Source organism: Oncorhynchus mykiss, chromosome 5 (assembly GCF_013265735.2).
Source record: "Oncorhynchus mykiss isolate Arlee chromosome 5, USDA_OmykA_1.1, whole genome shotgun sequence".
NCBI classification, from domain to species: Eukaryota; Metazoa; Chordata; class Actinopteri; order Salmoniformes; family Salmonidae; genus Oncorhynchus; species Oncorhynchus mykiss.
Window position 1 is genome coordinate 97,638,385 of NC_048569.1, and position 144,179 is coordinate 97,782,563.

A 144,179-nucleotide genomic window follows, 5' to 3' on the forward strand; every position below is an offset into this window, starting at 1 on the left:
CTCTCTATTATATTATGACAGACCAGCTGGATCTACTGTCTCTATTATATCATGACAGACCAGCTAGATCTACTGTCTCTATTATATTATGACAGACCAGCTAGATCTACTGTCTCTATTATATTATGACAGACCAGCTAGATCTACTGTCTCTATTATAATATGACAGACCAGCTTGATCTACTGTCTCTATGTCTCTATTATAATATGACAGACCAGCTGGATCTACTGTCTCTATTATAGTATTACAGACCAGCTGGATCTACTGTATCTATTATAATATGACAGACCAGCTAGATCTACTGTCTCTATAATAATATGACAGACCAGCGAGATCTACTGTCTCTATTATATTATAACAGATCAGCTAGATCTACTGTTTCTATTATAATATGACAGACCAGCTAGATCTACTGTCTCTATTATATTATGACAGACCAGCTAGATCTACTGTCTCTATTATATTATGACAGACCAGCTATATCTACTGTCTCTATTATAATATGACAGAGCAGCTGGATCTACTGTCTCTATTATAATATGACAGACCAGCTAGATCTACTGTATCTATTATAATATGACAGACCAGCTAGATCTATTGTCTCTATTATAATATGACAGACCAGGTATATCTACTGTCTCTATTATATTATGACAGACCAGCTAGATCTACTCTCTCTATTATATTATGACAGACCAGCTAGATCTACTGTCTCTATTATATTATAACAGACCAGCTAGATCTACTGTCTCTATTATATTATGACAGACCAGCTAGATCTACTATATTTATTGTATTATGACAGACCAGCTAGATCTACTATCTCTATTATATTATGACAGACCAGCTTGATCTACTGTCTCCATGTCTCTATTATATTATGACAGACCAGCTAGATCTACTGTCTATATTATATTATGACAGACAAACTAGATCTACTGTCTCTGTTATATTATGACAGACCAGCTAGATCTACTGTCTCTATTATATTATGACAGACCAGCTTGATCAACTGTCTCTATGTCTCTATTATATTATGACAGACCAGCTAGATCTACTGTCTCTATTATAATATGACAGACCAGCTTGATCTACTGTCTCTATGTCTCTATTATAATATGACAGACCAGCTGGATCTACCGTCTCTATTACAATATGACAGACCAGCTAGGTCTACTGTCTCTATTATCTTATGACAGACCAGCTAGATCTACTCTCTCTATTATATTATGACAGACCAGCTGGATCTACTGTCTCTATTATATCATGACAGACCAGCTAGATCTACTGTCTCTATTATATTATGACAGACCAGCTAGATCTACTGTCTCTATTATATTATGACAGACCAGCTAGATCTACTGTCTCTATTATAATATGACAGACCAGCTTGATCTACTGTCTCTATGTCTCTATTATATTATGACAGACCAGCTAAGCTAGATCTACTGTCTCTATTGTATTATGACAGAGCAGCTAGATATACTGTCTCTGTTATATTATGACAGACCAGCTAGATCTACTGTCTCTATTAAATTATGACAGACCATCTTGATCTACTGTCTCTATGTCTCTATTATGTTATGACAGACCAGCTAGATCTACTGTCTCTATTATATTATGACAGACCAGCTAGATCTACTGTCTCTATTATATTATGACAGACCAGCTATATCTACTGTCTCTATTATAATATGACAGAGCAGCTGGATCTACTGTCTCTATTATAATATGACAGACCAGCTAGATCTACTGTATCTATTATAATATGACAGACCAGCTAGATCTATTGTCTCTATTATAATATGACAGACCAGGTATATCTACTGTCTCTATTATATTATGACAGACCAGCTAGATCTACTCTCTCTATTATATTATGACAGACCAGCTAGATCTACTGTCTCTATTATATTATAACAGACCAGCTAGATCTACTGTCTCTATTATATTATGACAGACCAGCTAGATCTACTCTCTCTATTATATTATGACAGACCAGCTAGATCTACTCTCTCTATTATATTATGACAGACCAGCTAGATCTACTGTCTCTATTATATTATGACAGACCAGCTAGATCTCCTGTCTCTATTATATTATGACAGACCAGGTAGATCTACTGTCTCTCTTATATTATGACAGACCAGCTAGATCTACTGTCTCTATTATATTATGACAGACCAGCTAGATCTACTGTCTCAATTATAATATGATAGACCAGCTTGATCTACGGTCTCTATGTCTCTATTATATTATGACAGACCAGCAAGATCTACTGTCTCTATTATAATATGACAGACCAGCTAGAACTACTATCTCTATTATAATTTGACAGACCTGCTAGATCTGCTGTCTCTATAATAATATGACAGACCAGCTAGATCTACTGTCTATATTATATTATGACAGACAAACTAGATCTACTGTCTCTGTTATATTATGACAGACCAGCTAGATCTACTGTCTCTATTATATTATGACAGACCAGCTTGATCAACTGTCTCTATGTCTCTATTATATTATGACAGACCAGCTAGATCTACTGTCTCTATTATAATATGACAGACCAGCTTGATCTACTGTCTCTATGTCTCTATTATAATATGACAGACCAGCTGGATCTACCGTCTCTATTACAATATGACAGACCAGCTAGGTCTACTGTCTCTATTATCTTATGACAGACCAGCTAGATCTACTCTCTCTATTATATTATGACAGACCAGCTGGATCTACTGTCTCTATTATATCATGACAGACCAGCTAGATCTACTGTCTCTATTATATTATGACAGACCAGCTAGATCTACTGTCTCTATTATAATATGACAGACCAGCTTGATCTACTGTCTCTATGTCTCTATTATATTATGACAGAGCAGCTAGATATACTGTCTCTATTATATTATGACAGACCAGCTAGATCTACTATATTTATTGTATTATGACAGACCAGCTAGATCTACTATCTCTATTATATTATGACAGACCAGCTTGATCTACTGTCTCCATGTCTCTATTATATTATGACAGACCAGCTAGATCCACTGTCTCTGTTATATTATGACAGACCAGCTAGATCTACTGTCTCTATTATATTATGACAGACCATCTTGATCTACTGTCTCTATGTCTCTATTATGTTATGACAGACCAGCTAGATCTACTGTCTCTATTATATTATGACAGACCAGCTAGATCTACTGTATCTATAATAATATGACAGACCAGCTAGATCTACGGTCTCTATTATAATATGACAGACCAGGTATATCTTCTGTCTCTATTATATTATGATAGACCAGCTAGATCTACTCTCTCTATTATATTATGACAGACCAGCTAGATCTACTGTCTCTATTATATTATAACAGACCAGCTAGATCTACTGTCTCTATTATATTATGACAGACCAGCTAGATCTACTCTCTCTATTATATTATGACAGACTAGCTAGATCTACTGTCTCTATTATATTATGACAGACCAGCTAGATCTACTGTCTCTATTATATTATGACAGACTAGCTAGATCTACTCTCTCTATTATATTATGACAGACCAGCTAGATCTACTGTCTCTATTATATTATGACAGACCAGCTAGATCTACTGTCTCTATTATATTATGACAGACCAGCTAGATCTACTGTCTCTATTATAATATGACAGACCAGCTTGATCTACTGTCTCTATGTCTCTATTATAATATGACAGACCAGCTGGATCTACCGTCTATATTATAATATGACAGACCAGCTAGGTCTACTGTCTCTATTATCTTATGACAGACCAGCTAGATCTACTCTCTCTATTATATTATGACAGACCAGCTGGATCTACTGTCTCTATTATATCATGACAGACCAGCTAGATCTACTGTCTCTATTATATTATGACAGACCAGCTAGATCTACTGTCTCTATTATATTATGACAGACCAGCTAGATCTACTGTCTCTATTATAATATGACAGACCAGCTTGATCTACTGTCTCTATGTCTCTATTATAATATGACAGACCAGCTGGATCTACTGTCTCTATTATAGTATTACAGACCAGCTGGATCTACTGTATCTATTATAATATGACAGACCAGCTAGATCTACTGTCTCTATAATAATATGACAGACCAGCGAGATCTACTGTCTCTATTATATTATAACAGATCAGCTAGATCTACTGTTTCTATTATAATATGACAGACCAGCTAGATCTACTGTCTCTATTATATTATGACAGACCAGCTAGATCTACTGTCTCTATTATATTATGACAGACCAGCTATATCTACTGTCTCTATTATAATATGACAGAGCAGCTGGATCTACTGTCTCTATTATAATATGACAGACCAGCTAGATCTACTGTATCTATTATAATATGACAGACCAGCTAGATCTATTGTCTCTATTATAATATGACAGACCAGGTATATCTACTGTCTCTATTATATTATGACAGACCAGCTAGATCTACTCTCTCTATTATATTATGACAGACCAGCTAGATCTACTGTCTCTATTATATTATAACAGACCAGCTAGATCTACTGTCTCTATTATATTATGACAGACCAGCTAGATCTACTATATTTATTGTATTATGACAGACCAGCTAGATCTACTATCTCTATTATATTATGACAGACCAGCTTGATCTACTGTCTCCATGTCTCTATTATATTATGACAGACCAGCTAGATCTACTGTCTATATTATATTATGACAGACAAACTAGATCTACTGTCTCTGTTATATTATGACAGACCAGCTAGATCTACTGTCTCTATTATATTATGACAGACCAGCTTGATCAACTGTCTCTATGTCTCTATTATATTATGACAGACCAGCTAGATCTACTGTCTCTATTATAATATGACAGACCAGCTTGATCTACTGTCTCTATGTCTCTATTATAATATGACAGACCAGCTGGATCTACCGTCTCTATTACAATATGACAGACCAGCTAGGTCTACTGTCTCTATTATCTTATGACAGACCAGCTAGATCTACTCTCTCTATTATATTATGACAGACCAGCTGGATCTACTGTCTCTATTATATCATGACAGACCAGCTAGATCTACTGTCTCTATTATATTATGACAGACCAGCTAGATCTACTGTCTCTATTATATTATGACAGACCAGCTAGATCTACTGTCTCTATTATAATATGACAGACCAGCTTGATCTACTGTCTCTATGTCTCTATTATATTATGACAGACCAGCTAAGCTAGATCTACTGTCTCTATTGTATTATGACAGAGCAGCTAGATATACTGTCTCTGTTATATTATGACAGACCAGCTAGATCTACTGTCTCTATTAAATTATGACAGACCATCTTGATCTACTGTCTCTATGTCTCTATTATGTTATGACAGACCAGCTAGATCTACTGTCTCTATTATATTATGACAGACCAGCTAGATCTACTGTATCTATAATAATATGACAGACCAGCTAGATCTACGGTCTCTATTATAATATGACAGACCAGGTATATCTTCTGTCTCTATTATATTATGATAGACCAGCTAGATCTACTCTCTCTATTATATTATGACAGACCAGCTAGATCTACTGTCTCTATTATATTATAACAGACCAGCTAGATCTACTGTCTCTATTATATTATGACAGACCAGCTAGATCTACTCTCTCTATTATATTATGACAGACTAGCTAGATCTACTGTCTCTATTATATTATGACAGACCAGCTAGATCTACTGTCTCTATTATATTATGACAGACTAGCTAGATCTACTCTCTCTATTATATTATGACAGACCAGCTAGATCTACTGTCTCTATTATATTATGACAGACCAGCTAGATCTACTGTCTCTATTATATTATGACAGACCAGCTAGATCTACTGTCTCTATTATAATATGACAGACCAGCTTGATCTACTGTCTCTATGTCTCTATTATAATATGACAGACCAGCTGGATCTACCGTCTATATTATAATATGACAGACCAGCTAGGTCTACTGTCTCTATTATCTTATGACAGACCAGCTAGATCTACTCTCTCTATTATATTATGACAGACCAGCTGGATCTACTGTCTCTATTATATCATGACAGACCAGCTAGATCTACTGTCTCTATTATATTATGACAGACCAGCTAGATCTACTGTCTCTATTATATTATGACAGACCAGCTAGATCTACTGTCTCTATTATAATATGACAGACCAGCTTGATCTACTGTCTCTATGTCTCTATTATAATATGACAGACCAGCTGGATCTACTGTCTCTATTATAGTATTACAGACCAGCTGGATCTACTGTATCTATTATAATATGACAGACCAGCTAGATCTACTGTCTCTATAATAATATGACAGACCAGCGAGATCTACTGTCTCTATTATATTATAACAGATCAGCTAGATCTACTGTTTCTATTATAATATGACAGACCAGCTAGATCTACTGTCTCTATTATATTATGACAGACCAGCTAGATCTACTGTCTCTATTATATTATGACAGACCAGCTATATCTACTGTCTCTATTATAATATGACAGAGCAGCTGGATCTACTGTCTCTATTATAATATGACAGACCAGCTAGATCTACTGTATCTATTATAATATGACAGACCAGCTAGATCTATTGTCTCTATTAAAATATGACAGACCAGGTATATCTACTGTCTCTATTATATTATGACAGACCAGCTAGATCTACTCTCTCTATTATATTATGACAGACCAGCTAGATCTACTGTCTCTATTATATTATAACAGACCAGCTAGATCTACTGTCTCTATTATATTATGACAGACCAGCTAGATCTACTATATTTATTGTATTATGACAGACCAGCTAGATCTACTATCTCTATTATATTATGACAGACCAGCTTGATCTACTGTCTCCATGTCTCTATTATATTATGACAGACCAGCTAGATCTACTGTCTATATTATATTATGACAGACAAACTAGATCTACTGTCTCTGTTATATTATGACAGACCAGCTAGATCTACTGTCTCTATTATATTATGACAGACCAGCTTGATCAACTGTCTCTATGTCTCTATTATATTATGACAGACCAGCTAGATCTACTGTCTCTATTATAATATGACAGACCAGCTTGATCTACTGTCTCTATGTCTCTATTATAATATGACAGACCAGCTGGATCTACCGTCTCTATTACAATATGACAGACCAGCTAGGTCTACTGTCTCTATTATCTTATGACAGACCGGCTAGATCTACTCTCTCTATTATATTATGACAGACCAGCTGGATCTACTGTCTCTATTATATCATGACAGACCAGCTAGATCTACTGTCTCTATTATATTATGACAGACCAGCTAGATCTACTGTCTCTATTATATTATGACAGACCAGCTAGATCTACTGTCTCTATTATAATATGACAGACCAGCTTGATCTACTGTCTCTATGTCTCTATTATATTATGACAGACCAGCTAAGCTAGATCTACTGTCTCTATTGTATTATGACAGAGCAGCTAGATATACTGTCTCTATTATATTATGACAGACCAGCTAGATCTACTATATTTATTGTATTATGACAGACCAGCTAGATCTACTGTCTCTATTATATCATGACAGACCAGCTAGAGCTAATGTCTCTATTATATTATGACAGACCAGCTAGATCTACTGTCTCTATTATATTATGACCTACCAGCTAGATCTACTGTCTCTATTATAATATGACAGACCAGCTTGATCTACTGTCTCTATGTCTCTATTATATTATGACAGAGCAGCTAGATATACTGTCTCTATTATATTATGACAGACCAGCTAGATCTACTATATTTATTGTATTATGACAGACCAGCTAGATCTACTATCTCTATTATATTATGACAGACCAGCTTGATCTACTGTCTCCATGTCTCTATTATATTATGACAGACCAGCAAGATCTACTGTCTCTATTATAATATGACAGACCAGCTAGAACTATTATCTCTATTATAATTTGACAGACCAGCTAGATCTACTGTCTCTATACTAATATGACAGACCAGCTAGATCTACTGTCTCTATTATATTATGACAGACCAGCTAGATCCACTGTCTCTGTTATATTATGACAGACCAGCTAGATCTACTGTCTCTATTATATTATGACAGACCAGCTAGATCTACTGTCTCTATTATATTATGACAGACCAGCTAGATCTACTGTCTCTATTATATTATGACAGACCAGCTAGATCTACTGTCTCTATTATATTATGACAGACTAGCTAGATCTACTCTCTCTATTATATTATGACAGACAAACTAGATCTACTGTCTCTGTTATATTATGACAGACCAGCTAGATCTACTGTCTCTATTATATTATGACAGACCAGCTTGATCAACTGTCTCTATGTCTCTATTATATTATGACAGACCAGCTAGATCTACTGTCTCTATTATAATATGACAGACCAGCTTGATCTACTGTCTCTATGTCTCTATTATAATATGACAGACCAGCTGGATCTACCGTCTCTATTACTATATGACAGACCAGCTAGGTCTACTGTCTCTATTATCTTATGACAGACCAGCTAGATCTACTCTCTCTATTATATTATGACAGACCAGCTGGATCTACTGTCTCTATTATATCATGACAGACCAGCTAGATCTACTGTCTCTATTATATTATGACAGACCAGCTAGATCTACTGTCTCTATTATATTATGACAGACCAGCTAGATCTACTGTCTCTATTATAATATGACAGACCAGCTTGATCTACTGTCTCTATGTCTCTATTATATTATGACAGACCAGCTAAGCTAGATCTACTGTCTCTATTGTATTATGACAGAGCAGCTAGATATACTGTCTCTATTATATTATGACAGACCAGCTAGATCTACTATATTTATTGTATTATGACAGACCAGCTAGATCTACTGTCTCTATTATATCATGACAGACCAGCTAGAGCTAATGTCTCTATTATATTATGACAGACCAGCTAGATCTACTGTCTCTATTATATTATGACCTACCAGCTAGATCTACTGTCTCTATTATAATATGACAGACCAGCTTGATCTACTGTCTCTATGTCTCTATTATATTATGACAGAGCAGCTAGATATACTGTCTCTATTATATTATGACAGACCAGCTAGATCTACTATATTTATTGTATTATGACAGACCAGCTAGATCTACTATCTCTATTATATTATGACAGACCAGCTTGATCTACTGTCTCCATGTCTCTATTATATTATGACAGACCAGCAAGATCTACTGTCTCTATTATAATATGACAGACCAGCTAGAACTATTATCTCTATTATAATTTGACAGACCAGCTAGATCTACTGTCTCTATACTAATATGACAGACCAGCTAGATCTACTGTCTCTATTATATTATGACAGACCAGCTAGATCCACTGTCTCTGTTATATTATGACAGACCAGCTAGATCTACTGTCTCTATTATATTATGACAGACCAGCTAGATCTACTGTCTCTATTATATTATGACAGACCAGCTAGATCTACTGTCTCTATTATATTATGACAGACCAGCTAGATCTACTGTCTCTATTATATTATGACAGACTAGCTAGATCTACTCTCTCTATTATATTATGACAGACCAGCTAGATCTACTGTCTCTATTATATTATGACAGACCAGCTAGATCTACTGTCTCTATTATATTATGACAGACCAGCTAGATCTACTGTCTCTATTATAATATGACAGACCAGCTTGATCTACTGTCTCTATGTCTCTATTATAATATGACAGACCAGCTGGATCTACCGTCTCTATTATAATATGACAGACCAGCTAGGTCTACTGTCTCTATTATCTTATGACAGACCAGCTAGATCTACTCTCTCTATTATATTATGACAGACCAGCTGGATCTACTGTCTCTATTATATCATGACAGACCAGCTAGATCTACTGTCTCTATTATATTATGACAGACCAGCTAGATCTACTGTCTCTATTATATTATGAAAGACCAGCTAGATCTACTGTCTCTATTATAATATGACAGACCAGCTTGATCTACTGTCTCTATGTCTCTATTATAATATGACAGACCAGCTGGATCTACTGTCTCTATTATAGTATTACAGACCAGCTAGATCTACTGTATCTATTATAATATGACAGACCAGCTAGATCTACTGTCTCTATTATAATATGACAGACCAGCTGGATCTACCGTCTCTATTATAATATGACAGACCAGCTAGGTCTACTGTCTCTATTATCTTATGACAGACCAGCTAGATCTACTCTCTCTATTATATTATGACAGACCAGCTGGATCTACTGTCTCTATTATATCATGACAGACCAGCTAGATCTACTGTCTCTATTATATTATGACAGACCAGCTAGATCTACTGTCTCTATTATATTATGACAGACCAGCTAGATCTACTGTCTCTATTATAATATGACAGACCAGCTTGATCTACTGTCTCTATGTCTCTATTATAATATGCCAGACCAGCTGGATCTACTGTCTCTATTATAGTATTACAGACCAGCTAGATCTACTGTATCTATTATAATATGACAGACCAGCTAGATCTACTGTCTCTATAATAATATGACAGACCAGCGAGATCTACTGTCTCTATTATATTATAACAGATCAGCTAGATCTACTGTTTCTATTATAATATGACAGACCAGCTAGATCTACTGTCTCTATTATATTATGACAGACCAGCTAGATCTACTCTCCCTATTATATTATGACAGACCAGCTAGATCTACTGTCTCTATTATAATATGACAGAGCAGCTGGATCTACTGTCTCTATTATAATATGACAGACCAGCTAGATCTACTGTCTCTATTATATTATGACAGACCAGCTAGATCTACTGTCTCTATTATATTATGACAGACCAGCTAGATCTACTGTCTCTATTATATTATGACAGACCAGCTAGATCTACTGTCTCTATTATATTATGACAGACTAGCTAGATCTACTCTCTCTATTATATTATGACAGACCAGCTAGATCTACTGTCTCTATTATATTATGACAGACCAGCTAGATCTACTGTCTCTATTATAATATGACAGACCAGCTTGATCTACTGTCTCTATGTCTCTATTATAATATGACAGACCAGCTGGATCTACCGTCTCTATTATAATATGACAGACCAGCTAGGTCTACTGTCTCTATTATCTTATGACAGACCAGCTAGATCTACTCTCTCTATTATATTATGACAGACCAGCTGGATCTACTGTCTCTATTATATCATGACAGACCAGCTAGATCTACTGTCTCTATTATATTATGACAGACCAGCTAGATCTACTGTCTCTATTATATTATGACAGACCAGCTAGATCTACTGTCTCTATTATAATATGACAGACCAGCTTGATCTACTGTCTCTATGTCTCTATTATAATATGACAGACCAGCTAGATCTACTGTATCTATTATAATATGACAGACCAGCTAGATCTACTGTCTCTATAATAATATGACAGACCAGCGAGATCTACTGTCTCTATTATATTATAACAGATCAGCTAGATCTACTGTTTCTATTATAATATGACAGACCAGCTAGATCTACTGTCTCTATTATATTATGACAGACCAGCTAGATCTACTCTCCCTATTATATTGTGACAGACCAGCTAGATCTACTGTCTCTATTATATTATGACAGACCAGCTAGATCTACTGTCTCTATTATATTATGACAGACCAGCTATATCTACTGTCTCTATTATAATATGACAGAGCAGCTGGATCTACTGTCTCTATTATAATATGACAGACCAGCTAGATCTACTGTATCTATTATAATATGACAGACCAGCTAGATCTACTGTCTCTATTATATTATGACAGACCAGCTAGATCTACTGTCTCTATTATATTATGACAGACTAGCTAGATCTACTGTCTCTATTATATTATGACAGACCAGCTTGATCAACTGTCTCTATGTCTCTATTATATTATGACAGACCAGCTAGATCTACTGTCTCTATTATAATATGACAGACCAGCTTGATCTACTGTCTCTATGTCTCTATTATAATATGACAGACCAGCTGGATCTACCGTCTCTATTACAATATGACAGACCAGCTAGGTCTACTGTCTCTATTATCTTATGACAGACCAGCTAGATCTACTCTCTCTATTATATTATGACAGACCAGCTGGATCTACTGTCTCTATTATATCATGACAGACCAGCTAGATCTACTGTCTCTATTATATTATGACAGACCAGCTAGATCTACTGTCTCTATTATATTATGACAGACCAGCTAGATCTACTGTCTCTATTATAATATGACAGACCAGCTTGATCTACTGTCTCTATGTCTCTATTATATTATGACAGACCAGCTAAGCTAGATCTACTGTCTCTATTGTATTATGACAGAGCAGCTAGATATACTGTCTCTATTATATTATGACAGACCAGCTAGATCTACTATATTTATTGTATTATGACAGACCAGCTAGATCTACTGTCTCTATTATATCATGACAGACCAGCTAGAGCTAATGTCTCTATTATATTATGACAGACCAGCTAGATCTACTGTCTCTATTATATTATGACCTACCAGCTAGATCTACTGTCTCTATTATAATATGACAGACCAGCTTGATCTACTGTCTCTATGTCTCTATTATATTATGACAGAGCAGCTAGATATACTGTCTCTATTATATTATGACAGACCAGCTAGATCTACTATATTTATTGTATTATGACAGACCAGCTAGATCTACTATCTCTATTATATTATGACAGACCAGCTTGATCTACTGTCTCCATGTCTCTATTATATTATGACAGACCAGCAAGATCTACTGTCTCTATTATAATATGACAGACCAGCTAGAACTATTATCTCTATTATAATTTGACAGACCAGCTAGATCTACTGTCTCTATACTAATATGACAGACCAGCTAGATCTACTGTCTCTATTATATTATGACAGACCAGCTAGATCCACTGTCTCTGTTATATTATGACAGACCAGCTAGATCTACTGTCTCTATTATATTATGACAGACCAGCTAGATCTACTGTCTCTATTATATTATGACAGACCAGCTAGATCTACTGTCTCTATTATATTATGACAGACCAGCTAGATCTACTGTCTCTATTATATTATGACAGACTAGCTAGATCTACTCTCTCTATTATATTATGACAGACCAGCTAGATCTACTGTCTCTATTATATTATGACAGACCAGCTAGATCTACTGTCTCTATTATATTATGACAGACCAGCTAGATCTACTGTCTCTATTATAATATGACAGACCAGCTTGATCTACTGTCTCTATGTCTCTATTATAATATGACAGACCAGCTGGATCTACCGTCTCTATTATAATATGACAGACCAGCTAGGTCTACTGTCTCTATTATCTTATGACAGACCAGCTAGATCTACTCTCTCTATTATATTATGACAGACCAGCTGGATCTACTGTCTCTATTATATCATGACAGACCAGCTAGATCTACTGTCTCTATTATATTATGACAGACCAGCTAGATCTACTGTCTCTATTATATTATGAAAGACCAGCTAGATCTACTGTCTCTATTATAATATGACAGACCAGCTTGATCTACTGTCTCTATGTCTCTATTATAATATGACAGACCAGCTGGATCTACTGTCTCTATTATAGTATTACAGACCAGCTAGATCTACTGTATCTATTATAATATGACAGACCAGCTAGATCTACTGTCTCTATTATAATATGACAGACCAGCTGGATCTACCGTCTCTATTATAATATGACAGACCAGCTAGGTCTACTGTCTCTATTATCTTATGACAGACCAGCTAGATCTACTCTCTCTATTATATTATGACAGACCAGCTGGATCTACTGTCTCTATTATATCATGACAGACCAGCTAGATCTACTGTCTCTATTATATTATGACAGACCAGCTAGATCTACTGTCTCTATTATATTATGACAGACCAGCTAGATCTACTGTCTCTATTATAATATGACAGACCAGCTTGATCTACTGTCTCTATGTCTCTATTATAATATGCCAGACCAGCTGGATCTACTGTCTCTATTATAGTATTACAGACCAGCTAGATCTACTGTATCTATTATAATATGACAGACCAGCTAGATCTACTGTCTCTATAATAATATGACAGACCAGCGAGATCTACTGTCTCTATTATATTATAACAGATCAGCTAGATCTACTGTCTCTATTATAATATGACAGAGCAGCTGGATCTACTGTCTCTATTATAATATGACAGACCAGCTAGATCTACTGTCTCTATTATATTATGACAGACCAGCTAGATCTACTGTCTCTATTATATTATGACAGACCAGCTAGATCTACTGTCTCTATTATATTATGACAGACCAGCTAGATCTACTGTCTCTATTATATTATGACAGACTAGCTAGATCTACTCTCTCTATTATATTATGACAGACCAGCTAGATCTACTGTCTCTATTATATTATGACAGACCAGCTAGATCTACTGTCTCTATTATAATATGACAGACCAGCTTGATCTACTGTCTCTATGTCTCTATTATAATATGACAGACCAGCTGGATCTACCGTCTCTATTATAATATGACAGACCAGCTAGGTCTACTGTCTCTATTATCTTATGACAGACCAGCTAGATCTACTCTCTCTATTATATTATGACAGACCAGCTGGATCTACTGTCTCTATTATATCATGACAGACCAGCTAGATCTACTGTCTCTATTATATTATGACAGACCAGCTAGATCTACTGTCTCTATTATATTATGACAGACCAGCTAGATCTACTGTCTCTATTATAATATGACAGACCAGCTTGATCTACTGTCTCTATGTCTCTATTATAATATGACAGACCAGCTAGATCTACTGTATCTATTATAATATGACAGACCAGCTAGATCTACTGTCTCTATAATAATATGACAGACCAGCGAGATCTACTGTCTCTATTATATTATAACAGATCAGCTAGATCTACTGTTTCTATTATAATATGACAGACCAGCTAGATCTACTGTCTCTATTATATTATGACAGACCAGCTAGATCTACTGTCTCTATTATAATATGACAGACCAGCTTGATCTACTGTCTCTATGTCTCTATTATAATATGACAGACCAGCTGGATCTACCGTCTCTATTATAATATGACAGACCAGCTAGGTCTACTGTCTCTATTATCTTATGACAGACCAGCTAGATCTACTCTCTCTATTATATTATGACAGACCAGCTGGATCTACTGTCTCTATTATATCATGACAGACCAGCTAGATCTACTGTCTCTATTATATTATGACAGACCAGCTAGATCTACTGTCTCTATTATATTATGACAGACCAGCTAGATCTACTGTCTCTATTATAATATGACAGACCAGCTTGATCTACTGTCTCTATGTCTCTATTATAATATGACAGACCAGCTAGATCTACTGTATCTATTATAATATGACAGACCAGCTAGATCTACTGTCTCTATAATAATATGACAGACCAGCGAGATCTACTGTCTCTATTATATTATAACAGATCAGCTAGATCTACTGTTTCTATTATAATATGACAGACCAGCTAGATCTACTGTCTCTATTATATTATGACAGACCAGCTAGATCTACTCTCCCTATTATATTGTGACAGACCAGCTAGATCTACTGTCTCTATTATATTATGACAGACCAGCTAGATCTACTGTCTCTATTATATTATGACAGACCAGCTATATCTACTGTCTCTATTATAATATGACAGAGCAGCTGGATCTACTGTCTCTATTATAATATGACAGACCAGCTAGATCTACTGTATCTATTATAATATGACAGACCAGCTAGATCTATTGTCTCTATTATAATATGACAGACCAGGTATATCTACTGTCTCTATTATATTATGACAGACCAGCTAGATCTACTCTCTCTATTATATTATGACAGACCAGCTAGATCTACTGTCTCTATTATATTATAACAGACCAGCTAGATCTACTGTCTCTATTATATTATGACAGACCAGCTAGATCTACTCTCTCTATTATATTATGACAGACCAGCTAGATCTACTCTCTCTATTATATTATGACAGACCAGCTAGATCTACTGTCTCTATTATATTATGACAGACCAGCTAGATCTCCTGTCTCTATTATATTATGACAGACCAGGTAGATCTACTGTCTCTCTTATATTATGACAGACCAGCTAGATCTACTGTCTCTATTATATTATGACAGACCAGCAAGATCTACTGTCTCAATTATAATATGATAGACCAGCTTGATCTACGGTCTCTATGTCTCTATTATATTATGACAGACCAGCAAGATCTACTGTCTCTATTATAATATGACAGACCAGCTAGAACTACTATCTCTATTATAATTTGACAGACCAGCTAGATCTGCTGTCTCTATAATGATATGACAGACCAGCTAGATCTACTGTCTCTATTATATTATGACAGACCAGCTAGATCTACTGTCTCTGTTATATTATGACAGACCAGCTAGATCTACTGTCTCTATTATATTATGACAGACCAGCTTGATCAACTGTCTCTATGTCTCTATTATATTATGACAGACCAGCTAGATCTACTGTCTCTATTATAATATGACAAACCAGCTTGATCTACTGTCTCTATGTCTCTATTATAATATGACAGACCAGCTGGATCTACTGTCTCTATTATAGTATTACAGACCAGCTAGATCTACTGTATCTATTATAATATGACAGACCAGCTAGATCTACTGTCTCTATAATAATATGACAGACCAGCGAGATCTACTGTCTCTATTATATTATAACAGATCAGCTAGATCTACTGTTTCTATTATAATATGACAGACCAGCTAGATCTACTGTCTCTATTATATTATGACAGACCAGCTAGATCTACTCTCCCTATTATATTATGACAGACCAGCTAGATCTACTGTCTCTATTATATTATGACAGACTAGCTAGATCTACTCTCTCAATTATATTATGACAGACCAGCTAGATCTACTGTCTCTATTATATTATGACAGACCAGCTAGATCTACTGTCTCTCTTATATTATGACAGACCAGCTAGATCTACTGTCTCTATTATATTATGACAGACCAGCTAGATCTACTGTCTCAATTATAATATGATAGACCAGCTTGATCTACGGTCTCTATGTCTCTATTATATTATGACAGACCAGCTAGATCTACTGTCTCTATTATAATATGACAGACCAGCTGGATCTACCGTCTCTATTATAATATGACAGACCAGCTAGGTCTACTGTCTCTATTATCTTATGACAGACCAGCTAGATCTACTCTCTCTATTATATTATGACAGACCAGCTGGATCTACTGTCTCTATTATATCATGACAGACCAGCTAGATCTACTGTCTCTATTATATTATGACAGACCAGCTAGATCTACTGTCTCTATTATATTATGACAGACCAGCTAGATCTACTGTCTCTATTATAATATGACAGACCAGCTTGATCTACTGTCTCTATGTCTCTATTATAATATGACAGACCAGCTGGATCTACTGTCTCTATTATAGTATTACAGACCAGCTAGATCTACTGTATCTATTATAATATGACAGACCAGCTAGATCTACTGTCTCTATAATAATATGACAGACCAGCGAGATCTACTGTCTCTATTATATTGTAACAGATCAGCTAGATCTACTGTTTCTATTATAATATGACAGACCAGCTAGATCTACTGTCTCTATTATATTATGACAGACCAGCTAGATCTACTCTCCCTATTATATTATGACAGACCAGCTAGATCTACTGTCTCTATTATAATATGACAGAGCAGCTGGATCTACTGTCTCTATTATAATATGACAGACCAGCTAGATCTACTGTCTCTGTTATATTATGACAGACCAGCTAGATCTACTGTCTCTATTATATTATGACAGACCAGCTAGATCTACTGTCTCTATTATATTATGACAGACCAGCTAGATCTACTGTCTCTATTATATTATGACAGACTAGCTAGATCTACTCTCTCTATTATATTATGACAGACCAGCTAGATCTACTGTCTCTATTATATTATGACAGACCAGCTAGATCTACTGTCTCTATTATAATATGACAGACCAGCTTGATCTACTGTCTCTATGTCTCTATTATAATATGACAGACCAGCTGGATCTACCGTCTCTATTATAATATGACAGACCAGCTAGGTCTACTGTCTCTATTATCTTATGACAGACCAGCTAGATCTACTCTCTCTATTATATTATGACAGACCAGCTGGATCTACTGTCTCTATTATATCATGACAGACCAGCTAGATCTACTGTCTCTATTATATTATGACAGACCAGCTAGATCTACTGTCTCTATTATATTATGACAGACCAGCTAGATCTACTGTCTCTATTATAATATGACAGACCAGCTTGATCTACTGTCTCTATGTCTCTATTATAATATGACAGACCAGCTAGATCTACTGTCTCTATAATAATATGACAGACCAGCGAGATCTACTGTCTCTATTATATTATAACAGATCAGCTAGATCTACTGTTTCTATTATAATATGACAGACCAGCTAGATCTACTGTCTCTATTATATTATGACAGACCAGCTAGATCTACTCTCCCTATTATATTGTGACAGACCAGCTAGATCTACTGTCTCTATTATATTATGACAGACCAGCTAGATCTACTGTCTCTATTATATTATGACAGACCAGCTATATCTACTGTCTCTATTATAATATGACAGAGCAGCTGGATCTACTGTCTCTATTATAATATGACAGACCAGCTAGATCTACTGTATCTATTATAATATGACAGACCAGCTAGATCTATTGTCTCTATTATAATATGACAGACCAGGTATATCTACTGTCTCTATTATATTATGACAGACCAGCTAGATCTACTCTCTCTATTATATTATGACAGACCAGCTAGATCTACTGTCTCTATTATATTATAACAGACCAGCTAGATCTACTGTCTCTATTATATTATGACAGACCAGCTAGATCTACTCTCTCTATTATATTATGACAGACCAGCTAGATCTACTCTCTCTATTATATTATGACAGACCAGCTAGATCTACTGTCTCTATTATATTATGACAGACCAGCTAGATCTCCTGTCTCTATTATATTATGACAGACCAGGTAGATCTACTGTCTCTCTTATATTATGACAGACCAGCTAGATCTACTGTCTCTATTATATTATGACAGACCAGCAAGATCTACTGTCTCAATTATAATATGATAGACCAGCTTGATCTACGGTCTCTATGTCTCTATTATATTATGACAGACCAGCAAGATCTACTGTCTCTATTATAATATGACAGACCAGCTAGAACTACTATCTCTATTATAATTTGACAGACCAGCTAGATCTGCTGTCTCTATAATGATATGACAGACCAGCTAGATCTACTGTCTCTATTATATTATGACAGACCAGCTAGATCTACTGTCTCTGTTATATTATGACAGACCAGCTAGATCTACTGTCTCTATTATATTATGACAGACCAGCTTGATCAACTGTCTCTATGTCTCTATTATATTATGACAGACCAGCTAGATCTACTGTCTCTATTATATTATGACAGACCAGCTGGATCTACTGTCTCTATTATAATATGACAGACCAGCTAGATCTACTCTATCTATTATATTATGACAGACCAGCTAGATCTACTGTCTCTATTATAATATGACAAACCAGCTTGATCTACTGTCTCTATGTCTCTATTATAATATGACAGACCAGCTGGATCTACTGTCTCTATTATAGTATTACAGACCAGCTAGATCTACTGTATCTATTATAATATGACAGACCAGCTAGATCTACTGTCTCTATAATAATATGACAGACCAGCGAGATCTACTGTCTCTATTATATTATAACAGATCAGCTAGATCTAGTGTTTCTATTATAATATGACAGACCAGCTAGATCTACTGTCTCTATTATATTATGACAGACCAGCTAGATCTACTCTCCCTATTATATTATGACAGAGCAGCTAGATCTACTGTCTCTATTATATTATGACAGACCAGCTAGATCTCCTGTCTCTATTATATTATGACAGACCAGCTAGATCTACTGTCTCTATTATATTATGACAGACCAGCTAGATCTACTGTCTCTATACTAATATGACAGACCAGCTAGATCTACTGTCTCTATTATATTATGACAGACCAGGTAGATCTACTGTCTCTATTATAATATGACAGACCAGCTAGAACTATTATCTCTATTATAATTTGACAGACCAGCTAGATCTACTGTCTCTATACTAATATGACAGACCAGCTAGATCTACTGTCTCAATTATAATATGATAGACCAGCTTGATCTACTGTCTCCATGTCTCTATTATATTATGACAGACCAGCAAGATCTACTGTCTCTATTATAATATGACAGACCAGCTAGAACTATTATCTCTATTATAAATTGACAGACCAGCTAGATCTACTGTCTCTATACTAATATGACAGACCAGCTAGATCTACTGTCTCTGTTATATTATGACAGACCAGCTAGATCTACTGTCTCTATTATATTATGACAGACCAGGTATATCTACTGTCTCTATTATATTATGACAGACCAGCTAGATCTACTCTCTCTATTATATTATGACAGACCAGCTAGATCTACTGTCTCTATTATATTATAACAGACCAGCTAGATCTACTGTCTCTATTATATTATGACAGACCAGCTAGATCTACTCTCTCTATTATATTATGACAGACCAGCTAGATCTACTCTCTCTATTATATTATGACAGACCAGCTAGATCTACTGTCTCTATTATATTATGACAGACCAGCTAGATCTCCTGTCTCTATTATATTATGACAGACCAGCTAGATCTACTGTCTCTCTTATATTATGACAGACCAGCTAGATCTACTGTCTCTATTATATTATGACAGACCAGCTAGATCTACTGTCTCAATTATAATATGATAGACCAGCTTGATCTACGGTCTCTATGTCTCTATTATATTATGACAGACCAGCAAGATCTACTGTCTCTATTATAATATGACAGACCAGCTAGAACTACTATCTCTATTATAATTTGACAGACCAGCTAGATCTGCTGTCTCTATAATAATATGACAGACCAGCTAGATCTACTGTCTCTATTATATTATGACAGACCAGCTAGATCTACTGTCTCTGTTATATTATGACAGACCAGCTAGATCTACTGTCTCTATTATATTATGACAGACCAGCTTGATCTACTGTCTCTATGTCTCTATTATATTATGACAGACCAGCTAGATCTACTGTCTCTATTATATTATGACAGACCAGCTGGATCTACTGTCTCTATTATAATATGACAGACCAGCTAGATCTACTCTATCTATTATATTATGACAGACCAGCTAGATCTACTGTCTCTATTATAATATGACAGACCAGCTTGATCTACTGTCTCTATGTCTCTATTATAATATGACAGACCAGCTGGATCTACTGTCTCTATTATAGTTATTACAGACCAGCTAGATCTACTGTATCTATTATAATATGACAGACCAGCTAGATCTACTGTATCTATTATAATATGACAGACCAGCGAGATCTACTGTCTCTATTATATTATAACAGATCAGCTAGATCTACTGTTTCTATTATAATATGACAGACCAGCTAGATCTACTGTCTCTATTATATTATGACAGACCAGCTAGATCTACTGTCTCTATTATATTATGACAGACCAGCTTGATCAACTGTCTCTATGTCTCTATTATATTATGACAGACCAGCTAGATCTACTGTCTCTATTATAATATGACAAACCAGCTTGATCTACTGTCTCTATGTCTCTATTATAATATGACAGACCAGCTGGATCTACTGTCTCTATTATAGTATTACAGACCAGCTAGATCTACTGTATCTATTATAATATGACAGACCAGCTAGATCTACTGTCTCTATAATAATATGACAGACCAGCGAGATCTACTGTCTCTATTATATTATAACAGATCAGCTAGATCTACTGTTTCTATTATAATATGACAGACCAGCTAGATCTACTGTCTCTATTATATTATGACAGACCAGCTAGATCTACTCTCCCTATTATATTATGACAGACCAGCTAGATCTACTGTCTCTATTATATTATGACAGACTAGCTAGATCTACTCTCTCAATTATATTATGACAGACCAGCTAGATCTACTGTCTCTATTATATTATGACAGACCAGCTAGATCTACTGTCTCTCTTATATTATGACAGACCAGCTAGATCTACTGTAACTATTATATTATGACAGACCAGCTAGATCTACTGTCTCAATTATAATATGATAGACCAGCTTGATCTACGGTCTCTATGTCTCTATTATATTATGACAGACCAGCTAGATCTACTGTCTCTATTATAATATGACAGACCAGCTGGATCTACCGTCTCTATTATAATATGACAGACCAGCTAGGTCTACTGTCTCTATTATCTTATGACAGACCAGCTAGATCTACTCTCTCTATTATATTATGACAGACCAGCTGGATCTACTGTCTCTATTATATCATGACAGACCAGCTAGATCTACTGTCTCTATTATATTATGACAGACCAGCTAGATCTACTGTCTCTATTATATTATGACAGACCAGCTAGATCTACTGTCTCTATTATAATATGACAGACCAGCTTGATCTACTGTCTCTATGTCTCTATTATAATATGACAGACCAGCTGGATCTACTGTCTCTATTATAGTATTACAGACCAGCTAGATCTACTGTATCTATTATAATATGACAGACCAGCTAGATCTACTGTCTCTATAATAATATGACAGACCAGCGAGATCTACTGTCTCTATTATATTGTAACAGATCAGCTAGATCTACTGTTTCTATTATAATATGACAGACCAGCTAGATCTACTGTCTCTATTATATTATGACAGACCAGCTAGATCTACTCTCCCTATTATATTATGACAGACCAGCTAGATCTACTGTCTCTATTATAATATGACAGAGCAGCTGGATCTACTGTCTCTATTATAATATGACAGACCAGCTAGATCTACTGTCTCTGTTATATTATGACAGACCAGCTAGATCTACTGTCTCTATTATATTATGACAGACCAGCTAGATCTACTGTCTCTATTATATTATGACAGACCAGCTAGATCTACTGTCTCTATTATATTATGACAGACTAGCTAGATCTACTCTCTCTATTATATTATGACAGACCAGCTAGATCTACTGTCTCTATTATATTATGACAGACCAGCTAGATCTACTGTCTCTATTATAATATGACAGACCAGCTTGATCTACTGTCTCTATGTCTCTATTATAATATGACAGACCAGCTGGATCTACCGTCTCTATTATAATATGACAGACCAGCTAGGTCTACTGTCTCTATTATCTTATGACAGACCAGCTAGATCTACTCTCTCTATTATATTATGACAGACCAGCTGGATCTACTGTCTCTATTATATCATGACAGACCAGCTAGATCTACTGTCTCTATTATATTATGACAGACCAGCTAGATCTACTGTCTCTATTATATTATGACAGACCAGCTAGATCTACTGTCTCTATTATAATATGACAGACCAGCTTGATCTACTGTCTCTATGTCTCTATTATAATATGACAGACCAGCTAGATCTACTGTCTCTATAATAATATGACAGACCAGCGAGATCTACTGTCTCTATTATATTATAACAGATCAGCTAGATCTACTGTTTCTATTATAATATGACAGACCAGCTAGATCTACTGTCTCTATTATATTATGACAGACCAGCTAGATCTACTCTCCCTATTATATTGTGACAGACCAGCTAGATCTACTGTCTCTATTATATTATGACAGACCAGCTAGATCTACTGTCTCTATTATATTATGACAGACCAGCTATATCTACTGTCTCTATTATAATATGACAGAGCAGCTGGATCTACTGTCTCTATTATAATATGACAGACCAGCTAGATCTACTGTATCTATTATAATATGACAGACCAGCTAGATCTATTGTCTCTATTATAATATGACAGACCAGGTATATCTACTGTCTCTATTATATTATGACAGACCAGCTAGATCTACTCTCTCTATTATATTATGACAGACCAGCTAGATCTACTGTCTCTATTATATTATAACAGACCAGCTAGATCTACTGTCTCTATTATATTATGACAGACCAGCTAGATCTACTCTCTCTATTATATTATGACAGACCAGCTAGATCTACTCTCTCTATTATATTATGACAGACCAGCTAGATCTACTGTCTCTATTATATTATGACAGACCAGCTAGATCTCCTGTCTCTATTATATTATGACAGACCAGGTAGATCTACTGTCTCTCTTATATTATGACAGACCAGCTAGATCTACTGTCTCTATTATATTATGACAGACCAGCAAGATCTACTGTCTCAATTATAATATGATAGACCAGCTTGATCTACGGTCTCTATGTCTCTATTATATTATGACAGACCAGCAAGATCTACTGTCTCTATTATAATATGACAGACCAGCTAGAACTACTATCTCTATTATAATTTGACAGACCAGCTAGATCTGCTGTCTCTATAATGATATGACAGACCAGCTAGATCTACTGTCTCTATTATATTATGACAGACCAGCTAGATCTACTGTCTCTGTTATATTATGACAGACCAGCTAGATCTACTGTCTCTATTATATTATGACAGACCAGCTTGATCAACTGTCTCTATGTCTCTATTATATTATGACAGACCAGCTAGATCTACTGTCTCTATTATATTATGACAGACCAGCTGGATCTACTGTCTCTATTATAATATGACAGACCAGCTAGATCTACTCTATCTATTATATTATGACAGACCAGCTAGATCTACTGTCTCTATTATAATATGACAAACCAGCTTGATCTACTGTCTCTATGTCTCTATTATAATATGACAGACCAGCTGGATCTACTGTCTCTATTATAGTATTACAGACCAGCTAGATCTACTGTATCTATTATAATATGACAGACCAGCTAGATCTACTGTCTCTATAATAATATGACAGACCAGCGAGATCTACTGTCTCTATTATATTATAACAGATCAGCTAGATCTAGTGTTTCTATTATAATATGACAGACCAGCTAGATCTACTGTCTCTATTATATTATGACAGACCAGCTAGATCTACTCTCCCTATTATATTATGACAGAGCAGCTAGATCTACTGTCTCTATTATATTATGACAGACCAGCTAGATCTCCTGTCTCTATTATATTATGACAGACCAGCTAGATCTACTGTCTCTATTATATTATGACAGACCAGCTAGATCTACTGTCTCTATACTAATATGACAGACCAGCTAGATCTACTGTCTCTATTATATTATGACAGACCAGGTAGATCTACTGTCTCTATTATAATATGACAGACCAGCTAGAACTATTATCTCTATTATAATTTGACAGACCAGCTAGATCTACTGTCTCTATACTAATATGACAGACCAGCTAGATCTACTGTCTCAATTATAATATGATAGACCAGCTTGATCTACTGTCTCCATGTCTCTATTATATTATGACAGACCAGCAAGATCTACTGTCTCTATTATAATATGACAGACCAGCTAGAACTATTATCTCTATTATAAATTGACAGACCAGCTAGATCTACTGTCTCTATACTAATATGACAGACCAGCTAGATCTACTGTCTCTGTTATATTATGACAGACCAGCTAGATCTACTGTCTCTATTATATTATGACAGACCAGGTATATCTACTGTCTCTATTATATTATGACAGACCAGCTAGATCTACTCTCTCTATTATATTATGACAGACCAGCTAGATCTACTGTCTCTATTATATTATAACAGACCAGCTAGATCTACTGTCTCTATTATATTATGACAGACCAGCTAGATCTACTCTCTCTATTATATTATGACAGACCAGCTAGATCTACTCTCTCTATTATATTATGACAGACCAGCTAGATCTACTGTCTCTATTATATTATGACAGACCAGCTAGATCTAGTGTTTCTATTATAATATGACAGACCAGCTAGATCTACTGTCTCTATTATATTATGACAGACCAGCTAGATCTACTCTCCCTATTATATTATGACAGAGCAGCTAGATCTACTGTCTCTATTATATTATGACAGACCAGCTAGATCTCCTGTCTCTATTATATTATGACAGACCAGCTAGATCTACTGTCTCTATTATATTATGACAGACCAGCTAGATCTACTGTCTCTATACTAATATGACAGACCAGCTAGATCTACTGTCTCTATTATATTATGACAGACCAGGTAGATCTACTGTCTCTATTATAATATGACAGACCAGCTAGAACTATTATCTCTATTATAATTTGACAGACCAGCTAGATCTACTGTCTCTATACTAATATGACAGACCAGCTAGATCTACTGTCTCAATTATAATATGATAGACCAGCTTGATCTACTGTCTCCATGTCTCTATTATATTATGACAGACCAGCAAGATCTACTGTCTCTATTATAATATGACAGACCAGCTAGAACTATTATCTCTATTATAAATTGACAGACCAGCTAGATCTACTGTCTCTATACTAATATGACAGACCAGCTAGATCTACTGTCTCTGTTATATTATGACAGACCAGCTAGATCTACTGTCTCTATTATATTATGACAGACCAGGTATATCTACTGTCTCTATTATATTATGACAGACCAGCTAGATCTACTCTCTCTATTATATTATGACAGACCAGCTAGATCTACTGTCTCTATTATATTATAACAGACCAGCTAGATCTACTGTCTCTATTATATTATGACAGACCAGCTAGATCTACTCTCTCTATTATATTATGACAGACCAGCTAGATCTACTCTCTCTATTATATTATGACAGACCAGCTAGATCTACTGTCTCTATTATATTATGACAGACCAGCTAGATCTCCTGTCTCTATTATATTATGACAGACCAGCTAGATCTACTGTCTCTCTTATATTATGACAGACCAGCTAGATCTACTGTCTCTATTATATTATGACAGACCAGCTAGATCTACTGTCTCAATTATAATATGATAGACCAGCTTGATCTACGGTCTCTATGTCTCTATTATATTATGACAGACCAGCAAGATCTACTGTCTCTATTATAATATGACAGACCAGCTAGAACTACTATCTCTATTATACTTTGACAGACCAGCTAGATCTGCTGTCTCTATAATAATATGACAGACCAGCTAGATCTACTGTCTCTATTATATTATGACAGACCAGCTAGATCTACTTTCTCTGTTATATTATGACAGACCAGCTAGATCTACTGTCTCTATTATATTATGACAGACCAGCTTGATCTACTGTCTCTATGTCTCTATTATATTATGACAGACCAGCTAGATCTACTGTCTCTATTATATTATGACAGACCAGCTGGATCTACTGTCTCTATTATAATATGACAGACCAGCTAGATCTACTCTATCTATTATATTATGACAGACCAGCTAGATCTACTGTCTCTATTATAATATGACAGACCAGCTTGATCTACTGTCTCTATGTCTCTATTATAATATGACAGACCAGCTGGATCTACTGTCTCTATTATAGTTATTACAGACCAGCTAGATCTACTGTATCTATTATAATATGACAGACCAGCTAGATCTACTGTATCTATTATAATATGACAGACCAGCGAGATCTACTGTCTCTATTATATTATAACAGATCAGCTAGATCTACTGTTTCTATTATAATATGACAGACCAGCTAGATCTACTGTCTCTATTATATTATGACAGACCAGCTAGATCTACTCCCCCTATTATATTATGACAGACCAGCTAGATCTACTGTCTCTATTATATTATGACAGACCAGCTAGATCTCCTGTCTCTATTATATTATGACAGACCAGCTAGATCTACTGTCTCTATTATATTATGACAGACCAGCTAGATCTACTGTCTCTATTATATTATGACAGACCAGCTAGATCTACTGTCTCAATTATAATATGATAGACCAGCTTGATCTACTGTCTCCATGTCTCTATTACATTATGACAGACCAGCAAGATCTACTGTCTCTATTATAATATGACAGACCAGCTAGATCTACTCTATCTATTATATTATGACAGACCAGCTAGATCTACTGTCTCTATTATAATATGACAGACCAGCTTGATCTACTGTCTCTATGTCTCTATTATAATATGACAGACCAGCTAGATCTACTGTATCTATTATAATATGACAGACCAGCTAGATCTATTGTCTCTATTATAATATGACAGACCAGGTATATCTACTGTCTCTATTATATTATGACAGACCAGCTAGATCTACTCTCTCTATTATATTATGACAGACCAGCTAGATCTACTGTCTCTATTATATTATAACAGACCAGCTAGATCTACTGTCTCTATTATATTATGACAGACCAGCTAGATCTACTCTCTCTATTATATTATGACAGACCAGCTAGATCTACTCTCTCTATTATATTATGACAGACCAGCTAGATCTACTGTCTCTATTATATTATGACAGACCAGCTAGATCTCCTGTCTCTATTATATTATGACAGACCAGGTAGATCTACTGTCTCTCTTATATTATGACAGACCAGCTAGATCTACTGTCTCTATTATATTATGACAGACCAGCTAGATCTACTGTCTCTATTATATTATGACAGACCAGCTTGATCTACTGTCTCTATGTCTCTATTATATTATGACAGACCAGCTAGATCTACTGTCTCTATTATATTATGACAGACCAGCTGGATCTACTGTCTCTATTATAATATGACAGACCAGCTAGATCTACTCTATCTATTATAATATGACAGACCAGCTATATCTACTGTCTCTATAATAATATGACAGACCAGCTAGATCTACTGTCTCTATTATATTATAACAGATCAGCTAGATCTACTGTTTCTATTATAATATGGAGGCCAGGTATAATGTGTAGGCCAGGTCATCTGCTGCAGCACTCCATCACTCTCCTTAATCAAATAGCTCTTACACATCCTGGAGGTGTGTTTTGGGTCATTGTCCTGTTGAAAAACAAATTATAGTTCCACTAAGTGCAAACCAGATGGGATTGCATATCGCTGCAGAATGCTGTGGTAGCCTGCTGGTTAAGTGTGCCTTGAATTCTAAATAAATCACAGACAATGTTACCAGCAAAACACCCCCACATCATCGCACCTCCCCCTCCATCATCGCACCTCCCCCTCCATGCTTCATGGCGGGATCCACACATGCAGAGATCATCCGTTCACCTACTCTGCGTCTCACAAAGACACAATGGTTGGAACAAAGAATTTCAAATTTGGACTCCAGACCAAAGGACAGATTTCCACCGGTTTGATGTCCATTGCTTGGCCCAAGCAAGTCTCTTCTTATTATTGGTGTCCTTTAGTGGTTTCTTTGCAACCATGAAAACTGATTCACGCAGTCTCCTCTGAACAGTTGATGTTGAGATGTGTCTGTTACTTGAACTCTGTGAAGCATTTTTTGGGGCTGCAATCTGAGGTGCGGTTAACTCTAATAAACTTATCCTCTACAGCTGGGTCTTTCTTTCCTGTGGCTGTAGTCATGAGAGCCAGTTTCATCACAGCGCTTGATGGTTTTTGCAACTGCACTTTCAGTTTCACTTTTAAATTCTCAGAATTTACTGATCTACATGTGTTAAAGTAATGATGGACTGTCATTTCTCTTTGCTTATTTGAGCTGTTCTTGCCATAATATGGACTTTTACCAAACAGGGTTATCTTCTATATACCACCCCTACCTTGTCACAACACAACTGATTGGCTTAAACGCATTAAGAAGGAAAGAAATTCCACAACTTAACTTTTAAGAAGGCACACCTGTTCATTGAAATTGATTCCAGGTGACTACCTCTTGGTCACTACATGATTCCATATGTATTATTTCATAGTTCTGATGTCTTCACTGTGATTCTACTATGTATAAATTTTTAAAAAATAAAGAAAAACCCTTGAATGAGTAGATGTGTCCAAACTTTTGACTGGTACTGTAGGTCCTGGATGGCAGGAAGCTTGGCCCCAGTGATGTACTGGGTCGTCCCCATACCCTCTGTAGCGCCTTTAGGTCGGATGCCGAGCAGCTGCCATACCAGGCGGTGATGCAACCGGTCAGGATCCTCTCGATTGTGCTGCTATAGATTTTTTTGAGGATCTGGGGACCCATGGCCAATCTTTTCAGTCTCCTGGTGGAAAAAATATATTGTCGTGCCCTCTTCACGACTGTCTTGGTGTGTTTGGACCATGATAGTTCGTTGGTGATGTGGACACCAAGGAACTTGAAACTCTCGACCCACTCCACTACAGCCCTGTCGATGTTAATGGGGGCCTGTTTGGCCCTCCTTTTCCCTGTAGTCCATGATCAACTCCTTTGTTTTGCCCATGTTGAGGGAGAGGTTGTTGTCCTGGCACCACACTACCAGGTTTCTGACCTCCTCCCTATAGGCTGTCTCGTCGTTGTCGGTGATCAGGCCTCCCACTGTTGTGTCAAAATGTAGTGATGGTGTTGGAGTCATGCCACAGCGTAGCCTAGTGGTTAGAGCGTTGGACTAGTAACCGGAAGGTTGCAAGTTCAAACCCCCGAGCTGACAAGGTAAACTTGTCGTTCTGCTCCTGAACAGGCAGTTAACCCACTGTTCCTAGGCCGTCATTGAAAATAAGAATTTGTTCTTAACTGACTTAAATAAAGGTCAAATAAAAAAAATAAAAAAATGCCTGGCCAGTTAGATGTGGGTCAACAGGGAGTACAAGAGAGGACTAAGCACGCAGCCCTGAGGGCCCCGGTGTTGAGGATCAGCGTGGCAGATGTGTTGTTTCCTACCCTTACCACCTGGGGACGGCTCATCAAGAAGTCCAGGATCCAGTTGCAGAGGGAGGTGTTTAGTCCCAGTCCCTTTTTAAATGTATTTTACCTTTATTTATTTATACAGGTTTTTCTCATTGAGATAACATCTCTTTTCCAAGAGAGACCTGGTCCAATAGCAGCAGGGGGAACAACGTTTCAGACACTAACACAACATTAAACAAAACTATAAACACACATACAGTACAACAATTACATATTACATTAAAAACACAAACATCTTGACTAGAAACAGCTGGCCTAAAAACAATTACACTCTTCTATGATATATACATCGATCAAGTGTTCAAACTCCACCAACGAAACTAGATCATCACATTTTAAAATGTTCAGGAGAGAATTCCAGGACCACGGAGCTGAGTAACTAAAACTATTTCTACCATGACCTGTTCTAATTTTTGGTACTGTTAGAAGAAAATCAGAATGGGACCGTAATTTATATTTATTTACTGACCTGACTAAAAAATAACAGAGATAAAATGGCATTTTACCCAATATGACCTTATAAATCAGTGTAAACCAGTGTTAAAGCCAACGCAAGGTCAATGACGACCAGCCAACATCGCTGTAGAGATCACAATCATGTGTTAGACGTTTCTGATTTGAAATGAACCTGAGGGCTGCATGATACACTGAATCAAGTGCTCTCAGGGTAGTGGCTGAGGCCTGCATATATCACTCAAATCTAAAACTGACAGTAATGTACATCGTACCAGCTCCTTCCTGGCCTCAAAAGAAAAACAAGCCTTATGCCGGTAATAAAATCCTATTCTCAGCTTGAGCTTCCTTATCAAGTTCTCTACATGCACAGTGAAGCTCAGCTTATCATCAACCCACACACCCAAATATTTGTACACTTTAACTTGCTCTATAGTATGTCCAGCCAATGTAGCAATGACATGATTTGCAATATGCCTGACATTTGAAAATACCATGCATTTTGATTTACCTGAATCAGCTTTAAATCAATCATACAGATTCTGTTGTGTGATGTTAAATGCTCTTTGGGCATTTTCAAAAGCTAAAGATAAACTACTACCACTTGAGTAAAGTACAGTATCATCTGCTTAAAAATTTACATCGCTGTTTCAATAAGATCCCCAATGTTGTTGATATACAAAATGAACAACAGTGGGCCCAAAATAGAACCTTGCGGAACACCTGAGCACACCTCTATGGACTCAGATTTACAACCATCCACCATTACACATTGTGTACGATTTGATAGGTAATTTATAAACCAGTCTAGAGCATGACCAGTAAATCCACAACATTTTAACCTTTGCACTAACACAGCATGGTCCACGGTGTCAAAAGCCTTCGACAAATCAATAAAAACAGACACACAATGTAACTTCTTATCAAGAGCACAGTGGATGTCATTTAAAACCTTCAATGTTGCTGAAAGTGCTGTAGCCAGACCTAAAACCTGATTGCATTCCATTTAAGATGTTGTTTTCTTGGAAGTAGGTCTTTAGCTGCCTACTAACTAAGGACTCCAGTACCTTTGACAGTACAGACAATGTTGATATGGGTTGATAGTTGTCAAGTAGCGAATGATCTCCACCTTTCAGGAGGCAGTACAAAAGCAGATTTCCATAACTTGGGGATTTCCTTAACATCAAGCGTAAGGTTAAAAATACATGTTCAGGGGGAGCAATGATGTCTGCGGCTACAGTAGGTGTAGGAGGCGGGGGTCTAGTTCATCAGAGCCAGGGGATTTTTTTAAATCAATTTCTTTCAGGGCTTTACACACTTCTGAAAGAAGAGAAGAGAAGGATGAGAAGGAGAACCTTATTTGAGACACTTATAAATCCCCAGCTCCAACACTGACCTCTAGAGGCTGCATCTTCCACACTGACCTCCATGTGTGTTTTGTATCAAAAGGTGGTTGAGCCTCTCTGTATGTAAGAAGAGAGCAGCCTTCACTTCTGTTTATTTACAAACCACTCCTACATAATCATCCGATGCATCTGACATCACTAATCAATGTCAAAACAATAGAATACAGTACAAGAGCACCCTATTGGATAGTGCTAGATGTTCCAAGGTAGCTTCTGATTTAGGGAGAGCTGCTTTGGGTTTTTATATTCCACAGATGTGGAATGTGTTGCAGGGGAGGCTCAGGCTGGAATGTGTTGCAGGGGAGGCTCAGGCTGGAATGTGTTGCAGGGGAGGCTCAGGCTGGAATGTGTTGCAGGGGAGGCTCAGGCTGGAATGTGTTGCAGGGGAGGCTCAGGCTGGAATGTGTTGCAGGGGAGGCTCAGGCTGGGATGTGTTGCAGGGGAGGCTCAGGCTGGAATGTGTTGCAGGGGAGGCTCAGGCTGGAATGTGTTGCAGGGGAGGCTCAGGCTGGAATGTGTTGCAGGGGAGGCTCAGGTTTGAATGTGTTGCAGGGGAGGCTCAGGCTGGAATGTGTTGCAGGGGAGGCTCAGGCTGGAATGTGTTGCAGGGGAGGCTCAGGCTGGAATGTGTTGCAGGGGAGGCTCAGGTTTGAATGTGTTGCAGGGGAGGCTCAGGCTGGAATGTGTTGCAGGGGAGGCTCAGGCTGGAATGTGTTGCAGGGGAGGCTCAGGCTGGAATGTGTTGCAGGGGAGGCTCAGGCTGGAATGTGTTGCAGGGGAGGCTCAGGTTTGAATGTGTTGCAGGGGAAGCTCAGGCTGGAATGTGTTGCAGGGGAGGCTCAGGCTGGAATGTGTTGCAGGGGAGGCTCAGGCTGGAATGTGTTGCAGGGGAGGCTCAGGCTGGAATGTGTTGCAGGGGAGGCTCAGGCTGGAATGTGTTGCAGGGGAGGCTCAGGCAGGAATGTGTTGCAGGGGAGGCTCAGGCTGGGATGTGTTGCAGGGGAGGCTCAGGCTGGAATGTGTTGCAGGGGAGGCTCAGGCTGGAATGTGTTGCAGGGGAGGCTCAGGCTGGAATGTGTTGCAGGGGAGGCTCAGGCTGGAATTTGTTGCAGGGGAGGCTCAGGTTTGAATGTGTTGCAGGGGAGGCTCAGGCTGGAATGTGTTGCAGGGGAGGCTCAGGCTGGAATGTGTTGCAGGGGAGGCTCAGGTTTGAATGTGTTGCAAGGGAGGCTCAGGTTTGAATGTGTTGCAGGGGAGGCTCAAGCTTGAATGTGTTGCAGGGGAGGCCAGGCTTGAATGTGTTGCAGGAGAGGCTCAGGCTGGAATGTGTTGCAGGGAAGGCTCAGGCTGGAATGTGTTGCAGGGGAGGCTCAGGCTTGAATGTGTTGCAGGGGAGGCTCAGGCTTGAATGTGTTGCAGGGGAGGCTCAGGCTGGAATGTGTTGCAGGGGAGGCTCGGGCTTGAATGTGTTGCAGGGGAGGCTCAGGCTGGGATGTATTGCAGGGGAGGCTCAGGCTGGAATGTGTTGCAGGGGAGGCTCAGGCTTGAATGTGTTGCAGGGGAGGCTCAGGCTGGAATGTGTTGCAGGGGAAGCTCAGGCTTGAATGTGTTGCAGGGGAAGCTTGAATGCCTGTTCCGTTTAGGGAATTTAGTATTTTATATTGATGTATGTGTTTGTATTGTGCAGGGCTCATTTGAAAAAGAGACTTGAGCTGTGTTTGAATTCCCATACAAACCGCACTAAGCGTACTATTTGTGACGTAAATTGAGTATATAGTACGCTTATTGGTCATAGTATGGATATAGTTAGCATGCCAAAAGTTCACAGATGTTGTACTACACGTACATTCGCCAAAATACGAAGTATAAAAGCAGTGGACACTATTTCTGTACTTTTAGGGCCCATAATGCAAATCTTCAGGAAATGGTCAGAGCTTCACAACGTTTTGATATTTGAGGAAAATGGCGGAAAATATGCAGCGAAGTACAACTGGAGCGGATACAAATTCATTGCTTTAACAAATTATGATAAATGTTGAGAAAATGTTGAGCAATGTAATAAAGTAATGACTTTTCAAATAAATTACCTTACACGTTATGTTGGCTGACAATTTGTTAGCTAAGCTTTCCTTATGAACACATAGCGTATCATTACAGCAATATGTACCGGTATGTTAGCTAGCTAACGTTAGTTGGCTACTTATACATCAAACCTGCCAGTATATTAACTATAGGCTAACTAACTACCCAAGGTTTATTGACTTGATTATTCCCGTCATTCTTAGCTTAGGTAAATGGTATAGCCGTTGTGCGTACTCAATGGACAATCGAGTGCTTTCGTAAATTTGCTCTGGCCATCACCTCCGAGTTACCAGAGCACAGAATAACTGATGAATTTACAAGCGCTCAACACCAGTTGAATATGGCTGGTGTCAGCAAACTTTGCAAAAAAGCGTAATTAAATTGTTGCCAACAGCACAGTTACAGTCACCACCGCTCTTGATAACATGAAAACTGCCTAACCAGCTCTGCTAGGGCGAGTAAAATGGTCAGAGTGGTCTCATTTGTGTCTGGAAGTAGCTAGCAAGCTAGCCAACGTTATCTTGGGTCCTTGACTGCCGTTGTAAGGTCAGAACGCTCAAATCAACCCTACTCCTGTCCAGTGTCTGAATTTACTAATGGACAATCTGACAACACTTTGAGCGAGTGCATTCTGGCACTCCAGATTGAATTTAAGAACACACCCGAAGTTGTAAAATGTATAACTACTAATTTGTTTTGCTAACTACCTAGCAAGAGGATGCATAACAACAGTATCAACTTCCGGTAGACAGGCGAAGAGCTATATGCTCAAATGAAACAATACCATTTGTTTCCAGTATGCTAAAATGAACTAGTAGTATATAGTATGTAGTATACAGTATGCTAGTATGTGTATTGGAACACAGCTCTAGACCTATAGACTAATAGTATATAGTATATAGTATGTAGTATACAGACTAATAGTATATAGTATTTAGTATATAGTATGTAGTATACAGTATGTTAGTATGGGTATTGGAACACAGCTCTAGTCTCTAGACCTATAGACGAATAGTATATAGTATAGAGTATGTAGTATACAGTGTGTTAGTATGGGTATTGGAACACAGCTCTAGACCTATAGACTAATAGTATATAGTATATAGTATGTAGTATACAGACTAATAGTATATAGTATTTAGTATATAGTATGTAGTATGTTAGTATGGAGGTCTTTGTGGGCTATACTCAGCCTTGTCTCAGGATGGTAAGTTGGTGGTTGAAGATATCCCTCTAGTGGTGTGGGGGCTGTGCTTTGGCAAAGTGGGTGGGGTTATATCCTTCCTGTTTGGCCCTGTCCGGGGGTGTCCTCGGATGGGACCACAGTGTCTCCTGACCCATCCTGTCTCAGCCTCCAGTATTTATGCTGCAGTAGTTTATGTGTCGGGGGGCTAGGGTCAGTTTGTTATATCTGGAGTACTTCTCCTGTCCTATTCGGTGTCCTGTGTGAATCTAAGTGTGCGTTCTCTAATTCTCTCCTTCTCTCTTTCTTTCTCTCTCTCGGAGGACCTGAGCCCTAGGACCATGCCCCAGGACTACCTGACATGATGACGCCTTGCTGTCCCCAGTCCACCTGGCCTTGCTGCTGCTCCAGTTTCAACTGTTCTGCCTTATTATTATTTGACCATGCTGGTCATTTATGAACATTTGAACATCTTGGCCATGTTCTGTTATAATCTCCACCCGGCACAGCCAGAAGAGGACTGGCCACCACACATAGCCTGGTTCCTCACTAGGTTTCTTCCTAGGTTTTGGCCTTTCTAGGGAGTTTTTCCTAGCCACCGTGCTTCTACACCTGCATTGCTTGCTGTTTGGGGTTTTAGGCTGGGTTTCTGTACAGCACTTTGAGATATCAGCTGATGTACGAAGGGCTATATAAATAAATTTGATTTGATTTGATTTAAGTATGGGTATTGGAACACAGCTCTAGTCTCTAGACCTATAGACTAATAGTATATAGTATGTAGTATGTAGTATATAGTATACAGTATGTAGTATACAGTATGTTAGTATGGGTATTGGAACACAGCTCTAGTCTCTAGACCTATAGACTAATAGTATATAGTATGTAGTATGTAGTATATAGTATACAGTATGTAGTATACAGTATGTTAGTATGGGTATTAGAACACAGCTCTAGTCTCTAGACCTATAGACTAATAGTATACAGTATGTAGTATACAGTATATTAGTATGGGTATTGGAACACAGCTCTAGACCTATAGACTAATAGTATATAGTATGTAGTATACAGTATGTTAGTATGGGTATTGGAACACAACTCTAGTCTCTAGACTAATAGTATATAGTATATGGTGTGTAGTATACAGTGTGTAGTATACAGTATGTAGTATACAGTGTGTTAGTATGGGTATTGGAACACAGCTCTAGTCTCTAGACCTATAGACTAATAGTATATAGTATATAGTATGTAGTATATAGTATACAGTATGTAGTATACAGTATGTTAGTATAGGTATTAGAACACAGCTCTAGACCAATAGACTAATAGTATATAGTATACAGTATGTTAGTGTGGGTATTGGAACACAGCTCTAGTCTCTAGACCTATAGACTAATAGTATATAGTATATAGTATGCAGTATGTTAGTATGAGTATTGGAACACAGCTCTAGTCTCTAGACCTATAGACTAATAGTATATAGTATATAGTATGCAGTATGTTAGTATGGGTATTGGATCACAGCTCTAGACCTATAGACTAATAGTATATAGTATATAGTATGTAGTATACAGTATTTTAGTATGAGTATTAGAACACAGCTCTAGACCTATAGACTAATAGTATATAGTATGTAGTATGTAGTATATAGTATTCAGTATGTAATATACAGTATGTTAGTATGGGTATTGGAACACAGCTCTAGTCTCTAGACCTATAGACTAATAGCATATAGTATGTAGTATACAGTGTGTTAGTATGGGTATTGGAACACAGCTCTAGACCTATAGTATGTAGTATATAGTATACAGTATGTAGTATACAGTGTGTTATTATGGGTATTAGAACACAGTTCTAGTCTCTAGACCTATAGACTAATAGTATATAGTATATAGTATACAGTATACAGTATGTTAGTATGGGTATTGGAACACAGCTCTAGACCTATAGTATGTAGTATATACTATACAGTATGTAGTATACAGTGTGTTAGTATGGGTATTAGAACACAGTTCTAGTCTTTAGACCTATAGACTAATAGTATATAGTATGTAGTATACAGTGTGTTAGTATGGGTATTGGAACACAGCTCTAGACCTATAGTATGTAGTATATAGTATACAGTATGTAGTATACAGTATGTTAGTATGGGTATTGGAACACAGCTCTAGACCTATAGACTAATAGTATATAGTATATGGTGTGTAGTATACAGTGTGTAGTATACAGTATGTAGTATACAGTATGTTAGTATGGGTGTTGGAACACAGCTCTAGTCTCTAGACCTATAGACTAATAGTATATAGTATGTAGTATGTAGTATATAGTATACAGTATGTTAGTACGGGTATTGGAACACAGCTCTAGACCTATAGACTAATAGTATACAGTATGTTAGTATGGGTATTCAAACGCAGCTTTGGTCTCAATATGACACCTTGTTAAAATAAAGGTTAATAACATTAACAGTTTATGTGTGTTAAATAATGACCATCTTTATCAGTGGTAAAGCACAGGTGGTAAAGCACAACAAATACAGACACTGTATCTCTCATAGTCAAGGTGGGTCTGTTGATATGAATTTGTTGCAGCCTCCATTACATACAACGTACACTAGATGGGGCCCTTGCACTGCATGTCATTTTGCAGTGGTGTTTTTGTTGTTGTTGTCCTGTGTAGTCCGGAAGTACAGAGTACCCCGCCCCGGTTGCAGTTGCAAGGCGCCCGCCAGTATCCCAAGATTCCGCTGTTTCTGCAATGACCTCGCCGATAACGGAGTCGGTAGTGTAAGCAGTGTTGTGTGCTCTCCTTGCATGGTGGATGATGGCCGCTTCAAAGCCCGTTGAGCCGCAGTCCGGGAGCAGTCTCCCTCGCTGGCAGCTGGCCCTCCTGATCGGAACCCCCATAGTGCTGGGTGTAGGAGCTGTTTACCTGTGGAACCGCAGCAAGACGAAGGACTCACCGGGGAAACGGAATGGGGAACGGACAACTCCAGAAGGCAGCGCGAGCCCCGTCCAGGGCCAAGACGGCGCAGCTAACCGAACCAGTCGCGAGCTGGAGGACATGGTATGAGAATCTCAGGCTCTCCTAGATATAACTCTGCTTTACTTCAGTTTTCCTGCCCAGCCTGGTACTAGCTATAACACTAAATCCGTGTTCCTTGAGCAGAATTTGTTCAGTACCGAAATACATTCAAGGACAGACAGTCAATGAATCCCACCTACATGTAGCAGATGGCCGCTAACTAGCTAGGTAGCTAGTTAGAATGGTAAAAAAAGCACGCTAACTAACGTTAACTAGGCGCCTAAATAACAATTGCAATGAAGGAAACTAATGTAGTTACACTAAGTCATATTTTGCGTGGTATGTGCAAAACATGTCGCTAACTAGCTAGTTGAACTGAGAGCCAAGCACATGTTTTACTAATTCTATAGAGCCATCAAGAAGGATTCATACCCCTTGACTTTTTAAATTTAACCTTAACCGGGAGGCAAGTCAGTTAAGAACAAATTCGTACAATGACGGCCTAGGAACAGTGGGTTAATTGTCTGTTCAGAGGCAGCTCGGGGATTTGATCTAGCAACCTCCCAGTCCAACTCTCTGACCACTAGCCTACCTGACTCCCGGTCCAACTCTCTGACCACTAGGCTACCTGCCTCCCGGTCCAACTCTCTAACCACTAGGCTACCTGCCTCCCGGTCCTACTCTCTAACCACTAGGCTACCTGCCTCCCGGTCCTACTCTCTAACCACTGGGCTACCTGCCTCCCGGTCCAACTCTCTGACCACTAGGCTACCTGACTCCCAGTCCAACTCTCTGACCACTAGGCTACCTGACTCCCGGTCCAACTCTCTGACCACTAGGCTACCTGCCTCCCGGTCCTACTCTCTAACCACTAGGCTACCTGCCTCCCGGTCCTACTCTCTAACCACTGGGCTACCTGCCTCCCGGTCCAACTCTCTAACCACTAGGCTACCTGCCTCCCGGTCCAACTCTCTAACCACTAGGCTACCTGCCTCCCGGTCCAACTCTCTAACCACTGGGCTACCTGCCTCCCGGTCCTACTCTCTAACCACTAGGCTACCTGCCTCCCGGTCCAACTCTCTAAACAGTAGGCTACCTGCCTCCCGATCCAACTCTCTGAACAGTAGGCTACCTGCCTCCCGGTCCTACTCTCTAACCACTAGGCTACCTGCCTCCCGGTCCAACTCTCTAACCACTAGGCTACCTGTCTCCTGGTCCAACTCTCTAACCACTAGGCTACCTGCCTCCCGGTCCAACTCTCTAACCACTAGGCTACCTGCCTCCCGGTCCTACTCTCTAACCACAGGGCTACCTGCCTCCCGGTCCTACTCTTTAACCACTAGGCTACCTGCCTCCCGGTCCAACTCTCTAACCACTGGGCTACCTGCCTCCCTGTCCAACTCTCTAACCACTAGGCTACCTGCCTCCCGATCCAACTCTCTAAACAGTAGGCTACCTGCCTCCCGGTCCTACTCTCTAACCACTAGGCTACCTGCCTCCCGGTCCAACTCTCTAACCACAGGGCTACCTGCCTCCCGGTCCAACTCTCTAACCACTGGGCTACCTGCCTCCCGGTCCAACTCTCTAACCACTGGGCTACCTGCCTCCCGGTCCTACTCTCTAACCACTAGGCAACCTGCCTCCCGGTCCTACTCTCTAACCACTAGGCTACCTGCCTCCCGGTCCTACTCTCTAACCACTAGGCTACCTGCCTCCCGGTCCTACTCTCTAACCACTAGGCTACCTGCCTCCCGGTCCTACTCTCTAACCACTAGGCTACCTGCCTCCCGGTCCTACTCTCTAACCACTAGGCTACCTGCCTCCCGGTCCTACTCTCTAACCACTGGGCTACCTGCCTCCCGGTCCTACTCTCTAACCACTAGGCTACCTGCCTCCCGGTCCTACTCTCTAACCACTGGGCTACCTGCCTCCCGGTCCTACTCTCTAACCACTAGGCTACCTGCCTCCCGGTCCTACTCTCTAACCACTAGGCTACCTGCCTCCCGGTCCAACTCTCTAACCACTGGGCTACCTGCCTCCCGGTACTACTCTCTAACCACTAGGCTACCTGCCTCCCGGTCCTACTCTCTAACCACTAGGCTACCTGCCTCCCGGTCCTACTCTCTAACCACTAGGCTACCTGCCTCCCGGTCCAACTCTCTAACCACTAGGCTACCTGCCTCCCGGTCCAACTCTCTAACCACTACAGTATTGCTTTAGTGCCTTGTTGCAAACAAGGTTTTGGAGTATTAGTATTCTGTACAGGCTTCGTTCTTTTCACTCTGTCAATTAGTTTAGTATTGTGGAATAACTACAATGTTGTTGATCCATCCTCAGTTCTCTCCTATCACAACCATTAAACTCTGTAACTGTTTTAAAGTCACCATTGGCCTCATGGTGAAATCCCTGAGCAGTTTCCTTCTTCTCCGGCAACTGAGTTAGGAAGGACGCCTGTATCTTTGTAGTGATTGGGTGTATTGATACACCATCCAACGTGTAATTAATAACTTCACCATGATCAAAGGGATATTCAAGGTGTGCTTTTTTAAACATTTTACCCATCGAGGCTTTGGAAAACATCCCTGGTCTTTGGTTGAATCTGTTTTGAAATTCAGTGCTGGACTGAGGGACCTTACAGATGTAGTCATTCAAAATCATGTTAAACAACTTATTTAGCGGTTGAATACTTATTGACTCAAGTCATATACATTTTTTCATTTATTTATTAATTTGTAACAATTTCAATAAACACAATTCCACTTTGACATTATGGGGTATTGTGTGTGTTTTGGCCAGTGACCAAAACAATCTCAATTGTATCCCTTTTATAAATTCAGGCTGTGTAACAACAAAATGTGGGAAAAGGGGTGTGAATATTTTCTGACTGTATTGAGTCACCTTGCTTTTCCTTTCGTTTACTCGTTAGCTAACAAGTCACCAAACACTACGGATGGTCAGAACTCCTGCTCATTGTTGCTCATTGGTTGGTCTCTGTGATTGCCCTTGTTCCCATAGTTGGTAAGGGGGGACAGTAAGGGGGGACAGTTTGCCAGTCAAACAAAAAGTCTGATCCTGAATCTGCATTTAAAGGTAGCTACATAGTTCTGACATCTTGTTGTGTTACTTGCTTGTACACATTCACACAACCCAATCAATGTGACAAGTCCACAGTCAGTGTTGTATAGAAACCTTCCACTGCACTGCCTCACTCCATTCTGAGGTCATTTGTAACCTGCTAGCTACACCCAACATGAGTCCACAGTTCAAAGTCTCTCCTCATTTGAATGAATTCACCCACAGAAGTGATCTGTCTGTGATGAGCCTAACGTCTAGCTATGCAGGTGAGCTGCCAATGAGTAAGGCACACAATCATACCATTATTGTGGACTGTCAGATTAATATAATAGTTTGAATAAAACATTTGCGTGATATGCAAGAACGATTTCCCTAATAATCCTGTTTACATGGACTGAAATCAGGCTACCTGTTGGGACTTCGTCAATCAAAATAAACGTTCTAATACAGCGACCATGTTATTTTTGGGAAGCGTATTTGATAAAATGTGTATGTTTACTAAAATGCATACTCCCCTCACTCGCCCTAAAGAGGGAGGCCCACTCGCCCTAAAGAGGGAGGCTCACTCGCCCTAAAGAGGGAGGCCCACTCGCCCTAAAGAGGGAGGCCCACTCGCCCTAAAGAGGGAGGCCCACTCGCCCTAAAGAGGGAGGCCCACTCGCCCTAAAGAGGGAGGCCCACTCGCCCTAAAGAGGGAGGCCCACTCGCCCTAAAGAGGGAGGCCCCCTCGCCCTAAAGAGGGAGGCCCCCTCGCCCTAAAGAGGGAGGCCCCCTCGCCCTAAAGAGGGAGGTCCACTCGCCCTAAAGAGGGAGGCCCACTCGCCCTAAAGAGGGAGGCCCACTCGCCCTAAAGAGGGAGGCCCACTCGCCCTAAAGAGGGAGGCCCACTCGCCCTAAAGAGGGAGGCCCCCTCGCCCTAAAGAGGGAGGCCCACTCGCCCTAAAGAGGGAGGCCCACTCGCCCTAAAGAGGGAGGCCCACTCGCCCTAAAGAGGGAGGCCCACTCGCCCTAAAGAGGGAGGCCCCCTCGCCCTAAAGAGGGAGGCCCCCTCGCCCTAAAGAGGGAGGCCCACTCGGCTGGTGCTGGCACGTGTGCAGATCAAACACACCACTGGAACGCCCATTAAGGTGTTTACTTGTCCGAATCATTCAAAACATTGCTCAGAAAACCAGGTGTTTTAATCAGCGTATGTTTACTTGTATTATTAACTTATGCTGATTTTAAGATAAGGTGTTTAAATTACTACTGCCATAATGTTTAATATTCAATTATTAGTGTGCATGTAAACTTAATCAATGTCAGGGCTGCAGGTTTGCAGGGGTCTCCGTTTACACAAGTCAGCATCATGAAGCCCACTCCTCCCTAGTGTCTTTAGGCTTATTTTCAAGCCAACAAGAACCACTCAGCCTGTCTGTCTAACCCCTCCCTTTCTTGGACATGGTCGATTACACCATCTGAGTGGGATCCCTTCTCACTCCCTGGAGTAGGGGGACAGTGTGGCTGGATGGTTAGGGATGGAGTAGGGGGACAGTCAGGCTGGATGGATGGTTAGGGATGGAGTAGGGGGACAGTCAGGCTGGATGGATGGTTAGGATGGAGTAGGGGGACAGTTTGGATGGATGGTTAGGATGGAGTAGGGGGACAGTCAGGATGGATGGATGGTTAGGATGGAGTAGGGGGACAGTCAGGCTGGATGGATGGTTAGGATGGAGTAGGGGGACAGTCAGGCTGGATGGATGGTTAGGGATGGAGTAGGGGGACAGTCAGGCTGGATGGATGGTTAGGGATGGAGTAGGGGGACAGTTTGGATGGATGGTTAGGATGGAGTAGGGGGACAGTCAGGATGGATGGATGGATGGTTAGGATGGAGTAGGGGGACAGGATGGATGGATGGATGGTTAGGGATGGAGTAGGGGGACAGTCAGGATGGATGGATGGTTAGGGACGGAGTAGGGGGACAGTGTGGCTGGATGGATGGTTTGGATGGGGGACAGCCAGGATGGATGGTTAGGGATGGAGTAGGGGGACAGTCAGGCTGGATGGTTAGGGATGGAGTAGGGGGACAGTCAAGCTGGATGGTTAGGGATGGAGTAGGGGGACAGTTTGGATGGATGGTTAGGATGGAGTAGGGGGACAGGATGGATGGATGGTTAGGATGGAGTAGGGGGACAGGATGGATGGATGGTTAGGGATGGAGTAGGGGGACAGTCAGGATGGATGGTTAGGGGGACAGTCGGGATGGATGGATGGTTAGGGACAGAGTAGGGGGACAGTGTGGCTGGATGGATGGTTTGGATGGGGGACAGCCAGGATGGATGGTTAGGGATGGAGTAGGGGGACAGTCAGGCTGGATGGTTAGGATGGAGTAGTGGGACAGGATGGATGGATGGTTAGGATGGAGTAGGGGGACAGGATGGATGGATGGAGTAGGGGGACAGTCAGGATGGATGGTTAGGGGGACAGTCGGGATGGATGGATGGTTAGGGACGGAGTAGGGGGACAGTGTGGCTGGATGGATGGTTTGGATGGGGGACAGCCAGGATGGATGGTTAGGGATGGAGTAGGGGGACAGTCAGGCTGGATGGTTAGGGATGGAGTAGGGGGACAGTCAGGCTGGATGGTTAGGGATGGAGTAGGGGGACAGTCAGGCTGGATGGTTAGGATGGAGTAGGGGGACAGTCAGGATGGATGGATGGATGGTTAGGATGGAGTAGGGGGACAGGATGGATGGATGGATGGTTAGGGATGGAGTAGGGGGACAGTCAGGATGGATGGATGGTTAGGGACGGAGTAGGGGGACAGTGTGGCTGGATGGATGGTTTGGATGGGGGACAGCCAGGATGGATGGTTAGGGATGGAGTAGGGGGACAGTCAGGCTGGATGGTTAGGGATGGAGTAGGGGGACAGTCAAGCTGGATGGTTAGGGATGGAGTAGGGGGACAGTTTGGATGGATGGTTAGGATGGAGTAGGGGGACAGGATGGATGGATGGTTAGGATGGAGTAGGGGGACAGGATGGATGGATGGTTAGGGATGGAGTAGGGGGACAGTCAGGATGGATGGTTAGGGGGACAGTCGGGATGGATGGATGGTTAGGGACAGAGTAGGGGGACAGTGTGGCTGGATGGATGGTTTGGATGGGGGACAGCCAGGATGGATGGTTAGGGATGGAGTAGGGGGACAGTCAGGCTGGATGGTTAGGATGGAGTAGTGGGACAGGATGGATGGATGGTTAGGATGGAGTAGGGGGACAGGATGGATGGATGGAGTAGGGGGACAGTCAGGATGGATGGTTAGGGGGACAGTCGGGATGGATGGATGGTTAGGGACGGAGTAGGGGGACAGTGTGGCTGGATGGATGGTTTGGATGGGGGACAGCCAGGATGGATGGTTAGGGATGGAGTAGGGGGACAGTCAGGCTGGATGGTTAGGGATGGAGTAGGGGGACAGTCAGGCTGGATGGTTAGGGATGGAGTAGGGGGACAGTCAGGCTGGATGGTTAGGGATGGAGTAGGGGGACAGTCAGGCTGGATGGTTAGGATGGAGTAGGGGGACAGTCTGGCTGGATGGATGGTTAGGATGGAGTAGGGGGACAGTCTGGCTGGATGGATGTGTCATGATGTTGGCCTGGGAGGTAGGTTTATGACAGTCATAAACTGTCCTATCTCTACCCAACAGAGGTTACATTTGCAAAACCCTTGGTTAACATAGAGATTCTGGGAACATCAGAAGGTGGTGGGAAATTAACTATATTCTGGTAATCCGAATAATTGAACATATGCGGTGGTACTTAATGAATATGATGTCAGTTCGGTTGTCATCTGAGACATTCTCATCAATGATAAGATGACAAACTCTACAGTGGAAAGTCTACACATCAGAGTTATCGGATTCACATGGAATTGTTGTTCAATTTAAATGTTTGAATATTAAATTATTTGTGATGGGATGAAATGAAATGTGATTTTAGCTTCTAAAAGGTGAGATTTGGGTTTTCATAAGAGAGGGCTCTGCTCAATCAGTGGCCCGCACCTGTGAAGGGACATGAGCTATAAAACTTTTCAAACACCCCCTCCTCTCCCTTCCTATATAAGCCCTTGACGACAATATAACTTCCTGTTCCGAGGATGTAGGACGACGGTCCGATGTCAGAATGGTTCAGATAATAACTACAGAATGAAGCCAACATCAGCGTGAGCTTTGGTTGCGAATGGTATGAACTTTGAACTCTTATTCACTACAGAAGTGATACCTCCTAGCAGTTGAGTTAGCAACCGCAGATGCAACGAGGGTTAGGAAGGAACAGACAGAGTATCCCGTCTATCACACAATGACGTTACTACATCGTATCCAATTGACAACCAGAGACATTCTTCAAAGGACTCAGTTTGGCAACACGGCCTTCCATCTACCACCAACCTACCGAAGCGCAGCTCAGAGTAAATATTTATTGCATTTTCCTTTTCCAAATGGGCGGTAATTTAGAATGCAGCAGATACTGTATTTACGATAGCACAGCTTCTCCCTGTGTCCCTCAGTCTTCCCGCTCTTTCACTCAAACCCAGCCCTTTTTCCTTTGTGTAACAAGCTGTCATATCTGTTCCACCCGCTAGGGACGTTTTCCTTTATGACGTAATTTGTAATCAAGTTATGATTGAATTATATGTATGTGTAATTCTGTGTGATTAGTTAGGTATTTAGTAAATAAATAATTAAACCCAATTTTGTATTGCTGATTCAAATTGTTAGCCAGGGTTCGTGCAGATAACCAAGAATTTACAACTTTCAGATGAGACTGAATTAAGATCACGATTGATATTGACTGCTATTGATGTAAAATATTACTAGGTCTTTGAGTTTATTCGGAAGATAACAGCTCTATAAATATTATTTAGTGGTGCCCGACTCTCTAGTTAATTACATTTACATGATTAGCTCAATCAGGTGATATTAATTACGGATAAATTATTTTATAGAATAGCATGTCATATCACTTAATCCGGCATAGCCAAAGACACTACATAATTGGAGCCCCCTGATAGGAATCTAAAATAGAATGACGCTTTCATTTTGATTCAGCCTGTATAAAATTGAATGGCAGATTACATAATATACCACGTTTATCGTACACATTTTTGGAGTGGTAGACGAGCATTATTGTGTGTGTGTGCTGAGGCTTCCCCTCCTCCGTGTTGTTCTCTGACGTAGTCGGTGGGTAATACAGTTCTGTATTAGGGCCCGAGAAAGCTAATTATAGAAATCTGAGAAATAGAGCGTTTGGCCAAACGCGTTTCAGACGCGGGTAGGCTCGGTAATTATTAATTTCTCGAGCGAGGACAAAGAGCCAGCCGATCGGGAGATGTAAGCTTGACCAGCGATATATGTCTCTGTCTCTCTCATGAGTAGACCAAGGCACATTTCGTTGTTGCCGCGTGTTCTGGTTAAAACATTGTCAAAAAAACGCTGAAAAGGGTTTGAACATAATACGTTCTAAGGAAAACCTTTCCCTTGCCAAGGGAATCCTATGTGCTGCATTTTCAGGCACAAAGGAGGCTTTAGCTTGCATGCTAAAGCTAACAAGGGAAAATGCCATTTGGGTTTCTTGTGCTACGTTAAAACTCCTCCGCCTTGCGGAACGGAAGTTCCGCCCCGGGTAGTTCCTTTTGATTTCAGCGTGTGAAATTATTGACCGCTGACTGGTGCCTACTATATTCGTTCATGAAGAATTATTCAGGTCATGCTCAAGTCATTACTTATGATATCCAGACGGATATCAATGTCTTATCCAATTGAACTAATAAGTGTAAACCTGGCAATTTACATTCTGAAATAGATATTTTAAATAATATCCAAATTGATGAGTTTTCTAAATAAGACATTGTAAACTTTTTCCAAACTAACCTAGATGAAGCAACTTCTCAGGTTAATTCAAGTTTCATTCCCAAATAGCCTATACAGGTCTGATTTATCATTAAATTGATCAATCAGTAAAATTTGTTTTTTGCAAAACCATTCAGTAATCCAGTACTGACAGAAGCCCCACCCCAGCAGGAATCCCATGTGGCTTCGGCCTTAGGGAGAAGTGCACCACAGTGTTGAATGTTCCCAACATTTGATCTACTCTTTACACTTATGATATCCAATCAATGGAGATTGTATGGATTATCGTCTCATTCCATTTTTAATAAGTTAAATTGTTGAACATAACTGAATGTTCTTCTAATCAAATGAGACACTTTTAAACTTCTCATATTAACCTAGATGAAGAAACTTCTCAGGTTAATTAAAGTTTAATACCCAGATAGCCTACCCAGGTAGGATTAATCATTGGCATTGATTAATGAATTAAATTTGCTTTTGCAAATTCATTCACTTCCAACTTCCACATTACTGGTACAGTACTGATAGTTCGTCAACATCTATAAATAGATTAAACGTGTCTTTGCAGATTCCAATGAATTCCAAACCCAAACTTTGAAAGAAAATAGGAAAAATGTTCCTCTAAATGTTTCTAATAATGTGCAAGCTATCAAAGGTGGTCCTCCGCTAATTAGTGAACCTCCACCCATAAAAGGATTGATCTCTGACCACATACCAACCCTAATTATGCCATTAGCGAAAAAACTGCCGAAATTGCAAAAGGCTCTCCAAAATCAACCATCAAACACAGCCTTTGTGACGGTTCTCCCCACTTTTGCACTGATGTATCACCATAAAAATGTGGCATCGGCTAATACTCTACAATTCTCACCACAGTTGATCACTACCCAACTGACAGTTCCATTCCCCCCAAGATAAAGGAAACCTGGAGGGGTACTCCCTGTCCTATCTCACCAGAGGTATAGCTGGGTTGGTTCAAACATAGGTTAAGGACCCTCTTTGTTTTCGTTAGGCACACACATGCATTCCTCTCTTCCCCCCTCCAACCCAGTTGGAGCTGTGTTTATTATTTTTAATTACTCCTTGTTCACCCTTGACCCAGAGTGCCACTAACTCTGTCTCCCTCCCTTCCATCCTGCAGAGTCCTCTGGACCGGGCCCTGGGTGCCACTAACTCTCCCTTCCATCCTGTAGAGTCCTCTGGACCGGGCCCAGGGTGCCACTAACTCTCCCTTCCATCCTTTAGAGTCCTCTGGATCGGGCCCAGGGTGCTACTAACTCTCCCTTCCATCCTGCAGAGTCCTCTGGACCGGGCCCAGGGTGCCACTAACTCTCCCTTCCATCCTGTAGAGTCCTCTGGACCGGGCCCAGGGTGCTACTAACTCTCCCTTCCATCCTGCAGAGTCCTCTGGACCGGGTCCAGGGTGCTACTAACTCTCCCTTCCATCCTGTAGAGTCCTCTGGACCGGGCCCAGGGTGCTACTAACTCTCCCTTCCATCCTGCAGAGTCCTCTGGACCGGGCCCAGGGTGCTACTAACTCTCCCTCTTTTCCATCCTGTAGAGTCCTCTGGACCTGGCCTAGGGTGCTACTAACTCTCCCTCTTTTCCATCCTGTAGAGTCCTCTGGACCGGGCCCAGGGTGCTAAGAACAAGGGTAACAAGTACTTCAAAGCTGGGAAGTATGAGCAGGCCATCCAGTGTTACACAGAGGCCATCGGTCTGTGTCCTAGAGACAACCAGACAGACCTGTCCACCTTCTACCAGAACAGAGCTGCTGCCTACGAACAGCAGGTTAGTGACAACTATCACCATGGAAACCATTCATTATGTTGCTCTGTATGTGTTCATGTGGGTTTATAGCAGTGGAGGCTGGTGAGGGGAGGACAGCTCATAATACTAGCTGGAATGGAATGCTGTTTCATTCATTCCATACCAGCCATTACAATGAGCCCATCTTCTGATTGAAGGTGTCATCAGACATCACTGGTTTACACTGGACAACTAGAGTGTCCTCGTGTTAACATTAACAACATTGGTTGTCACCTCTAGGTGAAGTGGACAGAGGTGGTACCCAGGGTTTGGGTTTCATGTGGTGCTGTACCCAGGGTTTGGGTTTTATGTGGTGCTGTATCCAGGGTTTGGGTTTCATGTGGTGCTGTATCCAGGGTTTGGGTTTTATGTGGTGCTGTATCCAGGGTTTGGGTTTCATGTGGTGCTGTACCCAGGGTTTGGGTTTTATGTGGTGCTGTACCCAGGGTTTGGGTTTTATGTGGTGCTGTATCCAGGGTTTGGGTTTCATGTGGTGCTGTATCCAGGGTTTGGGTTTTATGTGGTGCTGTACCCAGGGTTTGGGTTTCATGTGGTGCTGTACCCAGGGTTTGGGTTTCATGTGGTGCTGTACCCAGGGTTTGGGTTTTATGTGGTGCTGTATCCAGGGTTTGGGTTTCATGTGGTGCTGTACCCAGGGTTTGGGTTTCATGTGGTGCTGTACCCAGGGTTTGGGTTTCATGTGGTGCTGTACCCAGGGTTTGGGTTTTATGTGGTGCTGTACCCAGGGTTTGGGTTTTATGTGGTGCTGTATCCAGGGTTTGGGTTTTATGTGGTGCTGTATCCAGGGTTTGGGTTTCATGTGGTGCTGTATCCAGGGTTTGGGTTTTATGTGGTGCTGTATCCAGGGTTTGGGTTTTATGTGGTGCTGTATCCAGGGTTTGGGTTTCATGTGGTGCTGTACCCAGGGTTTGGGTTTTATGTGGTGCTGTGTTGTTGACATAAACTGTCTGTTTGTAGATGATGTGGACAGAGGTGGTGCAGGACTGTACCCAGGCTGTAGAGATGAACCCACGCTACATCAAGGCCCTGTTCAGGAGGGCAAAGGCCCTGGAGAGACTGGACAACAAGAAGGAGTGCCTGGAAGGTAGACACACACACACACACACACACACACACACACACACACACACACACACACACACACACTGGATAACAAGAACTACATGGTAGACACACACACACTGGACAACAATAACTACATGGTAGACACACACACACTGGACAACAATAACTACATGGTAGACACACACACACTGGACAACAAGAACTACATGGTAGACACACACACACACTGGACAACAAGAACCTCATGGTAGACACACTGGACAACAAGAACTACATGGTAGACACACTGGACAACAATAACTACATGGTAGACACACACACACTGGACAACAAGAACTACATGGTAGACACACACACACACTGGACAACAAGAACTACATGGAAGGTAGACTCTCACACACACACTGGACAACAAGGAGGAAGGCCTGGAGGATAGGTATATCCTATATCCCCCCCCCCCCAGTTCCTGTAGATGACAAGGGAACCCCCATATATTCCCCCTCCTGTTCCTGTAGATGACAAGGGAACCCCCATATATCCCCCCTCCTGTTCCTGTAGATAACAAGGGAACCCCCATATATCCCCCCCCCCTCCTGTTCCTGTAGATAACAAGGGAACCCCCATATACCCCCCCCCCCCTCCTGTTCCTGTAGATAACAAGGGAACCCCCATATATTCCCCCTCCTGTTCCTGTAGATAACAAGGGAACCCCCATATATCCCCCCCCTCCTGTTCCTGTAGATAACAAGGGAACCCCCATATATCCCCCCCCCCTCCTGTTCCTGTAGATAACAAGGGAACCCCCATATATTCCCCCTCCTGTTCCTGTAGATAACAAGGGAACCCCCATATATTCCCCCTCCTGTTCCTTTAGATAACAAGGGAACCCCCATATATCCCCCCCCCCCCCTCCTGTTCCTGTAGATGACAAGGGAACCCCCATATATCCCCCTCCTCCTGTTCCTGTAGATAACAAGGGAACCCCCATATATCCCCCCCCCCCTCCTGTTCCTGTAGATAACAAGGGAACCCCCATATATTCCCCCTCCTGTTCCTGTAGATAACAAGGGAACCCCCATATATCCCCCCCTCCTGTTCCTGTAGATAACAAGGGAACCCCCATATATTCCCCCTCCTGTTCCTGTAGATGACAAGGGAACCCCCATATACCCCCCCCCCTCCTGTTCCTGTAGATGACAAGGGAACCCCCATATACCCCCCCCCCTCCTGTTCCTGTAGATAACAAGGGAACCCCCATATATCCCCCTCCTCCTGTTCCTGTAGATAACAAGGGAACCCCCATATATCCCCCCCCCCCTCCTGTTCCTGTAGATAACAAGGGAACCCCCATATATTCCCCCTCCTGTTCCTGTAGATAACAAGGGAACCCCCATATATCCCCCCCCCCTCCTGTTCCTGTAGATAACAAGGGAACCCCCATATATTCCCCTCCTCCTGTTCCTGTAGATAACAAGGGAACCCCCATATATCCCCCCTCCTCCTGTTCCTGTAGATAACAAGGGAACCCCCATATATCCCCCCCCTCCTGTTCCTGTAGATAACAAGGGAACCCCCATATATTCCCCCTCCTGTTCCTGTAGATAACAAGGGAACCCCCATATATCCCCCCCTCCTGTTCCTGTAGATAACAAGGGAACCCCCATATACCCCCCCCCTCCTGTTCCTGTAGATAACAAGGGAACCCCCATATACCCCCCCCCTCCTGTTCCTGTAGATAACAAGGGAACCCCCATATACCCCCCCCCCTCCTGTTCCTGTAGATAACAAGGGAACCCCCATATATCCCCCCCCCTTCCTGTTCCTGTAGATGTGACGGCGGTGTGTATCCTGGAGGCCTTCCAGAACCAGCAGAGTATGCTGCTAGCAGACAAAGTCCTCAAACTGCTGGGGAAGGAGAAGGCCAAAGACAAATACAAGGTGAGAGGATGTCCCAGCTCTCCTGTTGCTCCTTACTGAACTTAGATGCTGTTTGATTACAACTAAACTCAGCAAAAAAAAAAGAGATGTCCTCTCACTGTCAACTGCGTTTATTTTCAGCAAACTTAACATGTGTAAATATTTGTATGAACATAACAAGATTCAACAACTGAGACATGAACTGAACAAGTTCCACAGACATGTGACTAACAGAAATGGAATAATGTGTCCCTGAACAAAGGGGGGGGGGGGGGGGGGGGGGGGGGGGCAAAATCAAAAGTAACAGTCAGTATCTGGTGTGGCCACCAGCTGCATTAAATACTGCAATGCATCTCCTCCTGCACCATATTTGCCAGTTCTTTCTGTGAGATGTTACCCCACTCTTCCACCAAGGTACCTGCAAGTTCCTGCGGGGAATGACCGTAGCCCTCAACCTCCGATCCAACAGGTCCTAGACGTGCTCAATGGGATTGAGATCCGGGCTCAACGCTAGCCATGGCAGAACACTGACATTCCTGTCTTGCAGGAAATGACGCACAGAACGAGCAGTATGGCTGGTGGCATTGTCATGCTGGAGAGTCATGTCAGAATGAGCCTGCAGGAAGGGTACCACATGAGGGAGGAGGATGTCTTCCCTGTAACGCACAGCGTTGAGATTGCCTGCAATGACAACAAGCTCAGTCTGATGATGCTGTGACATACCGCCCCAGACCATGACGGACCCTCCACCTCCAAATCGATCTCGCTCCAGAGTACAGGCCTCGGTGTAACGCTCATTCCTTCAACGATAAACACAAATCCGACCATCACCCCTGGTGAGACAACCGCTGCTCGTCAGTGAAGAGCACTTTTTGCCAGTCATGTCTGGTCCAGCGACGGTGGGTTTGTGCCCATAGGCGAGGTTGTTGCCGGTGATGTCTGGTGAGAACCTGCCTTACAACAGGCCTACAAGCCCTCAGTCCAGCCTCTCAGCCTATTGCGGAGTCTGAGCACTGATGGAGGGATTGTGCGTTCCTGGTGTAACTCGGGCAGTTGTTGCTGTACTGTACCTGTCCCGCTGGTGTGATGTTCGGATGTACCGATCCTGTGCAGGTGTTGTTACACGTGGTCTGCCACTGCGAGGACGATCAGCTGTCCGTCCTGTCTCCCTGTAGCGCTGTCTTTGGCGTCTCACAGTACGGACATTGGCCACATCTGCAGTCCTCATGCCTCCTTTCAGCATGCCTAAGGCACGTTCACGCAGATGAGCAGGGACCCTGGGCATCTTTCTTTTGGTGTTTTTCAGAGTCAGTAGAAAGGCCTCTTTATGTACTAAGTTTTCATGTGTGACCTTAATTTCCTACCGTCTGTAAGCTGTTAGTGTCTTAACGACCGTTCCACAGGTGCATGTTCATTAATTGTTTATGGTTCATTGAACAAGCATGGGAAACAGTGTTTAAACCCTTTACAATGAAGGTCTGTGAAGTGTTTTGGATTTTTACAAATTAGGGGTCCTGAAAGGGTCCTGGAAAAGTTTAATAGAATTTTGGTGCATTGTCACTGTCAGGCTTTGTCTTTGCTATGGTGCATTATCACTGCCAGTCTTAGTGTTTGGTATGGTGCATTATCACTGTCAGGCTTAGTGTTTGGTATGGTGCATTATCACTGTTCGGCTTAGTGTTTGGTTTGGTGCATTATCACTGTCAGGCTTAGTGTTTGGTATGGTGCATTATCACTGCCAGTCTTAGTGTTTGGTATGGTGCATTATCACTGCCAGTCTTAGTGTTTGGTATGGTGCATTATCACTGTCAGGCTTAGTGTTTGGTTTGGTGCATTATCACTGCCAGGCTTAGTGGCAGTGATAATGCACCATACCAAACACAGTCAGGCTCAGGGAAGCTCATCCTCGTGCTTGTCATCCTCACTAGTCTTGATCTGACTGCAGCTTGGCGTCATAACTGACTTCAGTGGCCACTGGCACGCTGGAGAAGTGTGCTGTTCACGGATGAATCACAGGTTCAACTGTACTGAGTAGGTATACTGTACTGAGCGGGCAGCGTAGTGTGTATGGTGTCCCAGTTCTTCCATGGTCTGCATACTCACCAGACATGTCACCCATTGAGCATGTTTGGGATGCTCTGGATCAACTTGTCTAGTTGGCTCATTCATTGGCCCTGATCAGAACATTCTACCAGCTTGTTGTGTAGTTTATCAAGTGGATGATGTTGCTCTTCACTCGCAGTAGCCTACTCCCTACCGGTCACTTAGTAGACCAGACCTACTCCCTACCGGTCACTTAGTAGCCCAGACCTACTCCCTACCGGTCACTTAGTAGCCCAGACCTACTCCCTACCGGTCACTTAGTAGCCCAGACCTACTCCCTACCGGTCACTTAGTAGCCCAGACCTACTCCCTACCGGTCACTTAGTAGCCTAGACCTACTCCCTACCGGTCACTTAGTAGCCCAGGCCTACTCCCTACCGGTCTCTTAGTAGCCTAGACCTACTCCCTACAACAAGCCTCTGACTTTTTTGGATTTTGCTTCACTGAATCTCTGTCTGTATAGGCCATTTGGTTAATTGGTTTCTTGCTGGGCAAATAAGTGTAGGTGGAATAGCTAATCTAGTACTGATCAGAAACATTTAGGATGATAGAATGTTGCCCAAATCAAGTGTAGGGCTATTATTCTGCTAGATCCTGTAAAGGCAACTCCAAAAGCCCACGGAGGTTGTGAAATATGAACGAGACATGCTTTTGAAAATAGGATTCATATTTTCTATTTGTATCATGATGAAGGTAAGACACTACGCCTGTTCCCTAACATCGCAGAGTGGGAAAGAGGAAAGAGGTGGAACGTGGATAACACCGCAGAGTGGGGGTAGGAAAGAGGTGGAACGTGGATAACACCGCAGAGTGGGGGTAGGAAAGAGGTGGAACGTGGATAACACCGCAGAGTGGGGGTAGGAAAGAGGTGGAACGTGGATAACACTGCAGAGTGGGGGTAGGAAAGAGGTGGAACGTGGATAACACCGCAGAGTGGGGGTAGGAAAGAGGTGGAACGTGGATAACACCGCAGAGTGGGGGTAGGAAAGAGGTGGAACGTGGATAACACCGCAGAGTGGGGGTAGGAAAGAGGTGGAACGTGGATAACACCGCAGAGTGGGGGTAGGAAAGAGGTGGAACGTGGATAACAACGCAGAGTTGGGGTAGGAAAGAGGTGGAACGTGGATAACACCGCAGAGTGGGGGTAGGAAAGAGGTGGAATGTGGATAACACCGCAGAGTGGGGGTAGGAAAGAGGTGAAACGTGGATAACGAAGCAGAGTTGGGGTAGGAAAGAGGTGGAACGTGGATAACACCGCAGAGTGGGGGTAGGAAAGAGGTGGGACGTGGATAACGAAGCAGAGTGGGGGTAGGAAAGAGGTGGAACGTGGATAACACCGCAGAGTGGGGGTAGGAAAGAGGTGGAACGTGGATAACACCGCAGAGTGGGGGTAGGAAAGAGGTGGAACATGGATAACACCGCAGAGTGGGGGTAGGAAAGAGGTGGAACGTGGATAACATCGCAGAGTGGGGGTAGGAAAGAGGTGGAACGTGGATAACACCGCAGAGTGGAGGTAGGAAAGAGGTGGAACGTGGATAACACCGCAGAGTTGGGGTAGGAAAGAGGTGAAACGTGGATAACGAAGCAGAGTGGGGGTAGGAAAGAGGTGAAACGTGGATAACGAAGCAGAGTGGGGGTAGGAAAGAGGTGGAACGTGGATAACACCGCAGAGTGGGGGTAGGAAAGAGGTGGAATGTGGATAACACCGCAGAGTGGGGGTAGGAAAGAGGTGAAACGTGGATAACGAAGCAGAGTTGGGGTAGGAAAGAGGTGGAACGTGGATAACACCGCAGAGTGGGGGTAGGAAAGAGGTGGAACGTGGATAACGAAGCAGAGTGGGGGTAGGAAAGAGGTGAAACGTGGATAACGAAGCAGAGTGGGGGTAGGAAAGAGGTGGAACGTGGATAAATCCGCAGAGTTGGGGTAGGAAAGAGGTGGAACGTGGATAACACCGCAGAGTGGGGGTAGGAAAGAGGTGGAACGTGGATAACACCGCAGAGTGGGGGTAGGAAAGAGGTGGAACGTGGATAACACCGCAGAGTTGGGGTAGGAAAGAGGTGGAACGTGGATAACACTGCAGAGTTGGGGTAGGAAAGAGGTGGAACATGGATAACACCGCAGAGTTGGGGTAGGAAAGAGGTGGAACGTGGATAACACCGCAGAGTGGGGGTAGGAAAGAGGTGGAACGTGGATAACACCGCAGAGTGGGGGTAGGAAAGAGGTGGAACGTGGATAACGAAGCAGAGTGGGGGTAGGAAAGAGGTGGAACGTGGATAACACCGCAGAGTTGGGGTAGGAAAGAGGTGGAACGCGGATAACGAAGCAGAGTGGGGGTAGGAAAGAGGTGGAACGTGGATAACACCGCAGAGTTGGGGTAGGAAAGAGGTGGAACGCGGATAACGAAGCAGAGTGGGGGTAGGAAAGAGGTGGAACGTGGATAACACCGCAGAGTGGGGTTAGGAAAGGGGTAAAACGCGGATAACGAAGCAGAGTGGAGGTAGGAAAGAGGTGGAACGCGGATAACGAAGCAGAGTGGGGGTAGGAAAGAGGTGGAACGTGGATAAATCCGCAGAGTGGGGGTAGGAAAGAGGTGGAACGTGGATAACACCGCAGAGTGGGGGTAGGAAAGAGGTGGAACATGGATAACACCGCAGAGTGGGGGTAGGAAAGAGGTGGAACGTGGATAACATCGCAGAGTGGGGGTAGGAAAGAGGTGGAACGTGGATAACACCGCAGAGTGGAGGTAGGAAAGAGGTGGAACGTGGATAACACCGCAGAGTTGGGGTAGGAAAGAGGTGAAACGTGGATAACGAAGCAGAGTGGGGGTAGGAAAGAGGTGAAACGTGGATAACGAAGCAGAGTGGGGGTAGGAAAGAGGTGGAACGTGGATAACACCGCAGAGTGGGGGTAGGAAAGAGGTGGAATGTGGATAACACCGCAGAGTGGGGGTAGGAAAGAGGTGAAACGTGGATAACGAAGCAGAGTTGGGGTAGGAAAGAGGTGGAACGTGGATAACACCGCAGAGTGGGGGTAGGAAAGAGGTGGAACGTGGATAACGAAGCAGAGTGGGGGTAGGAAAGAGGTGAAACGTGGATAACGAAGCAGAGTGGGGGTAGGAAAGAGGTGGAACGTGGATAAATCCGCAGAGTTGGGGTAGGAAAGAGGTGGAACGTGGATAACACCGCAGAGTGGGGGTAGGAAAGAGGTGGAACGTGGATAACACCGCAGAGTGGGGGTAGGAAAGAGGTGGAACGTGGATAACACCGCAGAGTTGGGGTAGGAAAGAGGTGGAACGTGGATAACACTGCAGAGTTGGGGTAGGAAAGAGGTGGAACATGGATAACACCGCAGAGTTGGGGTAGGAAAGAGGTGGAACGTGGATAACACCGCAGAGTGGGGGTAGGAAAGAGGTGGAACGTGGATAACACCGCAGAGTGGGGGTAGGAAAGAGGTGGAACGTGGATAACGAAGCAGAGTGGGGGTAGGAAAGAGGTGGAACGTGGATAACACCGCAGAGTTGGGGTAGGAAAGAGGTGGAACGCGGATAACGAAGCAGAGTGGGGGTAGGAAAGAGGTGGAACGTGGATAACACCGCAGAGTTGGGGTAGGAAAGAGGTGGAACGCGGATAACGAAGCAGAGTGGGGGTAGGAAAGAGGTGGAACGTGGATAACACCGCAGAGTGGGGTTAGGAAAGGGGTAAAACGCGGATAACGAAGCAGAGTGGAGGTAGGAAAGAGGTGGAACGCGGATAACGAAGCAGAGTGGGGGTAGGAAAGAGGTGGAACGTGGATAAATCCGCAGAGTTGGGGTAGGAAAGAGGTGGAACGTGGATAACACCGCAGAGTGGGGGTAGGAAAGAGGTGGAACGTGGATAACACCGCAGAGTGGGGGTAGGAAAGAGGTGGAACGTGGATAACACCGCAGAGTTGGGGTAGGAAAGAGGTGGAACGTGGATAACACTGCAGAGTTGGGGTAGGAAAGAGGTGGAACATGGATAACACCGCAGAGTTGGGGTAGGAAAGAGGTGGAACGTGGATAACACCGCAGAGTGGGGGTAGGAAAGAGGTGGAACGTGGATAACACCGCAGAGTGGGGGTAGGAAAGAGGTGGAACGTGGATAACGAAGCGGAGTGGGGGTAGGAAAGAGGTGGAACGTGGATAACACCGCAGAGTTGGGGTAGGAAAGAGGTGGAACGCGGATAACGAAGCAGAGTGGGGGTAGGAAAGAGGTGGAACGTGGATAACACCGCAGAGTTGGAGTAGGAAAGAGGTGGAACGCGGATAACGAAGCAGAGTGGGGGTAGGAAAGAGGTGGAACGTGGATAACACCGCAGAGTGGGGTTAGGAAAGGGGTAAAACGCGGATAACGAAGCAGAGTGGAGGTAGGAAAGAGGTGGAACGCGGATAACGAAGCAGAGTGGAGGTAGGAAAGAGGTGAAACGCGGATAACGAAGCAGAGTGGAGGTAGGAAAGAGGTGGAACGCAGATAACGAAGCAGAGTGGGGGTAGGAAAGAGGTGAAACGCGGATAACGAAGCAGAGTGGGGTTAGGAAAGAGGTAAAACGCGGATAACGAAGCAGAGTGGGGGTAGGAAAGAGGTGGAACGTGGATAACGAAGCAGAGTGGGGGTAGGAAAGAGGTGGAACGTGGATAACACCGCAGAGTGGGGTTAGGAAAGGGGTAAAACGCGGATAACGAAGCAGAGTGGAGGTAGGAAAGAGGTGGAACGCGGATAACGAAGCAGAGTGGAGGTAGGAAAGAGGTGAAACGCGGATAACGAAGCAGAGTGGAGGTAGGAAAGAGGTGGAACGCGGATAACGAAGCAGAGTGGGGGTAGGAAAGAGGTGAACGCGGATAACGAAGCAGAGTGGGGTTAGGAAAGAGGTAAAACGCGGATAACGAAGCAGAGTGGGGGTAGGAAAGAGGTGAAACGCGGATAACGAAGCAGAGTGGGGTTAGGAAAGAGGTAAAACGCGGATAACGAAGCAGAGTGGGGTTAGGAAAGAGGTAAAACGCGGATAACGAAGCAGAGTGGAGGTAGGAAAGAGGTGAAACGCGGATAACGAAGCAGAGTGGGGTTAGGAAAGAGGTAAAACGCGGATAACGAAGCAGAGTGGGGTTAGGAAAGAGGTAAAACGCGGATAACGAAGCATGGGCTTGGGCTCTGTTTCTAAATATCACTTGTTTTATATGACAGCGGCTCCATACATCCACAAGTTGTGTGGAAAGAATATTTGAAGCATTTTATTCTGTTATGTTCCATTATATTCTTACTATACAATATATGTATGTTGACTGTGATTTTTTTTTTAAGCAAAATACCGTAAATACTTTGAAAGCAGTACAAGTCTCTCCCTCTATTTCCATCTCTCTCTACAGAACCGTGACCCCCTGATGCCTTCTCCTCAGTTCATCAAGTCCTACTTCAGCTCCTTCACCGATGACATAATCAGCCAGCCGCTCCAGAAGGGCGAGAAGAAGGACGAGGACAAGGACAACGAGGGCGAGGCCGCAGAGGTCACAGAAAGGTCAGAAGTCACTGTGTGATGTCACTTTCCGTATGTTGGCTCTGAATGAAAAGGCCTGCCTAACTACTAGTCCCTCCCCTCAGGCCTTCTTGTCCAATGGGTTTTGAGAAGGTGAGGACCGAGGATTGATAGGAATTGAGGAAAGATACATTTTGAAAGATCCTAATATGTCAACCCTGTCCTTAACCTCTAACCTCTGTCCTGTCCATAGTTCTGGTTATCTGAAGGCCAAGCAGTACATTAACCCTGTCCTTAACCTCTGACCTCTGTCCTGTCCATAGTTCTGGTTATCTGAAGGCCAAGCAGTATATGGAGGAGGAGAACTATGATAAGATCATCAGTGAGTGCACTAAGGAGGTGGATTCAGGGGGCCGGTACACTGCTGAGGCATTGTTGCTACGGGCAACCTTCTACCTCCTGATTGGCAACGCCACCGGCGCCCAGCCCGACCTGGACCGGGTCATCAACATGGAGGACGCCAACATCAAGGTAGGGTTTTTCAGGACTCACAGTTCATAGAAGGAAATCAGTCAAATGAAATGCATTCATTAGGTCCTAATCTATGGATGTCACATGACTGGGAATACATTCATTAGGTCCTAATCTATGGATGTCACATGACTAGGAATACATTCATTAGGTCCTAATCTATGGATGTCACATGGCTGGGAATACATTCATTAGGCCCTAATCTATGGATGTCACATGACTGGGAATACATTCATTAGGTCCTAATCTATGGATGTCACATGACTGGGAATACATTCATTAGGTCCTAATCTATGGATGTCACATGACTGGGAATACATTCATTAGGTCCTAATCTATGGATGTCACATGACTGGGAATACATTCATTAGGTCCTAATCTATGGATGTCACATGACTGGGCTTACATTCATTAGGTCCTAATCTATGGATGTCGCATGACTGGGAATACATTCATTAGGTCCTAATCTATGGATGTCACATGACTGGGCTTACATTCATTAGGTCCTAATCTATGGATGTCGCATGACTGGGAATACATTCATTAGGTCCTAATCTATGGATGTCACATGACTGGGAATACATTCATTAGGTCCTAATCTATGGATTTCGCATGACTGGGAATACATTCATTAGGTCCTAATCTATGGATGTCACATGACTGGGAATACATTCATTAGGTCCTAATCTATGGATGTCACATGACTGGGAATACATTCATTAGGTCCTAATCTATGGATGTCACATGACTGGGAATACATTCATTAGGTCCTAATCTATGGATGTCACATGACTGGGAATCCAGATAAAAACAAAGGTGGGGGGTGGATCAGAAAACCAGTCAGTATCTGACCAGCATTCACATCATACAGCAGATACATCTCCTTCACATAGAGTTGATCAGGCTGTTGATTGTGACCTGTGGAATGTTGTCCCACTCCTCTTCAATGGCTGTACGAAGTTGCTGGATATTGGCGAGAACTGGAACACGCTGTCGTACACGCTATGCAGGGTAACACCTTAAACACAAAAACAAATTTGTTGGAGCATGTTAACGCTTTTCGATACAGATTGCAACGCACCTGTGAGTTTGAGGCTCAAACTAAAATCTACGTTTGTTACGAACGAAAAGCCCAATCCGTACTTTTGATCTGGGTGACCAAGTTTCTGTTTTGTTGCCCGTTCTGGGCTCACTGTTGCAAGCCCGCTTTTCAGGCCCTTACCCCATGGTGAAAAATCTGGATCTGGATTACATTATCGCCACACCGGAGCGCAGGAAGAAAACGCCTGTGTCATGTCAACATGTTGAAACCGTACTTCACCCGCTATGATCGGGGTGGCGAAGTCGGTGGAAACTGGTAGTTTGACTTGTCCTGTCTCTGTCCTAGTACTGCAGCTCAGGGCCAATGCTCTGACTGAAACCCTGTGTTTGTCCTGTCTCTGTCCTGGTACTGCAGCTCAGGGCCAATGCTCTGACTGAAACCCTGTTTTTGTCCTGTCTCTGTCCTGGTACTGCAGCTCAGGGCCAATGCTCTGACTGAAACCCTGTTTTTGTCCTGTCTCTGTCCTGGTACTGCAGCTCAGGGCCAATGCTCTGACTGAAACCCTGTGTTTGTCCTGTCTCTGTCCTGGTACTGCAGCTCAGGGCCAATGCTCTGACTGAAACCCTGTTTTTGTCCTGTCTCTGTCCTGGTACTGCAGCTGAGGGCCAATGCTCTGACTGAAACCCTGTGTTTGTCCTGTCTCTGTCCTGGTACTGCAGCTGAGGGCCAATGCTCTGATCAAGCGTGGCAGTATGTACATGCAGCAGCAGCAGCCTATGATGTCAACACAGGACTTCAACATGGCCGCTGAGATCGACACGCGCAACGCAGACGTCTACCACCACCGGGGACAGGTAGGGCTGTCTCTATCACTATCCCTTACGGCCCAAATGGCACCCTATTTAGTTCCCTACCCATAGGGCTCTGGTCAAAAGTAGTGCACTACCCATAGGGCTCTGGTCAAAAGTAGTGCACTACCCATAGGGCTCTGGTCAAAAGTAGTGCACTACCCATAGGGCTCTTGTCAAAAGTAGTGCACTAAATGGAGAAAAAGGTTCCATTTGTGACTAAATCTATGTTGCAATCATAAAGTTACATTAAGTCACGTCAGGCTTGTTGCCATTGGTTGACCCTAACACACCGACGTGTTTCCCCTTCAGTTGAAGATCCTTCTGGACCAGGTGGAGGAGGCCGTCGGAGACTTTGATGAGTGCATCCTGCTCAGACCTGACTCTGCTCTGGCACAGGCTCAGAAATGTTTCGCCCTGGTGGGTGGACACCAGAACACCACTGTACAGTACACTACACAGTGTTAGGACAGTACACTCTACACAGTGTTAGGACAGTACACTCTACACAGTGTTAGGACAGTACACTCTACACAGTGTTAGGACAGTACACTCTACACAGTGTTAGGACAGTACACTCTACACAGTGTTAGGACAGTACACTCTACACAGTGTTAGGACAGTACACTCTACACAGTGTTAGGACAGTACACTCTACACAGTGTTAGGACAGTACACTCTACACAGTGTTAGGACAGTACACTCTACACAGTGTTAGGACAGTACACTCTACACAGTGTTAGGACAGTACACTCTACACAGTGTTAGGACAGTACACTCTACACAGTGTTAGGACAGTACACTCTACACAGTGTTAGGACAGTACACTCTACACAGTGTTAGGACAGTACACTCTACACAGTGTTAGGACAGTGTTGGGACAGTACACTCTACACAGGCAGTATGGAGTTAGGCAGTATGGAGTATAGCTCTCAAAGGTTGGTGCAGTATGGAGTATAGCTCTAAGGTTGGTGCAGTATGGAGTATAGCTCTAAGGTTGGTGCAGTATGGAGTATAGCTCTCTAAGGTTGGTGCAGTATGGAGTATAGCTCTCTAAGGTTGGTGCAGTATGGAGTATAGCTCTAAGGTTGGTACAGTATGGAGTATAGCTCTAAGGTTGGTGCAGTATGGAGTATAGCTCTAAGGTTGGTGCAGTATGGAGTATAGCTCTAAGGTTGGTACAGTATGGAGTATAGCTCTAAGGTTGGTGCAGTATGGAGTATAGCTCTAAGGTTGGTGCAGTATGGAGTATAGCTCTCTAGGGTTGGTGCAGTATGGAGTATAGCTCTCAAAGGTTGGTGCAGTATGGAGTATAGCGCTCAAAGGTTGGTGCAGTATGGCGTATAGCTCTCTAAGGTTGGTGCAGTATGGAGTATAGCTCTCAAAGGTTGGTGCAGTATGGAGTATAGCTCTAAGGTTGGTACAGTATGGAGTATAGCTCTAAGGTTGGTGCAGTATGGAGTATAGCTCTAAGGTTGGTGCAGTATGGAGTATAGCTCTAAGGTTGGTACAGTATGGAGTATAGCTCTCTAGGGTTGGTGCAGTATGGAGTATAGCTCTCAAAGGTTGGTGCAGTATGGAGTATAGCTCTCAAAGGTTGGTGCAGTATGGCGTATAGCTCTCTAAGGTTGGTGCAGTATGGAGTATAGCTCTCAAAGGTTGGTGCAGTATGGAGTATAGCTCTCAAAGGTTGGTGCAGTATGGTGTATAGCTCTCTAAGGTTGGTGCAGTATGGAGTATAGCTCTAAGGTTGGTGCAGTATGGAGTATAGCTCTCTAAGGTTGGTGCAGTATGGAGTATAGCTCTCTAAGGTTGGTGCAGTATGGAGTATAGCTCTCTAAGGTTGGTGCAGTATGGAGTATAGCTCTAAGGTTGGTGCAGTATGGAGTATATCTATAAGGTTGGTGCAGTATGGAGTATATCTATAAGGTTGGTGCAGTATGGCGTATAGCTCTCTAGGGTTGGTGCAGTATGGAGTATAGCTCTAAGGTTGGTGCAGTATGGAGTATATCTATAAGGTTGGTGCAGTATGGCGTATATCTATAAGGTTGGTGCAGTATGGAGTATAGCTCTCTAAGGTTGGTGCAGTATGGCGTATAGCTCTCTAGGGTTGGTGCAGTATGGAGTATATCTATAAGGTTGGTGCAGTATGGAGTATAGCTCTAAGGTTGGTGCAGTATGGAGTATAGCTCTAAGGTTGGTGCAGTATGGCGTATAGCTCTCTAAGGTTGGTGCAGTATGGCGTATAGCTCTCTAAGGTTGGTGCAGTATGGCGTATAGCTCTCTAAGGTTGGTGCAGTATGGAGTATAGCTCTCTAAGGTTGGTGCAGTATGGAGTATAGCTCTCTAAGGTTGGTGCAGTATGGAGTATAGCTCTAAGGTTGGTGCAGTATGGCGTATAGCTCTCTAAGGTTGGTGCAGTATGGAGTATATCTATAAGGTTGGTGCAGTATGGCGTATAGCTCTCTAAGGTTGGTGCAGTATGGCGTATAGCTCTCTAAGGTTGGTGCAGTATGGAGTATAGCTCTAAGGTTGGTGCAGTATGGCGTATAGCTCTCTAGGGTTGGTGCAGTATGGAGTATAGCTCTCTAAGGTTGGTGCAGTATGGAGTATAGCTCTCAAAGGTTGGTGCAGTATGGAGTATAGCTCTCTAGGGTTGGTGCAGTATGGAGTATAGCTCTCTAGGGTTGGTGCAGTATGGAGTATAGCTCTCTAGGGTTGGTGCAGTATGGTGTATACTAAATGTGTGTTGATTATAGTTTAACCAGCTAGTCTGTGAGTCTCTTGTGCTAATTTCCCTCCAGTACAGACAGGCGTACACTGGCAACAGCCAGTCCCAGGTGCAGACGGCCATGGACGGCTTTGAGGACGTCATCAGGAGGTTCCCTAAGTGTGCCGAGGGGTACGCTCTGTACGCTCAGGTAAACGTCTCACACACATACTGCAAGTCTCGCCTGTCTGGCACACTATCGTAACATCACGTCTCACTTGCAGTACATTGTGTCTGGTTGTCTCAAAACTAACTTGAGTATGTGAATCACCCTGAACCGTTTCTCCTGTGACGCTGTGTTGTTCAGGCGTTGACTGACCAGCAGCAGTTTGGCAAGGCAGATCAGATGTACAACAAGTGTATTGACCTGGAGCCTGATAACGCTACAACATACGTCCACAAGGGGTGAGTTAGTCTGACAACACTACAACATACGTCCACAAGGGGTGAGTTAGTCTGACAACGCTACAACATACGTCCACAAGGGGTGAGTTAGTCTGACAACGCTACAACATACGTCCACAAGGGGTGAGTTAGTCTGACAACACTACACCAGACGTTCTGTGTGTGCCCAGCCAGTTGCCAATGCCTCTCGGTGTATTCAGGTTGTTGCAGCTCCAGTGGAAGCAGGACTTGGACCTCGGCCTGGACCTCATCAGCAAGGCCATCGAGATTGACAACAAATGTGACTTTGCCTACGAAACCATGGGAACTATCGAAGTTCAAAGGTTAGCTGAATACTTTAAAAATATTGGCCAGTAATAAACACTTAACACACTTTGGAGTTTGGTTTAAAAGGCATGAAATAACTGATGTTTAGGTTTATATGCTGATACACATTAAATGTGATGTCATACAATATACACTGGGTGGACAAAACATTACACTGACCAGGTGAAAGCTATGATCCCTTATTGATGTCTCTTGTTAAATCCACTTAAATCAGTGCAGATGAAGGGGGGGAGACGGGTTAAAGAAGGATCTTTATGCCTTGAGACATGGATTTATGTATGTGTGTCATTCAGATGGTGAATGGGCAAAGCATAAGTGCCTTTGAATGGGGTATTTTAGTAGGTGCCAGGCGCACCGGTTTGTGTCAAGAACTGCAACGCTGCTGGGTTTTTCACGCTCAACAGTTTCCTGTGTGTTGCAACAATGGTCCACCACCCAAAGGACATCCAGCCAACTTGACACAACTGTGGGAAGCATTGGAGTCAACATGGGCCAGCATCCCTGTGGAACGTTTTCAACACCTTGTAGAGTCCATGGCCCTGATGAATGGAGGCTGTTCTGAGGGCAGAGGGGGGTGCAACTCAATCATTTAGAAAGGTGTTTAATGTTTTGTCCACAGTGTATAAAACACGTTAAAATAATAATTTATTAACATCCCTCTCTCCCTCCCAGGGGCAACCTGGACAAGGCAATAGACATGTTCAACAAGGCCATCAACCTGGCCAAGTCCGAGATGGAGATGGCACACCTCTACTCACTGTGTGACGCAGCATACGCCCAGACTGAGGTAGCCAGGAAGTATGGGCTGAAGCCACCCACACTGTAACTACCCTGTCACATGACCCAAGACCCTCCCACTCTCCACTGCTGAACCTGATTGTATTATAACTGCAGATGTTTCAGTCATTTGGTTTTGTAGACATACTGGATAAATAAAAAAGAGAAACTTGATCTGTGACCAAATATCAGCATTTCCCAAACTCTGTCCGGGGGGGGGGGGGGGCAGGCAGAGTTTGGGAAACGCTGCACTACATGATCATGTTTACGTCACGTTGAATCGAGCTGTAACAAAGGAGAGGCTTTACTGTTCACAACCAAGGCCAGAACCCAAACATCTGGTAATTAATGGTCTTAACCCACACACCCCTCTTCATCAAGGCCCTTAGTTTGACCCACACACCCCTCTGTTTCTTGGTACTTAGTTTAACCCAGGTCACCAACCCTTATGATCCTTCCTGTACCTCACTGTCTGGTCTGTTATCAGAAACATGTGAATGGCCATGTGAAACCAGGTATCTACCCAGAAATAATTCAACCTTCTAAAATCAAAAGGGAGATTCTTTCAATAGACTTCTCATTCTCATTGACTAATCCATATTCGGAAGTATTTAAGATGATTAACGTTGTATGTTGCCTGCACACTGAGAACGGAATAGAGTTCCAATGGACTGTTCATTTGTTTGTTACTGTTCTCTACCACGTTTCTGTCCAGGCACTTCCATATCCTCAAGATGATGTAACATTATCGAATGGCTAATTAAATGAAGGATTAAAATGTTAGTCAAATGTGTGTGTATAATGATGGATGTCTGTGTTTGGTGTAATGCTGGAGTTGACGATGTGTGGGATAAGGGTCCTAAAGTAGTGTGGGATAAGGGTCCTAAAGTAGTGTGGGATAAGGGTCCTAAAGTAGTGTGGGATAAGGGTCCTAAAGTAGTGTGGGATAAGGGTCCTAAAGTAGTGTGGGATAAGGGTCCTAAAGTAGTGTGGGATAAGGGTGAATTTAGGGTCCTAAAGTAGTGTGGGATAAGGGTGAATTTAGGGTCCTAAAGTAGTGTGGGATAAGGGTCCTGAAGTAGTGTGGGATAAGGGTCCTAAAGTAGTGTGGGATAAGGGTCCTAAAGTAGTGTGGGATAAGGGTCCTAAAGTAGTGTGGGATAAGGGTCCTAAAGTAGTGTGGGATAAGGGTCCTAAAGTAGTGTGGGATAAGGGTGAATTTAGGGTCCTAAAGTAGTGTGGGATACGGGTGAATTTAGGGTCCTAAAGTAGTGTGGGATAAGGGTGGAGTTAGGGTCCTAAAGTAGTGTGGGATAAGGGTGGAGTTAGGGTCCTAAAGTAGTGTGGGATAAGGGTGAATTTAGGGTCCTAAAGTAGTGTGGGATAAGGGAGAAGTTAGGGTCCTAATGTAGTGTGGGATAAGGGTGGAGTTAGGGTCCTTAAGTAGTGTGGGATAAGGGTCCTAAAGTAGTGTGGGATAAGGGTGAATTTAGGGTCCTAAAATAGTGTGGGATAAGGGAGAAGTTAGGGTCCTTAAGTAGTGTGGGATACGGGAGAAGTTAGGGTCCTAAAGTAGTGTGGGATAAGGGAGAAGTTAGGGTCCTAAAGTAGTGTGGGATAAGGGAGAAGTTAGGGTCCTAAAGTAGTGTGGGATAAGGGTCCTAAAGTAGTGTGGGATAAGGGAGAAGTTAGGGTCCTAAAATAGTGTGGGATACGGGTGGAGTTGGGGTCCTAAAGTAGTGTTTAATTTGAGGGGATTGCCTGTTTTTTCTATATTCCGTACAGCATGTGATATTTCTCTAAGTAAATGTTGATGCTGAAGTCATCTGGCCATGTTGGAAATGCTGACGTGAACATTTAGACCTGAAGTTATTCATGGCCTGATTCAGAATAATTCTCAATGTACCGCTTTTATTTTTATGTGGTTGTTTCCCCAACTTGTAGATTCAGAAAATGTCAGAAGGGACAATTATTTTAAATCTGTTTTCATGCTGTCGTATATTGCAGAGGGCAGGTATGCCATCATATGTAGTGGATCTGTGGATGTTTGAGGCAGTGCCACAGAATAAAACATGTGACTATGTTGGGAAACAGCACTGACATTCTTCCCACACAGAGATGTATCATGACCAAAGTCAGAGAGAGGACATGGAAAATAAAGATGGAACTGACACGTTATTTGAATCCTTGGTAACATATCATTCTTATATAGTTGTTTATTTTCTTTTTCCCCGTTTTGAATAAAGGGTGAATTAAAATCTACCGAAACAATGTGAATATATACACTGGGTATATAAAACATTAAGAACACCTTCTCTTTCCATGACATAAACTGACCAGGTGAATCCAGGTGAAAGCTATGATCCCTTATTGATGTCACTTGTTAAATCCACTTCAATCAGTGTAGATGAAGGGGAGGAGACGGTTAAAGAAGGATGTTTATGCCTTGAGAGGGTTGAAATAATGGTTACCTTAACCCTAACCATGTCCCTTTAGCCGTTGAAATGTTCAACTTCAATGGGTTGACATCAGAGTTAGGATGACACAAGGATCCCGTTGAGACTTTTACCTGAGAACACGCCCCTTTTGGGTTTCAAATTAAAAGCATTACTGATTTTCACTAACTGTTTATAGGTACTTACCGTGTATTAATAAAATAAATAGAATTGATTGTAAACGCAAAACAAACATGTACATGTCAGGGTGCCAGCTACATTCAAACTAAGTACATGAACTCCCGGCGCCGACAGAGATGGCCGCCTCGCGTTCCTAGGAAACTGTGCAGTTTTTTGTTGTGTTATTTCTAACAAATTCTTAGGTTAAATTACTTGTTGGATATTACTGCAATGGTCGGAACTAGAAGCACAAACATTTTGCTACACTCACATTAACATCTGCTAACCATGTGTATGTGACAAATAAAATGTGATTTCATTTGAGAAGGGGGTAGCTGCCCTAACCCGTTCAGATGCTAACTATCCGTCTGCATAAAAGGATTACAGACCTGTCGCTCTGAACTCTCAATTAAATCTCTTGAAAAGATCAAGGCATACATCAACACCACCAGTCACCTTGTTGACCCCCTCCAATCTGCATACATCATCAACACCAGTCACCTTGTTGACCCCCTCCAATCTGCATACATCAACACTACCAATCACCTTGTTGACCCCCTCCAATCTGCATACATCATCAACACCAGTCACCTTGTTGACCCCCTCCAATCTGCATACATCCTCAACACCAGTCACCTTGTTGACCCCCTCCAATCTGCATACATCATCAACACCAGTCACCTTGTTGACCCCCTCCAATCTGCATACATCCTCAACACCAGTCACCTTGTTGACCCCCTCCAATCTGCATACATCATCAACACCAGTCACCTTGTTGACCCCCGCCAATCTGCATACATCATCAACACCACCAGTCACCTTGTTGACCCCCTCCAATCTGCATACATCATCAACACCAGTCACCTTGTTGACCCCCTCCAATCTGCATACATCATCAACACCAGTCACCTTGTTGACCCCCTCCAATCTGCATACATCATCAACACTACCAATCACCTTGTTGACCCCCTCCAATCTGCATACATCATCAACACTACCAGTCACCTTGTTGACCCCCTCCAATTTGCATACATCCTCAACACCAGTCACCTTGTTGACCCCCTCCAATCTGCATACATCATCAACACTACCAATCACCTTGTTGACCCCCTCCAATCTGCATACATCAACACTACCAATCACCTTGTTGACCCCCTCCAATCTGCATACATCCTCAACACCAGTCACCTTGTTGACCCCCTCCAATCTGCATACATCATCAACACCACCAGTCACCTTGTTGACCCCCTCCAATCTGCATACATCATCAACACCAGTCACCTTGTTGACCCCCTCCAATCTGCATACATCCTCAACACCAGTCACCTTGTTGACCCCCTCCAATCTGCATACATCATCAACACCACCAGTCACCTTGTTGACCCCCTCCAATCTGCATACATCATCAACACCAGTCACCTTGTTGACCCCCTCCAATTTGCATACATCCTCAACACCAGTCACCTTGTTGACCCCCCCCCAATCTGCATACATCATCAACACCACCAGTCACCTGGTTGACCCCCTCCAATCTGCATACATCATCAACACTACCAGTCACCTTGTTGACCCCCTCCAATTTGCATACATCCTCAACACCAGTCACCTTGTTGACCCCCTCCAATCTGCATACATCATCAACACTACCAATCACCTTGTTGACCCCCTCCAATCTGCATACATCATCAACACCACCAGTCACCTTGTTGACCCCCCCCCCCCAATCTGCATACCGGTCAGAGAGAGAGACAGATGATGCCATCCTTTCGCTCTTACATCTGGTGTACATGCATTTGTAGGGCAGTAAAACCCACGTGTGTATCATGTTTGCAGATTTCTCCTCGGCATCTAACACAATCAATCCATTGGTCCTTGTGGACAGACTGAGGAGACACGGATCACCAACTTCCTAACTGATAGGCCTCAGTAGTTAGGAGTTGGCAACACACTCTCTGAGGTGGGCACTGCTTCAGTTGGAACCCCACAGGGCAGTGTTCTTTCACCAATACTATACTTACTGTATACAGATAGCTGCCGGAGCCGGTTCCCAGGGAATATATTTAATATTAGATGGGATGACTCACACCAGACAGTAAAATCATTCAGAGCTGGTCCGTGCTCCACCTGATCAAATATGCTGACCATACTGCTTTGGTCAGTCTTCTCGAAGGGGATGAGATGGAGCACGGCCCGGCTCTGAATGATTTTACTGGTGTGAGTCATCCCATCTAATATTAAATACATCAAAAACAAAGGACATGGTGTTTGACTTTGGAAGGAACATTACCGTGCACACACCATCACTTACAAAAGGTGAGCCCATTGACATAGTGGAGGAGTACAAATACCTTGGGCTAGTTATCGACAAGCAGCTGTCCTTGTACTGACGCTATTTTTAAGAAAGGCCAACGGAGACTGTATTTCCTATGGAAACTGCACTTCGTTTTAATGTTAATCTAACCATCATGGTTCTCTTGTATAAATAATTAATTGAGAGCATTCTGTCCTACTGCTTGACCTGCTGGTTTGGGAATATCAAGGTTACACAGAAAAATAGGTTGGGCAAGATGGTCAGGACATCTGGGGAAATCATGGAGCAGCAACAGCAAGAACTGTCATCTCTCTACCTGGGCAGAGCCCTCCATCTCTCTACCTGGGCAGAGCCCTCCATCTCTCTACCTGGGCAGAGCCCTCCATCTCTCTACCTGGGCAGAGCCCTCTATCTCTCTACCTGGGCAGAGCCCTCCATCTCTCTAACTGGGCAGAGCCCTCCATCTCTCTACCTGGGCAGAGCCCTCCATCCCTCTACCTGGGCAGAGCCCCCCATCTATCTACCTGGGCAGAGCCCTCCATATATCTACCTGGGCAGAGCCCTCCATCCCTCTACCTGGGCAGAGCCCTCCATCTCTCTACCTGGGCAGAGCCCTCCAGGTGGCTAATAGAATAGCGGTTGACTCTTCCCATCCACTCCACCCTGAATAATTGCACTTAGCACTTACACTATGAAACAGCACTTACCCTGCCTATTTCTTTGTAAATATCCTTTGCTGTTTATTTAACATTTTTAGATATTTGTTTTATGACTGCTGCCAGATGAATTGCCTCTGAGGACATTAAAGTTTTCTGAATCCTTTATTCATAAAGGTTCTAGAGAGGAGTCTGGTATCCTGAGAGATGTTCTAGAGAGGAGTCTGGTATCCTGAGAGATGTTCTAGAGAGGAGTCTGGTATCCTGAGAGATGTTCTAGAGAGGAGTCTGGTATCCTGAGAGATGTTCTAGAGAGGAGTCTGGTATCCTGAGAGATGTTCTAGAGAGGAGTCTGGTATCCTGAGAGATGTTGAGGATACTAGTGATGTTCTAGAGAGGAGTCTGGTATCCTGAGAGATGTTGAGGATACTAGTGATGTTCTAGAGAGGAGTCTGGTATCCTGAGAGATGTTCTAGAGAGGAGTCTGGTATCCTGAGAGATGTTGAGGATACTAGTGATGTTCTAGAGAGGAGTCTGGTATCCTGAGAGATGTTGAGGATACTAGTGATGTTCTAGAGAGGAATCTGGTATACTGAGAGAAGTTGAGGATACTAGTGATGTTCTAGAGAGGAGTGTGGTATCCTGAGAGATGTTGAGGATACTAGTGATGTTCTAGAGAGGAGTGTGGTATCCTGAGAGATGTTCTAGAGAGGCGTCTGGTATCCTGAGAGATGTTGAGGATACTAGTGATGTTCTAGAGAGGAATCTGGTATACTGAGAGAAGTTGAGGATACTAGTGATGTTCTAGAGAGGAGTGTGGTATCCTGAGAGATGTTGAGGATACTAGTGATGTTCTAGAGAGGAGTCTGGTATCCTGAGAGATGTTGAGGATACTAGTGAAGTTCTAGAGAGGAGTCTGGTATCCTGAGAGATGTTCTAGAGAGGAGTCTGGTATCCTGAGAGATGTTGAGGATACTAGTGAAGTTCTAGAGAGGAGTCTGGTATCCTGAGAGATGTTGAGGATACTAGTGAAGTTCTAGAGAGGGGCGCTGACAGTCCGGACTGTACCCTCAGGGGGCGGGCTGTGTCATTGTTCAGCCAATGAACAGGAGCTCAGGGAACACTCCTCTAGAGTGACATAGGAAGTGGGTCTCATCTCCCTCTGTGCTCCTGCCCTAACCCTACCAGTGTTTTTTCACCAGTACTACCCTACCTGCTGTCCTGGGGAACACTTACTTGACTCCTCTTAGCAGGGGGGTCGACTTGGGACAGCTCAAAGGAGAAGTTTCCCTTCTGTTGCGCATCGGCAGACAGTTTTTTCTGTACAACCAGTTCCATGTTTCTACGGTCCCCTTTCTCCACACTGACCCAGAAGAGGCTGGTGGGAGGAGCTAAAGGAGGACGGGCTCATTGTAATGGCTGGAATGAAATGGAACGGAATTCAAACGTGGTTTCCATATGTTTGATATGTTCCATTTCAGCCATTACAATGAGCCCGTCCTCCTATAGCTCCTCCCACCAGCCTCCACTGTCCCGCCGCCATTTAATGGAAACATTCAGTGAGGTCAGGTCTGCTGCTCCATCATATATTCAGGGTAGCTGAGTGGGTGCTTCTGAAATACACTCTTAGAAAAAAGGGTTCCAAAATAATTATTCAGTTGTACCCATAGGAGAACCCTTTTTGGGTCCAGGTAGAACCCTTTTTTTGGTTGCAGGTAGAACTATTTTAGGTTCCATGAAGAACCCTCTGTGAAAAGGAAACACAAGTATCATGCTAGAGTGGATAAATGGTAGTACCGGATGTTGCGTATCGTGTTCAGCCAATCAGGTCGCACAAGTGTGTTGTTTACCCTTGATCTGAACGCTGTACCCAATGTCAGGAAGTAGCATTAGCCACCATAGCATGGTGGTGGAGAATGGCGTTTCGTAAAGAAAGTACGCAAATTTTCCCCGTTTTTTTCTTCTTCTGCCATTAAATCGAGTTAAGGAGGAAATCGAAACCGTTGCAGCGTGAATGGAGAAGGTTGTATGTATGAACCGGTCAATGGGGTTTAGGAGTGCATAGCCGGCTCCATTCATTGCCTTTGGACCGTAAGAAAAGATGACTGAATATCGCCATCTGCCAGCCTTTAGGCGATGTGCGACCGTGACACCCAACGCCAAATCAAATTACATTTTATTGGTCACATACACATATTTAGCAGACGTTATTGCGGGTGTAGCAAAATGCTTGTAAATGAACTAACTGTCCGGCAGTGATCATGTTCCAACTTGTCTGACTTTCATCTTGTAAATGCAAATGTATTTGTGCAACTTTGTTCAAATGAACGACACTAGCTAGATTTCCATCCATTTGGCGACAGATTGTCATGTGACTATTCAAAAAATCTCATTAAGTGGTGTTCCCACCAAACAGACTTGTTGCAGATAAAAACCCGTGTGTGATGACGAGGGTGCACACAGAAACTCAATATTTATTGGAAAGGAGCATCAAGATCAACGTGCACGTTCACCACCTTGTGAAGTTCGTCACTAGTTTAATTTGTAGCCTAATAAACTGCATAGTTCCCTGAGTTGTAGTGAGAAGACCGTTTTTTGAGCTGAAATAAAAGATCCCAGAAATGTCACATATACACAAAAAGCTTTTTTTCCACTAATTTATTTACGTCCCTGTTAGTGAGCATTTCTCCTTTGCCAGTATCATCCATCCACCTGACAGGTGTAGCATATCAAGAAGCTGATTAAACAGCATGATCATCACACAGGTACACCTTGTGCTGGGGACAATAAATAAAATATGTAGATTTGTTGCACAACACAATGCCACAGATGTCTCAAGGGTTAAGGGAGTGTGCAATTGGCATGCTGACAGCAGCAATGTCCACCAGAGCTGTTACCAGAAAATGTTATGTTAATTTCTCTACCATAAAACGCCTCCAACAACATTTTAGAGAATTTGACAGTACGTCCACCCGGCCTCACAACTGCAGACCATGTGTAAGTAACCATGCCAGCCCAGGACCTCCACATACAGCTTCTTCACCTGTGGGATCGTCTGAGACCGGCCACCCGGACAGCTGATGAAACTGAGGAGTATTTCTGTCTGCAATAAAGCCCTTTTGTGGGGAAAAACTCATTTAATACAGGACTAGTAAAGACCCAGTACACTACTTTAATACAGGACTAGTAAAGACACAGTACACTACTTTAATACAGGACTAGTAAAGACCCAGTACACTACTTTAATACAGGACTAGTAAAGGACTAGTAAAAGACCCAGTACACTACTTTAACACAGGACTAGTAAAGACCCAGTACACTACTTTAATACAGGACTAGTAAAGACCCAGTACACTACTTTAATACAGGACTAGTAAAGGACTAGTAAAAGACCCAGTACACTACTTTAACACAGGACTAGTAAATACCCAGTACACTACTTTAATACAGGACTAGTAAAGACCCAGTACACTACTTTAATACAGGACTAGTAAAGACCCAGTACACTACTTTAACACAGGACTAGTAAAGACCCAGTACACTACTTTAATACAGGACTAGTAAAGACACAGTACACTACTTTAATACAGGACTAGTAAAGACCCAGTACACTACTTTAACCCAGGACTAGTAAAGACCCAGTACACTACTTTACTGAAGACATTTATCATTAAATATTAATATCTGATTTTACAGTGGGTGCTGCAGCACTGTCAGCACCCCTACTTCCTACGGCTATGATCCCATCTGTCATGATCCTTTTTAATAGAGGATGACTTTATTCACATACAAACTGTGGATGGAAACGTGGTTTATGTGACAATCTGGAGTGGCCTACATAGGAATGAAATAATCATGGAAGCTTCTTATATTAGAACGACTGCTTTTTATCATTTTACCAGGAAGCTGTGTCAGGAAGCACTTCAGTCGGTGTGATGCAAATAACATGGCTAACACCCTGGTTTTAATGTCTGTGGTTGGCTGAGGTATTGCGCCTTCTCTGCCACACGTTGTCCACCAGGAGATGCTGTCTGCTTTCAGAAACAGAAATAAAGCATGTGATACCGGAAATGTCTAGTCGACATGTGCAGCTTCAAAACAACACCAGCAAATTATTTTAGACCTTTGCCATAAGTCGCTTCTGTCATCAGAATTGATTGCATTTTCAGCACTGATTCAATATTGCGAAAAGGTTTTGTAGCTAATTTCCTAGAACTGTAGTAATAATGCGTTGTTTTGGTCTCACTCACTTCCCAGTGACATTGTTAGTGGCAACGTTAGCTGGCTAACGGTAGCTAGCTAGTTCGCTACATAGCTAGGCTACTAGCTAACGTTAGGAAACCGTTATCATGTCAACCATAAAGTATTGTATGTTAGGTAACAATGTAGTTACACGTTTATTCCCCAAAAGGACCTATTCATGGTGTGTACAGTTGAAGCAGCAGCAGTTTTACTGCGCAGAGAACTGGCTTAAGTTACTAACAAGTTATAAATGCCATAAGAGATCACATCATGTCAATCAATCATCATATCAGTATATCTCACAATATGGGCTTCAACGTCACAGAGCTACAACAGTGTCATGGCAGACATCTATCCCCTTACAACACAGACGCTTTTCACTGTCAACATACCAGCTGAAAATTAGGGATGACGACCATACCCCAGGACATGAAAGCCTGGGCAGGGATGAGGAGGACGATTATATAGATGACAGTGAGATAGATGAGCTGTTTCAGCACCAGATCCCTATGGTCGGAGAGGGAGACCACCGCATCTTCATCGTCCATCCTGATGTGAAATGGGGAAGCAGGAAGCAGTACCTTACCACAGGTTAGTGGAAACTCAGGAGCTGGCCATTAAACCATGTAAGGCAGTTATGTCATTAGGGTGGGTATAATTTGTGGAATGTTCCAACAGGAATCTGTTCCAAAAACTTCGTAAAGTACAAGGTTGCCAACAAACAACGCATACAGAGTGGCATGATCAATTCAACTAGTTGATGAATAGGCATCAACTCACCACGTAGCTTGTTCTTAATTAATGTTTGTCCATCGGCTACCAGAGTGAGGACAGACATTTTCTGGAATAAACGTAGCCCACTCCCTACCCGGTATCTTATTCTGCCGCTATACAACTTTGTACACGCTGTTTGTTAACAACCTTGTTATTTACAAAGTTTTTGGAACAGATTCCTGTTGGAATGTCCCACAAATTATACCCACCCATGTCATAATGAGTTCCAAATGACACCCTGTTTCCCGGGGTCCTCCTATGGACCTTAGTCAAAAATAGAACATTGTAGGAGGCCATTTTGGACGAAGCAGTTCTGTCATGTGTCTCTTTCACAGCCAATCTGATGATGGCGGAGGCAGTGGGTTTGGTCAACACTCTACACAACTGGAGTGTCATCGACAAGATCATCCTCTCCACCAAGACACCAGAGAAAAAGATGATCTTTGGCAAAGGCAACTTCCAGACGCTCACAGGTCTGCCTGTTTTAACCCCATAACTTACCCTCGCCCTAACCCTGTTTCATGAAGTCTGTTCTCTCTCCCTGACACGATTTGACAGGCAATGTTTGGTGATATGTAATGTGAGTCACTATTTAGCATTACTGTATTGAGTCCAGAATCCTAATGTGATTTTTTTTTTCTCAGAGAGAATCAGAAGAACTCCGGGAGTAACTGCTGTGTTTGTCAACGTGGAGCGTCTGTCCCCTGCCTCAGAGGTGAGAGTGGGAGACGAGAGCTTTACCCATGCACTACAGTGTAGATTGAGTCTTTATTGTCCCATAGACCTGTCACAATATGGCATATGGCTGCATAGACTTGACTCTGATAGTATGTTTTCCTTTCAGAAAGAGTTTGAGGAGGCGTGGGGGGTGAAGGTGTTTGACAGATACTCTGTGGTTCTCCATATCTTCCGCTGTAATGCCAGAACCAAGGAGGCCAAGCTACAGGTCTCCTTGGCTGAGATTCCACTGCTCAGGTAGCGTCCTAGTATTTTACCTATATATCACCCAAGTATTCATACTAATGTAATACAATGTATAAAGTCAGAAAGGTAGAGGCGAAGCGAGAGGGATTACTGAGCCCAAAATCTGTCTTATCCAGCAGGTGGTGTTTTCGCACACCAATCGAGGAGATTTTGTATGGAGGTCAATGAATGGCGAATTTGCTACGAGTGGCTTATTTGATCGAATAGAACTCTCGGAATGATTAGGTTGTTATGAGTGTGCTGATATAAGTAGGACACAAAACATCCTGGTAGGGCTGTCCCCGAAAGAAGAAAAAAAAAATCTTGGTTGACCGAAAGTCGTCTATTCTTTCGACCAATCGATTGCTCAATATTTTTAAACATGTAATTTACCATATATAGACACAGCCAATTTGTTTTAATATGATCAACGATGTGCTTTGAGTTTGTCTGATGCTTTAAGATTACTGTTTGATGCCTCGATGGCGCAAGAGTTCGAGATACCCAGAAGAATAAAACCTTAACCTGACCCAACTATTCTCCTCCTGCTCCTGCTGCCTCTCCGATTCTGCCATTACTCTCCTGAAGTTGACGCAAATAGTCTACACGAGGAGTTGGCAACCTTTCTCATGTGGAATGACAATATATCTGACCATTTCTACCGATCTGCGTGCCAGTTATGGTTTTCATATGCACATTTTTGTGAAACAGTTTCATTTAATTTATAATACACTTTGTATCTTAAAATCATTGTCATGTGTTTTTAAATTATATCCAAATTAATTACTTTAAAATCATACAATGTGATTTTCTGGATTTTTGTTTTAGATTCCGTCTCTCACAGTTGAAGTGTACCTATGATAAAAAATTACAGACCTATCTTCCGAAAAAACTCTTAAAGACCTAGTAATATTGTACATCAATAGCAGTCAATATTAATCGTCACCTTATTTCAGTCTCATCTGAAAGTTGTAAATTCTTGGTTATCTTCACGAACCCTGGCTAACAAGTTGAATCAGCAATACAAAATTGGGTTTAATTATTTATTTACTAAATACCTAACTAATCACACATAATTACATATACACAGAATGAATCATAACTTGATTACAAATTATGTCATAAAGGAAAACGTCCCTAGCGGACGGAACAGATATGACTACGCAAAGAAAGTGGGTTGGGTTTGAGTGAAAGAGCGGGAAGACTGAAGAACAAAGGGAGAAGCGATGTCTCTATCGGGCCGTAGGCAACTACTCTATGGTAAATACAGAATCTTGTGCATTCTAAATTACCGCCCGTTTGGGAAAGGAAAATATATTTACTCTGAGCTGCGCTTAAATAGGTTGGTGGTAGATGGAAGGCCGTGTTGCCCAACAGAGTCCTTTGAAGAGTGTCTCTGAACGGGAACAGGATACGTTGTAGTGTCGTCGACGGGATACTCTGTCTGTCCTCTCCTAGCCCACGTTTATAGCGGCTGATAACTAGAATCTGAATCTGATAACTATAATGTGTAGACTTTCCACTGTACCGTTTATGTCATCCTATCATTGATGAGAATGTCTCAGATGACAACCGAACTGACATCATACTCATTAAGTACCAACGCATACGTTCAACTGGTTGGATTACCAAAATATGTCTAATTTCTCCCCAGCTTCTGATGTTCCCAGAATCTCTATGTTAACCAAGGGATTTTCAATAGTCACATCAGTAGGGTAGAGAGATGAAAAAGGGGGGAGAGGTATTTATGACAGTCATAAACCTACCCCCAGGCCAGCGTCATGACACTGAGCGTAATTTCAGGGTGGAATCTCGTGATCTGGTCCATTGGACTGCGAATACTGCAGATCAGATGATCAGAGTCATGGCTTAAACAGTTAAACTAGAGGTTGGGAGAACCTGCCCCCACCCAGTCTAATATTCTGAATTAGTCTCTGACATTTACATTACGAGAGTCAGATAGGGGTTTGCTTGAGAGGGGACTCACTTGTATTCCTATACCTTCAGCGACGGACAGGGAGGCTCTGAGAAGGGACATTCATATCACAGACGTATGAAAATGTTGGATCATTATACTACAGATTCAATACCATTTATAGAAAGATCAAAATGGGAACCCGATTTGGACTATCTCACAGCCAATACAAAGGCTCTTTAGGCAGGCCATAGAAGCCTGTTCTCGGATCTCATAGAAAAGTGGATAAGGACAATCCGACTGAGAAAGAACGGATAGCGTTCAAGAATTTAAGGAAAAATCAGGACATAAGTGATTAAACCAGCGGATAAGGATGCAAAAATATTTATTTTGTATAAAACACAATATTTAATAGAGGCAAACAGACAATTGAACAATGTTCAGCACTATATACACTGCTCAAAAAAATAAAGGGAACACTGAAACAACATAATGTAACTCCAAGTCAATCACGCTTCTGTGAAATCAAACTTTCCACTTAGGAAGCAAAACTGATTGACAATAAATTTCACATGCTGATGTGCAAATGGAATAGACAACAGGTAGAAATTATAGGCAATTAGCAAGACACCCCCAGTAAAGGAGTGGTTTTGCAGGTGGTGACCACAGACCACTTCTCAGTTCCTATACTTCCTGGCAGATGTTTTGGTCACTTTTGAATGCTGGCGGTGCTTTCACTCTAGTGGTAGCATGAGACGGAGTCTACAACCCACACAAGTGGCTCAGGTAGTGCAACTCATCCAGGATGGCACATCAATGCGAGCTGTGGCAAGAAGGTTTGCTATGTCTGTCAGCGTAGTGTCCAGAGCATGGAGGCGCTACCAGGAGACAGGCCAGTACATCAGGAGACGTGGAGGAGGCCGTAGGAGGGCAACAACCCAGCAGGAGGACCGCTACCTCCGCCTTTGTGTAAGGAGGAGCACAAAGGCCAGAAACCCTGCAAAATGACCTCCAGCAGGCCACAAATGTGCATGTGTCTGCTCAAACGGTCAGAAACAGACTCCATGAGCGTGGTATGAGGGCCCGGCGTCCACAGGTGGGGGTTGTGCTTACAGCCCAACACCGTGCAGGACGTTTGGCATTTGCCAGAGAACACCAAGAATGGAAAATTCGCCACTGGCACCCTGTGCTCTTCACAGATGAAAGCAGGTTCACACTGAGCACGTGACAGAGTCTGGAGACGCCGTGGAGAACGTTCTGCTGCCTGCAACATCCTCCAGCATGACCTGTTGGCGGTGGGTCAGTCATGGTGTGGGTTGGCATTTCTTTGGGGGGCCGCACAGCCCTCCATTTTCTTGCCAGAGGTAGCCTGACTGCCATTAGGTACCGAGATGAGATCCTCAGACCCCTTGTGAGACCATATACTGGTGTGGTTGGCCCCAGGTTCCTCCTAATGCAAGACAATGCTAGACCTCATGTGGCTGGAGTGTGTCAGCAGTTTCTGCAAGAGGAAGGCATTGATGCTATGGACTGGCCCGCCCGTTCCCCAGACCTGAATCCAATTGAGCACATCTGGGATATCATGTCTCGCTCCATCCACCAACGCCACGTTGCACCACAGACTGTGCAGGAGTTGGCGGATGCTTTAGTCCAGGTCTGGGAGGAGATCCCTCAGGAGACCATCCGCCACCTCATCAGGAGCATGCCCAGGCGTTGTAGGAGGTCATACAGGCACGTGGAGGCCACACACACTACTGAGCCTCATTTTGACTTGTTTTAAGGACATTACATCAAAGTTGGATCAGCCTGTAGTGTGGTTTTCCACTTTAATTTTGAGTGTGACTCCAAACCAGACCTCCATGGGTTGATACATTTGATTTCCATTGATCATTTTTGCGTGATTTTGATGTCAGCACATTCAACTATGTAAAGAAAAAAGTATTTAATAAGAATATTTCATTCATTCAGATCTAGGATGTGGTATTTTAGTGTTCCCTTTATTTTTTTGAGCAGTGTATTACTACCACATTCCTTACAGCTTGAAACTCAGAGGAAGATTAGAGAAATTATAAAAGATAAATATATTTAATCTAAACAAACGTATGGTCTACAGCGAGAAAGTTCTACCCATTGTTTGAAAGACATAAGGACCCAGGTTTATGGACGGTTCCCTTCCAGATACCCCCTGACTGTCCCATTGTTTAAAAGACATAAGGACCCAGGTTTATGGACGGTTCCCTTCCAGATACCCCCTGACTGTCCCATTGTTTAAAAGACATAAGGACCCAGGTTTATGGACGGTTCCCTTCCAGATACCCCCTGACTGTCCCATTGTTTAAAAGACATAAAGACCCAGGTTTATGGACGGTTCCCTTCCAGATACCCCCTGACTGTCCCATTGTTTAAAAGACATAAGGACCCAGGTTTATGGACGGTTCCCTTCCAGATACCCCCTGACTGTCCCATTGTTTAAAAGACATAAGGACCCAGGTTTATGGACGGTTCCCTTCCAGATACCCCCTGACTGTCCCATTGTTTAAAATACATGTAATGTGGCAGAGTATATTGACTCCTTTCTCAACCCCTTATTTCAGAAGCATCCCATCTATGTAAAGGATACTATGAATGTGTCAATACGAAGCATCCCATCTATGTAAACGATACCATGAATGTGTCAATACGAAGCATCCCATCTATGTAAATTATACTATGAATGTGTCAATACGAAGCATCCCATATATGTAAAGGATACTATGAATGTGTTAATAAGGAGCATCCCATCTATGTAAAGGATACTATGAATGTGTTAATAAGGAGCATCTCATCTATATAAAGGATACTATGAATGTGTTAATAAGGAGCATCCCATCTATATAAAGGATACTATGAATGTGTCAATACCAAGCATCCCGTCTATATAAAGGATACTATGAATGTGTTAACAAGGAGCATCCCATCTATGTAAAGGATACTATGAATGTGTCAATAAGGAGCATCTCATCTATGCAAAGGATACTATGAATGTGTTAATAAGGAGCATCCCGTCTATGTAAAGGATACTATGAATGTGTTAATAAGGAGCATCCCATCTATGTAAAGGATACTATGAATGTGTTAATAAGGAGCATCCCGTCTATGTAAAGGATACTATGAATGTGTCAATAAGGAGCATCCCATCTATGTAAAGGATACTATGAATGTGTCAATAAGGAGCATCCCATCTATGTAAAGGATACTATGAATGTGTCGATAAGGAGCATCCCATCTATGTAAAGGATACTATGAATGTGTCAATAAGGAGCATCCCATCTATGTAAAGGATACTATGAATGTGTTAATAAGGAGCATCCCATCTATGTAAAGGATACTATGAATGTGTCGATAAGGAGCATCCCATCTATGTAAAGGATACTATGACTGTGTCAATAAGGAGCATCCCATCTATGTAAAGGATACTATGAATGTGTCGATAAGGAGCATCCCATCTATGTAAAGGATACTATGAATGTGTTAATAAGTAGCATCCCATCTATATAAAGGATACTATGAATGTGTCAATAAGGAGCATCCCATCTATGTAAAGGATACTATGAATGTGTCAATAAGGAGCATCCCGTTCTATGTAAAGGATACTATGAATGTGTCGATAAGGAGCATCCCAGTTACAGGGGACCACCTCACCTATTGGTAAAAATGGTATCTTGGTTTTAACTAGAGGGTCATAAAATGAGTGGGCTAATTGTCTATGTGCCTGTCCACTCTGTACTCCTTGTGGGTAACAGCTTATTTTCCCCTTACCTAACCTTATGCCTAACCTCAACCCTAACCTCACCCCTAACCTCAACCCTAACCTCAACCCTAACCTCACCCCTAACCTCAACCCTAACCTCAACCCTAACCTCAACCCTAACCTTAAATTAAGACCAAAAATCAAATGTTTATTAATGTGAATTTGGACTTTGTAGCTGTGGTAACTAGTGAAAACCGTTGTGCCTGTTGTTCACACACATAGCATGGTTTTTCCTGATCTGAGCCTCCTCCCTCCCGACTGCCTTCCAAGACATTTCTTTTCATTGTTAAAGCGGCTGTTAGAGTATCTGGTAAATATAATGGATAATATGTGGTAAAGTAGATTTTTCCAGTATGTGATCCACAGCACCCACTAGTGTAATTTTAATGCACCTCCATTGAAACAGATTCTTAACTGTTTTGAACACTGAAATACTATTGAACATGGTGTTTTCCAACATGTACACAATGTGTTCTTCTGACAGATCCCGTTTGAGAAATGAAGTGGCCAACTTGGACCAGCAGGGTGGGGGCTCCAGATACATTATGGGTTCAGGTAAGCCTACAGGAATATGGCTGCTCCTGGGAACCTGTTGATGTCTCTGCTTCCTCACTTACTGTACTGTAAGTTAGTCTGTATAAGACCACCAGTTAAATTCCTTTGTCTAGGTGACTAACCCCTCCCTCCCTGTTGTCGAGGCGACTAACCCCTCCCTCCCTGTCATTAGGTGACTAACCCCTCCTTCCCTGTTGTCTAGGCGACTAACCCCTCCCTCCCTGTCTCTAGGTAACTAACCCCTCCCTCCCTGTTGTCTAGGCGACTAACCCCTCCCTCCCTGTCATTAGGTGACTAACCCCTCCCTCCCTGTTGTCTAGGCGACTAACCCCTCCCTCCCTGTCATTAGGTGACTAACCCCTCCCTCCCTGTTGTCTAGGCGACTAACCCCTCCTCCCTGTCATTAGGTGACTAACCCCTCCCTCCCTGTCATTAGGTGACTAACCCCTCCCTCCCTGTTGTCTAGGCGACTAACCCCTCCCTCCCTGTCATTAGCTGACTAACCCCTCACTCCCTGTTGTCTAGGCGACTAACCCCTCCCTCCCTGTCATTAGGTGACTAACCCCTCCCTCCCTGTTGTCTAGGCGACTAACCCCTCCCTCCCTGTCATTAGGTGACTAACCCCTCCCTCCCTGTTGTCGAGGCGACTAACCCCTCCCTCCCTGTCTCTAGGTAACTAACCCCTCCCTCCCTGTCATTAGGTGACTAACCCCTCCTTCCCTGTCATTAGGCGACTAACCCCTCCCTCCCTGTCATTAGGCGACTAACCCCTCCCTCCCTGTCATTAGGCCGACTAACCCCTCCCTCCCTGTCTTTAGGTGACTAACCCCTCCTTCCCCGTTGTCTAGGCGACTAACCCCTCCCTCCCTGTCTCTAGGTAACTAACCCCTCCCTCCCTGTCTCTAGGTAACTAACCCCTCCCTCCCTGTCTCTAGGCAACTAACCCCTCCCTCCCTCTCTGTCTCTAGGTGACTAACCCCTCCCTCCCTGTCTCTAGGTAACTAACCTCTCCCTCCCTGTCTCTAGGTGACTAACCCCTCCCTCCCTGTCTCTAGGTGACTAACCCCTCCCTCTCTGTCTCTAGGTGACTAAGCCCTCCCTGTCTCTAGGTGACTAACCCCTCCCTCCCTGTCTCTAGGTGACTAACCCCTCCCTCCCTGTCTCTAGGTGACTAACCCCTCCCTCTCTGTCTCTAGGTGACTAAGCCCTCCCTCCCTGTCTCTAGGTGACTAACCTCTCCCTCCCTGTCTCTAGGTGACTAACCTCTCCCTCCCTGTCTCTAGGTGACTAACCCCTCCCTCCCTGTCTCTCGGTGACTAACCCCCCCCCCATCCCCATCCCTGTCTCTAGGTGACTAACCCCTCCCCTCCCTGTCTCTAGGTGACTAATCCCTCCCTGTCTCTAGGCGACTAACCCCCCCCTCCCTGTCTCTAGGTGACTAACCCCTCCCTCCCTGTCTCTAGGTGACTAACCCCTCCCTCCCTGTCTTTAGGTGACTAACCCCTCCCCCCATGTCTCTAGGTGACTAACCCCTCCCTCCCTGTCTCTAGGTGAGTAACCCCTCCCTCCCTGTCTCTAGGTGACTAACCCCTTCCTCCCTGTCTTTAGGTGACTAACCCCTCCCTCCATGTCTCTAGGTGACTAACCCCTCCCTCCCTGTCTCTAGGTGACTAACCCCTCCCTCCCTGTCTCTAGGTTACTAACCCCTCCCTCCCTGTCTCTAGGTGACTAACCCGTCCCTCTCTGTCTCTAGGTGACTAACCCCTCCCTCCCTGTCTCTACGTGACTGACCCCTCCCTCCCTGTCTCTAGGTTACTAACCCCTCCCTCCCTGTCTCTAGGTGACTAACCCCTCCCTGTCTCTAGGTGAGACGCTGATGGAGGTACAGCAGAGAGTTTTGCAGGAGAGAGAGCTGAAGATCTGCTCTGCTCTGCAACATCTGAGGAGGAAGAGACACCTGCTCCGCTCCCAACGCAAAAACAGAGACTTCCCCATCATCTCTGTTATGGGCTATACCAACTGTGGTGAGAGGCAGGGTTATGAACTATACCAACTGGGGTGATAGACAGGGGTTATGGGCATTAACAACTGTGGTGAGAGACGGGGTTATAGGCTATACCAACTGTGATGAGAGACGGGGTTATGGGCTATACCAACTGTGGTGAGAGACGGGGTTATGGGCTATACCAACTGTGGTGAGAGACGGGGTTATGGGCTATACCAACTGTGGTGAGAGACGGGGTTATAGGCTATACCAACTGTGGTGAGAGACGGGGTTATGGGCTATACCAAATGTGGTGAGAGATGGGCTTATGGGCTATACCAACTGTGGTGAGAGACGGGGTATGGGCTACACCAACTGTGGTGAGAGACGGGGTTATGGGCTATACCAACTGTGGTGATAGACGGGGCTATGGGCTACACCAACTGTGGTGAGAGACGGGGTTATGGGCTATACCAACTGTGGTGAGAGACGGGGTTATGGGCTATACCAACTGTGGTGAGAGACAGGGGATTGTGGGCACAGGAGGTTGGTGGCACCTTCATTAGGGAGAACTGGCTTGTGGTAATGGCTGGAGCGGAATCAATGGAATGGTATCAAACATTTATTATGGATCCCCATTAGTTCCTGCCAAGGCAGCAGCTACTCTTCCTGGTGTTTATTATGGATCCCCATTAGTTCCTGTCAAGGCAGCAGCTACTCTTCCTGGGGTTTATTATGGATCCCCATTAGTTCCTGCCAAGGCAGCAGCTACTCTTCCTGGGGTTTATTATGGATCCCCATTAGTTCCTGTCAAGGCAGCAGCTACTCTTCCTGGGTTAATTATAGATCCCCATTAGTTCCTGCCAAGGCAGCAGCTACTCTTCCTGGGGTTAATTATAGATCCCCATTAGTTCCTGCCAAGGCAGCAGCTACTCTTCCTGGGGTTTATTATGGATCCCCATTAGTTCCTGTCAAGGCAGCAGCTCTTCCTGGGGTTTATTATGGATCCCCATTAGTTCCTGCCAAGGCAGCAGCTACTCTTCCTGGGGTTTATTGTGGATCCCCATTAGTTCCTGCCAAGGCAGCAGCTACTCTTCCTGGGGTTTATTATGGATCCCCGTTAGTTCCTGCCAAGGCAGCAGCTACTCTTCCTGGGGTTTATTATGGATCCCCATTAGTTCCTGCCAAGGCAGCAGCTACTCTTCCTGGGGTTTATTATGGATCCCCATTAGTTCCTGCCAAGGCAACAGCTACTCTTCCTGGGGTTTATTATGGATCCCCATTAGTTCCTGCCAAGGCAGCAGCTACTCTTCCTGGGGTTAATTATGGATCCCCATTAGTTCAGGCAGCAGCTACTCTTCCTGGGGTCCAGCAACATTAAGGAAGTTATAAACAATTTTAAAAACATTATAATACATTTCACAACAGATTTCACAATACATTAAGTGTGTTCCCTCAGGCCACTACTCTACAATACATTAAGTGTGTTCCCTCAGACCACTACTCTACAATACATTAAGTGTGTTCCCTCAGACCACTACTCTACAATACATTAAGTGTGTTCCCTCAGACCACTACTCTACAATACATTAAGTGTGTTCCCTCAGACCACTACTCTACAATACATTAAGTGTGTTCCCTCTGACCACTACTCTACTACCACATATCTACAATACATTAAGTGTGTTCCCTCAGACCACATATCTACAATACATTAAGTGTGTTCCCTCAGACCACTACTCTACAATACATTAAGTGTGTTCCCTCAGACCACATATCTACAACACATGAAGTGTGTTCCCTCAGACCACTACTCTACTACCACATATCTACAACACATTAAGTGTGTTCCCTCAGACCACTACTCTACTACCACATATCTACAATACATTAAGTGTGTTCCCTCAGACCACATATCTACAACACATTAAGTGTGTTCCCTCAGACCACATATCTACAACACATTAAGTGTGTTCCCTCAGACCACTACTCTACTACCACATATCTACAATACATTAAGTGTGTTCCCTCAGACCACATATCTACAACACATTAAGTGTGTTCCCTCAGACCACATATCTACAACACATTAAGTGTGTTCCCTCAGACCATTACTCTACTACCACATATCTACAACACATTAAGTGTGTTCCCTCAGACCACATATCTACAACACATTAAGTGTGTTCCCTCAGACCACATATCTACAACACATTAAGTGTGTTCCCTCAGACCACTACTCTACAACCACATATCTACAATACATTAAGTGTGTTCCCTCAGACCACTACTCTACAATACATTAAGTGTGTTCCCTCAGACCACTACTCTACAATACATTAAGTGTGTTCCCTCAGACCACTACTCTACTACCACTACTCTACAATACATTAAGTGTGTTCCCTCAGACCACATATCTACAATACATTAAGTGTGTTCCCTCAGACCACTACTCTACTACCACTACTCTACAATACATTAAGTGTGTTCCCTCAGACCACTACTCTACAATACATTAAGTGTGTTCCCTCAGACCACTACTCTACTACCACATATCTACAATACATTAAGTGTGTTACCTCAGACCACTACTCTACAATACATTAAGTGTGTTCCCTCAGACCACTACTCTACTACCACATATCTACAATACATTAAGTGTGTTCCCTCAGACCACTACTCTACAATACATTAAGTGTGTTCCCTCAGACCACTACTCTACAATACATTAAGTGTGTTCCCTCAGACCACTACTCTACAATACATTAAGTGTGTTCCCTCAGACCACTACTCTACTACCACATATCTACAACACATTAAGTGTGTTCCCTCAGACCACTACTCTACAATACATTAAGTGTGTTCCCTCAGACCACTACTCTACTACCACATATCTACAATACATTAAGTGTGTTCCCTCAGACCACTACTCTACAATACATTAAGTGTGTTCCCTCAGACCACTACTCTACAATACATTAAGTGTGTTCCCTCAGACCACTACTCTACAATACATTAAGTGTGTTCCCTCAGACCACATATCTACACCACATTAAGTGTGTTCCCTCAGACCACTACTCTACAATACATTAAGTGTGTTCCCTCAGACCACTACTCTACAATACATTAAGTGTGTTCCCTCAGACCACATATCTACAACACATTAAGTGTGTTCCCTCAGACCACGACTCTACAATACATTAAGTGTGTTCCCTCAGACCACTACTCTACTACCACATATCTACAATACATTAAGTGTGTTCCCTCAGACCACTACTCTACTACCACATATCTACAATACATTAAGTGTGTTCCCTCAGGCCACTACTCTACAATACATTAAGTGTGTTCCCTCAGACCACTACTCTACTACCACATATCTACAATACATTAAGTGTGTTACCTCAGACCACTACTCTACAATACATTAAGTGTGTTCCCTCAGACCACTACTCTACTACCACATATCTACAATACATTAAGTGTGTTCCCTCAGACCACTACTCTACTACCACATATCTACAATACATTAAGTGTGTTCCCTCAGGCCACATATCTACAATACATTAAGTGTGTTCCCTCAGGCCACTACTCTACAATACATTAAGTGTGTTCCCTCAGACCACTACTCTACAATACATTAAGTGTGTTCCCTCAGACCACTACTCTACAATACATTAAGTGTGTTCCCTCAGACCACTACTCTACAATACATTAAGTGTGTTCCCTCAGACCACTACTCTGCAATACATTAAGTGTGTTCCCTCAGACCACTACTCTACTACCACATATCTACAATACATTAAGTGTGTTACCTCAGACCACATATCTACAATACATTAAGTGTGTTCCCTCAGACCACTACTCTGCAATACATTAAGTGTGTTCCCTCAGACCACTACTCTACAATACATTAAGTGTGTTCCCTCAGACCACATATCTACAATACATTAAGTGTGTTCCCTCGGACCACTACTCTACAATACATTAAGTGTGTTCCCTCAGACCACATATCTACAATACATTAAGTGTGTTCCCTCAGACCACTACTCTACTACCACATATCTACAATACATTAAGTGTGTTCCCTCAGACCACATATCTACAATACATTAAGTGTGTTCCCTCAGACCACTACTCTACTACCACATATCTACAATACATTAAGTGTGTTCCCTCAGACCACTACTCTACAATACATTAAGTGTGTTACCTCAGACCACTACTCTACAATACATTAAGTGTGTTCCCTCAGACCACTACTCTACTACCACATATCTACAATACATTAAGTGTGTTCCCTCAGACCACTACTCTACAATACATTAAGTGTGTTCCCTCAGACCACATATCTACAATACATTAAGTGTGTTCCCTCAGACCACTACTCTACAATACATTAAGTGTGTTCCCTCAGACCACTACTCTACTACCACATATCTACAATACATTAAGTGTGTTCCCTCAGACCACTACTCTACAATACATTAAGTGTGTTCCCTCAGACCACTACTCTACTACCACATATCTACAATACATTAAGTGTGTTCCCTCAGGCCACTACTCTACAATACATTAAGTGTGTTCCCTCAGACCACTACTCTACAATACATTAAGTGTGTTCCCTCAGGCCACTACTCTACTACCACATATCTACAATACATTAAGTGTGTTCCCTCAGACCACTACTCTACAATACATTAAGTGTGTTCCCTCAGACCACATATCTACAATACATTAAGTGTGTTCCCTCAGACCACATATCTACAATACATTAAGTGTGTTCCCTCAGACCACTACTCTACAATACATTAAGTGTGTTCCCTCAGACCACTACTCTACTACCACATATCTACAATACATTAAGTGTGTTCCCTCAGACCACTACTCTACAATACATTAAGTGTGTTCCCTCAGACCACTACTCTACTACCACATATCTACAATACATTAAGTGTGTTCCCTCAGGCCACTACTCTACAATACATTAAGTGTGTTCCCTCAGACCACTACTCTACAATACATTAAGTGTGTTCCCTCAGACCACTACTCTACTACCACATATCTACAATACATTAAGTGTGTTACCTCAGACCACTACTCTACTACCACATATCTACAATACATTAAGTGTGTTCCCTCAGACCACTACTCTACAATACATTAAGTGTGTTCCCTCAGACCACTACTCTACAATACATTAAGTGTGTTCCCTCAGACCACTACTCTACTACCACATATCTACAATACATTAAGTGTGTTCCCTCAGACCACATATCTACAACACATTAAGTGTGTTCCCTCAGACCACTACTCTACTACCACATATCTACAACACATTAAGTGTGTTCCCTCAGACCACTACTCTACTACCACATATCTACAACACATTAAGTGTGTTCCCTCAGACCACTACTCTACTACCACATATCTACAATACATTAAGTGTGTTCCCTCAGACCACATATCTACAACACATTAAGTGTGTTCCCTCAGACCACATATCTACAACACATTAAGTGTGTTCCCTCAGACCACTACTCTACTACCACATATCTACAATACATTAAGTGTGTTCCCTCAGACCACATATCTACAACACATTAAGTGTGTTCCCTCAGACCATTACTCTACTACCACATATCTACAACACATTAAGTGTGTTCCCTCAGACCACATAACTACAACACATTAAGTGTGTTCCCTCAGACCACTACTCTACAACCACATATCTACAATACATTAAGTGTGTTCCCTCAGACCACTACTCTACAATACATTAAGTGTGTTCCCTCAGACCACTACTCTACAATACATTAAGTGTGTTCCCTCAGACCACTACTCTACTACCACTACTCTACAATACATTAAGTGTGTTCCCTCAGACCACATATCTACAATACATTAAGTGTGTTCCCTCAGACCACTACTCTACTACCACTACTCTACAATACATTAAGTGTGTTCCCTCAGACCACTACTCTACAATACATTAAGTGTGTTCCCTCAGGCCACTACTCTACAATACATTAAGTGTGTTCCCTCAGACCACTACTCTACAATACATTAAGTGTGTTCCCTCAGGCCACTACTCTACTACCACATATCTACAATACATTAAGTGTGTTCCCTCAGACCACTACTCTACAATACATTAAGTGTGTTCCCTCAGACCACATATCTACAATACATTAAGTGTGTTCCCTCAGACCACATATCTACAATACATTAAGTGTGTTCCCTCAGACCACTACTCTACAATACATTAAGTGTGTTCCCTCAGACCACTACTCTACTACCACATATCTACAATACATTAAGTGTGTTCCCTCAGACCACTACTCTACAATACATTAAGTGTGTTCCCTCAGACCACTACTCTACTACCACATATCTACAATACATTAAGTGTGTTCCCTCAGGCCACTACTCTACAATACATTAAGTGTGTTCCCTCAGACCACTACTCTACAATACATTAAGTGTGTTCCCTCAGACCACTACTCTACTACCACATATCTACAATACATTAAGTGTGTTACCTCAGACCACTACTCTACTACCACATATCTACAATACATTAAGTGTGTTCCCTCAGACCACTACTCTACAATACATTAAGTGTGTTCCCTCAGACCACTACTCTACAATACATTAAGTGTGTTCCCTCAGACCACTACTCTACTACCACATATCTACAATACATTAAGTGTGTTCCCTCAGACCACATATCTACAACACATTAAGTGTGTTCCCTCAGACCACTACTCTACTACCACATATCTACAACACATTAAGTGTGTTCCCTCAGACCACTACTCTACTACCACATATCTACAACACATTAAGTGTGTTCCCTCAGACCACTACTCTACTACCACATATCTACAATACATTAAGTGTGTTCCCTCAGACCACATATCTACAACACATTAAGTGTGTTCCCTCAGACCACATATCTACAACACATTAAGTGTGTTCCCTCAGACCACTACTCTACTACCACATATCTACAATACATTAAGTGTGTTCCCTCAGACCACATATCTACAACACATTAAGTGTGTTCCCTCAGACCACATATCTACAACACATTAAGTGTGTTCCCTCAGACCATTACTCTACTACCACATATCTACAACACATTAAGTGTGTTCCCTCAGACCACATATCTACAACACATTAAGTGTGTTCCCTCAGACCACATATCTACAACACATTAAGTGTGTTCCCTCAGACCACTACTCTACAACCACATATCTACAATACATTAAGTGTGTTCCCTCAGACCACTACTCTACAATACATTAAGTGTGTTCCCTCAGACCACTACTCTACAATACATTAAGTGTGTTCCCTCAGACCACTACTCTACTACCACTACTCTACTATACATTAAGTGTGTTCCCTCAGACCACTACTCTACTACCACTACTCTACAATACATTAAGTGTGTTCCCTCAGACCACTACTCTACTACCACATATCTACAATACATTAAGTGTGTTCCCTCAGACCACTACTCTACTACCACTACTCTACAATACATTAAGTGTGTTCCCTCAGACCACTACTCTACAATACATTAAGTGTGTTCCCTCAGACCACTACTCTACAATACATTAAGTGTGTTCCCTCAGACCACTACTCTACTACCACATATCTACAATACATTAAGTGTGTTACCTCAGACCACTACTCTACAATACATTAAGTGTGTTCCCTCAGACCACTACTCTACTACCACATATCTACAATACATTAAGTGTGTTCCCTCAGACCACTACTCTACAATACATTAAGTGTGTTCCCTCAGACCACTACTCTACAATACATTAAGTGTGTTCCCTCAGACCACTACTCTACAATACATTAAGTGTGTTCCCTCAGACCACTACTCTACTACCACATATCTACAACACATTAAGTGTGTTCCCTCAGACCACTACTCTACAATACATTAAGTGTGTTCCCTCAGACCACTACTCTACTACCACATATCTACAATACATTAAGTGTGTTCCCTCAGACCACTACTCTACAATACATTAAGTGTGTTCCCTCAGACCACTACTCTACTACCACATATCTACAATACATTAAGTGTGTTCCCTCAGACCACTACTCTACAATACATTAAGTGTGTTCCCTCAGACCACTACTCTACAATACATTAAGTGTGTTCCCTCAGACCACATATCTACACCACATTAAGTGTGTTCCCTCAGACCACTACTCTACAATACATTAAGTGTGTTCCCTCAGACCACTACTTTACAATACATTAAGTGTGTTCCCTCAGACCACATATCTACAACACATTAAGTGTGTTCCCTCAGACCACTACTCTACAATACATTAAGTGTGTTCCCTCAGACCACTACTCTACTACCACATATCTACAATACATTAAGTGTGTTCCCTCAGGCCACTACTCTACAATACATTAAGTGTGTTCCCTCAGACCACTACTCTACTACCACATATCTACAATACATTAAGTGTGTTACCTCAGACCACTACTCTACAATACATTAAGTGTGTTCCCTCAGACCACTACTCTACTACCACATATCTACAATACATTAAGTGTGTTCCCTCAGACCACTACTCTACTACCACATATCTACAATACATTAAGTGTGTTCCCTCAGGCCACATATCTACAATACATTAAGTGTGTTCCCTCAGGCCACTACTCTACAATACATTAAGTGTGTTCCCTCAGACCACTACTCTACAATACATTAAGTGTGTTCCCTCAGACCACTACTCTACAATACATTAAGTGTGTTCCCTCAGACCACTACTCTACAATACATTAAGTGTGTTCCCTCAGACCACTACTCTGCAATACATTAAGTGTGTTCCCTCAGACCACTACTCTACTACCACATATCTACAATACATTAAGTGTGTTACCTCAGACCACATATCTACAATACATTAAGTGTGTTCCCTCAGACCACTACTCTGCAATACATTAAGTGTGTTCCCTCAGACCACTACTCTACAATACATTAAGTGTGTTCCCTCAGACCACATATCTACAATACATTAAGTGTGTTCCCTCAGACCACTACTCTACAATACATTAAGTGTGTTCCCTCAGACCACATATCTACAATACATTAAGTGTGTTCCCTCAGACCACTACTCTACTACCACATATCTACAATACATTAAGTGTGTTCCCTCAGACCACATATCTACAATACATTAAGTGTGTTCCCTCAGACCACTACTCTACTACCACATATCTACAATACATTAAGTGTGTTCCCTCAGACCACTACTCTACAATACATTAAGTGTGTTACCTCAGACCACTACTCTACAATACATTAAGTGTGTTCCCTCAGACCACTACTCTACTACCACATATCTACAATACATTAAGTGTGTTCCCTCAGACCACTACTCTACAATACATTAAGTGTGTTCCCTCAGACCACATATCTACAATACATTAAGTGTGTTCCCTCAGACCACTACTCTACAATACATTAAGTGTGTTCCCTCAGACCACTACTCTACTACCACATATCTACAATACATTAAGTGTGTTCCCTCAGACCACTACTCTACAATACATTAAGTGTGTTCCCTCAGACCACTACTCTACTACCACATATCTACAATACATTAAGTGTGTTCCCTCAGGCCACTACTCTACAATACATTAAGTGTGTTCCCTCAGACCACTACTCTACAATACATTAAGTGTGTTCCCTCAGGCCACTACTCTACTACCACATATCTACAATACATTAAGTGTGTTCCCTCAGACCACTACTCTACAATACATTAAGTGTGTTCCCTCAGACCACATATCTACAATACATTAAGTGTGTTCCCTCAGACCACATATCTACAATACATTAAGTGTGTTCCCTCAGACCACTACTCTACAATACATTAAGTGTGTTCCCTCAGACCACTACTCTACTACCACATATCTACAATACATTAAGTGTGTTCCCTCAGACCACTACTCTACAATACATTAAGTGTGTTCCCTCAGACCACTACTCTACTACCACATATCTACAATACATTAAGTGTGTTCCCTCAGGCCACTACTCTACAATACATTAAGTGTGTTCCCTCAGACCACTACTCTACAATACATTAAGTGTGTTCCCTCAGACCACTACTCTACTACCACATATCTACAATACATTAAGTGTGTTACCTCAGACCACTACTCTACTACCACATATCTACAATACATTAAGTGTGTTCCCTCAGACCACTACTCTACTACCACATATCTACAATACATTAAGTGTGTTCCCTCAGGCCACTACTCTACAATACATTAAGTGTGTTCCCTCAGACCACTACTCTACAATACATTAAGTGTGTTCCCTCAGACCACTACTCTGCAATACATTAAGTGTGTTCCCTCAGACCACTACTCTACTACCACATATCTACAATACATTAAGTGTGTTACCTCAGACCACATATCTACAATACATTAAGTGTGTTCCCTCAGACCACTACTCTGCAATACATTAAGTGTGTTCCCTCAGACCACTACTCTACAATACATTAAGTGTGTTCCCTCAGACCACATATCTACAATACATTAAGTGTGTTCCCTCAGACCACTACTCTACAATACATTAAGTGTGTTCCCTCAGACCACATATCTACAATACATTAAGTGTGTTCCCTCAGACCACTACTCTACTACCACATATCTACAATACATTAAGTGTGTTCCCTCAGACCACATATCTACAATACATTAAGTGTGTTCCCTCAGACCACTACTCTACTACCACATATCTACAATACATTAAGTGTGTTCCCTCAGACCACTACTCTACAATACATTAAGTGTGTTACCTCAGACCACTACTCTACAATACATTAAGTGTGTTCCCTCAGACCACTACTCTACTACCACATATCTACAATACATTAAGTGTGTTCCCTCAGACCACTACTCTACAATACATTAAGTGTGTTCCCTCAGACCACATATCTACAATACATTAAGTGTGTTCCCTCAGACCACTACTCTACAATACATTAAGTGTGTTCCCTCAGACCACTACTCTACTACCACATATCTACAATACATTAAGTGTGTTCCCTCAGACCACTACTCTACAATACATTAAGTGTGTTCCCTCAGACCACTACTCTACTACCACATATCTACAATACATTAAGTGTGTTCCCTCAGGCCACTACTCTACAATACATTAAGTGTGTTCCCTCAGACCACTACTCTACAATACATTAAGTGTGTTCCCTCAGGCCACTACTCTACTACCACATATCTACAATACATTAAGTGTGTTCCCTCAGACCACTACTCTACAATACATTAAGTGTGTTCCCTCAGACCACATATCTACAATACATTAAGTGTGTTCCCTCAGACCACATATCTACAATACATTAAGTGTGTTCCCTCAGACCACTACTCTACAATACATTAAGTGTGTTCCCTCAGACCACTACTCTACTACCACATATCTACAATACATTAAGTGTGTTCCCTCAGACCACTACTCTACAATACATTAAGTGTGTTCCCTCAGACCACTACTCTACTACCACATATCTACAATACATTAAGTGTGTTCCCTCAGGCCACTACTCTACAATACATTAAGTGTGTTCCCTCAGACCACTACTCTACAATACATTAAGTGTGTTCCCTCAGACCACTACTCTACTACCACATATCTACAATACATTAAGTGTGTTACCTCAGACCACTACTCTACTACCACATATCTACAATACATTAAGTGTGTTCCCTCAGACCACTACTCTACTACCACATATCTACAATACATTAAGTGTGTTCCCTCAGGCCACTACTCTACAATACATTAAGTGTGTTCCCTCAGGCCACTACTCTACTACCACATATCTACAATACACTAAGTGTGTTCCCTCAGGCCACTACTCTACAATACATTAAGTGTGTTCCCTCAGACCACTACTCTACTACCACATATCTACAATACATTAAGTGTGTTCCCTCAGGCCACTACTCTACAATACATTAAGTGTGTTCCCTCAGGCCACTACTCTACTACCACATATCTACAATACACTAAGTGTGTTCCCTCAGGCCACTACTCTACAATACATTAAGTGTGTTCCCTCAGACCACTACTCTACTACCACATATCTACAATACATTAAGTGTGTTCCCTCAGGCCACTACTCTACAATACATTAAGTGTGTTCCCTCAGACCACTACTCTACAATACATTAAGTGTGTTCCTTCAGACCACTACTCTACTATCATATATCTACAATACATTAAGTGTGTTCCCTCAGACCACTACTCTACTACCACATATCTACAATACATTAAGTGTGTTCCCTCAGACCACTACTCTACAATACATTAAGTGTGTTCCCTCAGACCACTACTCTACTACCACATATCTACAATACATTAAGTGTGTTCCCTCAGGCCACTACTCTACAATACATTAAGTGTGTTCCCTCAGACCACTACTCTACAATACATTAAGTGTGTTCCCTCAGACCACTACTCTACTACCACATATCTACAATACATTAAGTGTGTTCCCTCAGACCACATATCTACAATACATTAAGTGTGTTCCCTCAGACCACTACTCTACAATACATTAAGTGTGTTCCCTCAGACCACTACTCTACAATACATTAAGTGTGTTCCCTCAGACCACTACTCTACTACCACATATCTACAATACATTAAGTGTGTTCCCTCAGACCACTACTCTACAATACATTAAGTGTGTTCCCTCAGACCACTACTCTACTACCACATATCTACAACACATTAAGTGTGTTCCCTCAGACCACATATCTACAATACATTAAGTGTGTTCCCTCAGACCACTACTCTACAATACATTAAGTGTGTTCCCTCAGACCACTACTCTACTACCACTACTCTACAATACATTAAGTGTGCTCCCTCAGACCACTACTCTACAATACATTAAGTGTGTTCCCTCAGACCACTACTCTACAATACATTAAGTGTGTTCCCTCAGACCACATATCTACAATACATTAAGTGTGCTCCCTCAGACCACTACTCTACAATACATTAAGTGTGTTCCCTCAGACCACTACTCTACAATACATTAAGTGTGTTCCCTCAGACCACATATCTACAATACATTAAGTGTGCTCCCTCAGACCACTACTCTACAATACATTAAGTGTGTTCCCTCAGACCACTACTCTACAATACATTAAGTGTGTTCCCTCAGACCACTACTCTACTACCACTACTCTACAATACATTAAGTGTGCTCCCTCAGACCACTACTCTACAATACATTAAGTGTGTTCCCTCAGACCACTACTCTACAATACATTAAGTGTGTTCCCTCAGACCACATATCTACAATACATTAAGTGTGTTCCCTCAGACCACTACTCTACAATACATTAAGTGTGTTCCCTCAGACCACTACTCTACTACCACATATCTACAACACATTAAGTGTGTTCCCTCAGACCACTACTCTACTACCACATATCTACAACACATTAAGTGTGTTCCCTCAGACCACTACTCTACAATACATTAAGTGTGTTCCCTCAGACCACTACTCTACTACCACATATCTACAATACATTAAGTGTGTTCCCTCAGACCACTACTCTACAATACATTAAGTGTGTTCCCTCAGACCACTACTCTACAATACATTAAGTGTGTTCCCTCAGACCACTACTCTACAATACATTAAGTGTGTTCCCTCAGACCACTACTCTACTACCACTACTCTACAATACATTAAGTGTGTTCCCTCAGACCACTACTCTACTACCACATATCTACAATACATTAAGTGTGTTCCCTCAGACCACTACTCTACTACCACATATCTACAATACATTAAGTGTGTTCCCTCAGACCACTACTCTACTACCACATATCTACAATACATTAAGTGTGTTCCCTCAGACCACTACTCTACTACCACATATCTACAATACATTAAGTGTGTTCCCTCAGGCCACTACTCTACAATACATTAAGTGTGTTCCCTCAGACCACTACTCTACTACCACATATCTACAATACATTAAGTGTGTTCCCTCAGACCACTACTCTACAATACATTAAGTGTGTTCCCTCAGACCACTACTCTACAATACATTAAGTGTGTTCCCTCAGACCACTACTCTACTACCACATATCTACAATACATTAAGTGTGTTCCCTCAGACCACTACTCTACAATACATTAAGTGTGTTACCTCAGACCACTACTCTACAATACATTAAGTGTGTTCCCTCAGACCACTACTCTACTACCACATATCTACAATACATTAAGTGTGTTCCCTCAGACCACTACTCTACAATACATTAAGTGTGTTCCCTCAGACCACTACTCTACAATACATTAAGTGTGTTCCCTCAGACCACTACTCTACTACCACATATCTACAATACATTAAGTGTGTTCCCTCAGACCACTACTCTACAATACATTAAGTGTGTTCCCTCAGACCACTACTCTACTACCACATATCTACAATACATTACGTGTGTTCCCTCAGACCACATATCTACAACACATTAAGTATATTCCCTCAGACCACTACTCTACAATACATTAAGTGTGTTCCCTCAGACCACATATCTACAACACATTAAGTGTGTTCCCTCAGACCACTACTCTACAATACATTAAGTGTGTTCCCTCAGACCACATATCTACAATACATTAAGTGTGTTCCCTCAGACCACTACTCTACAATATATTAAGTGTGTTCCCTCAGACCACTACTCTACAATACATTAAGTGTGTTCCCTCAGACCACTACTCTACTACCACATATCTACAATACATTAAGTGTGTTCCCTCAGACCACATATCTACAACACATTAAGTGTGTTCCCTCAGACCACTACTCTACTACCACATATCTACAATACATTAAGTGTGTTCCCTCAGACCACTACTCTACAATACATTAAGTGTGTTCCCTCAGACCACTACTCTACAATACATTAAGTGTGTTACCTCAGACCACTACTCTACAATACATTAAGTGTGTTCCCTCAGACCACTACTCTACTACCACATATCTACAATACATTAAGTGTGTTCCCTCAGACCACTACTCTACTACCACATATCTACAATACATTAAGTGTGTTCCCTCAGACCACTACTCTACAATACATTAAGTGTGTTCCCTCAGACCACTACTCTACAATACATTAAGTGTGTTACCTCAGACCACTACTCTACTACCACATATCTACAATACATTAAGTGTGTTCCCTCAGACCACTACTCTACAATACATTAAGTGTGTTCCCTCAGACCACTACTCTACTACCACATATCTACAATACATTAAGTGTGTTCCCTCAGACCACTACTCTACTACCACATATCTACAATACATTAAGTGTGTTCCCTCAGGCCACTACTCTACTACCACTACTCTACAATACATTAAGTGTGTTCCTTAAGACCATTACTCTACTACCACTACTCTACAATACATTAAGTGTGTTACCTCAGACCACTACTCTACAATACATTAAGTGTGTTCCTTAAGACCACTACTCTACTACCACATATCTACAATACATTAAGTGTGTTCCCTCAGACCACTACTCTACTACCACATATCTACAATACATTAAGTGTGTTCCCTCAGACCACTACTCTACTACCACATATCTACAATACATTAAGTGTGTTCCCTCAGACCACTACTCTACAATACATTAAGTGTGTTCCCTCAGACCACTACTCTACAATACATTAAGTGTGTTCCCTCAGACCACTACTCTACTACCACATATCTACAATACATTAAGTGTGTTCCCTCAGACCACTACTCTACTACCACATATCTACAATACATTAAGTGTGTTACCTCAGACCACTACTCTACAATACATTAAGTGTGTTCCCTCAGACCACTACTCTACAATACATTAAGTGTGTTCCCTCAGACCACTACTCTACTACCACATATCTACAATACATTAAGTGTGTTCCCTCAGACCACTACTCTACTACCACATATCTACAATACATTAAGTGTGTTCCCTCAGACCACTACTCTACTACCACTACTCTACAATACATTAAGTGTGTTACCTCAGACCACTACTCTACTACCACTACTCTACAATACATTAAGTGTGTTCCCTCAGACCACTACTCTACTACCACTACTCTACAATACATTAAGTGTGTTACCTCAGACCACTACTCTACTACCACTACTCTACAATACATTAAGTGTGTTCCCTCAGACCACTACTCTACTACCACTACTCTACAATACATTAAGTGTGTTCCCTCAGACCACTACTCTACAATACATTAAGTGTGTTACCTCAGACCACTACTCTACTACCACTACTCTACAACACATTAAGTGTGTTCCCTCAGACCACTACTCTACAATACATTAAGTGTGTTACCTCAGACCACTACTCTACTACCACTACTCTACAATACATTAAGTGTGTTACCTCAGACCACTACTCTACTACCACTACTCTACAATACATTAAGTGTGTTCCCTCAGACCACTACTCTACTACCACATATCTACAATACAATACTGTTATCGTGTGTGTGTGTAGGTTACGTGTGTAAGCATGTGTCTGTGCCAACGTTTGTGTTGCTTCACAGTCCCCGCTGTTCCATAAGGTGTATTTGTATCTGTATTTATACATCTGATTCTCCTGCTGCATCAGTTACCTGATGTAGAATAGAGTTGCATGTAGTCATGGCTCTATGTAGTACTGTGGAATAGAGTTGCATGTAGTCATGGCTCTATGTAGTACTGTGGAATAGAGTTCCATGTAGTCATGGCTCTATGTAGTACTGTGGAATAGAGTTGCATGTAGTCATGGCTCTATGTAGTACTGTGGAATAGAGTTCCATGTAGTCATGGCTCTATGTAGTACTGTGGAATAGAGTTCCATGTAGTCATGGCTCTATGTAGTACTGTGGAATAGAGTTGCATGTAGTCATGGCTCTATGTAGTACTGTGGAATAGAGTTCCATGTGGTCATGGCTCTATGTAGTACTGTGGAATAGAGTTCCATGTAGTCATGGCTCTATGTAGTACTGTGGAATAGAGTTGCATGTAGTCATGGCTCTATGTAGTACTGTGGAATAGAGTTGCATGTAGTCATGGCTCTATGTAGTACTGTGCTCCTCCCGTAGTCTGTTCTGGTTGTGGGGACTGTGTAGTCATGGCTCCATGTAGTCATGGCTCTATGTAGTACTGTGCTCCTCCCATAGTCTGTTCTGGATTTGGGGACTGTGTAGTCATGGCTCCATGTAGTACTGTGTTCCTCCCATAGTCTGTTCTGGTTTTGGGGATTGTGTAGTCATGGCTCTACGTAGTACTGTGCTCCTCCCATAGTCTGTTCTGGATGTGGGGACTGTGTAGTCATGGTTCTATGTAGTACTGTGCTCCTCCCATAGTCTGTTCTGGATGTGGGGACTGTGTAGTCATGGCTCTATGTAGTACTGTGTTCCTCCCATAGTCTGTTCTGGATGTGGGGACTGTGTAGTCATGGCTCTACGTAGTACTGTGCTCCTCCCATAGTCTGTTCTGGATGTGGGGACTGTGTAGTCATGGCTCTACGTAGTACTGTGCTCCTCCCATAGTCTGTTCTGGATGTGGGGACTGTGTAGTCATGGCTCTACGTAGTACTGTGCTCCTCCCATAGTCTGTTCTGGATGTGGGGACTGTGTAGTCATGGCTCTACGTAGTACTGTGCTCCTCCCATAGTCTGTTCTGGATGTGGGGACTGTGTAGTCATGGCTCTATGTAGTACTGTGCTCCTCCCATAGTCTGTTCTGGATGTGGGGACTGTGTAGTCATGGCTCTACGTAGTACTGTGCTCCTCCCATAGTCTGTTTCCAGGTGTTTGATGCCATTCCATTCGCTCCGTTCCGGACATTATTATGAGCCGTTTTTGATTTTCCACCTGTTGTTGCTAAATATGATATATAATATAAATGGCTTCATTCACCGAACGGTGATCAGCATTTACCCACTTATTTACTGACTATTACACCTCCAGAAGCACTTATTTAATATCTAATTAAAATATTGTCTCTTCTGCCTGTTCATTACTGTTAAACTCCTATCCCTCCTCCAGGTAAGACGACTCTGATCAAGGCGTTGACTGGTGACGCTGCGCTGCAGCCTAGAGATCAGCTGTTTGCCACGCTGGACGTCACGGTGCACGCCGGCACGCTGCCTAGTCACATGACTGTGCTTTACGTGGACACCATCGGCTTCCTGTCCCAGCTTCCTCACCGGCTCATAGACTCCTTCTCCGCCACGCTGGATGACGTCACTCACTCTGTATGTTACAACACTTTTCATTTCAAAATGTTTACAATTCATCCCAAAGGTGTTCCATAGCGTTACATTTTCCCTTCACTGGAACTAAGGGGCCTAACCATAACCATGAAAAACAGGCCCAGACCATTATTCCTCCTCCACTATGGGGCAGGTAGTGTTCTCCTGGCATCCGCCAAACCCTGATTAATTAACCGGACTGCCAGATGGTGAAGTGATTCATCACTCCAGAGAAGGTGTTTCTACTGCTCCAGAGTCCAATGGCAGTGAGCTTATCACCACTCCAGCTGACGCTTGGTATTGCACATGGTGATCTTAGGCTTGTGTGCGGCTGCTCGGCCACGGAAACCCATTTCATGAAGCTCCAGACGAAAGGTTCTTGTGCTGACGTTGCTTCCAGGGGCAGTTTGGAACTCGGTCGTGTTGCAACCGAGGACAGACTATTATTACGCTCTACGTGCTTCAGGACTTGCCGGTCCAGTTCTGTGAGCTTGTGTGGCCTACCACTTTGTGGCTGAGACGTTGTTGCTCCTAGACGTTTCTACTTCACATTAACAGTACTTGCAGTTGACTGGGCAGCTCTAGCAGGGCAGAAATGTGATTAACTGACTTGTTGGAAAGATGGTATCCTGTGACGATGCCACGTTGAAAGTCACTCAGCTTTCAACGTGGCCATTCTACTGCCAATGTTTGTCTATGGAGATCGCATGGCTGTGTGCTCGATTTTACACACCAGTCAACAACAGGCGTGGCTGAAATAGCAGAATCCACTAATTTGAAGGGGTGTCCACATACTGCTGTATAGATAGTGTTCTTTCTCCTCGTTCTGTCCCCAGGACCTGATAGTCCATGTGAGAGACATCAGCCACCCAGAGACTGTGAACCAGAAGGAGAATGTGTTGAATGTCCTGAGGAACCTTCAGATCCCAGACAGACTGCTGAGCTCCATCGTAGAAGTCCATAATAAGATAGATCTGGTGGACAGGTGAGGAGAATAACATTCACACACAGTCTTGTACAGCTAACCTTGTGGGGACACACAATTCAGTCCCATTCAAAATCCTATTTTCCCTGAACATAACCCTAGCTCCTAACCCGTACCCTAATCCTAACCTTAACCTGAAAGTCTAACCTTAAACCCAACCCTAGCTCCTAACCCTAGCTCCTAACCCTAAAACTAACCCTAGCGCCTAACCCTAGCTCCTAACCCTAGATCCTAACCCTAAAACTAACCTTAGGTCCTAACCCTAAACCCAACCTTAGCTCCTAACCCTAAACCCAACCCTAGCTCCTAACCCTAAACCCAACCCTAGCTCCTAACCCTAAAACTAACCCTAGCTCCTAACCCTTAAACTAACCCTAGCTCCTAACCCTAGCTCCTAACCCTAAACCCAACCCTAGCTCCTAACCCTAGCTCCTAACCCTAAACCCAACCCTAGCTCCTAACCCTAGCTCCTAACCCTGAACTTAATTCTAATTCTAACCTTGACCCTAAACCCCACTATTCTTGTGGGGACTTTTGGTCCACAAGTAGTTAGAACGGTTAGAACAACACACTCAAACACTTCGGTGAGATGCAAAATAAAGTATGTTGAGGGGAGGAACTAAAGCATGTTGAGGGGATGGAACTAAAGCATGTTGAGGGGAGGAACTAAAGTCTGTTGAGGGGAGGAACTAAAGCCTGTTGAGGGGAGGAACTAAAGCATGTTGAGGGGAGGAACTAAAGCATGTTGAGGGGATGGAACTAAAGCATGTTGAGGGGAGGAACTAAAGCATGTTGAGGGGAGGAACTAAAGCATGTTGAGGGGAGGAACTAAAGCATGTTGAGGGGAGGAACTAAAGCATGTTGAGGGGATGGAACTAAAGCATGTTGAGGGGAGGAACTAAAGTCTGTTGAGGGGAGGAACTAAAGCCTGTTGAGGGGAGGAACTAAAGCATGTTGAGGGGAGGAACTAAAGCATGTTGAGGGGAGGAACTAAAGCATGTTGAGGGGATGGAACTAAAGCATGTTGAGGGGAGGAACTAAAGCATGTTGAGGGGAGGAACTAAAGCATGTTGAGGGGATGGAACTAAAGCATGTTGAGGGGAGGAACTAAAGTCTGTTGAGGGGAGGAACTAAAGCCTGTTGAGGGGAGGAACTAAAGCATGTTGAGGGGAGGAACTAAAGCATGTTGAGGGGAGGAACTAAAGCATGTTGAGGGGAGGAACTAATGTCTGTTGAGGGGAGGAACTAAAGCCTGTTGAGGGGAGGAACTAAAGTCTGTTGTGGGGAGGAACTAAAGCCTGTTGAGGGGAGGAACTAAAGCCTGTTGAGGGGATGGAACTAAAGTCTGTTGAGGGGAGGAACTAAAGCCTGTTGAGGGGATGGAACTAAAGCCTGTTGAGGGGATGGAACTAAAGCCTGTTGAGGGGAGGAACTAAAGCCTGTTGAGGGGATGGAACTAAAGCCTGTTGAGGGGAGGAACTAAAGTCTGTTGAGGGGATGGAACTAAAGTCTGTTGAGGGGATGGAACTAACGTCTGTTGAGGGGAGGAACTAAAGCCTGTTGAGGGGAGGAACTAAAGCCTGTTGAGGGGATGGAACTAAAGCCTGTTGAGGGGAGGAACTAAAGCCTGTTGAGGGGAGGAACTAAAGTCTGTTGAGGGGAGGAACTAAAGTCTGTTGAGGGGATGGAACTAAAGTCTGTTGAGGGGATGGAACTAAAGTCTGTTGAGGGGATGGAACTAAAGTCTGTTGAGGGGAGGAACTAAAGCCTGTTGAGGGGAGGAACTAAAGCCTGTTGAGGGGAGGAACTAAAGTCTGTTGAGGGGATGGAACTAAAGCCTGTTGAGGGGATGGAACTAAAGTCTGTTGTGGGGAGGAACTAAAGCCTGTTGAGGGGAGGAACTAAAGTCTGCCAGATGTATATGTGACTATGCTGTTTATCCATATATAAGTTCTTATCATTCATTACATGGATATGTTGTCCTCCTCAGCTATGAGCCCTCTGAGCCCAACAGCCTGCCTATCTCTGCTCTGAGAGGACAGGGTCTGGAGGAGCTGAAGATAGTCGTAGAAGAAGCTATAATGAGATCTACAGGGAAACAGGCCCTGACTCTCCCTGTGGACCTCAGCAGCTCCCAGTTAAGGTAAGGTTAAATTAGATTTTTTTGCAAATGTATTCAAAACGTAAAACAGAAATACCTTATTTACATAAGTAGAATGAATTGTCCGTAGAGCTCCGAGACAGGATGTGTAGAGGCACAGATCTGGGGAAGGGTACCAAAACATTTCTGCAGCATTGAAGATCCAAAAGACCACAGGGGCCTCCATCATTCTTAAATGGAAGAAGTTTGGAACCACCAAGACTCTTCCTAGAACTGGCCGCCCGGCCAAACGGAGCAATCAGGGGAGAAGGGCCTTGGTCAGGGAGGTGACAGAGCTCCAGAGTTCCTCCGTGGAGATGGGAGAACCTTCCAGAAGGACAGCCATCTCTGCAGCACTCCACCAATCAGGCCTTTATGGTAAAGTGGCCAGTTGGAAGCCACTCCTCAGTAAAATGCACATGACAGCCCACTTGGAGTTTGCCATAAGGCTCCAAAAGACACTCAGTCCATGAGAAACAGGGGATGGGGGGGGGGGCTTTGGATCACTACTGGCTGTAAGCGAACGGGTGATGCGCGTTTGGAGCAAGGCTCAGCCATTCAATCACATAACAACAGAATGCAGCGCAGCACGCGACTGAAGAAACACGAGACAATCAATTTGGTAGTTCCAGTATCAACGCGCTCTGGAAAGAGCGGGAGAAAGGAAAGGCAGTTTGCCAGTTACAGCAGCGCGTCCCCTGAACGGTAACGAAGAGGTAGATGAGAAGCTTGACCACGGAGACCGGGGGTTGAGAATGTGACGAAGCCTACTTCATGAGCTGGTACTGAAAAACAACTGGCATTTGGAAAGTTTGAGGTGAGGAAGAAAGTGGTGGACAGGTACTGTTAGCATTGTTAAGTATCTTGCTAGCTGGATCGAATTCTCTGTTAGCTAGCCAGAAAAATGTTGCGCAACATTAGCCAATTTAACTGATCAAATAATTTGGTTTATGGTGTGAAATTATTATACAGGCTGTCATGGTAACAAGCGTTCTATTATAAATGCTGTCGTGGTAACAAGCTTTCTATTATAAAGGCTGTCGTGGTAACAAGCGTTCTATTATAAAGGCTGTCATGGTAACAAGCGTTCTATTATAAAGGCTGTCATGGTAACAAGCGTTCTATTATAAAGGCTGTCATGGTAACAAGCGTTCTATTATAAAGGCTGTCATGGTAACAAACGTTCTATTATAAAGGCTGTCGTGGTAACAAGCGTTCTATTATAAAGGCTGTCGTGGTAACAAGCGTTCTATTATAAAGGCTGTCGTGGTAACAAGCGTTCTATTATAAAGGCTGTCGTGGTAACAAGCGTTCTATTATAAAGGCTGTCATGGTAACAAGCGTTCTATTATAAAGGCTGTCGTGGTAACAAGCGTTCTATTATAAAGGCTGTCATGGTAACAAGCGTTCTATTATAAAGGCTGTCGTGGTAACTAGCGTTCTATTATAAAGGCTGTCATGGTTAACTGCAATATTAGTGTATTGTTTTTTCTCAAGACTTGAGTGTCATTTGCAGTAAAGTCTAGGCAACAAATAACATTGGATTGCTTTCTTTACATGTTTTAGCTGTGTGTTAGGTTCACATTAACCACTTTTTATTTTACACACAGAGACTGATCATGTAGATTATATTCTTTGTTGTTTAATTAGTTAAAACCTGGCATGAGAGCTCAAGTTCAGGTATTGCATGGTCTGGCCAGTTATGGGTGGTAGCTAGTCCAGTTCAGGTATTGCATGGTCTGGCCAGTTATGGGTGGTAGCTAGTCCAGTTCAGGTATTGCATGGTCTGGCCAGTTATGGGTGGTAGCTAGTCCAGTTCAGGTATTGCATGGTCTGGCCAGTTATGGGTGGTAGCTAGTCCAGTTCAGGTATTGCATGGTCTGGCCAGTTATGGGTGGTAGCTAGTCCAGTTCAGGTATTGCATGGTCTGGCCAGTTATGGGTGGTAGCTAGTCCAGTTCAGGTATTGCATGGTCTGGCCAGTTATGGGTGGTAGCTAGTCCAGTTCAGGTATTGCATGGTCTGGCCAGCTATGGGTGGTAGCTAGTCCAGTTCAGGTATTGCATGGTCTGGCCAGCTATGGGTGGTAGCTAGTCCAGTTCAGGTATTGCATGGTCTGGCCAGTTATGGGTGGTAGCTAGTCCAGTTCAGGTATTGCATGGTCTGGCCAGCTATGGGTGGTAGCTAGTCCAGTTCAGGTATTGCATGGTCTGGCCAGTTATGGGTGGTAGCTAGTCCAGTTCAGGTATTGCATGGTCTGGCCAGCTATGGGTGGTAGCTAGTCCAGTTCAGATGAAACATGGTCTGGCCAGCTATGGGTGGTAGAAAAATAGGTACAGATGTGGACAATGCACTCCAGCACTTTACAGATGGCATTTCGGCTGTTGAATGGCCTCCTGTTGAATGGCTTCCTGTTGAATGGCTTCCTGTTGAATGGCCTCCTGTTGAATGGCCTCCTGACACGTGGCAGTGCAGTTCCATGTCTCTGTCATTATTAACTGCCAGAGGGGAGGGCTCATGGTGAAGTGTGCCTATCGAAGATAGTTCTGGGAGATTCAGGATGGCTTTGACATTGAGGAGGTGCAATTCTTATCATATGTGAAGGCCCAGTAAGTTGATGGCATTTCTTGTCAATGAGTGTTGTGTTGGTTGATTGTTATGAACACCTGCCTTATGAGCTTGTTATCATATGTGGTTGCATTCTCCCCATACACCATAATATCACCAAGTTGACATGTACGGCAACTCCAGGGCAGATGTGTAGTCAGAGCATGGGTGGACCGACTGGCAAGTGTTTTCACTGACATCTTCAACCTCTCCCTGACCGAGTCTGTAATAACCTACATGTTTCAAGCGGACCACCATAGTCCCTGTGCCCAAGGAAACCTGCTGCTGCCTTCCATCGCTCAGTCAGACTGCTCTATCAAATCATAGACTTAATTATAATATAATAAACACACAGAAATACGAGCCTTAGGTTATATTCTTTCCTTTCATTAGAGCCTCCCAGTTGTAGAGCTAGGGAGAGGGTGTCATGGTTGTCTATAGAGACTCCCAGTTGTAGAGCTAGGGAGAGGGTGTCATGGTTGTCTATAGAGACTCCCAGTTGTAGAGCTAGGGGGAGGGTGTCAGGGTTGTCTATAGAGACTCCCAGTTGTAGAGTTAGGGAGAGGGTGTCAGGTTGGTCTATAGAGCCTCCCAGTTGTAGAGCTAGGGAGAGGGTGTCAGGTTGGTCTATAGAGCCTCCCAGTTGTAGAGCTAGGGAGAGGGTGTCAGGTTGGTCTATAGAGCCTCCCAGTTGTAGAGCTAGGGAGAAGGTGTCAGGGTTGTCTATAGAGCCTCCCAGTTGTAGAGCTAGGGAGAGGGTGTCAGGGAGAACCTTCCAGAAGGACAACCATCTCTGCAGCACTCGACCAATCAGGCCTTTATGGTAGAGTGGCCAGACAGAAGCCTCTCCTCAGTAAAAGGCACATGACAGCCCGCTTGGAGTTTGCCAAAATTCACCTAAAGGACTCTGACCATGAGAAACAAGATTCTCTGGTCTGATGAAACCAAGAATGAACTCTTTGGCCTGAATGCCAAGCATCACGTCTAGAGGAAATCTGGCACCAACCCGATATAACATCTCTGGAGAGACCTGAAAATAGCTGTGCTGCAACGCTCTCCATCGAACCTGACAGAGCTTGAGAGAATCTGCAGAGAAGAATAGGAGAACCTCCCCAAATACAGGTGTGCCAAGCTTGTAGCGTCATTCCCGAGAAAACTAAAGGCTGTAATCTCTTCCAAAGGTGCTTCAACAAAGTACTAAGTAAATAGTCTGACTACTTATGTAAATATGATATTTAACTTTATATAATTTTATTACATTTGCAAAAAATTCTAATAACCAGTTTTTGCTTTGTCATTATGGGGTATTGTGATGTCATTATGGGGTATTGTGATGTAATTATGGGGTACTGTGATGTCATTATGGGGTATTGTGATGTCATTATGGGGTATTGTGATGTCATTATGGGGTACTGTGATGTCATTATGGGGTATTGTGATGTCATTATGGGGTATTGTGTGTCATTTGATGAGGGGGAAAAAACAATTTAATTAATTTTAGAATAAGGCTGTAACGTAATTTTTTATTTTTTATGTCAAGGGGTCTGAATACTTTCCAAATGCACTGTATGACTGGTTTCACATTTGTCTCCAGCTATTGTAAAGTCAAATATATCTACAACAAGTGTAATTTATATTTACAATCCCCTTCTCCAAACGGATAACTCATTTACCTAGCTCTTATCAATAGCACTTATCAATAGCTCTTATGAAGTTGTAAATAACGGTGCATGGAGAATGGTGTCTCATTTAATGCGGCATATCTGTAGACACACCTCCATTAATACAGTGTATCTGTAGACACGCCTCCATTAATACAGTGTATCAGTAGACACACCTCCATTAATACAGTGTATCTGTAGACACACCTCCATTAATACAGTGTATCTGTAGACACACCTCCATTAATACAGTGTATCTGTAGACACGCCTCCATTAATACAGTGTATCTGTAGACACACCTCCATTAATACAGTGTATCTGTAGACACGCCTCCATTAATACAGTGTATCTGTAGACACACCTCCTCCACACCTCCATTAATACAGTGTATTTGTAGACACACCTCCATTAATACAGTGTATCTGTAGACACACCTCCTCCACACCTCCATTAATACAGTGTATCTGTATACACACCTCCTCCACACCTCCATTAATACAGTGTATCTGTAGACACACCTCCATTAATACAGTGTATCTGTAGACACACCTCCATTAATACAGTGTATCTGTAGACACACCTCCATTAATACAGTGTATCTGTAGACACACCTCCTCCACACCTCCATTAATACAGTGTATCTGTAGACACACCTCCATTAATACAGTGTATCTGTAGACACACCTCCATTAATACAGTGTATCTGTAGACACACCTCCATTAATACAGTGTATCAGTAGACACACCTCCTCCACACCTCCATTAATACAGTGTATCTGTAGACACACCTCCATTAATACAGTGTATCTGTAGACACACCTCCTCCACACCTCCATTAATACAGTGTATCAGTAGACACACCTCCATTAATACAGTGTATCTGTATACACACCTCCATTAATACAGTGTATCTGTAGACACACCTCCATTAATACAGTGTATCTGTAGACACACCTTCATTAATACAGTGTATCTGTAGACACACCTCCTCCACACCTCCATTAATACAGTGTATCTGTAGACACACCTCCATTAATACAGTGTATCTGTAGACACACCTTCACCACACCTCCATTAATACAGTGTATCTGTAGACACACCTCCATTAATACAGTGTATCTGTAGACACGCCTCCATTAATACAGTGTATCTGTAGACACACCTCCTCCACACCTCCATTAATACAGTGTATCAGTAGACACACCTCCTCCACACCTCCATTAATACAGTGTATCTGTATACACACCTCCATTAATACAGTGTATCTGTAGACACACCTCCATTAATACAGTGTATCTGTATACACACCTCCATTAATACAGTGTATCTGTAGACACACCTCCATTAATACAGTGTATCTGTATACACACCTCCATTAATACAGTGTATCTGTAGACACACCTCCATTAATACAGTGTATCTGTAGACACACCTTCATTAATACAGTGTATCTGTAGACACACCTCCATTAATACAGTGTATCTGTAGACACACCTCCTCCACACCTCCATTAATACAGTGTATCAGTAGACACACCTCCATTAATACAGTGTATCTGTAGACACACCTCCACACCTCCATTAATACAGTGTATCAGTAGACACACCTCCATTAATACAGTGTATCTGTAGACACACCTCCTCCACACCTCCATTAATACAGTGTATCTGTAGACACACCTCCATTAATACAGTGTATCTGTATACACACCTCCATTAATACAGTGTATCTGTAGACACACCTCCATTAATACAGTGTATCTGTAGACACACCTCCTCCACACCTCCATTAATACAGTGTATCTGTAGACACACCTCCATTAATACAGTGTATCTGTAGACACACCTTCATTAATACAGTGTATCTGTAGACACACCTCCTCCACACCTCCATTAATACAGTGTATCAGTAGACACACCTCCATTAATACAGTGTATCTGTAGACACACCTCCATTAATACAGTGTATCTGTAGACACACCTTCATTAATACAGTGTATCTGTAGACACACCTCCTCCACACTTCCATTAATACAGTGTATCTGTAGACACACCTCCATTAATACAGTGTATCTGTAGACACACCTCCTCCACACCTCCATTAATACAGTGTATCAGTAGACACACCTCCATTAATACAGTGTATCTGTAGACACGCCTCCACCACACATAATTTATTTGATCTCCACCCCCAAATGATTAGCAGGTGAATAGCGGTTGAGTAGTGGGTGAATAGCAGGTGAATAGCGGGTGAGTAGTGGGTGAATAGCGGGTGAGTAGTGGGTGAATAGCAGGTGAATAGCGGTTGAGTAGTGGGTGAATAGCGGGTGAGTAGTGGGTGAATAGCAGGTAAATAGCGGTTGAGTAGTGGGTGAATAGCAGGTGAATAGCGGGTGAATAGCAGGTGAGTAGTGGGTGAATAGCAGGTGAGTAGTGGGTGAATAGCGGGTGAGTAGTGGGTGAATAGCGGTTGAGTAGTGGGTGAATAGCGGTTGAATAGCGGGTGAATAGCGGTTGAGTAGTGGGTGAATAGCAGGTGAATAGCGGTTGAGTAGTGGGTGAATAGCAGGTGAATAGCAGTTGAGTAGTGGGTGAATAGCGGTTGAGTAGTGGGTGAATAGCGCGTGAATAGCGGTTGAGTAGTGGGTGAATAGCAGGTGAATAGCAGTTGAGTAGTGGGTGAATAGCGGTTGAGTAGTGGGTGAATAGCGCGTGAATAGCGGTTGAGTAGTGGGTGAATAGCAGGTGAATAGCAGTTGAGTAGTGGGTGAATAGCGGTTGAGTAGTGGGTGAATAGCGGTTGAGTAGTGGGTGAATAGCGGTTGAATAGCAGGTGAATAGCGGTTGAGTAGTGGGTGAATAGCGCGTGAATAGCGGTTGAGTAGTGGGTGAATAGCAGGTGAATAGCAGTTGAGTAGTGGGTGAATAGCGGGTGAATAGCGGTTGAGTAGTGGGTGAATAGCGGTTGAGTAGTGGGTGAATAGCGCGTGAATAGCGGTTGAGTAGTGGGTGAATAGCGGTTGAATAGTGGGTGAATAGCGGTTGAGTAGTGGGTGAATAGCGGTTGAGTAGTGGGTGAATAGCAGGTGAATTACATGCTGTTCTCGTGCTTTAGTTCAACTTCAGAATACGCAGAGAGAAAAGTGCATATAAAGGAAATGACGTTCCATTTATGCTTAACTCAGGTCGGAATGAGGGCCTTTCAGAATAGGTTTTACAATGATATTTATCATGTTTAAGGCTTAATTTACCCCCATTCTATATCTCTAACCATTCATCTCCCAACGAGCCAGGACACAGCCTGCCTGAGATCCTCTGGCAGGCCACTGTTGACCATTCATCTCCCTATGAGCCAGGACACTGCCTGCCTGAGATCCTCTGGCAGGCCACTGTTGACCATTCATCTCCCTATGAGCCATTATGATGTCAATCACTTTGTTACTTGTATTGAAAAGCGCAATATAAATAAAGTTATTAACTTCTCCTTCGTGTGTTTCCAGCTGGCTGTACAAGGAGGCAACAGTTCAGGAAGTGGACGTTAACCCAGATGAAGGTTCCGCTGTCGTCAAGGTGATCATCAGTGCTGCTGCGTACGGACGCTACAGGAAGATGTTCTTAGGTAGTTAGAAACACTGCAGGTCTAAACCCTGGATGATTGACAGGAGGCTTTATTGAAGCCACCGCGCAGCAATAGAAATGCATTTATTATATTACAGACACCTTAATGCAGACTTCAAAAATGTTTTATGTTAGCTTAACATACAAATAAAAACATTTTCCTTAATAAAGTATTTATTTTTTGAGTATTGTTACTGTCCCCCCTACAGCAACTAAAAATACTTGTATAATGGCTATGGTGTCTCAAAATGGACAAACGGTACTACCAGTATAGACAATTTTTTTCTTGTTTTTCAAGCAAGGGTCTTTTAAGGGAGTATGGAGCACACTTGTTCGGTTCAGTTAGGCGAGTTTGGCCGAACTGAAGCATGCTGCAGCCGATACCAATAATCACTGTTACCGAGAGTTCCTGTTATAACATCCTTTTATTAGGGAACACACAAAAAGCTGTTTCACCAGAAAACCAAACTACTCTTGTTGTATGAATGATAAAATGTATTTAAATGTAAATATGTTAACAGGAAAGTGACATGGTATGACAGTATATTGATTCATTATTAACTGTCTATCATGTTTCACATCTCACCTGGGCTGGATCTGCTTGTTTCAGTGGAGAAACAATGCATGTGTAACATGTGATCTCTTAAATTGAATATATCGTCACTGTAAAAAAAGTAGAATATTCCTGTACATATTTGAAAATCCATTGCATAGAAAAGGGAAAAACGGATGTCTGAATAAGAGGTAGCCTATTTAGTGGTTCTATTGGAATGACTTTTTGTGGGCTTTAATGACCCTCTAAAACAAAATATTGACCTGTACTGTAAGATTCATGTAACAGTTTTTCTGTTGAAAAACCCGTAGCATTGAAAGGGGAATACGGATGAGGTACAAGGGCTTCAGGGAGAATTCATACCCCTCGCCTTACTCCACATGTTGTTGCAGCCTGAATAAAACAGTTATTAATTGTTTTTACCCATCTACACACAATACCCCAGAATGACAAACTGAAAACATGTTGGTTTTACCCATCTACACACAATACCCCAGAATGACAAACTGAAAACATGTTGTTTTTACCCATCTACACACAATACCCCAGAATGACAAACTGAAAACATGTTGTTTTTACCCATCTACACACAATACCCCAGAATGACAAACTGAAAACATGTTTTTTTGCAAATGTATTGAAAATGAAATACAGAAATATCTAATTTACATATGTTTTCACACCCCTGAATACATGTTAGAATCACCTTTGGCGGCGATTACAGCTGTGAGTCTTTCTGGGTAAGTCTCTAAGAGCTTTGCATACCTGGGTTGTACAATATTTGCACATTATTATTATTTTAAATTCTTCAAGCTCTGTCAAGTTGGTTGTTGATCATTGCTAGACAGCCATTTCAGTCTTGCCGTAGATTTTCCAGCTGATTTAAGTCCAAACTGTAACTGGGCCACTCAGGAACATGCAATGTTGTCTTGGTAATCAACTCCAGTCTATATTTGGCCTTGTGTTTTAGGTTATTCTGATGAAATGTGAATTAAATCTCCCAGTGTCTGTTGGAAAGCAGACTGAACCAGGTTTTCCTCTAGGATTTTGCCTGTGCTTAGCTCTATTCCCGTTTCTTTTCATCATAAAAAACTCCCTAGTCCTTGCCGATGGTAAGCACACCAATAACATGATGCAGCCACCACCATGCTTGACAATATGAAGAGTCGTACTCAGTGATGTGTTGGATTGGCCCAAAATATAACACCTTGTAGTCAGGACATAAAGATAATTTCTTTGCCAATTTTTTTTGCAGTTTTACTTTAGTGCCTTCTTTCAAACTGGATGCATGTTTTGGAATATAGTTTATTCTGTAAAGGTTTCCTTCTTTTCACTCTGTCATTTAGGTTAGTATTGTGGAGTAACTACGATGCTGTTGATCCATCCTCAGTTTTCTCCCATCACAGCCATTAAAACTCTGTAACTGTTTTAAAGTTACCATTGGCCTCATGGTGAAATCCTTGAGCGGTTTCCTTTCTCTCCGGCAACTGAGTTAGGAAGGACGCCTGTATCTTTGTAGTGACTGGGCTTATTGATACACCATCCAAAGTGTAACTAATAACTTCACCATGATCAAAGGGATATTCAATGTCTGCTTTTTTATTAACCATCTACCAATAGGTGCTTTTCTTTGCAAGGCATTGTAAAACCGCCCTGGTCTTTGTGGTTGAATCTGTGTGAAATTCACTGCTCGACTGAGGGACCTTACAGATAATTGTATCTGTGGGGTACAGAGATGAGGTAGTCATTCAGAAATCATGTTAAACTATTATTGCACACAGAGTGAGTCCGTGACACTAATTGTGTGACTTGTTAAGCACATTTTACTCCTGACATAACAAAAGGGTTGAATACTTATAGACTTAAGACATTTCAGCTTTTCATTTTTAATTCATTTCTAAAAACATAATACCACATCATGTCAAAGTGGAATTATGTGTAGGCCAGTGACACAAAATCTCAATGTAATCCATTTTAAATTCAGGCTGCAACAAAATGTGTAAAAAGTCAAGGGGTGTGAACCATTTCTGAAGTATCTAGACCTTCTATTGGAATGACTTTCTGTGGTCTGTATGATTCCCAGTGAAACTAAATAATGACTGGTTGTCCTCGGTCGTAACTTTGCTGATGTAGCAGTTTTCTGTTCTCTTTGAATCACTTATTTTTGATGGAATTACTCCCTAAACTAGGTATTTTATTTCTCATCTGAAGGTCGGTCAGTCCTCCTCTCCTCTAAGATTCCTCTCATCTATCCTCTCCTCTAAGATTCCTCTCATCTATCCTCTCCTCTAATAGTCCTCTCCTCTAAGATTCCTCTCATCTATCCTCTCCTCTAAGATTCCTCTCATCTATCCTCTCCTCTAAGAGTCCTCTCATCCATCCTCTGCTGCCGTAACAGTTTTCTATTGAGGTTGATGACCAGAGGACAGAAGGGGACAGGTCCTATAAAGTCTCCTGCTATGATGTTGAGGTTGTTAGGGTGTGGTCCAGGGACCTGTTCCTCCAGCCACGGCCTCAGCTCCTTCCAGTTAGCCAGAGTTAGGGTCTGCAGGGACTGGCGGGGGTGCAGCGCGATGTAGGAGCGGTCAGCCGTCAGGTTCAGACCAGACACAAAGAAACCATCTGAACAAAACAAAACGTGGATTAAAGTTTAAGGGCTCTATTCAATCCGTATCACGGAAGTTCAGCATTACAGCGTGATTGAAATGTAAAGATTAATGTTGTGTTAGTGGAGAACACACCAGCGACACAGATTGAGCCCTACAGGACATCTCTGAACACACTGCCTTCACATCAAATGGAAGCCCTTTTTACAGAGGCAGTTCACAACAGTATCACTAGACATTGTCATGGTCCTCTTGATATGTTGCTATCTGAAGAGTAATAACATACAGTGTCATGTGAAAGTCTACACACCCCTTGCACAGTCGTAAGGCCTAGATTGAATCAGATCAAGCATTAACCGACGGTAGCAGACACACCTTGATCACGAAGCCACACCGTCCTACTCTCCTTAGAAGTTCAAAAGGAGGAAGTGTACGCTATATAGAAATAATTAGGCTCAAATGTAAAAAATTATTTAAATAAGGATTTCTAGAATCCTAATCGAGGTGTAGATTACATCTCCCATTCCAGTGTTCTAACTTGTCAACAAGGCTACATGGAATTTCTCTCCACGAAACTCTGTGCAGCCAATGGCAATGTCCGCTTTAGGTATAATCAAATCCTATTTGTCACACACGCCTTACAACAATGCAGTTTTAAGAAAAAAAAAAAAAAAGGAATTGGCTTTTGGGGTGGCCAGTGAGATATACCTGCTGGAGCGCGTGCTACGAGTGGGTGCTGCTATGGTGACCAGTGAGCTGAGATAAGGCGGGGCTTTACCTAGCAGAGACTTGTAGATAATCTGTAGCCAGTGGGTTTGGCGACGAGTATGAAGCGAGGGCCAACCAACGAGAGCGTACAGGTCGCAGTATAGACTGGGTGTTACGGTACAGAGTCAATGTGGAGGCTCTATACAGGGGGTACTGGTACAGCTTGCCGTGCGGTAGCAGAGAGAACAGTCTTTGACTAGGGTGGCTGGAGTCTGACCATTTCTAGGGCCTTCCTCTGACACCGCCTGGAATAGAGGTCCTGGATGGCAGTAATCTTAGCCCCAGTAATGTACTGGGCCGTACGCACTACCCTCTGTAGTGCCTTGCGGTCGGAGGCTGAGCAGTTGCCATACCAGGCAGTGATGCAACCGGTCAGGATTCTCTCGATGGTGCAGCTGTAGAACTTTTTGTGGATCTGAGGACCCAGTACTCTGGCTCCTGAGGGGGGACAGGTGTTGTCGTGCCCGCTTCACGACTGTCATGGTGTGCTTGGACCATGTTAGTTTGTTGGTGATGTGGACACCAAGGAACATGAAACTCTCAACCTGCTCCACTAGAAGAGAAGACTAATTGATCAGATATTAAAATATCTGAAAGTTATATTAGGAAAATTATAACTTTGATCTGAATATTTTCCTTGGTGCCCCGACTTCCTAGTTAATTACATTTACATGATTAAGTTAGTTTAATCACGTAATAATAATTACAGAGAATTTATTTGATAAAAATAAGTCTTCAGTTGAATGATGCCAAAGACACGACATACAGATGCTCCAGTCATATATTGTGCTCCTTCTCTGGTTCAGGCTGTTGAAGAGCTCCAGACTGCTTTTCAGTCACAGCAGGCCTCCCTTTATGGTCTCAAACTGGTCTTGAATGTAGAAAAAATAAATATGACCTTTACCAGAGCTAGAACTCTGCCAGAGAAGGTTTGCATTGTCACATCTGGTGGCTTATCCATTGAAAACGTGTCATCCTACAAATATCGAGGTATATGGTTGGATGCGAAGTTGTCCTTTAAAAGTTTACATGGATAATCTTATGAAGTTTGAATTGAACTCTGTTTATCATCAGCCTCCTCTGTCTTACAGAGACTGGAATCTGTTTACCATGCAGCCTCCTCTGTTTATCATCAGCCTCCTCTGTCTTACAGAGACTGGACACTGTTTATCATGTAGCCTCCTCTGTCTTACATAGACTGGACTCTGTTTATCATGCAGCCTCCTCTGTCTGACAGAGACTGGACTCTGTTTATCATCAGCCTCCTCTGTCTTACAGAGACTGGACTCTGTTTATCATGTAGCCTCCTCTGTCTGACAGAGACTGGACTCTGTTTATCATCAGCCTCCTCTGTCTTACAGAGTCTGGACTCTGTTTATCATGCAGACTCCTCTGTCTGAGAGAGACTGGACTCTGTTTATCATGCAGCCTCCTCTGTCTAACAGAGACTGGACTCTGTTTATCATCAGCCTCCTCTGTCTGACAGATGCTGGACTCTGTTCATCATGCATCCTTGCACTTTATTACAAATGCCAAGTCACTCACCCACCATTGCACATTGTACCAAATGGTAGATTGGACCTCACTTGATATGCGCAGAAAGCTACATGTGTCTACAAAGCCCTTTTGGGTAAACTCCCTCTGTAGTCTGGTCTCCTTCACCACCAGCAGTTACCCCGTCCCCAGGACATTCACAGTATTAGGCAAGACTGCCTTCTTGTCTTGTGCACCAGAGGCATGGAATAGTCTACAATCCATGTTTCATCTGGATGTGTTAGTGCCACTGAATGAATGTAAAATAGAGACTCTGTTACAGAGGAGTGTAAAATGCTTTTTTTTTGGGCCGTATGATGTATGTTTTAATTCTGTAATGTATTGATTGTTGCTGCCTTCTTGGCCAGGTCTCCCTTGAAAAAGAGACTCTGGGTTTCAATGGGCTTTTCTTGGTTAAAAAAAAGGTTAAATAAAATTCAAAAAAACTGGTTACACCTCAACTGTTTTTAACATTACATCACTGGTCATACCTCAACTGTTTTTACCACTACATCACTGGTTACACCTCAACTGCAGAACAGTCAGAGGTCAAATCAAATGTTATTGGTCACATACACATGGCTAGCAGATGTTATTGGTCACATACACATGGCTAGCCGATGTTATTGGTCACAATCTCATGGCTAGCCGATGTTATTGGTCACATACACATGGCTAGCCGATGTTATTGGTCACATACACATGGCTAGCCGATGTTATTGGTCACATACACATGGCTAGCCGATGTTATTGGTCACATACACATGGCTAGCCGATGTTAGTGGTCACATACACATGGCTAGCCGATGTTATTGGTCACATACACATGGCTAGCCGATGTTATTGGTCACATACACATGGCTAGCAGATGTTATTGGTCACATACACATGGCTAGCAGATGTTATTGGTCACATACACATAGCAAGCAGATGTTATTGGTCACATACACATAGCAAGCAGATGTTATTGGTCACATACACATAGCAAGCAGATGTTATTGGTCACATACACATGGCAAGCAGATGTTATTGGTCACATACACATGGCAAGCAGATGTTACTGGTCACATACACATGGCAAGCAGATGTGAGTGTAGTGAAATACTTCTAGATCTTACAGTGCAGCAGTATCTAACAGGTAATATCTAACAAATTCACAACAAAACCTAATATCTTCCAAATTCCACCATAAACCCTAATACACACAATCTAGTAAAGGAATGGGATGAGAAGTATAAAATATATGGACGAGCAGTGACAGAGCAGCTAAGATGCAATAGATAGTGAAGGATACAGTATATACATATGACATGAGTAATGTGAGCTATGTAAACATTCTTAATGTGGCATTATTACAGTGCCTAGTGTTCCATTTATTAAAGTGGCCAATTATTTCAAGTCTGTAGGTAGGCAGCCGCCTCTCTGTGCTAGTGGTGGCTGTTTAACAATCTGATGGCCTTGAGATAGAAGCTGTTTTTCAATCTCTCTGTCCCAGCTGTGATGCACCTGTACTGACCTCACCTTCTGGATGGAAGCGGGGTGAACAGGCAGTGGCTCAGGTGATTATTGTCCTTGATGATCTTTATGGCCTTCCTGTGACATTGGGTGCTGTAGGTGTCCTGGAGGGCATGTAGTTTGCCCCGGTGATGCGTTGTGCAGACCGCACCAGTGGCAGTGATACAGCCCGACAGGATGCTCTCAATTGTACACTTGTAAAAGTTACTGAAGGTTTTCGGTGACAAGCCAAATTTTTTCAGCCTCCTGAGGTTGAAGAGGCACTGTTGCGCCTTCTTCACCACACTGTGTGCGTGGACCATTTCAGTTTGTCAGTGATGTGTACACCGAGGAACTTAAAACTTTCCACCTTCTCCACTGCTGTCCCGTCGATGTGGATGGGGGAGGGGGGGGGAGAGTCCACAATCATCTCTTTTGTTTCGCTGACTTTGAATGAGAGGTTATTTTCCTGGCACCATACTCGGAGGGCCCTCACCTCCTCCCTGTAGGCTGTCTCGTCATTGTTGGTAATCAAGCCTACCACTGTAGTGTCGTCTGCAAACTTGAATTGAGTTGGAGGCGTGCATGGCCACGCAGTCATGAGTGAACAGGGAGTACAGGAGAGGTCTGAGAACACACCCTTGTGGGGCCCCAGTGTTGAGGATCAGAGGAGTGGAGATGTTGTTTCCTACCTTCACCACCTGGGGGGCGGCCCATCAGGAAGTCCAGGACCCAGTTGCACAGGGCGGGGTCGAGACACAGGGTCTGAAGCTTAATGATGAGTTTGAAGGGTACGATGGTGTTAAATGCTAAGCTGTAGTCAATGAACAGCATTATCACATAGGTATTTCTCTTGTCCAGATGGGATTGTGCAGTGTGATGGCGATTGGGGCCACCAGCAAATGGAATTGGGTCTAGGATATCTGGTAGGGTGGAGATGATATGATCCTTAACATCTCTCTCAAAGCACTTCATGATGTCAGAAGTGAGTGCTACGGGGCAATAGTCATTTCGTTCAGTTACCTTTGCTTTCTTGGGTAGAGGAACAATGGTGGCCATCTTGAAGCATGTGGGGACAGCAGACTGGGATAGGGATTGATTGAATATGTCCGTAAACACACCAGCCATCTGGTCTGCGCATGCTCTGAGGACGCGGCTAGGGATGTCGCCTGGGCCATCAGTCTTGCGAAGGTTAACACGCTTAAATGTCTTACTCACGTCGCCCACGGAGAAGGAGAGCCCACAGTCTTTGGTAGCGGGCCGTGTTGGTGGCACTGTTTTGTCCTTAAGCGCGCAAAGAAGTTTAATTTGTCTGGGAGCAAGACTTCAATGTCCGCGATGGAGCTGGTTTTCTTTTTGTAATCCGTGATTGTCTGTAGACCCTGCCACATACATCTTGTTTCTGAGACGTTGTATTGCGACTCCACTTTGTGTCTATAATGACACTTTGCTTGTTTGATTGCCTTGAGGAGGGAATAACTACACTGTTTGTATTCGGTCATGTTTCCAGTTGCCTTGCCATGATTAAATGCGGTGGTACGTGCTTTCGGTTTTGCGTGAATGCTGCCATCAATCCACGGTTTCTGGTTCGGGAAGGTTTTAATAGTCACAGTGGGTACAACATCTCCTATACACTTCCTTATAAACTCGCTCACGAGTTAGTGTATACGTCAATGTTATTGCCTGAGGCTACCCGGAACATATCCCAGTCCACGTGATCGAAAGCAACCTTGAAGCGTGGAATCTGATTGGTCACACCAGCTTTGGATAGACCTAAGCATGGGCGCTTCCTGTTTTAGTTTATGCAACAGGAGGGGAGCAACAAGATGGAGTCATGGTCAGATTTGCCAAAAGGAGGGCCTTATATGCAGCACGGAAGTTAGAGTAGCAGTGGTCAAGTGCGTTTCTCGCTCGTGTACTGCAAATCCTGCACAGTTTCCTAAGGACTTGAAGCGAAGCTGGCACCTCTATTGGCGCCATCTTGATCTGCTCATAGGTCATGCTGAGAGTTGTGCCTCTGAAATCAAGCAATAGTTAATGTACGTTACTTGACTTTAACATTAATCTGAGGACTGATATTTATCTAATTAACTAAAATATGTTTAATTGTTAAATTCATCATGTAACAATGAACTCATTAGGATCTGGGGCACCACGAGAGCGGTTCTTTAAAGAGTTACCATCTCCCGAATTTACCTATCACATCTATAAACAGTCAATTTAATCATAACCTCGTATCATATTACCATTCTGAACAGTCGTAACATTGCATCTGCAAAAACCCGAGCCTTACTTTATTCAGTACTACAGAAATTGGTTGAATTATTATTTACTAGCTAATTAAATGGGAACACAGGATAAACACACATACTACACCGATATTGACTGGAGACATAATACGCTGAAAAAGGGTCCCTAGCGGAATGACAACATGGATGCTTGTTAAAGAAGAGATGGAGAGAGGGGGACAGAGACACTTAACGTTGCCACATTCAGAAACTACTCTACCCTACATTAACCATATACTTTGCACATGAACCACCGCCCGCTTTGAGCAAGAAATCATGTATGTATTTACGTGAAATGCCTGGTTTCGCCGGAGATCTCGCGGTGAACGGGGCAGCCTTAGAAAGGGATTTGGGCCTTTTCGCGGCACGCTTGTAAGGTTCCGAGTATCCAAAATAGTTCCAACAACTGTTGTCCTTCTTTGTTGTTGTCCGGTATCTGGTGACTTGTCGTGTAGTACTGAACAGAACTACAGAGTCGATTTTCCATTTTCTGGTCCAATGTGTTTTTTTCTAAACCCATCATTTATACCTTTTGCTCGAAAGGGGCGGTTCCGGCAGGCCGACACGCTCCCTGGACCTCACTCAGGGCGGTGATTAGTCATTGTGCAAAGTTCTGGAAAACAATTCTCTTAAAACTTCTCAAATCACATCCCTCTCTTAACAAAAACAAAAAATTACAAACAAAAAGGACATTAGTGTTCTATAGATCGCCTCTGACCATTCCCCCCCGTTCTACGTTACAGATGTTCCACTATTTGCTTTTGAGCGTGTTAAGAGTTTCAGCAGGAAAAAGGTCTGTTGAGACAAAGCACATTCCTTTGGTGAATTTGGATAGTACAGGCCTGGATCTTCTCCCCTGATTTACAACAGGATGTGGTTGTTAATCCCAACTAGTTCTTTCCTTCCCCCTCTACGGGTGAGAGGGGGTCTGATTGAAGTTATTCATTGCAAACCTGATCTGACCTATTTGGATTCTCGTGGACAGTCATGACACATGGTAGGTGTTTTTCTAACCTCAAAGTGTGATAACCAGTTCTAACATATGGGTTTGTGCTCTATGGAAGTGCCCGTACTCTATTTGCTATGCAAATGTCAGCTAAAGTCTTCAGTCTTCTACTTCCGGCGCCGACAGAGATGGCCGCCTCGCTTCGCGTTCCTAGGAAACTATGCAGTTTTTTTGTTTTTTTACGTGTTATTTCTTACATTAGTACCCCAGGTCATCTTAGGTTTCATTACATACAGTCGAGAAGAACTACTGAATATAAGATCAGCGTCAACTCACCATCAGTACTACCAAGAATATGTTTTTCGCGACGCGGATCCTGTGTTCTGCCTTACAAACAGGACAACGGAGTGGATCCTATGCAGCGACCCAAAAAAACGACTCCGAAAGAGAGGGAAACGAGGCGGTCTTCTGGTCAGACTCCGGAGACGGGCACAGCGCGCACCACTCCCTAGCATTCTTCTTGCCAATGTCCAGTCTCTTGACAACAAGGTTGATGAAATCCGAGCAAGGGTAGCATTCCAGAGGGACATCAGAGACTGTAACGTTCTTTGCTTCACGGAAACGTGGCTTACTGGAGAGACGCTATCCGAAGCGGTGCAGCCAACAGGTTTCTCCACGCATCGCGCAGACAGGAAAAAACATCTTTCTGGTAAAAAGAGGGGCGGGGGCGTATGCCTTATGACTAACGTGACATGGTGCGATGAAAGAAACATACAGGAACTCAAATCCTTCTGTTCACCTGATTTAGAATTCCTCACAATCAAATGTAGACCGCATTATCTACCAAGAGAATTCTCTTCGATTATAATCACAGCCGTATATATCCCCCCCCAAGCAGACACATCGATGGCTCTGAACGAACTTTATTTAACTCTCTGCAAACTGGAAACAATTTATCCGGAGGCTGCATTCATTGTAGCTGGGGATTTTAACAAGGCTAATCTGAAAACAAGACTCCCCAAATTTTATCAGCATATCGATTGCGCAACCAGGGGAGGAAAGACCTTGGACCATTGTTACTCTAACTTCCGCGACGCATATAAGGCCCTGCCCCGCCCCCCTTTCGGAAAAGCTGACCACGACTCCATTTTGTTGATCCCTGCCTACAGACAGAAACTAAAACAAGAGGCTCCCACGCTGAGGTCTGTCCAACGCTGGTCCGACCAAGCTGACTCCACACTCCAAGACTGCTTCCATCACGTGGACTGGGAGATGTTTCGTATTGCGTCAGATAACAACATTGACGAATACGCTGATTCGGTGTGCGAGTTCATTAGAACGTGCGTTGAAGATGTCGTTCCCATAGCAACGATTAAAACATTCCCTAACCAGAAACCGTGGATTGATGGCAGCATTCGTGTGAAACTGAAAGCGCGAACCACTGCTTTTAATCAGGGCAAGGTGTCTGGTAACATGACCGAATACAAACAGTGCAACTATTCCCTCCGCAAGGCTATCAAACAAGCTAAGCGCCAGTACAGAGACAAAGTAGAATCTCAATTCAACGGCTCAGACACAAGAGGCATGTGGCAGGGTCTACAGTCAATCACGGACTACAGGAAGAAACCCAGCCCAGTCACGGACCAGGATGTCTTGCTCCCAGGCAGACTAAATAACTTTTTTGCCCGCTTTGAGGACAATACAGTGCCACTGACACGGCCTGCAACGAAAACATGCGGTCTCTCCTTCACTGCAGCCGAGGTGAGTAAGACATTTAAACGTGTTAACCCTCGCAAGGCTGCAGGCCCAGATGGCATCCCCAGCCGCGCCCTCAGAGCATGCGCAGACCAGCTGGCCGGTGTGTTTACGGACATATTCAATCAATCCCTATACCAGTCTGCTGTTCCCACATGCTTCAAGAGGGCCACCATTGTTCCTGTTCCCAAGAAAGCTAAGGTAACTGAGCTAAATGACTACCGCCCCGTAGCACTCACATCCGTCATCATGAAGTGCTTTGAGAGACTAGTCAAGGACCATATCACCTCCACCCTACCTGACACCCTAGACCCACTCCAATTTGCTTACCGCCCAAATAGGTCCACAGACGATGCAATCTCAACCACACTGCACACTGCCCTAACCCATCTGGACAAGAGGAATACCTATGTGAGAATGCTGTTCATCGACTACAGCTCGGCATTCAACACCATAGTACCCTCCAAGCTCGTCATCAAGCTCGAGACCCTGGGTCTCGACCCCGCCCTGTGCAACTGGGTACTGGACTTCCTGACGGGCCGCCCCCAGGTGGTGAGGGTAGGCAACAACATCTCCTCCCCGCTGATCCTCAACACTGGGGCCCCACAAGGTTGCGTTCTGAGCCCTCTCCTGTACTCCCTGTTCACCCACGACTGCGTGGCCACGCACGCCTCCAACTCAATCATCAAGTTTGCGGACGACACAACAGTGGTAGGCTTGATTACCAACAACGATGAGACGGCCTACTACAGGGAGGAGGTGAGGGCCCTCGGAGTGTGGTGTCAGGAAAACAACCTCACACTCAACGTCAACAAAACTAAGGAGATGATTGTGGACTTCAGGAAACAGCAGAGGGAACACCCCCCTATCCACATCGATGGAACAGTAGTGGAGAGGGTAGCAAGTTTTAAGTTCCTCGGCATACACATCACAGACAAACTGAATTGGTCCACTCACACAGACAGCATCGTGAAGAAGGCGCAGCAGCGCCTCTTCAACCTCAGGAGGCTGAAGAAATTCGGCTTGTCACCAAAAGCACTCACAAACTTCTACAGATGCACAATCGAGAGCATCCTGGCGGGCTGTATCACCGCCTGGTATGGCAACTGCACCGCCCTCAACCGTAAGGCTCTCCAGAGGGTAGTGAGGTCTGCACAACGCATCACCGGGGGCAAACTACCTGCCCTCCAGGACACCTACACCACCCGATGTCACAGGAAGGCCATAAAGATCATCAAGGACATCAACCACCCGAGCCACTGCCTGTTCACCCCGCTATCATCCAGAAGGCGAGGTCAGTACAGGTGCATCAAAGCTGGGACCGAGAGACTGAAAAACAGCTTCTATCTCAAGGCCATCAGACTGTTAAACAGCCACCACTAACACTGAGTGGCTGCTGCCAACACACTGACACAACTCCAGCCACTTTAATAATGGGAATTGATGGGAAATTATGTAAATATATCACTAGCCACTTTAAACAATGCTACCTTATATAAATGTTACTTACCCTACATTATTCATCTCATATGCATACGTATATACTGTACTCTATATCATCGACGGTATCCTTATGTAATACATGTATCACTAGCCACTTTATACTATACTATGCCACTTTGTTTACATACTCATCTCATTTGTACATACTGTACCCGATACCATCTACTGTATCTTGCCTATGCTGCTCTGTACCATCACTCATTCATATATCCTTATGTACATATTCTTTATCCCCTTACACTGTGTACAAGACAGTAGTTTTGGAATTGTTAGTTAGATTACTTGTTATTACTGCATTGTCGGAACTAGAAGCACAAGCATTTCGCTACACTCGCATTAACATCTGCTAACCATGTGTATGTGACAAATAAAATTTGATTTGATTTGATTTGATTTAAAGCATATCTGATTGAATACAGCCCTAAATGTAAAATAAAATCATACTGATCTACACAACCTAAAAAAATGAATGAAGATATGTTGTTTGCGTATGTCTTCCCACCCCAGAGCGAAGATTGATGGAAGCGTCTTTGTCAACCATTACAGATGTGAATCATTTTAAATAAGATTCTATCAATAACTCTTAGGGCAACATATTGTACATCCATTGTTTTTTTTCCTCAGTAAATTTGGTCAGGAGTTATTGGTGGACAGCAATATTCAAATAATTCAGAAACACATCTTGAAAATCCATTCTGGTGTCTGTCATACATTTTTTTGTAATTGTCCCACTGAAAAATACAACACTATTGCAGGGTTAGGTTTACAGAAGACTACGGCGGGTTTTCATTTAGGTTTTTACCTGGGCTTTGCTCCTTCTATATTTATTCTAATCGTGACAAACTCCCCAGTCCCCGTCAGTGAAAAGCATACCCATAACATGATGCTGCCACCACAATAAATACCCATAACATGAAGCTGCCACCACAATAAATACCCATAACGTGAAGATGCCACCACAATAAATACCCATAACATGAAGCTGACACCACAATAAATACCCATAACATGAAGCTGACACCACAATAAATACCCATAACATGAAGCTGACACCACAATAAATACCCATAACATGAAGCTGACACCACAATAAATACCCATAACATGAAGCTGACACCACAATAAATACCCATAACATGAAGCTGACACCACAATAAATACCCATAACATGATGCTGACACCACAATAAATACCCATAACATGAAGCTGACACCACAATAAATACCCATAACATGAAGCTGACACCACAATAAATACCCATAACATGAAGCTGACACCACAATAAATACCCATAACATGAAGCTGACACCACAATAAATACCCATAACATGAAGCTGACACCACAATAAATACCCATAACATGAAGCTGACACCACAATAAATACCCATAACATGAAGCTGACACCACAATAAATACCCATAACATGAAGCTGAAACCACAATAAATACCCATAACATGAAGCTGACACCACAAAACTTGAGTTGTGCGAAGTTGGTTGAAGCTTATTCAAACCAGGTTCACAGCTGTAATGGCTGCTAAAGGCTCTTCCACCAAGTATTATCACTTGGGGTGTGAAGACATACCCTAACCCTACACAATTAAGACATCTTCATTTTTGATTAATTTGAAAAATGTTCAAATCAGAAATGTGGAGTAGGTTGTGTAGATCTGTAGGAAAAATATATAATTTAATCCCAAAAAATTATTAAATTAGAAGACGGCAAAATGTGAAGACTGTGCAAGGGGTGTTTAGACTAGGCACTGTAACATGTCTGAACCTCAAAGTCCTTTATTACTTTTAGTCTAGGGCTTTTCACATACCTGGGCGTCCCATGTCTTTCTGCCAGTCCAGATAGCTGACCACCCCGCTGGCCGTGTATTGGTTGGCCCACCAGTACGGTATACCTGGCCACAGAGCCTGGTGTCGTGCTGCTGACTGGTCATCATACGACAGCAGTACCTGGTAACCCAATGCCCACAGACCACGCAGGGTCACCACTGTCTCCTGGAGGGAAAGACAGAAGAACAAGTAGCCTCTGTTATCGGCTGTCCATATGGCACCCAATTCCCTGTATAGTGCACTACTTCAGCCCTGGGCAGAGAAAGGAAAGCATCCTAGTGATTTGTGTAGGTAGCATTGGGCAGCTAGTGATTTGTGTAGGTAGCATTGGGCAGCTAGTGATTTGTGTAGGTAGCATTGGGCAGCTGGTGATTTGTGTAGGTAGCATTGGGCAGCTGGTGATTTGTGTAGGTAGTATTGGGCAGCTAGTGATTTGTGTAGGTAGCATTGGGCAGCTAGTGATTTGTGTAGGTAGCATTGGGCAGCTAGTGATTTGTGTAGGTAGCATTGGGCAGCTGGTGATTTGTGTAGGTAGCATTGGGCAGCTAGTGATTTGTGTAGGTAGCATTGAGCAGCTAGTGATTTGTGTAGGTAGTATTGGGCAGCTAGTGAAGCCTTCTCTCATGCTGAACATTAAATAAACATCTCATTTCATTTACTGAAGAAATACAGTATTTTCAGTAAAGCAATCCAATTCGATAGAGACCTACTGGTAATGCTTAGAATTTTTTTTGTATATGTATCAATCTTTTCAGCTATTGACATTGACTACAGTTATAGAAATAACAAAGCTTACCTTGCGAGGACAGAGTTTAGACCCAAAGATTTTCTTCAGTGAGAAAATTAAATGTTCATGTAGTTTGTCGTTGAGTCCTTCAAAGTGACTGCATGCTAGGATAACAACCTCCCTGGAGTGAGACTCCAACCACGAGGCTACGGCCCTCAGAGTTTCCTGTACAGCCACCAGTCAGGAAATATTAAATATATGAGAAATGATCCTCCCAATATTGCGTATTCTTTTTAGAGAGCTCTTCTTGGCCATTGTGCTCTCTCTCTCTCTCCTGTTTCTACTTGGTCTTTGGGGCTTAGGCTGGGTAACTATAAAGCTCTTTGTAACAACTGACGATGTAGTAAAAAAAATGTTTCTAATGAATAGTTAGGCATAGTATTCCTTCTACTCACCACCACTGTCAGATGAGTGTAAATGACGTGTGTAAAATACAGTTCGTTGGACGGGTCGTACGGTTTGTGGGCGATTCGGAGGTCGAAGTATCGAATCCCCTCTGATAGCTGCTCCACAATACCTTTTTCCTGTTTGAAGGGCAAAAACAAACAAAACATTACTTAAATAAATAACTTTCCTGAATTCAGTTCTCGGTTTTATTTTTATTTGTTTATGATTTGTTTCTGTTTTTTACTCTCAATTATTACAATTATTGATATAGAAACACTGAAAATTGGTTTTCAGGGTCCACGTCAATGCTTTCAGGAAAGTTTTCAGACCCCTCGACTTTTTCCACATTTTGTTACATTACAGCCTTATTCTAAAATAGATTACATTTTTTCTTCTTCAGCAATCTACACACAATACCCCATAATGACAAAGTGAAAAAGGTTAAGAAATTGAAGTAAATGTGTATTAAAAAAACAAAATTTACATAAGTATTCAGACTCTTTTCTATGAGACTCAATATTGAGCTCAGGTGCATCCTGTTTCCATTGATCATCCTTGAGATGTTTCTACAACTTGATTGGAGTCCATCTGTGGTAAATTCAACAGATTGGACATGATTTGGGAAGGCACACACCTGAATAAAAGGTCCCACAGTTGACAGTGCATGTCAGAGCAAAAACAAAGCCATGAGGTCGAAGGAATTGTCTGTAGAGCTCCGAGACAGGATTGTGTCGAGGCACAGATCTGGGGAAGGGTACCAAAATATTCTGCAGCATTGAAGGTCCCCAAGAACACAGTGGGCTCCATCATTCTTAACTGGAAGTTTGGAACCACCAAGATTCTTCCTAGAGCTGGCTGCCTGGCCAAACTGAGCAATCGGGGGAGAAGGGCCTTGGTCAGGGAAGTGAAGTGACCAAGAACCCGATGGTCACGCTGACAGAACTCTAGAGTTTCTCTGTGGAGATGGGAGAACCTTCCAGAAGGACAACCATCTCTGCAGCACTCCACCAATCAGGCCTTAATGGTAGAGTGGCCAGACAGAAGCCGCCACTCAGTAAAAAGGCACATGACAGCCCGCTTGGAGTTTACCAAAAGGCACCTAAAGACTCTGACCATGAGAAACAAGATTCTCTGATCTAATAAAAACTTGTTGGCCTGAATGCCAAGTGTTACGTACGGAGGAAACCTGGCAACATCCCTACGGTGAAGCATAGTGGTGTCAGCATCATGATGTGGGGATGTTTTTCAGCTGCAGGACTGGGAGATGCGTTAGCCCCCGCAGGGCTGCCGGCCCAGCATCCCTAGCCACAGAGCTGGCTGCAGTGTTTACGGACATATTTAATATTCCGTGTTTACGGACATATACTTATGTAAATGTGATATTTCAGTTTATTTTTAATACATTTGCTACAATTTCTAAAAACAGTTTTTGCTTTATCATTATGAAGTACTGTGTGAAGATTGATGAGGGAAAAAAACAATTGAATCAATTTCAGAATAGGGCTGTAACATAACAAAATGTGGAAGAAGTCAAGGGGTCTGAATACTTTCCAAATGCACTGAACATCACACCAGAAGACAATTATTTAGGTCTGGGGGAAAAAATATTTAGATGTTTTTGTGTAATTCCCCTTTAATTGTGCATTTAGCAAGAGAGGAGACTATGTCGGTCTAGCAATGTTTCTGCCGTTAAAGGTCAGACTGTCAAACGTTCGCCAGACTACAGTACTTAGCACCTGTGGGCAGTCAATCTCTTTTGTGTTCACACAGCAAAGACCTCGTCAGCCACACAGCCTTGTTAAAATACTCCAAACCAGAAGGTGGCAGTAACGTTGTTTGACAATATCTGTGTCTTTTACTTATGGTCTAGATTCCCAGCTATCTGCACCAATGTTGTTATTTTGTTGATGCAAGCCTAGGGCTGTTGCATGACCGTATTACCGCCACACCGGCAGTCATGACCGTTTAGTCACTGTAATTAGGCTTTTCCAAGCTCTGATGCTACTGATGGTCATTAGTAACCACCAAACTTGCTTACTGCATGGTACTCAGCACTTTATTGTCCCTCTAATCACTCTGACATCAATGCAAATGTTATGGAAAATCTAATCAAACACTTCATGAGAGCCCATGAGCTCATGTTGCTCAACATTTCTATAGGCTATGCATAAGAAAACAGAGTGATGGCCTCTATTAAAAAGAGGAGGATCCTACCAGCTTTCTATAGGCTAGGCCTACTATATTTATTTCTCAACTTTCCTAATATTAAGCACATTGCTTATATTTACAACAAGAGTATAGCCTACTTGGCTGGCATGTAAATAAACCACGGGGAAAAGCATCTTCTCTTCGCTATTTAAGTGCATAGATTATATTTTTTCCGCAACCCGTTTCAATACAGGTGCATGATAATGGTCCATTCTAAATTTAAAACAAATTTCACACATATAATATTTAGTGTATGTAAAGACGAGATTAAATCAAGAATAGTCTGATGAGTGACAACATAAGCCTATAACTTGTAGCCTAGCCCGTAGGCCTATATGTTTTAATAAGGTTAGTATCACACCCCATGTAGTCTAGCCCATAGGCCTATATGTTTTAATAAGGTTAGTATCACACCTCATGTAGCCTAGCCCGTAGGCCTATATGTTTTAATAAGGTTAGTATCACACCTCATGTAGCCTAGCCAGTAGGCCTATATGTTTTAATAAGGTTAGTATCACACCTCATGTAGCCTAGCCAGTAGGCCTATATGTTTTAATTAGGGTTGTATCACACCTCATGTAGCCTAGCCAGTAGGCCTATATGTTTTAATAAGGTTTGTATCACACCTCATGTAGTCTAGCCCATAGGCCTTATGTTTTAATAAGGTTAGTATCACACCTCATGTAGACTAGCCCATAAGCCTATATGTTTTAATAAGGTTAGTATCACACCTCATGTAGACTAGCCCATAAGCCTATATGTTTTAATAAGGTTAGTATCACACCTCATGTAGACTAGCCCATAGGCCTATATGTTTTAATAAGGTTTGTATTACAACTAAAGGCCAAATAACTTTTTTAAATGAAGCACATTAATCCGCTTTACAAGGGGTGTAGAGCCTAACTGGCATACATACGCAGAGCGTGAGGGTCCAGTTTGGGGAAGGTCATTGTCACCATAAAAATCCACCTTTTTAATAAAAGCATTACATGCATAATTGCATTCGTGGTCATTTTTGATGTTTTTTTCCGCTAATTGGTGCTAATAGCCTACTACCATGGGCGCATTATTGCGCTTATAATGTGAAGAAGTAGCATAACAGTTCAACATTTTAAGCTAAATCTTCTGATCTGTTGCGTTAGCCACATTGCATAAAACATGTTTTTTGATGGTAGTGGTTGTATTAATTTGGGATCTATCCCTCAACTGTCCTAGACTACGTTTATTTGATTATGATTTGATAATTTATTTCTCGCACAGAATGTTGACTTTTATACTATGGGGTATAGTAGATTGACATAGGCTAGTGCTTTTGCTGTACGTTAGGCCTACTCATCTTGTTGGCTGACGAAAAGTAATCTATGTGGACAGTTCTTCCAATATCTTCAATATGCACCTCGGAATTGGATAAAGACACGTGCAGTTGCATCCCCGATGTGTCCGTCTTCACTTGTAGCCTGTGAGAAAGACCCGATCACATGATGGAGCGCGCAGCACTCAGGGAGAAGGGCACAACGGCCACTGGCCGACAAACGGCATGGATTTTTTTTAGGGCACATTACGACCACACAAAGGGGATGCTGCAGTGAAATTCTAGGCATTATCAAGTGCTTGTGAATGAGAGACTGATGAAGTGTGTACAGCCTGCGCAGAAAACAAAGCAGAGCTCATGCCTTTCAAGTGACTTTTTTCAAATCATCATTAGTCTCATCATGCAGCCTTAGAATGTATTAAACATCAAAATGTTTATAGCCCAACATGTGTAGAACAACTAAAGTTACATTAATAACTCTACATGAAGCTTATAGGAGGACCTGTTCCTTTGTTAACCACTCAACACAGAGTGGCTACAGCTGCACACTCCCTCAAATCTTTTGGAGAAAATATCCTTTCTATTTTATTCAGCTTTGTTCAATTGTGTTCTTCATACTATAAAATAATATCAAATAATTCCAAGGAATTCTAAGTAAATCATGTCTGCTAAATAAACAAGTGTAGCCCACAGCCATATGGCATAACCAGATCAGGACCTAACATGAGGACAACTCAGAGTATGCTATTCTGTTCTTCTGAAATAAACTACATTTTCTTCATATCATGTTTCTTTAGACCTGTCTAAAATAAATAATGGATTTATTGTGATGGTGTAGGTAGACTATATTACATGGATTTATTGTGACGGTGTAGGTAGACCACATTACATGGATTTATTGTGACGGTGTAGGTAGACCACATTACATGGATTTATTGTGACGGTGTAGGTAGACCACATTACATGGATTTATTGTGACGGTGTAGGTAGACCACATTACATGGATTTATTGTGACGGTGTAGGTAGACCACATTACATGGATTTATTGTGACGGTGTAGGTAGACCACATTACATGGATTTATTGTGATGGTGTAGGTAGACTACATTACATGGATTTATTGTGACGGTGTAGGTAGACTACATTACATGGATTTATTGTGACGGTGTAGGTAGACTACATTACATGGATTTATTGTGACGGTGTAGGTAGACTATATTACATGGATTTATTGTGACGGTGTAGGTAGACTACATTACATGGATTTATTGTGATGGTGTAGACTATATTACATGGATTTATTAGACTTTTTAAAATGTGGATGTTCCAAAGGACTGCATCAGTGGCTTGTAGGCCACAGCCCTATACATGTCAGATGGCCACAGCTAGGTAACTACCAAGCAAGATGACGAAGAAACAATTGAATTCACTTATTGCCAATGCCAAATGTTTAAACTAGCTAGCATAACATATCTAACTAGCTAAGTACACTGCACTAACTTGGCAGCTAACACTAGCTAACGTTGTCTGACGGAGATGTGGACAAATTTTTATAGAAAGTTAGCAAAAATAGATAAGATCTTGCTACCACGGAAAGGAAAATACCTGTCTATTGGTGAAAAAATCACCCTGATTAACTCTTTAGTCATATCATAGTTTACCTATTTGCTTATGGTTTTGCCTACACCTTTTGATCTGCTTTTTAAATGATATGAACAAAAAATATTCAAGTTAATTTGGAACGGCAAACCAGACTAAATTAAACGGGCCTATTTATATAATGAATATGAATTTGGAGGGCAGAAATTGTTAAATATTAAAGCATTAGACCTCTCACTAAAGGCATCAGTCATTCAAATGTTATACATAACTCCAAACTGGTTCTCTAGTAAATTGGTAGCAATGTCTCATCCTATGTTCAAGTATGGCCTTTTCCCTTTATTCAGATTACAATCTCTCCCTTTACTCAGATTACAACCTCTCCCTTTACTCAGATTACAACCTCTCCCTTTACTCAGATTACAACCTCTCCCTTTACTCAGATTACAACCTCTCCCTGTATTCAGATTACAACCTCTCCCTGTATTCAGATTACAACCTCTCCCTGTATTCAGATTACAACCTCTCCCTTTACTCAGATTACAACCTCTCCCTTTACTCAGATTACAACCTCTCCCTTTACTCAGATTACAACCTCTCCCTTTATTCAGATTACAACCTCTCCCTTTATTCAGATTACAACCTCTCCCTTTATTCAGATTACAACCTCTCCCTTTATTCAGGTTACAACCTCTCCCTTTATTCAGGTTACAACCTCTCCCTTTATTCAGGTTACAACCTCTCCCTTTATTCAGATTACAACCTCTCCCTTTACTCAGATTACAACCTCTCCCTTTACTCAGATTACAACCTCTCCCTTTACTCAGGTTACAACCTCTCCCTTTACTCAGGTTACAACCTCTCCCTTTACTCAGGTTACAACCTCTCCCTTTACTCAGGTTACAACCTCTCCCTTTACTCAGGTTACAACCTCTCCCTTTACTCAGGTTACAACCTCTCCCTTTACTCAGGTTACAACCTCTCCCTTTACTCAGGTTACAACCTCTCCCTTTACTCAGGTTACAACCTCTCCCTTTACTCAGGTTACAACCTCTCCCTTTACTCAGGTTACAACCTCTCCCTTTACTCAGGTTACAACCTCTCCCTTTACTCAGGTTACAACCTCTCCCTTTACTCAGGTTACAACCTCTCACTATATTCAGGTTACAACCTCTCACTATATTCAGGTTACAACCTCTCACTATATTCAGGTTACAACCTCTCACTATATTCAGGTTACAACCTCTCACTATATTCAGGTTACAACCTCTCACTATATTCAGGTTACAACCTCTCACTATATTCAGGTTACAACCTCTCCCTTTACTCAGATTACAACCTCTCCCTTTATTCAGATTACAACCTCTCCCTTTATTCAGATTACAACCTCTCCCTTTATTCAGATTACAACCTCTCCCTTTATTCAGATTACAACCTCTCCCTTTACTCAGATTACAACCTCTCCCTTTACTCAGATTACAACCTCTCCCTTTACTCAGATTACAACCTCTCCCTTTACTCAGATTACAACCTCTCCCTTTATTCAGATTACAACCTCTCCCTTTACTCAGATTACAACCTCTCCCTTTACTCAGATTACAACCTCTCCCTTTATTCAGATTACAACCTCTCCCTTTATTCAGATTACAACCTCTCCCTTTACTCAGATTACAACCTCTCCCTTTACTCAGATTACACCTGCTCACTTTCGGTTGTTTGAAAAGGAAATAATCTCCAAAATATCGTTATTTTTTAAACTAGCCTTAGAAAGCTGGTTGCAATTTCAGTTTAATCCACCTGAAAAGACAGAACAAATAATACAACAAATATTGTGGTTAAACTCAAATATACTAATTGATTTAAAAAAATGAATTTTCTGAAGAAATGTTTAAGAAAGGTATAATTTTTGTGAATGATACAAATAGGACTGGTGGAGTTGTCACACATGCAGCTAACACCGACATGGAAATGCCTGCTCTACCCAAAATTACAACCAACTAATTGCAGCATTACCACAAAAATGGAAGAGGCAAGTAGAAGGGGAAAAAAGTAAGGAACTTGCATGTCGGCCCTGCACTAAATGGTTAAAGAAGGGTGTGAAAAATAAAAACATATACCAATTTCATTTAAGGACCAAAAAACTGACAGCTGTGCCATATAAATTGTAAAATAGTTGGGAAGAGATTTTGGATGTACCCATTCCATGGCACATGGTTTATGAATTGATACGCAAAACAACACCTGAATCAAAACTTCTCATTTTTAAATTTAAATTACTATACAAAATTCTTGCAACCAATAGAATGTTATATATATGGGAGATACAATCTTCCCAGCTCTGCAGATTTTGCTGTGAGGAGCCAGAGTCATTTATTTTGGTACTGTCCGTATGTAGCTCGTTTTTGGTCACAGGTCCAGGAATGGCTGAAGAATTGCAACATTTGTCTAGAAATAACGCTGCAGACAGCAATACTGGGTGATTTGAAAAGCCATAGTCAATCAATCAATAATATAATTATTTTAGCAAAAAATATATATTTTTAATGTACAATCTGTAGAAGCTATGAGAATAGAAAGGTTCAGTACTTTTGTGAAGCATCATAGCACAGTTGAAAAATATATGGCAAATAGAAATCCAAAATGGATGGTGTTGAGAGATAGATGGGAGGGGTTGAATGGAGCTGAAGGGTGGGACTGGATGGTGTTGAGAGATAGATGGGAGGGGTTGAATGGAGCTGAAGGGTGGGACTGGATGGTGTTGAGAGAGAGATGGGAGGGGTTGAATGGAGCTGAAGGGTGGGACTGGATGGTGTTGATAGATGGGAGGGGTTGAATGGAGCTGAAGGGTGGGACTGGATGGTGTTGATAGATGGGAGGGGTTGAATGGAGCTGAAGGATGGGACTGGATGGTGTTGATAGATGGGAGGGGTTGAATGGAGCTGAAGGATGGGACTGGATGGTGTTGAGAGATAGATGGGAGGGGTTGAATGGCGCTGAAGGGTGGGACTGGATGGTGTTGATAGATGGGAGGGGTTGAATGGAGCTGAAGGGTGGGACTTGATGGTGTTGAGAGATAGATGGGAGGGGTTGAATGGAGCTGAAGGATGGGACTGGATGGTGTTGAGAGATAGATGGGAGGGGTTGAATGGAGCTGAAGGGTGGGACTGGATGGTGTTGATAGATGGGAGGGGTTGAATGGAGCTGAAGGGTGGGACTTGATGGTGTTGAGAGATAGATGGGAGGGGTTGAATGGAGCTGAAGGATGGGACTGGATGGTGTTGAGAGATAGATGGGAGGGGTTGAATGGAGCTGAAGGGTGGGACTGGATGGTGTTGAGAGATAGATGGGAGGGGTTGAATGGAGCTGAAGGGTGGGACTGGATGGTGTTGATAGATGGGAGGGGTTGAATGGAGCTGAAGGGTGGGACTGGATGGTGTTGAGAGATAGATGGGAGGGGTTGAATGGAGCTGAAGGGTGGGACTAATAACAAGAAGATAACCAATGTAAAACATATGGGGTCTGTCAAATGTATATAGGTTCAGAACTTTTGTGAAATAGCACAGTTACAAATAGAAATCTAACTGGAGGGACATCAGAAATAGAGAAATACCTAAAAACAAACAAAATATAACTATTGTAAAATAGATTGTGTCTGTAAAACGTGTATAGTATGTATAAACTGAAGGTAGAAGCCTAAGTGTCATTGTTAATTAGTTTACTCCAATTGGGGGAGGGGTGGTAGGGTTTGGGGAATAATAAAGGTATATTCTAAAAAAATGTATGTATATAATGATGTATGCATGGTTTACTGGAAGCCTAGTCTTCATAATGATGTATGCATGGTTTACTGGAATCCTAGTCTTCATAATGATGTATGCATGGTTTACTGGAATCTTAGTCTTCATAATGATGTATGCATGGTTTACTGGAATCCTAGTCTTCATAATGATGTAAGCATGGTTTACTGGAAGCCTAGTCTTCATAATGATGTATGCATGGTTTACTGGAATCCTAGTCTTCATAATGATGTATGCATGGTTTACTGGAATCCTAGTCTTCATAATGATGTATGCATGGTTTACTGGAAGCCTAGTCTTCATAATGATGTATGCATGGTTTACTGGAATCCTAGTCTTCATAATGATGTATGCATGGTTTACTGGAATCCTAGTCTTCATAATGATGTATGCATGGTTTACTGGAATCTTAGTCTTCATAATGATGTATGCATGGTTTACTGGAATCCTAGTCTTCATAATGATGTAAGCATGGTTTACTGGAATCCTAGTCTTCATAATGATATATGCATGGTTTACTGGAATCCTAGTCTTCATAATGATGTATGCATGGTTTACTGGAATCCTAGTCTTCATAATGATGTATGCATGGTTTACTGGAATCCTATGCTTGAGAAGACAGGCAGGCAGGCTGTGTCATAGATACTTTAAGTGATGAACCACCATCGCGTGAGAAGTTTGGCTGAGAGAGGAAGTGAGAACACTGCCACCACAACTCTGTGGCAACCTACTGCCTAACAACCTGTCTGTCTCAACCAACCCCATATCTCACACTTGACCTGACCCGCTTATCCTGTGGCACACGGTTCAACTTCCTGTGACTCCAACTCAACCTGTTATTCTAATCTGTACCAAAATTATATTAGGCCAGAGTCCAGTTGTTGCATGATTCCAAAATTGTTATCCATTTGCATCAGTTTTAATGTAGGCCTTTTATTTTGAAGGCAAACCACCGATTCCACTATTGTTGCTCAAGCTAACGCTATTCACAACACAACCGTCCATTTTGGTCTCCGACAAGAAGATGGCTATAGCGTTCATACTATGCTCACCCTACCTAGCCATTAGTCGTCTATTCAAAGCCTCCGGGCAAACCAGTTTTTTTTACAACAGGTATTAGCAGGCCCTGTACCTGCGTGGTAGACCACCTGTAGATAGCAGGTCTGGTGAGGCAGTAGAAGAGACCATCCAGGAGTCTAAAGGTGTCAGACTCAGAGCGGATCAGAGGAGAGTTGATGTCCAGGGAGTAGCTCATAGCATCATGACTTCCTAAATAGGGATGAATGAAAGATTTGTTTACAGAACTAAAGACAGTTTCAGGTTGGATATTTGATCGATATTCGCGCTTTCAAACCTCAATAGCTTTCAAACCTCAATAGCTTTCAAACCTCAATAGCTTTCAAACCTCAATAGCTTTCAAACCACTTGAGCCACAGACTCCAAATAAGTGTCATGATGTTGGGGAAACTGTGCACAACATTGCACAGGTCTTATTTTCACAATTTGGACATTCATTCGCTTTGAAAAAGCTGATAAACATGTGGAAATGTGAGCAGCATTTTGTATTCCTAGTTGAATTAGTTAGGGAGTGTAAACAAAGAACAAACTTTTTTTATATTTGAATTTCATTTAGCTCCTTGGTCATGTGACCTATTGATCTCACACAAGGTTCAGAATGTCCAATCACTGGGCCGACACATTGCACACCCTTTAGTTAGTCCATTTTTATCTCATTAGCTCCTTGGTCATGTGACCTACTGACCTCAAACTACTTTCAGAATGTCCGGAGACGGGCGCCGCAAAAGCTTCTAGTGTGGTAACGCGACCGATCTCAGAGAAGCTGGCAGGAGCCCCGGGGAGAGTTCTCTTTTCTTTGTGAAGGGCGCCCTGGAATGGGTTCGCCCCGAGGGACCCAAGCCCTGGAAAGCTTTGCGGTTTCGGCGGTGTCTGGTGAGCTCTCGCTGGCCCTTGAAAATCCTGGGGAGAGGGTGTAAATCTTGTGCCGGGCCATACCCATATCCGCAGCAGGTCTCCAAGGTGAACAGCCTCTGGCAGGTGGGGAGTTTGACTGGGGTCTTACCTGTCAAACGGTAACGCAGGTGTCCTAAGGCGAGCTCAGGGAGGACAGAAACTTTTCGTGGAGCAGAAGGGCAAAAGCTCGCTTGATCTTGATTTTCAGTATGAATACAGACCGTGAAAGCGGAGCCTCATTATGAACCTTGTTTAAGTCCAGTAGGTCACATGACCAACTAGCTATTGAAATTA

The 144,179-nt window shown here is 42.6% G+C and overlaps 3 protein-coding genes across 5 annotated transcripts in view; 2 read left to right on the plus strand and 1 right to left on the minus strand.

Annotated features, from left to right (window-relative positions):
• Positions 1-38,942: 38,942 nt before the first annotated feature.
• On the plus strand, positions 38,943-69,622 carry LOC110524914 (mitochondrial import receptor subunit TOM70). Its single transcript, XM_036978957.1, has 12 exons — positions 38,943-39,350; positions 49,880-50,053; positions 51,050-51,176; positions 52,986-53,095; positions 60,558-60,706; positions 60,988-61,195; positions 62,957-63,091; positions 63,398-63,505; positions 65,890-66,006; positions 66,163-66,260; positions 66,461-66,583; positions 67,260-69,622. The coding sequence occupies exons 1-12, from the start codon at positions 39,105-39,107 to the stop codon at positions 67,411-67,413; spliced, it is 1,749 nt and encodes a 582-aa protein (XP_036834852.1). The 5' UTR covers positions 38,943-39,104; the 3' UTR covers positions 67,414-69,622.
• A 7,388-nt stretch (positions 69,623-77,010) lies between these two features.
• gtpbp6 (GTP binding protein 6 (putative)) lies at positions 77,011-116,771 on the plus strand. Its single transcript, XM_036978958.1, has 10 exons — positions 77,011-77,779; positions 78,298-78,435; positions 78,607-78,677; positions 78,807-78,937; positions 85,115-85,185; positions 87,051-87,209; positions 105,322-105,530; positions 106,364-106,512; positions 108,503-108,655; positions 116,420-116,771. Exons 1-10 carry the CDS (start codon positions 77,296-77,298, stop codon positions 116,544-116,546), a joined length of 1,692 nt encoding a protein of 563 aa, XP_036834853.1. The 5' UTR covers positions 77,011-77,295; the 3' UTR covers positions 116,547-116,771.
• Positions 116,772-118,986: 2,215 nt separating this feature from the next.
• si:dkey-66a8.7 (PI-PLC X domain-containing protein 1) overlaps positions 118,987-144,179 on the minus strand; it is a 26,417-nt gene continuing 1,224 nt past the window's right edge. For 2 of the 3 annotated variants that reach the window (XM_036978960.1, XM_036978959.1), the window contains 5 exons: positions 143,047-143,183; positions 133,007-133,135; positions 132,621-132,776; positions 131,806-131,989; positions 118,987-119,712 (listed from right to left, as the gene is read on the minus strand). In XM_036978960.1, coding sequence (XP_036834855.1) covers positions 119,435-119,712; positions 131,806-131,989; positions 132,621-132,776; positions 133,007-133,135; positions 143,047-143,183 — 884 coding nt within the window. In that variant the 3' untranslated portion in view covers positions 118,987-119,434. The remainder of the gene's footprint in view (positions 119,713-131,805; positions 131,990-132,620; positions 132,777-133,006; positions 133,136-143,046; positions 143,184-144,179) is intronic. The other variant, XM_036978961.1, reaches the window with a different exon arrangement.

Excerpts from the sequence above, each read along its gene's own strand:
- LOC110524914 (XM_036978957.1), top strand. The coding sequence starts at position 39,105 with ATGATGGCCGCTTCAAAGCCCGTTGAGCCGCAGTCCGGGAGCAGTCTC. Across the intron at positions 39,351-49,879 it reads GTCGCGAGCTGGAGGACATG|AGTCCTCTGGACCGGGCCCA; the intron begins GTATGAGAATCT and ends TCCATCCTGTAG. Across the intron at positions 53,096-60,557 it reads AGGCCAAAGACAAATACAAG|AACCGTGACCCCCTGATGCC; the intron begins GTGAGAGGATGT and ends CTCTCTCTACAG.
- gtpbp6 (XM_036978958.1), top strand. The coding sequence starts at position 77,296 with ATGTCAACCATAAAGTATTGTATGTTAGGTAACAATGTAGTTACACGT. Across the intron at positions 78,436-78,606 it reads CAACTTCCAGACGCTCACAG|AGAGAATCAGAAGAACTCCG; the intron begins GTCTGCCTGTTT and ends TTTTTTTCTCAG. Across the intron at positions 85,186-87,050 it reads CAGATACATTATGGGTTCAG|GTGAGACGCTGATGGAGGTA; the intron begins GTAAGCCTACAG and ends CCCTGTCTCTAG.